Source organism: Aquarana catesbeiana, linkage group LG01, assembly GCF_042186555.1.
Source record: "Aquarana catesbeiana isolate 2022-GZ linkage group LG01, ASM4218655v1, whole genome shotgun sequence".
NCBI lineage: Eukaryota > Metazoa > Chordata > Amphibia > Anura > Ranidae > Aquarana > Aquarana catesbeiana.
Window position 1 is genome coordinate 135,739,425 of NC_133324.1, and position 144,179 is coordinate 135,883,603.

A 144,179-nucleotide genomic window follows, 5' to 3' on the forward strand; every position below is an offset into this window, starting at 1 on the left:
AGATCGCCGCCGGGGACCCCAGAAGAGGAGGATTGGGGCCGCTCTGAGCAATACCACTGGACAGAGCAGGTAAGTATAACATGTTTGTTATTTTAATTTTTAAAACAATTTGAGTTTCATAACTCTTTAAGGCCTGGTTTACACCTATGAATTTTTTTGTGCATTTTCAGTTATGCAGAAACACACTACAGTCAATTTAACATGATTTCCTATGGGTCATGTTCTCATCTATGCATTTTTTGAAAAGGGCCAGGGCCTTTTTTCTGGTTCTTGGTTCCATTGAATTCAATGGATCAAAAATGTGTATTGAAAAATGCAAAATGCCCCTGGAGTATGCAAACTGTAACTTGCATAGGTGTGAACCTGGCAGGTGTGAACCAGTGAGAAGTACAGTCAAAGCTTATTTGGCTGTACTTCTCCTGTGGATTACAGGAGTGCAGTTTGTTCTGAACTCCTTTGAGCCGTTTTCAACAGACAGCAAGCTGAAGCCCACTGTTGGGTGATGCCACAATGCCAGTCCAGGCTGGGACAAGGTCACGACAAAGAAGTCGGGATCTGCTCACAAGCCTGGACCAACACCCAGCTCAGCCTCTCAGCTGCTGAGAGCCTGATCCAGCCACTCCTGTCCCCTCCATAGCCCAGCGCTCCAGTGAGCAGGGGGGGATGGGCAGAGCAGACAGTGGTGACAGTCATCAGCTCTCTGCCTAGGGATCCCTGAGAAGCGAGCGATTGGTGGTGTTTGATCGCTTGGCTCTCAGTCTTAGAGCCAGGGGAAGACAGATGCAGCATCGGACCAATGCTGCTTCCACCCAGGTAAGTATGATTCTGAAATAAAAAAAACATACTTCTGTTTTAACTGCGCAAAGGTATGATCAAGTCTGATTTGTTTCTGCCCTTGATACCTAATCATTGCTTTATACAGTGAAATGTCCAATGTGTGTCCATTCTCCTTTGATAAATGCAACTGTTAGATCTCCACCTTGAACTGTACACCCCTCAAGAGGTATTTTATCATATCAAGTGGGAAAACTATGCTTGAAATGTCTTAGAATAGGTCAGATGTAGCACATGGTTTAGGTCCCTGCAACTGTAATTCTACAGTTACACTCAAAGGAAGCCACATGTTTGAGTAATTTCTCATCTACTCTTCAGCTGTATTTCTGGCTACCATGTACTATTTATCGTAAAACAAACAACAAAAAATCTTTCGAAAAGTACATCTGCACTCTTAAAGCGGAGTGTCAGGCTTTTTTTCATTTATTAAAAGTCAGCAACAAGTGCAGCTGCTGACATTTTTTAATAAACAGACACTTACCTGTCCCACGGTCCAGCGATGTGGCCACACGAAGCCTTGCTCCTCTCCTCCTCCTCTCCGCGGCGCCTCCATTGAAACTGTGGGCACACGGCCATGACAACTTGCGGCTTCACGGCCGGGCACGCACTGCGCATGCGTGAGTCGCGCTGCGCTCTCCGAGTGGACAGGCAAACTACTGGGACCTGTGACATGTCCCAGAAAATTGCCGAGAGGGAGGGGCTGCCTAGGGGGAGAGGAGGAGTTGCCTAGGCGACCCATAGTCAGAAGTGGGACAGGAAGTCCCAATTAAGACTAGGCACTCACTCCGCCCCCCCTAAAAAAATTTCATGCCAAATGTGGGATGTAAGGGGTCGAGGAGTGCTTAAAGCGAAAGTTCCACTTTTGGGTGGAATTCCGCTTTAAGGTATCTACAGACACTAGATGGCAGCCCTCCATAAATGAACAAACGTTTAACAAAAAGTTGACATTGGGCAAACGTGTGTCTGTGTCTATGAGGGAGGGTGGAGGAATAATACAGAAGCTGCATGTCACAGGGGAAAATAGTAACAATTGGCTGGGAAAATTCTTTTTTTTTTTTACTTTAAAACAGAGTCTTTTATTAGAACAAAATAAAGAACAAATGAACATATAAAATATATGCAAAATAAATGTCAAATACACTTGACAATATTACAAACAGTTATTGCAAAAAGACATCCCATTGTAGAACATACAGTAATGTGAGACACATAAGTCATTACAGGTAATATAGTAATATGGTACATTATACACACATATGATCTCCCTTCCCACGATTTCCTTCTCTTATTAGTGGAGACCTCGGAGGGACAATTGCATGTAAAAGAGGGTCAGCTGGTTAACTACAGGTTTCGGGGGCCTGTAGCCATCTGTCCCAGATTTTGTTGTATTTTGACGGGCAGCCTTTGTGTGAGTACATTAGTTTTTTGTAAGGTAAACTGCTGTTGTCTTCCACCATCCAATGGTTAAATTCAGGTGGGTCGGATCTCATCCAGTGCCTGGCTATAACTTTCTGTGCAGAGAAGAGTGTTTCATTCAGGAAGATTTTAGTGAATTTATCCATGTCTGGCTCTGGGAAAAGACCCAGAAGGCACGGTTTGGGTTGTAGCATTAGAAGGGCTTCATGTAGAAACAAACTGTACCACTTGGGTCCAGAAACCCTGCACTCTTGGACAACTCAAGATTACGTGGTAAAATGTCCCTGTTTCTTGGTTGCACATCAGGCAGCCGGCAGATTGATCTCTTTGTACCTAGATTTTCTAAGTGGTGTGAGGTAAGCTTGGTGTAATATACTGTACAGTATATATCTGGGTCAAGCAGTCAGATAGTTTGGGGGATACTAGTTTATAGGTATCTAAGCCATCACTCCACTCCTCATCCTCCGTGGATTCCACGTCTCCCTCCCATCTAGCCTTCAGTGTATATACGCTGACGTGGAGGACAGGGGGAGTAACAGCATAATATAGAAGACAGATATCAGGTTTTGGGATCAGAGCTTTTAATTACTTCCGTAAGGGGATTATTGGCCAATTGGAGATTGCCAGAGAGGAATTGTGCTCTAAAAATGTGACGGATTTGTAAGTACCTGAAGAACATTCGATTTGGTAACTCATACTCGAATTTCAATCTGTCAAATGTTTTTAGTTCCCCATTATGTGTAAGGTGCAATATACTGTATAAAACACTCCCCTGGAGCTCCACAGCTCTGGGAAAATTCATTTAAGTGAATTGATTCTTTCCCCGAGCAGTCTCAGGCATTGGGGATACCTACAAACGTATTATCCTTTCATAAACAGCCACATGCAAATGTATAATATTACTGTGGATTCTAGGGGTGCAACGGATCAAAAAACTCACGGTTCGGATCGTTCCTCGGATCAGAGTCACGGATCGGATCATTTTCGGATCAACAAAAAAAAAAAATATATCCACATCTCCCCACTGTAATATATCCACATCTCCCCCACTGTAATATATCCACATCTCCCCCACTGTAATATATCCACATCTCCCCCCCTGTAATACATCCACATCTCCCCCCACTGTAATACATCCACATGTCCCCCCACTGTAATACATCCACATGTCCCCCCACTGTAATACAGCCACATGTCCCCCCACTGTAATACAGCCACATGTCCCCCCACTGTAATACATCCACATGTCCCCCCACTGTAATACAGCCACATGTCCCCCCACTGTAATACAGCCACACGCCCCCCCCCTCCACTGTAATACAGCCACACGCCCCCCCCCCCTCCACTGTAATACAGCCACATGTCCCCCCGCACTGTATACATTACAGTGCTGTTAGTTTGACCTTAGTGTCAAGAGAAGCCGGCGCTGCCAAGCCAGCCGCCGGACCCACGAGTTGAGGGCGGGGTGATGACGTCAGCACGCAGCTGAGCGCCGCCGGGTGTACCAAGATGGCCGCGGCTCCGGAGCTAGGCCGAAGCCGTGGCCTTTCCTAAAACCCATGGCCGCGGAGCGCTCCGCGGATCGCGGGTGTGCCGATCCAAACAGCCTGGCCCGTTCGGATCACGGATCGGTGACGATCCGTTGCACCCCTAGTGGATTCCTAATAATCCAATCAGTTAGTGAAATAGCCTTTACAATGTGCATCTGCTTAAAAATTATCATGGATGCCTCAAAATTATTCCAATACATAACAAGCTGGAATGTATTAGGTCAGGGTGTCTTGCTGAGAAAGTTCCCCCGGCGGATAAGGACCCCCCTGTACTGCGCAGGCACAGCGCTTGCGCAGTACGAACGACTATGGAGCTGCCGAAAATAGCCGAAGCTGAAAACCTTGAGTCAGCTGTACACGGCGCCTGCGCCCTGAGTCCAGGTTCAAGCCCCACCATCCAAGTGGACTTAGAGGTAGAATAAAAAAGTGCTGAGCAAAGCGAGGCCGTGCCCGAAGCGTGGCGAGCAAAGCGACCCCGCGAGGGGCCCTGTTACAGGCACCGTGTACAGCTATTCAGCTTTGGCTATTTCCGGCGACTCGTACTGCGCAAGCACAATATCACCAGGGTGCAGTGCACTTTAAAAAAAAAAAAGATAACCTAGCAAGGCAAAGTTGAGTTGATAGGTGGATTGCTATTGACAGGTCATCAGCCCCTGAATAAGAGGATCGTATAAGAAACCTGTGTAAGAAACATGTAAATGTGGGGTATTTTCTGCTTGTACATTTCTGTGCAAACCTTTTCGTTGTCCATTAGTGCTCATTTATTAACCTATACGTCTGTGATTTGTAACCTGTGGAGGTCAACACTTTCCTGAACACAACCATGCACTTGTAGGGCAACTCAGATTTCAGCATGTGTGTGAGATGTGTAGAACAGTGTAGTTTCAATATGACAGCCCCAGCTTTCATATTGGGTCAGTTCCAGAACAGCATACATTACATCTGTATAGCTGCAAGCGGCTTGTGAATTCTCTTGTCTCAACAGTAGGGATTTGGTATGAGGGGGGAATTATGATTACTGCTAGTACTCTTTTGATTGGCTGGCCTCATACTGAATGTTTGTTTTTACACAGGAACATATGACTATCTTGCAAGAGACAGAAAGTAAACAAAGAACACTACTGGCAGCAGAAGTTCATACTCTTGAAGATGCAGGTATAAGTTTTGACGTCTAATTTCCATGCAATATAAAATACAATGGGATTGGTTTACTAAAGGCAAATAGGCTGTTCATTTGGAAGAGAATGTTCCCTTAGCTTAGTGAACTTGGTAAAAATTGACTTTGCAAAGGATACCCAATCACGTGCAAAGTAAAATTAAAAAAAAGGCAGCTGGTGGTTCTCCCAAATGCAACACAGCAAATTAACTTCCCGCTTGAATTTCTTTCTTATCCAGTGGAATTTCTCTTAACAGCTGCGCAGTTAGATAAGCCTCTATCCTTCATTGCTTGGCCCAATATCTACCCCTTATGATTTCAGCCAGAGGTAGGTGGATCCAATTGAAATTCCTGCATAGGGTGTATTACTCCCCAGTGGTTGCCTAGGGGGAGAGGAGGAGTCGCCTAGGTGACCCATAGTCAGAAGTGGGACAGGAAGTCCCATTTAAAACTAGGCACTCACTCTGCCCCCCCTAAAAAAATTACATGCCAAATGTGGGATGTAAGGGGTAGAGGAGTGCTTAAAGCGAAAGTTCCACTTTTGGGTGGAATTCCGCTTTAAGGTATCTACAGACACTAGATGGCAGCCCTCCATAAATGAAACACTTATACTGCAGGAGAATGGCACAGGCAGGCGAATCGCTGTCAAGGTACGTCGGTACCATAGGCGGCCACTAGGGGGCGCCCCAGTTCTCTGAGGGGAGAACTGACAGATCCTCTGTTCATACAGAGTATGAACAGGTGATCTGTTAGTTTCCCTGCACAGTCCACATCCCCCTTCAGTTAGAACACTTCCTAGGACACACATTAACCCCTTCACTGCCCCCTAGTGTTAACCCCTTCACTGCCAGTGACGTTTTTACAGTAATCAATGCATTTTTAATCGCACTGATCGCTGTATTAATGCCAATGGTCCCAAAAATGTGTCAAAATTGTCCGAAGGGTCCGCCATAATGTCGCAGTCACGATAAAAATCGCTGATTGACGCCATTACTAGTAAAAAAAAAGTATTAATAAATATGCTATAAATGTATCTCCTATTTTGTAGACGCTATAACTTGCGCAAACAAATCAATATACGCTTATTGCAATTTTACCAAAAATATGTAGAAGAATACGTATTGGCCTAAACTGAGGAGAAAAAATGTTTGTTTTTTTTTAATATATTTTTGGGGGATATTTATTATAGCAAAAAGTAAAAAATAATGCATTTTTTTTTTTTCTAAATTGTCACTATTTTTTTGTTTATAGCGCAAAAAAAAACGCAGAGGTGATCAAATATCACCAAAAGAAAGCTCTATTTGTGGGGAAAAAAGGACGTTGATTTTGTTTGGGAGCCATGTCGCACGACCGCGCAATTTTCAGTTAAAGCGACGCAGTGCCGATCGCAAAAAGTGCTATGGTCTTTGGCCAGCCAAATGGTCCGGGGCTGAAGCGGTTAATAGCTTTGAATAGAGTAGGGTGTGATTACAACCCTTGTCAGCTTTTTTTTTTTTTTTAAAGCTGCTAGTGTCCTGTTTCTGCTATACCAATATGTCAAAGTTAGGCTTTCACTCCAAGGGGTGCCCCTTTGAAGGATTTTTCCTTACATCCTGTTCTGATGACAACCATTTTGGCTTTTTAATCACTCTTTTATTCCACAGACCGCAAACTCTTCCCTACTTTATCCATAAGTAAACCAAATTCAAATCACTCTCATTTAAGACACATGCAGCGGGCAGGTTCACCCACAGAAAGTTCACAACTGATTCACACAGGAACGTTGTCGGCATTCCTGTTCGATTCAGTGCTGTGTGATTTTCAGCCCATTCATTTAAATAGACTGAAATTGCACTGGCACCAAAAGTAGTGCATGCACTACTTTTAAAAGCACACTGCAACCCCACCGCATGGTATTGCAGTGCCATGCAATGTGATGCAGGCTAATGCACTGCATTAGTGATATGTGTTTGGGGTGTTGTTAGGAAAACATTGACACCTGCAGGAAATTACATACCCAGTGTGTTTTGAATGTGGTGCAGGAAACACACAGAAGGCGGGTCTCCTGTACAGCATTCTGGTCTGAATGGGACCTAAATGTTTGGTGAATGTCAGCTTAACTGCTGTATAAATATGCTCCTTTTATGGGTTTTTTTTTTTTTTTTTACCCTAGTGGTCATTTTCTGAGGATGTATACACATATTGCTCAGATAAATATTTTCACAGATCATTTTTGGTGACCTCTTTTTGGTCATACACATAATTGGTAACTGGTAACGGAGTGTTACCTTGATCTGTGAATGAAACTTTTTTTTTTAAACCCTGATCTCTGCCTTCCACAAAGGGTGCACAGGATAGTCCTCATCCCTCCCTGCACACCATGGACAAGTCACCGCCTCCTTGCAGCCAGCCCTCACGCATAAGGGATGCGTGTGGGAGTCTGAGTCCGACTGGCAGGGCAAAATTGAGGTTTGCTTATATTGCACCCATTTCTATCATCTCTCTTTTTCTCTCTTCTGTTTGTCAAAGCCAAAAGCTTCCAGGTCGGATCGCCAGATGTCAGCACGGGAAGACAGGGACCTTGCCAGGCTGCAACGTTGGCATTCATCATCCAGATCCAGAGGACATCACCGTGGGGTAGAAGTTTTAATTCCTACTCCAGACACCGCACCCACTGCCATGACAGCCGCTATGATCGAAGAGCCTGCTGGGGATTTGGGACTCAGGTACCGGAGGGCAAATCGCCATGCAAGCAATGTTATACCTGGGCGGTTGGGGAAAGAGAAATGAACAAGCAACAAATGGAGTCTCTCGTAAAACGTTTGGTACAATAGTCCCTGAAAGAATGGGGTATGACCCACACGTCAAGCCAGACTACAACTAGGTCAGGCTCTCCTGCTGGGGATGCTCAAGAGGACCTGCAGTCATCTCAGCCAGGTTATGCATTCTCCAGATCCTTGGATAGTGATGTGGAGGGTGTTGAATTCCTTGGGGGCTTTGACTTCTCTGTAGTCTCACCCTTGATTAAAGCGATCAACGAGGCCCTAAAGTGTGAAGAACAAGCGACTCCGCCAGCTAAACAAAGGAAATTATTCAAGCACTTTTGGCTGAATTGAAGGATATCTTCTTGGAGGAGTAGGGCAAATTTGACAAGAGAACCTCCCTGTCGAGCAAATCTATGAGGCTTTATCCCTTCAAAGGTGAGGGCATGAAACATCTAGAAGCCGCTCCTCTTTTTGATGCAGCCATAATGAGACTGGCAAAACATGTCACTGTTCCTCTAGAAGATGCCGTGTCCTTCAAGGATGATCCCAAAAGAAGGATTGACGGGGATCTTAAAAGAATCTATGTGATGGCAGGAATGGCCTGCAAACCAGCCCTGGCAGCCATGTCCAAGGCAATTTGGGTGGAGAATGTCAACACAGTACTCAGAAGCATCTCAGAAGAGGTAGCCAGGGGCTCCGCCATACAGGAGTTTAAGTTGGCATTGGTCTTCCTGGGTGAAGCATCCGTGGACATTATCCACTGGTGGGAAGTCAGGGTTCCTGCCCCAAGACAAACGCCTCTTTGGCCAGAAGAGGCCCCAGTCAAGAAGACAGAATGGGCAAGGGATGCACAGTTTTATAGCCTAGGCCGGAACTTCAGGAGAAGGTGGAAAAGAGGCCCAGGCAGATGTGAGCCTATCAAGTCCTTTTGGAATTGGGCCCGATTAGACATGCCAGGTGGTGGTGGCGCCTGCTCCACTTTCGGCGTGTCTGGGCGGCCTCAGTCTCAGACTACTGGACCATCAAAACCGGCTCCTCAGGACATACATGGTCCTTTACAAACACTCCTTCTCAGGTTCGCCCCTACACCGTTACCTCACTCAGAGGAAAAGAAGCAGGTGTTGTTGTCCTACGTATAGTCGCTAGTGGCTCGGGGGGCCACAGTGCCTGTGCCCAAGGGCGAAGAGTTACAGGGCATGTATTCGCCCTCTTCTTGGTTCAGAAGGAAAACGGCTCATGGCGCCCAGTAATAGACCTCAAGAATCAAAACAAGTTCATCAAAAACAAAAAGTTCAAAATGGAGACTCTCTCTGCAATTCAACAGGCAGTCCAGCCGGGCGATTGGCTAGTCTCCACAGACTTAAAGGATGCCTACTTCTCATGCCTGTGTGTTCCACAAATACCTCTGGTTTGTGGTGGGGTGAGAGCATCTCCAGTTCACCTGCCTCCCTTTCGGACTCTCAACCTCACCTTGGGTCCTCTCGAGAGCTCTTATAGCCGTGGTAGCCCTCATCAGAATGGAGGGCATACGCCTGCATCATTATCTCGACGACCTTCTCTTACTGGCTCAAGACGGAGAGCAGCTCCTACATCACAAGGCTAAAGTCATCTCCACACTTCTAGAGTTTGGCTGGTTATTTAACCTCAGACAAGTGTCACCTAGAACCAATACAACGCTTAGTCTACCTAGGGGTCCAGTTCAACACAGCCGAGAATACAATCTCCCTGCCTCTGGAGAAAATCTAGTGCGGGACAGAGTACACCTGGCCCTGGCTTCCCCATGGTTGAGGGCTTGTCAATGCCTCAGAATAATAAGCACAATGGTCTTGATGGCCCCATGGTTAAATGGGCCCTTTGGCGGTTATGTCCCTTCCAGAGAGAGTTTCTCCAACGGTGGACAGACGCGATTAGCGCATTCACATAACTTCGAGCATGAGGGACAGCCTCTTCTGGTGGCTACAGTGCAGGAATCTGCTCAGATGCCACTCCATTGCCTCCGTTTCCTGGGTCGCAGTCACGACCAATGCCAGCAATACTGGATGGTGGGACTCACTGCAAATCAGAGATCGCTCAGAGCATATGGAACCTCTGGCCGCACATCCTGGTATTGTACGTCCTGATACTACAGGCAGCTTTCCACGCTCTCCATGCCTTCCGCCACCTGAGAGAGGGAGAATCTGTACTGCTGAGAATAGACAACACCACAGCAGTCAACTAAGTGAAGAAACAGGGATGGACTCTGAGCCTTTCCCTACTTCGGGAATTGGAGCTGATTATGACGTGGGCCCAAAGGAACCTGGCAGACATCTCGGCAGCCTATGTCCCCGGGGCCCAGAACATCCAGGCAGACTTTTTGTCCCATACGTAACTGGACAACAAGTGGTCTCTCCATGCGGAGACATTCAAGTAGATCCTACCCTTGCATCCACCCTGAAGGCGACTTGTTTGCATCCCCCTGCAACTTCAAACTCCAGAAGTTTTATACGCGGGGCCTCTGCAACCAAGCTCTCGGAGTAGATTCCCTAAACAGAACAGTGGAGCTTCAGCAGAGCATATGCATTTACTCCAAACCCAATCATCCTCAGATTCTTGCAGAGACTCCGAGCAGAAGCCATCGAGGTAGTGAAAATAGCACCATACTGGCCGAACAGGCCTTGGTTTTCCCTGCTAACACAACTCAGCTTTCGGGACCCAATGCCTCTTCCCCTCAGACCAGACCTCCTGTCCTGGGGGGCAGTTCTGCATCCATACCCGGCATGTCTACAGCTGATAGTCTGGTTCTTGAGAAGGAGAGGCTGGAAGCTGCATCGGGAGTCATCTCCACCCTCATGTGCTCAAGAAAAGCTAGTACGAACAAGGTCTACTGAAGAACATGGGCCAAGTTTGTGGAGTTCACATCCTCCACACGAAGATCATTCAGGGACCCAGGGGTGCAGGAAATTCTGGAATTCCTGTAATCAGGCCTAGATCTGTCTCTGTCATTCGGCTCCCTTAGAGTTCAAGTGTCGGCCCTATCGACCTTCTCAGTAGTCTCCGGGGCCGGCCACCCTCTCGTCTGGCAATTCTTCAGATGGGCAGTAAGACTCAGGCCCCAGAGGAAACCAAGAGTTCCCAAATGGGATCTTCCTCTCGTCCTTGACTCTCTCTCGGAGCTCAGAGCTGCCGGAGTCAGCCTGACGTCTAGTAAGGATCTCTCTGTCAAGTCCGCTTTTCTTGTGGTTATCACATCAGCCAAGAGAGTTTCAGAAATCGGGGCCTTCAGGTCACGAAGAGCCATTTCTAACCTTCTTTCCGGACTGGGTAGTACTCATACCCATGCTGGACTCAAATCCCAAAGTCACATCGGTCTTCCACGAAAATTAAGAGACCATTCTTCCTACCTTCAAGGCACCAGAAGCCAATGAGGCTCATCCCCTAGATGTGGGTGAGACACTAAAGGTGTACCTTTAAGCTACGGCCTTGTTTAGACCGTAAGACCATCTCTTTATCCTCTTTTCCGGGGAAAACTGGGGGAGATGGGCTTCATCTAGGATAATTGCATCATGGATTGTCCAGGCCATCCAGCAGGCCTATAAGGCAAAGGACTTGGCTCCCCCGGAGGCAGTGACAGCGCACTCGTCTAGAGGCGTCTCGACTTCCTGGGCGGCGGCCTGAGGTGGCTCCAGACATTATTTGCAGGGCGACCTTGTGGGCCTCCATCAACACTTCCATAATGCATTATTGCATGGAACCTGCATCCTTATCTTCGGTAAACTTTGGTTTATGTATCCTGTCGGTTGGCGGGGTAAATTAAAGTGTATTGTTGATCAGCAAGCCTGCCCATGTGGTTTAGCTAGTTATTTCCCACACATTGGCTGCCATGGAAAATTTCCTATAAAATACTTACCGTAACTTTCCTTTCCTGATGGGCTCCATGGCAGACGTAGTTCCCACCCATGGATCAAGCGTTGGCTAGTTACGGGATGCGGTCTCTGGCTGTGAGCTCAAATTTATGGGAATGGGGTCCTATAACATTGGAGAGGAGGTGGGGTAAACCCACACGTAGGCTGCCATGGAGTCTATCAGGAAACGAAAATTACGGTAAGTATTTGAGAGGAAATTTTCTGCCTTTGGACCCTGTCCTCAAGTATCCCCAAACAGGCCTTGTTTGCAGGTTTTTCTTTATCCTGTTTTAATAATTTTTTATTAATTTTTTGCAAAAGATAAACCTATTATATAACATTCTAAAAAGACTCAACATACAAAAATACAACATATTCACAAATCACAATACTCATAATACATAACATTTCTAAGGTATATAAGTCCTATAGCATTGCCATCTCCCATAGGTAGGAATACTATTCTAAAGTTCCTCCTTCCATATACTCAAACTTTTGAGAGGGGATGAGGGAAAAAGAAAAACCCTACCCAACCTTTCTTTTCCTGTGAACCAATAAAGTTAATAGTTAAAATTATAAGGTGGATTAGGGAGGATTGCACAGGGGTCACCACCTCAGTTCCACCCTAGTTCCGTGCACCCCCGCCCACCCCCTCCCTCCTTTACACTCCAATCCCCCCGTGTAGAAACATTTAAAAAAATAAAAACAACCCAACACTTCCCACCTACCCTAACTCATTCATTTTACCCCTGTGTACCAAAAAGATGAATATTTAAATACAAGGGGTGGGTCTAGGGAGGATTGCATAAAGGTCTCCACCCCAATTCCATCCGAATTTCATGCTCCCCCACCCACCCCTCCTTCCCTGAATGTGACGTCCCCTCTTTTAACAGGTGCTTTAAATCAGAGTCAATGGCTTGGTATTTTTGACAGCTATTTTATCTAAGAGAAATTCCCAAAACATGGCCTATGGACTGATATATAGGACAATCTGTAGCATGCGTGGGTACTGGTAAGATTTCACTACACTGAAGATAGATCAGTAAAAATAGGAATTCTAATTATGTATTTTGGATTACTGTACTTGTGTGTATGTAGATAAATATGTTGAAGAAATGCATCAGATTGAAGGGATGCTAAATGACATAGCCATGCAGCAGAGAAATGAAAGAGATGAACTTGCAAAAAAGTACAGGTAACTTCGTAGAAATTAATATGGAACCTTTAATCATCTTACATATGTGCTTAACAAAACTAACGTCCACATTTAATGGATAGTTTTCCATAAATGTTATAATTATAGACATCAAAGACAAGCAGTATACCTCTATGTTTAGCAGCTTTGGTTCACAGTGAGCCAAAAGATCTCTGTCTGGGTCAAAAACTTAAATATTTTTATATACTATCAAAAAGCCAGCCTTTTGTATGGAACAATCTTGTTTGATCAGAGCCTTGGTTTTCCATCTGCTTGCACCTAAGATCCCTTACAAATTGTTCCTGCTATGCCTGAGTCAGGAAAATACACTATTTCTACATACAGTGCCTTGAAAAAGTATTCATACCCCTTGGAATTTTCCACATTTTGTTATGTTACAACCAAAAACGTAAATGTATTTTATTGAGATTTTATGTGATAGACCAACACCAAGTGGCACATAATTGTGAAGTGGAAGGAAAATTATAAATGGTTTTCCATTTCTTTTTCAAATAAATATCTTAAAAGTGTGGTGTGCATTTGTATTCAGCCCCCTTTACTCTGACACCGCTAACTAAAATCTAGTGGAACCAATTGCCTTCAGAAGTCACCTAATTAGTAAATAGTGTCCACCTGTGTGTAATTTAATCTCAGTATAAATACAGCTGTTCTGTGAAGCCCTCAGAGATTTGTTAGAGAACCTTAGTGAACAAACAGCATCACGAAGGCCAAGGAACACACCAGAAAGGTCAGGGATAAAGTTGTGGAGAAGTTTAAAGCAGAGTTATGTTATAAAAAAAATCCCAAGCTTTGAACATCTCACGGAGCACTGTATAATCCATCATCCGAAAATTGAAAGAGTATGGCACAACTGCAAACCTACCAAGACATGGCTGTCCACCTAAACTGACAGCCCGGGCAAAGAGAACATTAATCAGAGAAGAAACCAAGAGGCCCAAGGTAACTCTGGAGGACCTGCAGAAATCCACAGCTCAGGTGGGAGAATCTGTCCACAGAACAACTATTAGTCGTATACTCCACAAATCTGGCCTTTATGGAAGCGTGGCAAGAGGAAAGCCATTGTTGAAAGAAAGCCATAAGAAGTCCCGTTTGCAGTTTGCAAGAAGACATGTAGGGGGGGACAGCAAACATGTGGAAGAAGGTGCTCTGGTCAGATGAGACTAAAATTTAACTGTTTGGCCTAACAGCAAAATGCTTTGTGTGGCGGAAAACTAAAACTGCACATCACCCTGAACCCACCATCCCCACCGTGAAACATGGTGGTGGCAGCATCATGTTGTGGGGATGCTTTTCTTCAGCAGGGACAGGGAAGCTGGTCAGCGTTGATAGGAAGATGGATGGAGCCAAATACAGGGCAATCATAGGGGCGGAGGTTCACCTTCAAGCAGGGCAACAACCCTAAAATTACAGCCAGAGCTACAATGGAAGGGTTTCGATCAAAGAATATTCATGTGTTAGAATGGCCCAATCAAAGTCCAGACCTAAATCCAATTGAGAATCTGTGGCATTACTTTTTGCTGCTGAAAATTGCTGTTCAAAGACGCTCTCCATCCAATCTGACAGAGCTTGAGCTATTTTGCAAAGAAGAATGGGCAAAAATGTCACTCTCTCTAGATGTGCAAAGTTCGTAGAGACATCCCAAAAAGACTTGCAGCTGTAATTGCAGCGAAAGGAGGTTCTACAAAGTATTGACTCAGGGGGGCTGAATACAAATGCACGCCACACTTTTCACATATTTATTTGTAAAAAATATTGAAAACCATTTATCTTTCTACCACTTCACAATTATATGCTACTTTGTGTTGGTCTATCACATAAAATCCCAATAAAGTACATTTACGTTTTTGGTTGTAACATGACAAAATATGGAAAATTTCAAGGGGTTTGAATACTTTTTCAAGGCACTGTAGGTATAGTTTTTTTGACAAAGATGAATAATCTTCTCATAAAGCACACATTGCCTGATCCCTTGAACACATACTAGATTTGGGGAAGAGTATATGACAAAGGCTTGCCTGTTCTGGGACTTGCATGTGTTCTTGCATAAGAAGCAGAATTTAGTAACCTTGGCTTGGTCACGAGAAAAGGAAGATGACACAGCCCCTTTAAGGGACAGAAAGGAAATTATTAAAGGTCAAAACATTTAACATGTTTAATTGTGCTTTCTGTATTTATGAATTTAGATATACAGTATATGCCTTATTTTAATAGTGTAATTTTATCTGAAAATTATAATATTAAAACAGTGGCATCGCAGGTTACAGTACCATCTGCAGGCAGACTGTTTATTTTATGAATTAAACTTCTAGCCTGTATGTGATCAGTATGCCATAGATGACACAGTGATTGCAGGATGAGGAATCATTTTAATTATTAAATGGAGTGAAGATGTCAGTGCCGTCTGGTCTGACAGATAGCAGTCATGTGCAAAGTCAACTGATTGTCAAAAGCGGAGATGTAGATTAATGTACCCTCAGCATGGGATGTTCTGTGGGGTAACATAAATCTACATATTGTGGACAGGAAGCGGTTAAAAGAATTGTCTACTGATAGAAATATTTAGGTGATCTCATTTACTTGTATACCTAAAATAGAGTATAGATTACCTTTAAATCATGAGCAGAGCATCAGAAAAGTGAGACTCTATCAGAAATACAGGCACAAAAATTACAGTAAGGAGATCTGACTATCAGATTGTCTAAGAAATAAAAGAACCTGGTCATTTAGCTGAAAAAAAAAGTTCTAGGTGTGTGGATCTTTTTGACTCTAGGAGTATCAAGAGGCTGTATTTAATGCTTTTTAAGGAAATCGTTTGTTTTCTTCCCTAATGTTTATTCTACTGCATTTTGTTTCAATAAAGGGCATCAGTGGATTCATTTAAACAAGGAATATTAAGAGACAAATTGGCTCAGCTAGCATGCAGACAGAAGTCTTTGCTGCAATTAGCCCATAATCAGAAAAACATTGATTTGAAAATACTAGCATATCAACAGATGAAGAGATCACATTCCAATAAAAATGGCCAGGACTCATCTGAGCATTACTGTGCTAAGTCTCTTGGAAGGAATCCAATCTCTGGGTTACTTATACATAATGAGGGGCACAATGCCAGCTGCGCTAATGGAAGCACCATGGCAACAAAGATGCCAGCAGTGTGTAGTGTGCTAGACTCTGGAAGCAACCAATTCCAAACCGCATTTAAGAGATTCATTTCAAGTTCAGAGATAAATGGAACCAGCGATGTCCCTGTTGGTGTTCTGGCAAGTGAAGGGACAGGACAGCCCTACTCCAATTTGACATTTGAAGACATTCCACTGGGAATTGAAAATGCTTTATTGGGCTTAGATCCATCTTCCAGATTTACTTGTGCTGACTTGAGCTCAGTGGATGGTCATTTAGAAACTGCAGAACCAGGAAGCAGGTCCCCTGATTCTATATTTGTAGACAGCACAATAAACATTACAGACAAAGGTAAAGTGACTGTTCATAAAAATAAACACCAGGCAATTGATGAGAGGCAACAGAATTCTGATAAATGTCAGCCTTTAGAAAGTCCTAACTTGGAAGAGCATAATCGGCAAGCAGACAGGGTAGTTCCTGTTGCTTTTGGTGATGTCTCAGAAAATGAAAGGCCCCAGTGGAACGTTTTAGGGCAGACAAGCACCAGCCTGGATTACCATATGGACAACCATACAGTTAATACCCAGGCAGAAATGAAAATGCAGGTGTGCATCGATACCAAGAGAAAGACAAGAAGGGTTTCATTGAAAAAACTAATCAGTATGGGAAAACTAAAGCCAGGAAAAGATGCCCTTTCATTCCAGTTACAGGTATTTCAGTCTAGAAAACACATTATAGATAGCCATAAATGTGTGACATAACTTTTTTCCTAGCCAAACACAAGGACTTTCCTGTCTTGGAGTCTTATGTCGTGTACACATGAGCGGACTTTATGTCGGACTCAACCCTGAAGGACTTTTCGACGGAGTTCCGACGGATTTCCAAAGGAGTTCCGACGGAGTTCCGCTGAAACGGACTTGCCTACACAGGATCACACTAAAGTCTGACCATCTAGAACGCGGTGACGTACACCAGGTACGACGGGACTATAAAACGGAAGTGCAATAGCAAGTGCGCCACCCTTTGGGCTCCTTCTGTTAATCTAGTGTTTACCTCGTATTAGCAGAAATTTGGTGAGAGACGATTCGCGCTTTTCAGACTCGTGTTTTTTCAGATTGTTTAACTGTTGTTCAGTTTGTGCTTGTGGGGTTTGTATCTGCTTTTCAGTGCGTGTAGTCAGTTTGCATTTGTTTATTCAGTGCGTTCTTGTCCGCTCCTTGCTGATTTTCAGCTCGCTCTTCACAGGCCTTGCTGTTCTTCAGTGCGTTCTGTTTAAGTTCATTCCGACCAGCCGACCGTTGAAACCATGTTGCGTGTACCTACTCGTTGTAGAGTTCCTGCTTTGCTTGGGCTTGGTGTTGTAGTTAATTCTTCGACCTAAGCCCAGTCCATGAACAGGGTGGGGAGGAGTTCATGGACCAAGAATTGGTTGCTCCAGCGTGACCAATTCTCTCACATGCCTTTGCTTCGTGAGATCCGTGAGAATAATCCTGACAATTTCAGGAACTTTCTCAGGATGATGGACCCCATTTTTCACCGTTTGTTGGCTTTGCTGACCCCTTATATCAGCAGGCAGGATACCTGCATGAGGCAAGCCATCACTCCAGAGCAGAGACTAGCTGCCACGTTGCGGTACTTGGCGACTGGGAGAAGCCTGCAGGACCTCAAGTTCTCGACAGGCATCTCCCCCCAGGCTCTGGGGATCATTATCCCAGAGACCTATTCTGCTATCATTCAGGTCCTGCAGAAGGAGTATATTAAGGTAAGATTTATCCTTTAACATCACATTTTATTGTATTTAATGTTTGCTAATGTATTGTATTTCTTCCCTCAATCCCTAATTACCATGATTGCAATATGCTGTGGATGTCCCCTTTACCCTCATGCATGCTGTAATCTTTTAATGCTCCTTTTTTGTCCTTCATGCATATTTGCCTTCACTAACCTCCCCAGCATGCTATCCTGGGCCCATATACACCTAGTCTAGTCAATTAACAATGTATTTTGTCAGCTCCATTGTAGTGCTTTACCCTAAACACCCCTTTAAAATGTGTCCAAATGGTATGTGTGTCCTTAAATTAATTTCTAAGCCCCCCCCCCTTAAAATGTGTCCAAATGGTATGTGTGTCCTTAAATTAATTTCTAAGCCCCCCCCCTTAAAATGTGTCCAAATGGTATGTGTGTCCTTAAATTAATTTCTAAGCCCCCCCTTAAAATGTGTCCAAATGGTATGCATGTCCATAAATTAATTTATAACCTCCCTCCCCTTAAAATGTGTCCAAATGGTGTGTGTGTCCTTAAATTAATTTATAAGCCCCCCCCTTAAAATGTGTCCAAATGGTATGTGTGTCCTTAAATTAATTTATAAGCCCCCCCCCTTAAATTTTATCAATGGGCCATCAGAGGGGGTGAGGAATCTGATAAGTGGGCCTTATATTTTATTCTTTAAATAATAATTAAAATAAATGTTATACTGATGTTGGGCAAGAATGTTTTTTGTGTAATCTGCAATGTTATGGGCAAAAGTACTTAAATTTTTATTTCTTGTTTGACTCCCCAGTTTCCTTCAACGCCACAGGAATGGCAGACTGTAGCATCCCATTTTGCCACCCTTTGGGACTTTCCCAACTGTGGAGGGGCTATAAATGGGAAGCACGTCTACATCGTGCCACCACCCTATTCGGGGTCATACTATTTTAAATATAAGGGGTTTCATAGTATCGTGTTAATGGCGGTGGTGTCGGCACAATATGAATTTCTGTATGTGGATGTGGGGAAGAATGGCTGGATGTCAGATGGAGATGTCTTCTGAGTTCTACCAGCATCTCCAGAGTGGTGGCCTGGGATTGCCACCTGATGCGGATAACGTGGATAGACTCCCCTTTGTCTTCATTGCAGATGAAGCCTTCGGTCTGGGTGAGCACCTGATGAGGCCATTCCCCCAAAGGACCCTCACCCCGGAGAGGAGGGTTTTTAACTACCTGCTGGCCAGAGCAAGAAGAGTTGTGGAGAATGCCTTCGGGATAATGGCCAGCCGGTTCCGCCTGTTTCTGACAGCAATCCGTATGGCGGACTACAAACTTAATCATATTGTCCTAGCATGCTGCATCCTGCACAATTTTTTAAGAAAAAAATTCAAGAAATTATATTGCATCAGTTGGGCCTGAGGCCGGACTTACAGACAATCCTCTGATGGGCCTGGGTACTGGCCCTACTGGCTTGGCCCCCCAAAGCGCCCGTGAAGTTAGGGAGAAATATGTTAATTATTTTACGGTTAGGGGGGCCATTGCAATGCCAATGTCTAATTTTTATTAATAAAAAAATAATGAAAAAAATCTCGAAATGTATTTATTGCTTGCTTTTCTTTTTGGCTGTCTCCTAGGTTCTCTTAGTGCACTTGTAGTGCCAAGTGGACTTTCCTTTAGTAAATAAGCCCCATTGTCACTGTAAACACAAAATTACTTACAAAACTGGTATTGAGCATTCAAAGCCACACATTGTCCATTATCAAACTTTTTAACCACTTCCGGACCGCCGCACGACGATGTATGTCCAAACTTTGAAGGGGTATATCGTTGTTATGGCAGCAGCCATAACCCCGGTATCCCTGTTTTCGTGCGGCGGCCGGCTTTCTGATAAAAGTGGTCCCTGCGGTGGATTCGCCGCAAGATCACTTTTATCGGTGGCGGGAGAGGGCCCCCCCCTCCCGCCGCGATCCGGTGCCCTCCGCCGCTTACCAGAGCCGTCAGTAGCGGCGGAGGCGATCGCATCCATTTCTGTCCTGTGCCTGGAGACGAGTGAGGCTAAGATGGCGCCCACTCGTCTCCATGACACTGCTGGGTGGAAGCGACGTCAAAACGTCACTTCCGCCCACGCCTCTTAAAGGCATATTTTTTTAAATGTCATTTTTTTAAATTACTTTTTTTTTTTTTTATTATTATTGCATTTTAGTGTAAATATGAGATCTGAGGTCTTTTTGACCCCAGATCTCATATTTAAGAGGTCCTGTCATGCTTTTTTCTATTACAAGGGATGTTTACATCCCTTGTAATAGGAATAAAAGTGACACAATTTTTTTTTTAAAACAGTGTAAAAAAAAAAAAAAAAAGTAAAATAAATAATAAAAAAAAAAAAAAAAAAAAACCCCCGTCCCGACGAGCTCGCGCGCAGAAGAGAACGCATACGCGAGTAGAGCCCGCATATTTAAACGGTGGTCAAACCAAACATGTGAGGTATCGCCATGACCGGTAGAGTGAGAGCAATATTTCTAGCCCTAGATCTCCTCTGTAACGCAAAACATGCAACCTATAGAATTTTTTAAACGTCGCCTATGAAGATTTTTGAGGGTAAAAGTTTGACGCCATTCCACGAGTGAGCGCAATTTTGAAGCGTGACATGTTGGGTATCAATTTACTTGGCGTAACATTATATTTCACAATATAAAAAAAAATTTGGCTAACTTTACTGTTGTCTTATTTTTTTATTCAAAAAAGTTAATTTTTTCCAAAAAAAAGTGTGCTTATAAGACCGCTGCGCAAATACGGTGCAAAAAAAAGTATTGAAACGACCGCCATTTTATTCTCTAGGGTGTTAGAAAAAAAAACATATATAATGTTTGGGGGTTCTAAGTAATTTTCTAGCAAAAAAACCTGTTTTAAACATGTAAACACCTAAAATCCAAAACGAGGCTGGTCCTGTGGTTAATCTGTGCACATTTATATGTGCGTTTATAATTTTTTTTTTAAATATATATATATTTTTTTTTTAAACTTTTTTTTTTTTTTTTACAAACAGGCATGTTTTAAAACATAACATACACACAACTCTGAAACTTACAAAAATCAACATCTAGAAAATGAAGGCAATATCAGACATTATAGTGTCAAAAATGTCTTGCCAAAAATCAGATGGGGTGATGTCATCCCTGTAAAAGCCAAATTTTGAAGATGCACACAAATTGAGATTCCAAATGGGTAATGTCAACATGTGCTATCTCGCATCATGGGGGATCAATGGACGTGTTTTGTGGGTGCAATCCCTTCCTCTCACCTACTAGCTTTATGAGGAAGGGGTTGCACCCACGAAACGCGTACATTGAGATCTCCTGATGGCAGATAGCACATGTTGACACACCATGTGCATCTTCAAAATTTGGCTTTTAAAATAGTAAAAAATTAAAAGCACTTAATGTGGTAATCTAAAAAGGAAATGAAGAACATGATCGATTTAGTTTTAGGGAAAAAGGGATTCAATGCTCCCCAAAACATTGATCATGTTCTTCATTTCCTGCTGCATGATGTCCAGGCGATTGCGCATGATGTCCAGGCGATTGCGCATTCCATCGATCTCTCTATTCCAGGCCATGATCTGGCCAATGAGTCTTTGGGCGCTGTCACTTGAAAATGGTTCCGCCGCTTCCCCTTCCACAACCAGCACATCAAATAAAATTGATGAAAAAATATGTATTTAGAAATATGCAGACATACATAGATTACCTGAAGCTGGGGTGTCAGACGCTCACCTGGTGGAGTGCACATCTCGCCCACTTCCTCCACCTCTCCTTCCTCAAGATCCCCGGGGGAGCTTGGGCTAATTTGCCAATCAGGTTGGTGATGTCGGGGGTCCCTGGTATCCTCTGACTGCTGTCTGAGTCTTTTCTCCCCTATGAGAATGAAACAAAAGGTATACTTAGTACACAGATATTTGAGTCCAGAAATAGGAATATGAAACATTGCTTTGAAGTGATGTACAATTGTCTGTTTGGGAAGAGATCCAAGTTGAAGACATGATTAAATACACTTTTTTACAAAGCTGTAATAATTAGCTATTTTGGCCAAGTTTCACAGATGGAGACACCCCACGTACCCACTGGAGCACCTGTGTGGGTTACCCTAAAAAATGTGCTCTGGTGTCCCACACTAGTGCACCTGAGTCCAGATGTGTAAACAGCTGCTGAGTGTCCTCTCCTTACATTCCACTGACTCAAGTTTGTAATTCATTCAAGTTTCAAAGACTTCAAAGACAATGTCCTAAACTTCTTTTAATAAGAAAAATTAGCAAGACCAAAATATAGTTAAAACCCTGTATCAACTAAATACATCGCATATATTTTCAAATTATGTTTCCTACGAACGATGTTTCCTACGAACAATTACTGCGTCCACGAACATGAAAGTAGCCATTTTAAAACTGTACAACAGTAAAGAAAAGCACATGGAGCAGCATGCAAGTTAATAATAAGAATAGGAACGCACGACAAGTACCTACTTTTTTGAAGCACTTTCTTTATTCTTCTGTACTGATCTGGCTCCTTCAGTTTAAGGTTGGACCAGCGTTTCCTTAATTGGTCTTTGGAGCGGCGTACCCCAAAATTCTGCTGCAGAGTCTTCACAACTTTTGACATGATTTTGGCCTTGCGCAAATTCGGCTGGGTGTACGGTCCATGCTTCCCATGATAATCGTTCCTCTGCAAGATGTCTACCATCTCCACCATCTCTTCAAAGGTCATATTGGAGGCCTTAAATCTCCTCTTCCCGGATTGGGACATTTCGGGCTCCGGGCTTTCCTCGTTACTGGAAGAATTTCCAAACACCTGCTGTGTCTCCGCCATGTTGCTCCTACTGCGCACCGTAGAGAGAAGGGGCGGGGAATATTCGTGAAAAAGAACATCAGGGGCGGGTGACGCGGGTGGAGTTTCACGCATGAGCAGTGTATATAAAGCTAACACGCATGTGTCGTACGTATGTTCTGTGCACGGAGGAAAGAGGAACGCGGAAGTTGAGAGCATCCGAAACAAAGGTAAATTTTATTAAATTTGGAACATCAGTGGCCTATACTGCTTAAAGATTGAGGCCTATATTGGGATAACATTATGAGAGTTTAGGCTAACATTAGTGTTTTTGTCTTGTGTATTGTCTTACAGAAAACATGAATATGTTTAAGGACCATGAATGTATGTCCCATTTTATTGACAAGTACAAGGAGATGAGGAATCTGTGGGAGGTCAAACACATTTATATTACAATAAACAAGTAAGGAAGGAAACGCTGGAGAGACTTCTTGGATTTGTGCAGACGCTCAGAAGCAACCATGAAGATTTTGGAAAGTAGAATTGGGATCTTGAGGAACATGTATAGGAGGGAGCATAAGAAGATCCAGGCTTCCCTGAGATCAGTAGCATCAGCAGATGATGTATATGTTCCCAGGCTGTGGTATTTCCAAAAACTGCGTTTTCTTGAATACCAGACTGAAGCCAGGAAATCTCTTTCGACCCTTCCCTCCAACCTTCCCTCCACCCTTCCCTGCAGCCTTCCCTCCACCCTTCCCTCCACCCCAGCAGAGGATGACGAGGAACAACCTGAGCCTTCCATCCTGGAAGAACCAGATGCGCCCAGCTGGAGCCAGGTATATTATTTTTCAACAGATTTATTGTCCTAATATTAATGATGTTAACTAGATGTTCTAATTGACTACCTATTAAGGATTTTATCCAAAAAATGTACATATCAATTGACAGTAGTGGCCAGAATGATACTCTTTTATATGTATTAACATTGAATTTGCAAGTCATGAGCTGAAAATTGTGTGTGATTGATGAATCAAAAACTAAAACTATGTCCCTTTTTTATAGGGAAGGTCTGGAAAGTGGCAGGCAGCAGGAGGCCAGGCCCAGTGACAGCCAGGAGGTGGCCATGCCCAGTGACAGCCAGGAGGTGGGCGGGCCCAGTGTCAGCCAGGAGGTGGCCGGGCCCAGTAGGACCTCATCCAATCCCAGGTGCCTCCCCTCTTCCTTCAAACAAAAAGGCCCAGAAAGGGGACGGAGATGGAGGAGGCATCACTGCACCTCATTAGGGAAGCAATGGATGTCCTGAGGATCCCCCCCCCCCGACGCTGAAGAGGCCTATGGCTGCTATTTAGCCACCAGGTTGCCAGAATTGGAGAAGGGCCAACGCCTCCTCTGTGAGGGACTTTTTGCTGAGGCCCTCTAGAAGGGGCTGAGGGGCCAGATAACTGAGAACAGCCACATATATGATCTCACCCATCCTCCTCCTCCTCCTGCCACAAGTCCACCACCAGAGCCACAGCCTCCAAGGAAGGCTGCAGGGAAGGCTGCAGGGAAGGCTGCAGTAAAGAGAAGAATGTGATGACCTGGGTTCAGTCTGGTCTGACAGAAGACGCAGGCTGGTGTAGTACCACAGTCTGGGGACATATATGTCATCTGCTGCTGGTCTTAAACTCTGGGATTCCTGGACCAGATTGTGCTCCCTATTATATGGACTCCTCAAGATCCCAATTTTCTTTTTCACAGACTTGATGTGTGCCCTCGGACCAAAAGGCTTCACAAATTCCAAAAGTTTCTCCAGCGCTGCCTTCATCTTTATTTTATTAACCAGAATAAATGGATATTTTAGTTTCTGAAAATACTTGCCTATATGTTTTTAATTCAAATACATTTCTATAAAAGACAATGTCAAATTAACATGGGACACCAACCTCCTTGAGGTTCCAAAAAAAAAAGAAATTCTAATGTTATTGTGATAACTTGACACACAAAAAATAAAACAATAATGTTATTGTGTTAACTTGACACACAAAAAAAAATAAAAAATGATAATGTTATTGTGGTAACTTGACACAAAAAAAACAATATGGAGATCACTAGAAAATAATTTTAAAATAACCCTAAAAAAAAGATCTTGATAAAATCAAAAATAATAAAAGATGACTCAAAAAAAAAATGGTAAACATTATTATGGAGATCGGGCTTTTAAACAATACAATATTATTCATGAGATTAAGAGAAATAATCCAGAAATCAGTTTGTGAGAACTCTGTGTGAATATGAGCAGCAAAACAACTTTCATTCTTCTAGCATTATAAAGAAGACAATAATGCGCTGCATTAAACGATCACAGAATTTGCAGCGTGAGGAATGTGCTAGCTCCATTACGAACGCTAGTTTTACCAGACCGAGTGCTTCCGTCTCGTACTTGCTTCAGAGCATGCGTAGTTTTTGGTCTGTCGGAACAGCATACAGACGAGCGCTCGATAGGAACTGGTTCCAGCGGAGTTCCGTCGGAAAGATTTGAAACATTTTCTATTTCTAAAGTCTGTCAGATTTTTTGACAGAAAAGGTCCGATGAAGCCTACACACGATCGGAATGTCCGACGGATTCGTTCCATCGGACCTTTGATGCTGAAAAGTCTGCTCGTGTGTACGCGGCATAAGGGTTTGTTCACACAGGCATATCTATGCATATACCCATGCAAAGAACCGCCTTCACCCACATGAGATGCATAAGTGTTCCGTGCATCCACATGCAGGCAATCTCATTCATGTTTATTGGGATGTAGTGGCTGCATGGACATAGTCACTGGTGCCAATTTGGCAGCCATGCAGGTGTGGGACCCCCACGTGCCCACACACACTGTCTAGCCTCATTCACACAGGCATATCTATGCATGCACCGGTGCAAAGCGTCGTCACCCAAACAGAATGCACAGATGCATCTGAGATTGGTGGGAAAGAATTAAAAAGTTAAAGTGTTACTAGACCCAGTAATATGAAAATAGTTCACCCCCTCCCCCTACAGTGCCGCAGCTTATAAATCTTCCTTTAACATTAAAATACTGCCTCTATATACCTTTTTGGATGATCTGTATGCCACGGTTACATGATAAACTGCACAGTGCTGAGAGTTCAGGAAAGAGGAGATTTCCACTGTAGCCTGTATACGCGCCCACATGTGTGATGTCAATATCATGTGACCTGGCTATCTCTGAAAACAAGTAACTGTTCTCTCCAGCATAAAAGACACAATTGAGCATGTGCAGGTCGGCTACTCTGCCTGTGGTAGCTGGCCTTCCCCAGATAGACAGTGCAGGAGGGGGAGGATCTATGCATACAGGATAAAACAGCCTTTTTACACAATGCAGAGGATTAACCCCCTTAAGTTCCACAGTGAGTATAACAAGCATGCTATTCTGCATATACAGACTAATTTTACTGTTGTGGATTTAGTAACATTTTAAGATTTGCTATAATATAATATCTAGAAATGTTAAAGGATAAGTGCACTTTAAAATAAAATGCACTTATCCTTTTTGCCCCTTTCCCTTGACCTGACCTAGCCCACCTCCCCCTCCACAGATGTATAAGTATAGATCTGATGATCACGGCCTTAGGCATGTGTGTGCAAGTCTTTACTGTCCTGGCTGAGTCTGCACATTACAGCTTTATAGACTTCTATGGGTCTGTAGTTTAATGCTGGAGATAAAGTGAGATGGCCCCACAGAAGTCTATGGTATTGTAATGTGCAAGTGCAGCCAGGACAGTGACTTGTGGAGCAGAATGTTAAAAACGCCAGGGGCTGTGGCTGTTAGTTTGAGGTAAGTATGCATCTGTGGTTGGAGGCAATGGGGTTGATTTACTAAAGGCAAATAAACTGGGCACTTTGCAAAGTGCAGTTGTACTCTGCAAGAGCAGTTGCTCCAGAGTTTAGTAAATAAGGAGAAGCTACTGTATGCTGACTTACATCATCCAATCATGTGCAAGCAAAAATGCAGTCTTTATTTTTTTCCTTGCATGTGGTTGGGTATTCTTTTCAAATTGAAGCTTTACCTCATTTACTAAGCTCTGGAGCAACCGCACTTGCAGAGTGAAAAGTACACAGTCTATTTTGCCTTTAGTAAATCAACCCCAATGGGTTAGGTTAGATCAGGGGAAAGGGACAAAAGAATAAGAGTTTAAAGTGCAATTATCTTTTTTGTTTTGTGCCTAAACAGGACCATGAATGTGTCTTTTGTCTGCAATTGCTCATAAAAATAGAAGTGTACTTCCAGGTATATGAGTGTACCTAGGCACTCCTGTGCCTACAACCTCCTAGCTGTATTTTTGCAGTGTGAGATTGTCAGAAACCATGAATCAGACAGAAGTACAGTTAAATCACACTTGTTTAACAATAATACAAAAAAAGGTAAACAGAGCAAACGTAGACAAAACATAGCCAGAGTTCAGGAACCGGAATGGATAGTCAGACAAGCCAAAACTTCAGGGAGCCAGAGATGAGCGTAGTAGAACAACAAGCAGGATCTGGAACCAGAAGGGATGTCAGCCAAGCAAGTCTTTAACAGGAACACAGGAGAGCGTCTGAGAGATGTGACCAAGGCGAAGGCAGAGATCATCTGGACTGGACGGCTTATGTAGGCAGGACTGACAAGCAGGATATCATCAACAGGTGAATCACTGTGGAGAGATAGGAGCTGGCAATTCACTGACAGCTGAGAGGCCAGCTTAGAGAAGGAAGGGCTGAGCCCAGCCCTGACAGCGATCTAGGACACTGCTGCTTCACTCTGCTAATTTGAGGTTTGGAGTGAGATTTGGTGATTTCACTACTGTTTTCCTTGCTGCAGGCTCTGACATAAAAAAGCAAAGCCTAGCCAAAGTATGGTCAAAGCTCTTCTCCTGCTCTCCTGTGACCCAGATTCAGCTGAGAACAAAGTGAATAATGTTGAGATTCACCCAGATAACTGATCTCAGCTGGCTCAGCCTCTCAGTGCGCTGCTGAGAGCCTGAGCCAGCTGCTCCTGCCCCCTCCACAGTCCGAGCTCAGGAGGGGCAGAGCTCAGAGCGGACCTGAGAACTGAGCAATCAGTGGTTTTTGCTTGCTCAGTTCTCAGTGTAGAGCTGGTGGGGGACAGATACAGCACCAGGCACAATTACCTGTCTGAAAGACAACTCGACCAGGTACACTCACAAGATGTTGCAGTATAAGAGTGTAACAGCAGGTCTCTGATGCTCCGACAGAGTCTGTCTCAAGCGATAGAATGTGGCCTGGTAGGTCTATACCCAAACGGGGAGGTTTCCAGGAAGGTGTCACTTGCAGCAGAGAAAGTAGACTGAACCTGCCTACAGCTTTAGTGCTGGAAGTTGGCTGTCAGCCTTCCAACCTGAACTCCTGCCAGCAGCTGCTGAAACCCTGTGCCTTTTTAAATTTGTGCTGGTATGAATAGCTGCTTTTCCAGAGCCCATTTTAAAATAGTACTGGTGACACCGGTGGTTAAAGAGACAGATTTAGGGTTAGCCAATAGAACAAAAACTCCTGCCCGTGGGGAAAGGAGGGGAGGTGAAGGAAGTTAAAAGAGATGTATGTTTTTATTTTTGCTGTTTTATACTTACCTAGGTGGATGCAGCATCGGTCCGATGCTGCATCTGTCCCCTGGCGCCTCTGCACTAAGAACCGAGCGACCGAGCACCGCTGATTGCTCGGTTCTCACAGCTCCCTGAGCGGAGACTGCTGACTGTCAATCCGCAGCTCTCCGCTCGGGGAGCTGTGAGAACCGAGCCATCAGCGGTGCTCGGTCGCTCGGTTCTCAGTGCAGAGGCGCCGGGGGACAGATGCAGCATCGGACCAATGCTGCATCCACCTAGGTAAGTATAAAACAGCAAAAATGCCCCCCCATGCTCACTGGAGTGCTGAGCTGTGGAGGGGCGGGGAGCGGCCACCTCAGGCTCTCAGTGGCTCGCTGAGAGCCTGAGATGGGTATCAGTCCAAGCACCTGGCGGATCCAGACTTTATTGTCGTGATGACGCGGTGCCTGGACTGATTTCTGTGACATCAGCAGAGAACGGACTTCAGCCCACTCTCTGCTACAAACGGATCACAGGCACTACTGTAATCCATAGGAGAAGCCCAGCCAAACAAGCTTTGGCTGGACTTCTCCTTTAAAGTAACATTTTTATACAGTATTAACAGCTGCTATCTAAGGATTGATAGAGAGTAATGACAGAGAAGTTGACCTTGTGCCTCAGCTCTAATAAACATACCATTACACTTATTAACTATCAGTATAATATCTCTTGTTTTTGCTCTCTGCCTCCTGGGAGACCTATCGAGAAAGTTGCTTTCACTTTACGTGCTCTAAAAAAATTGTACCTACCTTATACACCACCTCACCCATCCCCTGGAATCCTCGCCCATCCTCTGGAATTCGCTACCCCAATCTGTGAGACTGTCTCCAAATTTATCCACCTTTAGGCGATCCCTGAAAACTTTCCTCTTCAGAGAAGCCTATCCTGCCTCCATCTAACAACTGCGCTATTTTCTCCATTAGCTCATCCCCCACAGCTATTACCCTTTTGTATAACTTGACCCTCCCTCCTAGATTGTAAGCTCTAACGATCAGGGCCCTCTGATTCCTCCTGTATTGAATTGTATTGTACTTGTATTGTCTGCCCTAATGTTGTAAAGCACTGCGTAAACTGTCGGCGCTATATACCGTAAATCCCGTATAATAATAATAATAATAAATATCTTGTTATTATTGTGTTAGTAATTACAGCAGTAGATTTCTCCTGTTGTTCAACAGTCTGTGTATTTATTGACAGCTACTGCATTTATTTAGTAACAAGATGTTGAACATCATTGTGCTGACAAGGCAAGACACCATTTCTACACCTGACCTGACCTTGCACGTCATTTAGTCATAATGTATGTGTCTGGGAAATTTGGATGCACAGGGTAGAACTGTAACTGCAGTGTATGCTTGTCAGGGCTGGGCTCAGCCCTTCCTTCTCTGAGCTGGCCGCTCAGCTGTCGACTAATTGCCAGCTCCTATCTCTCCACAGTTACTCAGCTGTTGATAATATCCTGCTCACCAGTCCTGCCTACTTAAGCCATCCAGCCCAGAGGATCTCTGCCTTAGTCAACATCACAGAGATGCTCTCCTGCAGTCTTAAAAGACTTGCTTGAATGAGATCCCTTCTGGCTCCAGATACTGCTTGCTGTTTTTTTTTTTTTTAACACAGGTAATGTTTATTGAATGAAATGTACAGTACACTTGAAAATACACAATAAATATCACATACAGGAGCACTTATAAGACAGGATATACGGTTCATATTGTAGTAATCTAAGAAACATGAATTGTAGGGACATGTATTATCTATACTTTACAATCCATTTTAGATTATAAACCATTCTCATTCCCAGTTTATTTTGAAAGCTTCTTTTGAGTAAACATAGCCTATAATTTGGAGAGTTCGCTCCATCAGGGGACCCACTGCGCTCTCCGGGAACACCCAGCCATAAAGGAAGGGGGGTTGGGGGGAAGAGTGACCAGAGGAGGAGAGGAAGGGAAGTAGGGGGAAAGGAAAGGGGAAAGGTGGGGGGGAAGAAAAGAGGAAGAAGATGGGAAGGTGACCAGGGGCGGGAGGAAGAGGGGGGATCCGAAGAGCTCCCAGGGGAGAGCAGTCCAATAGTTTAAGAGCTGCAGCCACAAAAGAATGAAAGGAAAGGGAGAGAAATGATGTATGAAACAGAAGTGGGGGGGAGGACACTGGACCCCACACAATATCACTAAATCTTACTCCTCCATGCCTCTAAGTCTTCTGTACTGAGGGGTAGAAACACCACACCCACCACTCATCAATAGATCTCTTAAGGGGGGATCTCAGGGTATATCTATAGTGCAAGATGCCTAGCCTCAACCCAGGCCGCCCATATTTTGTCAAACTTCTGGAGGCAATTTCGGCCCATGTAAGTGAGTTTATATAGCGGTAGTACCGCATTTACCTGGGCTCGCCACGCCTTTACCGTGGGGGGGTCTGGTAGCTTCCATCGCAATAATATCTCTTTCCTAGCATAATAGGCTGTATAAAACACAAACAGTTTTGTATGCTTAGCAGTTGCCAAGCGGACAGCCCTGCCTGGTGCCTCGGTGGAGGGGAATTGAGGTCGAAAGGACACCGTTTGTACGGATTCTAGCCGTTGGGCCCGAATAGAGTAGCCGTAACCACTGTACAAAGTTAGGTCCTATCCCAAATCTGTGCAAAACAAGCCATAGGTATTCCCACTCCACCGAGTCAAAGGCTTTTTTTGCATCTAGGGAGGCCACCACATTAGCCTCCCCTTCAGCAGCCGGTCTCGCCAGCACAGAATACAGTCTCCTCAGGTTAATATCCGTTCCTTTGCCCGGCATTAAGCTGGTCTGGTCTCCATGTATCAGCGGTAGGATAACTGCATTGAGTCTGGTGGCCAGAACCTTTGCAAGGATCTTTGCATCCACGTTGAGGAGCGAAATGGGCCTGTATGAGGAGCATAGTTCAGGATCCTTGCCAGGCTTGGGGACCACCACAATTACAGCTCTAGACATGGAAGGGGACAAAGAGGTAGAAGCAAAGGAGGCAGAGAGGACTTCAAGTAGTCTAACGGCCAGGGTTTCATCATCCCCCTTTCTGGATTGAAGGGATCCAATAGCGTTTTGGAACTGCTTGCTGTTTTACTACGCTCATCTCCGGCTCCCTGACGTTTGGCTTGTCTAACTATCCGTTCCGATTCCTGTACTCTGGCTATGTTTTGACTACGTTTGTTCTATTTACTTTTATTATTAAACAAGTGTGATTTAACTGTACTTCTGTCTGGGTCTGATTTCATGGTTTCTGACAGTAGGCGAAGTCCATAAATTCAGAAGATACAGTCAATCCACTTGTTGGTAGTATTTTTTCCAGATTGGATGTGCAAGACCACCTCATGGATCAGCTTGCCATGGCGTTACAAACGCTCCTGAGTCACACGGCTCACCTGGAATCTCCCACTGTGGCTGCTCCGGTACAATCTGTGTTGCAGGCCGTCCCTGCTGCTGTGCCAGTCTCTGTGCAGGCACCCGCCTCGAGTATTACCTCTATAAGAGGTATGTCTGGTTTTGCTCCATTTCCCCAGAGATTTGGGGGTGATCCAGTCCAATGCAGAGGGTTACTCAACCAGGTTGAGATATACTTTGAGATGCTGCCCCAGGCATTTCCCACGGACAGAAGCAAAGTAGGTTTCATGATATCTTTGCTTTCTGAGAGAGCCTTGGCCTGGGCAAACCCTCTATGGGAGACACAAAAACGTGTTGTCTTGAGTTACCCTGAGTTTGTGGCCTTCTTTAAAAGGGTATTTGATGTTCCTGCACACTCTGCTTCTGCTGCCAAGTACCTCAAGTCCATCAAACAGAGTACGAGAACTGTTGCCAACTAGGCCATTGAATTCCGTACTCTGGCAGCAAGGGTTGCTTGGAACAATGAGGCCCTCGTGGCTACTTTTTTCTCATGGTCTCTCGGATTCCATCAAGGATGAGATAGCAGCCTGAGATATACCCACTGAGCCGGAGAAGTTGATCATGTTTGCCATCCTCATTGACTCCAGACTCAGAGAAAGACTCTCTTTTAAGGAGTGCTTGCAGAAGCCTCCTGTACGTTTGCCTCCGAGCTTTGCAGTCCCACCCGTGCCTCCCTCACCTCCTATGCCTCCTGGTACCGAGTCGGTCAGTGAAGATGAACCCATACACTTGGGCTTCACGCGTCTCTCTGGGGATGAGAGAACCTTTAGGAGGAGGGAGAGATTGTGCCTTTATTGTGGCCAGGCAGGTCACTTTTTGAAGTCTTGTCCTACCCATCCAGGGAACGCCCGAACCTTGAGGTTCTGTCATGGACAGACCTTAGGTGGCGTTGTTTCATCCCCAGTTATCTAGAAGGATAAGCCCCTGGTTTTGGTCACCCTTTTTTGGGCTGAGTCGTCCATCGAGATACAGCCTCTAATCGTATCTGGGGCTGCAGGCCTGTTCATTGATGCTGCCTTTGTATGGAAGCACTCAATTCCGCTGCAGTTGCGTGACACTCCACTTGCCATTGAGGCTCTTGATGGGAGACCCCTACAGCCTGCCCATGTGACTCATGAGACGTTTCCATTGTCCATGGCCGTAGGGGCTCTTCACCATGAGTCCAATTCCAAGTTATTTCCTCACCTAAGTTTCCGCTGGTTATCCTTAGTTACAGAGGCGCAACCCTTCTTTTGATTGGCTCTGTGCTGAGGTTCTCCCCTGGTCGCCACAATGCAGTAAGACATACTTCCAGAAGGTAGCCAAGGTCCTGTGCACCTCGTCACTCTCCTCCCTGCCGCAGGAGTACTGCGATTTTAGCAATGTCTTTGACAAAGGTCAAGCCGGTAGTTTACCTCCACACCGGCCGTATGATTGCACAATTGACCTTCAACCTGGTGCCATACCCCCTCGTGGCCAGGTTTACCCTTTGTCGGTCTTGAAGGAAAAGGTCACGGAGGAGTATGATGCAGACGCACTTTCTCGAGGTTTCATCCACAAATCCTCGTCCCCTTCTGGTTTCTTCTTTGTGAAGAAGAAGAGTGGTGAACTGAGACCTTGTATTGATTATATGGGTCTCAATTGTTTCACGTTTAAGAATCCCTATCCAATTCCGTTGATTACGGAATTATTTGACCGCCTCAAGGGAGCAGTGGTTTTCACGAAGCTTGATTTGAGAGGGACATACAATCTTGTGAGGATTAAGGAGGGCGACGAGTGGAAAACTGCAGTTTTCCAGGAATTCATTAACAATGTCCTCCGAGATTTGTTGCAGTTATGTGTGGTGGTTTATTTCGATGATATCCTCATATTTTCCAAGTCCCTGGAGAGCCACCACACAGATGTCTGTCATGTGCTTCAGAAATTAAGAGAGAACAATCTCTATTGTAAATTGGAGAAGTACGAGTTCCATCGTGAACAGGTTAAATTCAATGGGTTATGTCATTTCTACTGCTGATTTTTCAATGGACCCAGAGAAACTTTCAGCAGTCCTACAGTGGCCCCGACCGGTGGGTTTATGTCCTCTGCAGTGTTTCCTGGGCTTTGCCAACTATTACCTGAAGTTTATTCGCAACTTCTCATCTCTGGTCAAGCCCCTGACTGATATGACCAGAAAGGGCGGTAACCGACAGAGTTGATCTCCGGAGTCCATTAAGGCCTTTGAGAGTCTCAAGGCTGCCTTTGTTTCTGCTCCTGTGTTGGCACATCCTGAGCCTACTTTACCTTTTATCCTTGAGATTGATGCTTCTGAGACTGGTGTTGGCGCCCTTCTGTCTCAACGTCCTACCTCTGAGAGCACCTTGCATACTTGTAGTTACTTTTCCAAGAAATTGTCACCTGCGGAGTGCAATTACGAGATTGGTGATAGAGAGCTGTTGGCGATCATTTTAGCCCTGAAAGAATGGAGACATCTCCTCAAAAGGTACCACTGTGCCGGCAGGGCCGATCCTGGGCGGGTGCACCACGCCCCAGCGCTGTAATCTGCCTGCAGAAGAGGGGCGCCGAAGCTGACTGCACTGGTTGCTCACTTGCTAGAATCGCTGGCCACCTGGCTAGCTAGCAACCAGTGACGTCAGTCAGAAACCATGGCCGCCCCAGCATTCAGAGCGCGCGGTGGCTGCCCCTGCATTCATATTGCACCGCCTCCGAGGCTAGTGAACAAGCTCCACCCACCTCTGCCATGTTCTTCAGACAGTGTGGCTCAGAGGAAGCGGAGTGTGTCTGAAGAGAGAGAGAGCTGCTCAGCTGCCAGTGCCTGCCTTGCTATGAGTGACTCCCTGCACTGCACCAGGCCGGTCAAGGAAGTAAGTGACTAAGTTGTGCCCATTAAAATCAGCCACCGTGCCCATCAAACGCCCACTGTGCCCATCAAGAGCCTGCCACTGTGCCCATCAAACGCCCACTGTGCCCATCAAAAGCTGCCATTGTGCCCATCAAACGCCCACTGTGCCCATAAAAAGCTGCCACTGTGCCCATCAAACGCCCACTGTGCCCATCAAACACCCTTTGCCCATCAAAAGCAGTGCCACTGTGCCCATCAACTGCCCACTGTGCCCATCAAAATCTGCCACTGTGCCCATCAAACACAGCCACTGTGCACTTTAAAAGCTGCCACTGTGCCCATCAAACGCAGCCACTGTGCCCATCAAAGCTGCCACTGTGCCCATCAAACACAGCCACTGTGCCCATCAAATGCTGCCACTGTGCCCATCAAACGCAGCCACTGTGCCCATCAAACATAGCCACTGTGCCCATCAAAAACAACTACTGTGCCCCGCCTAAAAGCAGCCACTATGCCCATTAAAAGCTGCCACTGTGCCCATCAAATGCAGCCACTGTGCCCATCAAACGCAGCCACTGTGCCATTAAAAGCAGCCACTGTGCCCATCAAACGCAGCCACTGTGCCCATCAAACGCAGCCATTGCGCCATTAAAAACTGCCACTGTGCCCATCAAACACAGCCACTGTGCCCATCAAAAGCTGCCACTGTGCCCATTAAACGTAGCCACTGTGCCCATCAAATGCTGCCACTGTGCCCAAATGCAGCCAATGTGCCATTAAAAGCAGCCACTGTGCCCATCAAATGCTGCCACTGTGCCCATCAAACATAGCCACGGTGCCCATCAAATGCAGCCACTGTGCCCCTCCTAAAAGCAGACACTGTGCCCATTAAAAGCAGCCACTGTGCCCATCAAACGCTCCCACTGTGCCCATAAAACACAGCCACTATGCCCATCAAATGTAGCCACTGCCCATCAAACGCAGCTACTGTGCCCATCAAACGCAGCCACTGTGCCCATCAAAAGCTGCCACTGTGCCCATCAAACGCAGCTACTGTGCCCATCAAACGCAGCCACTGTGCCCATCAATTGCAGCCACTGTGCCCATCAAACGCAGCCACTATGCCCATTAAAAGCTGCCACTGTGCCCATCAAATGCTGCCACTGTGCCCATCAAACGCTGCCACTGTGCCCATCAAACATAGCCACTGTGCCCATCAAACGCAGCCACTGTGCCCCGCCTAAAAGCAGCCACTGTGCCCATTAAAAGCAGCCACTGTGCCATCAAATGCAGCTACTGTGCCCATCAAACTGAGCCACGGTGCCCATCAAATGTTGCCACAGTGCCCATTAAACACAGCCATTTTACCATTAAACGCAGCCACTGTGCCCATCAAACACTGCCACTGTGCCCATCAAAAGCTGCCACTGTGCCCATCAAACACAGCCACTGTGCCCATTTCAATAAAGGGGAGGAGTTAGTAAGATGACTGCGTCCATGTGGGGGCGCCAGAAATATTTCTGCACCCAGGCGCCTGTGACCCTAGGATCGGCCCTGTGTGCCGGTTCTCATTCTTACTGACTATAAGAATCTCACATTCTAGTCTGAGGCTAAACACCTTTCTCCCAGAAGGGCGCGATGGGCTCTTTTCTTGTCAAGTTTTAATTCCATTGTCTCATTCTTAACTGGTACTAAGAATGTAAGGGCTGACGCTTTGTCACAATAATTTTCCTCCACTTCCAAGTTGGAGTCGGTCCCTGTGATTCCTTCTGATCGTATTTTGGCTACCGTTTACACCAGTCTCACTTCTCCTTTGGGTGACAAAATTCTTGCTGCTCAGGTCCATGCTCCTCCTGAGAAACCTTGTGACCGCTGCTTTGTCCCAGAGAGTCTCTGTACTACCGTGCTCCAGACTTACCATTCTCCCAAGGCTGCTGGCCACCCTGGGAAGAATAAACTCTTGGGCCATTTCCCAACAATTCTGGTGGCCTAGTCTACGTGCTGCCTGTTCCATGTGTGCTCAGAGTAAGACTCCACAACACCTTCCAGTGGGCCTTCTACAACCCATACCCAATGGAGAGAGGCCCTGGACCCACCTGTCTATGGATTTCATTGTGGAGTTACCCAACTCCCAGGGCAACACAGTTATCCTTATGGTGGTTGACCGGTTCTCAAAGATGTGTCATTGTTTTCCACTAAAAAAGTTGCCCACTTCTAAGGAACTAGCTTCCATTTTTGTTCGGGAGATATTTCGCATACATGGATTACCCAAGGTGATTGTCTCGGACAGGGGTAGTCAGTTTGTGTCCTGGTTCTGGCGAGCCTTTTGTGCACAGCTGGTAGTTCAGCTTGCTTTCTCCTCTGCATATCACCCGTAGTCTAATGGGGCCACAGAACGAGCCAATCAGTCCTTGGAGCAATTCCTACATTGCTATATATCTGATCATCATAACAACTGGTCAGACCTATTACCATGGGCAGAGTTTGCTCACAACAGTGCCTTGAATTTTGATTCCCGATTGTCCCCGTTTATGGCGAATTATGTTATTATATTTCCAACCTTCCATGTTGCCTGACTCATTTGTTCCGCAGAGTATTCCTGCTTTAGAAGACCATCTCCGTGGCCTTCCTTCCACTTGGGCACAAGTCCAGCAGGCTTTGTGAAATGCTAATGATAGGTACTGAATTCATGCTGACCGCAGACGCCTGCCTGAGCCTTTCTACCAGGTTGGGGACAGGGCCTGGCTGTCATCTCGCAACCTCCTACTTCGTGTTCCCTCACTGAAGTTCACACCTTGGTTTATTGGGCCTTTCCGTATTCTTAACAGGATTAACCCAGTGGCTTACGCATTAGACCTTCCTTCTAATATGCGTATTTTGAATGTATTTCATGTCTCCGTATTAAAACCTTTGGTTTCAACCACTTTACCACCTCGGTGCCATGTCCTCACCCTGTACAGGTTGAGAACCATGAGGAGTATGAAGTACAGTCCATTGTTGACTCCTGTAGGTTCCGTGGGTGCATACAGTACCTGGTGCATTGGAAAGGGTACGGTTCGGAGGAACGCTCTTGGGTCTAATCCTCGGACGTACATGCCCCTGTCCTCCTCCGTGATTTCCATAGATGTTTTCCCCTCAAGCCTGGTGGTCCTCCGAGGGGGAGGGGTCGTTGAGAACTCTGGCTATGTTTTGACTTCGTTTTTTCTATTTACTTTTATTATTAAACAAATGTGATTTAACTGTACTTCTGTCTCGGTCTGATTTCATGGTTTCTGACAATGCTCCTTGTAATCTCTCTGACCATTCCCCCTTTAGTATTAGAATTGACCTATCTCAGGCTTCCAGGACTAAACTGTGGAAGGTTAACCCTTTCTGGTTTACATTATTTCCAGAACCAGATCCCATCCCAGAGGCGATAAAGGAATTTCTACAATACAATCAGGGTTCAGCTAGTCCCTTGGTAATATGGGATGCCCTCAAGGTCTATCTGCGACTTATAATAAGGCATATCTCAGCAATTAAAACCAAAAACAAGGAATGGGAGAATCTAGTTGTTAATAAAGCAGGTGAAGCAGAAGCCGATTATGTCAGAGCCCCTTCAGAAGAATCAGAACGTAGGTGGTTAGAGGCCCAGACATTATGCCAGCAGGTTTCTACTAACGCGGCCGAAAATAAAAGATTTTTTATAAAACAAAACTACTTTAATGAGGGAGAAAACACAGGCCATCTACTTGCAGTGATAGCTCGGGCGCAGCAGGGAATAACGCATATAGATGCAATACAAACCCCACGCAGAGACACTGTCAGAGATCAGGAACAGATCGCTTCAATGTTTACGAACTTCTTTAAAGATGTATATACATCCAAAGTCAGTCCCACTGAGGAAGCACTTGCCCGCTATCTGGATATCAATGTTCCACCCTCCAAGTTAGCGCTCAGAAAGCCATTATATTGAACGCCCCACTTAAGCTGGACGAGCTGTCCATGGCAGTATCACAGATGGCTAATAGCAAATCTCCAGGAGCTGACATGTTACAGATTGAGACATATAAACGGTATAGAGAGACACTATTACCAACTCTACTATGGACGTTAAATGAAGCACTGAAGAGCGGTCATGGGGGAGGCTGTTGTAGTGGTACTTCCTCTCCAGCCTGACTCATAATGACCCATACATGGGGTGGCACAGTGGTGTAGTGGATAGCACTTTCACCTAGCAGTAAGAAGGGTTGCTGGTTCGAATCCCAACCACAACACTACCTGCCTGGAGTTTGCATGTTCTCCCTGTGCCTGCGTGGGTTTCCTCCGGGTATTCCAGTTTCCTCCCACACTCCAAAGACATGCTGGTAGGTTAATTGGATCCTGTCTAAATTGTCCCTAGTATGTATGAATGTGAGTTAGGGACTGTCACGGAACGCCCCACACTCCGCTTGAGTGCTTCCGTCATATACCGCTTCCTAAGTTCTGGAACACGAGTCCAATGGATCTGGCCATAGGAACCCCAAGAACTAGACAACACCAGTCTTGGAGTACATCAGAACTCCCTTTATTTTGAGATCTCACAGACCTTTATACAGCAGGGATGACTCAAAGCTAACCTAATTAACATGACCTAATTTACTACAAAATGTACCCAGACCAGATGACAGTCTTGTGGGCACCGAGCTTCACACATTAATACAATTAACAATACAAACAACAATCTCCCCCCTCCTCAGCCTAGACCATTCGTCTATTAGCCAGGGCTGGTGGCTAATGTGATCAGCTCTCTCAATTAACATAAACACATGTTGATAACACCAGCATCTCCTCACAGGATGTGTCCCAACAGAATGAATCAGTCTTATCAGCAGGGGGCTGCTGGAGGAATCCCCCCTCCCTCTTCAGGGACACAAATATACAGTAAGGAGTCCCCATACAATATATACATGACTGAGTCCGATTAATACAGTTCAGACTGGATTTCTCATTCACCTCAAATGCTAGGGCCCATAATCGGTGGGCAACAGGCTTGCACACAGTCCTCTCCAACAGCCTCCGCTCTGGCCATGCCCGTGACAGGGACCTTAGAGTGTAAGCTCCTTGAGGGTAGGGACTGATGTGAATGTACAATGTATATGTAAAAGCGCTGCGTAAATTGACGGCGCTATATAAATACCTGAAATAAATAAATAAATATCGTTGCTTACTTTGGATATCAAGATATTGGCCCGAGTGTTAGCAAATCGACTGGCAAAGGTTATATCTGGAATGGTGCATACTGACCAATCTGGCTTTATCCCTGCACGATCTACAGCGTTAAACATTGGGAGGCTCTTCCTTAATATTCAGGTCCCAGTTCAGAACCCGGGAATTAGGTTTATCTTCTCCCTCGACGCGTGGAGTGGAAGTATCTGTGGGCAGTTTCGGGCATATTTCGATTGGGAGAGGGGTTTATTTCCTGGATAAAACTCTTATGCTCCAACAGCAAGAATACGCATTAACAACTCATTGTTGGAGACTTTCTCACTATTCCGGGGCACTAGGCAGGGGTGCCCATTGTCACCCTTGCTTTTTGCCCTGGCATTAGAGCCTTTAGCGCCTAGAATAAGGTCATCACCGGATATCGTAGGTTTCCGGTGGGGACAGTGGGAAGACAAACTATCACTCTACGTAGACGATGCACTATTGCATCTGAGTGACACTGAGGGTTCTCTAACAGCAGTGATGCAGCTTATAGAACCATTTGGAGAATACTCAGGTTTTGCCATTAGTTGGCACAAATTGGTTCTTCTGCCACTAGACACACTACACTCGGCTTTGCCCAACTGTGTGTTCTGGATACAAGTGGTCAAATCATTTAGATATCTGGGGATCGAGGTGACACAGGACCCTACGGACTATATTACTCTGAACCTCAAGCCATTACCACAGAAATTCAAACAAAAATGTGGGGCCTAGTGTAAATCGCCATTGACGGTAACGGGACGAGTCAATCTAACCAAGATGATATGGACCCCTCAACTGTTGTATATACTTCATAATGCCCCTGTTTGGATTCCACAATACTGGTTCAAACGTATAGACTCCCAATTTAGAGCCTTAATTTGGAAAAACAAGGTACCCCTTATTAAGCTAACTACCCTGCAATACAATAAAGATCAGGGGGAATGGCTGTTCCCCATGCTCCGACATATTTCTTGCTGCACAGATGCAACACTTTACAGGTTGGGACTCATCATGTGAATCGGATCCCGCTAGAGGTTTGGTAACCAATTCAAACACAACATACTCTGCTCTATCTCACATGGAGATGGGTTTCCCTAATATTCTGTCCTACTGTCCCACAGCCCAACTACTAAAATAGCTATGGGAAAACATTAAACAAAGACTAGGAATAAACAGCTTCTGTCTAGTACTCCTATATGAGAAAACAGATTCTTTGTAAAGATAGCCAAGCTTAGTGGCTACACATGGTGGGAAGCAGCAGGAATCAAATATTTGTATCACATTTTTGAAGATTCTGGCCTGAAATCGTACGCCCAATTAAAAGAGGAATTTCCATTAATGGGGAATTTTTATTATCAGTGTAGCACCCTCTACCATAGGTAGGTGCTAGAGTGAGGATTTTGTAAGGGAAACTGTCAGTGCAGGTAAATTTGGGCAGGCCTATGCTTCGGGCTAGGCCTGCTTGTTTTGATCTGGGGGCAGGGAGTGGTTAGTGTAGCAGTGGGTGGTCTCCCCTGCTTCCAGGAAGAATGATCTGGAAGAGGGGCGGGGCCTGGGACTGGAGTGGCAGGCAGCTCATGTGAGGAGCTCTGACCAATCCCCAATTGGAATTGGCAGGGGGCAGGCCTCCCATATAAGCTGGGATGACAGCCCACTGGGGGAGTTGTTTGTCGGCTGGGAGAATGGAGTACTAGGCAGCAGCAGGGGCCCCATCTGGGTGGGGGTGCAAGGCCTAGCGGAGGAGAGCTGGGAGGGAGCTTCATCTTTACAGGGTCATGGATGAAGTGTCCTGGAACAGAGGGGCTGGAGAAGCTGCCAGAATGTATGTCCAGTTAAAGTTCTCCATCATGGACTTGGGGCAGAAGAAGGTCAGTGAATGGACCACAGTGGAGTTCTGGGTGTGAGGCCAGAGGAGAGACTGTGGGGAGAGTGTCAAATCGCTGAGGCCTGAGGGCGCAGGATTTGCTAGCCGGACTAGCTGGGAGCAGTAGTCCACCAATCAGCACATGTTACTAAATGACTAGGCTGCCGGGGAGAGGTACTGCAGACCTCTGGCCTAGTAACAGTGTAACCAATTCTAGCCAGCAACTGAGACTGTTCAGAGTGGTCTCTTTCGTCAAAAGAGGATGATATGACAGGAAGAGTAATGATCTACAGTGGAAGTTTGTGCAGGAGGGAGAAAGTCCTGGGAGCAACAGTCTGCAGGAGATATGCAGAGGAGGAGAAATAGTCTACATGGTGTTATGTAGGGGAAGCGCCTGTAGATATTAGGTGTACATCAGTACTTCATGGCTCAACCTTTCGTTCTAATTCTTAAATATGATGGCAAAGCAATCCCATATTTCCTTTCCCCAACCAAGTTATATCCCCCAATAAACAAAACAAAACAACGCAAATGACTGTTCATTGTCTCAGAAGTGATAGATGGAGGTCTCGCAGCAGGGTGACATGGTGGATGTTAGTTACTAGTAGCAACACAAGGCTACATCAGTATATGCAGTTATTCCATGCTGTATGATGTCAGAGTAACCATTCGACTCTGTGTTTGATGAGATCTTCTTTTTTGGAATCTATCTATATGGAGGAGGAAAAAAAGGGTATTATTTCTAGGACCTATACACAATTATAAACTCATATACAAGCCCCTGATATTCTGCCTTGTAGGGAAAAGTGAGAAAGAGATATCGGCCCTATAGATAGAAAAAAATGGGAGCAAATACTTGAAGCTGGCCCTCTAGTGTCAGTGTCAGCAGCCCAAAAACGATCGCACTTGTTTATCTTACATAGAGTCTAAAGAACTCCAATACAGTTACACGAATGGGGTAATAGAGATTCACCCATCTGCCCTAAGTGTCAATCCCACCCAGGTGACCTTGTTCACATGTTGTGGCGATGCCCCAAACTTGTCCGCTATTGGAGTAGAGTAGTCATGATCATCAACACTGTATACCAGGTTCAACTGTCACTGGATCCCTTGTCATGTTTATTAGGTAGCCTAGATGAGGAACTATATACACCTCCAGTTTATATTGCTTTTCTTAGATTACTTTACCTGGCTAGGAAACTTATAGCGAGATACTCCCTGTCTACCCATACTCCGACAGACAAACAATGGATCCAAACAGTTAATAACATTCTTATATGTGAAAAACACACCTATTGCCATAGGAAATCTCCCAAAAAGTTAGAAAAAATTTGGCAGTGCTGGCTGAGTACACTATAAGTCGCTCCTCCACAATTTTTCCTCAAAAGACTACTGCAAGGTTAACCGTCCTGGAAATTAGGCATTACAAGTTAACATTGAGGGAACCATCTGATGCATTCCCTATACAATATTGATGAAGCAGCCATTTTCTTTGTAATGTGTATGTGGGGGACATAAAGCGCTACATTTGAAGCAAATATAGTTATTGTTTCTTAGTGCTCTTTTATAATTGTTTGCATAATGCAACAGAATAGACTATATGCTTGAGTTAAGTCAATGTGAATACATACAAACCTTACAAACTGAATCTACTGCTTGTATAGACTGTTTTTGAATCTTTATAGTGGAATTGGCTGTTGCTTTTATTCTAATAAAAGTTATTTGATTTAAAAAAAAAGATCTTTCTCTACATCGCTGCTAGACTTTATCATTTTGACTGCAACTATTCACTGCAGCTGTCCCCAGCCTGGCTTTTACAGTGCCATGTCCGGGCCCTGTTGACTAGAGAGTGTGAGGATAGCCTGGACCTGACATTCAGGGACTGGATTTCATGTAAAGTACTTTAAAGACTCTGTTCCAAAAAATAGCTGTGAAGCACTTCCCAGATCCAGAGCCACTAGCATTGCCTTAATGCTTATCCTGATTTTGGAGACTCACTTTTTGTGTAGGCTGGTTGGTCTGAGCACCAGAGACTACCCCATTTAGATAGGTCACTCTCTAGGAAGCATCTTCCTGGTGCCACTCCTGCTTGCAATGAGACGTGTAGAACTTCAATCTTCAATTTGTTCCTGCTGCCCACCTACCGTGACTTTAGTCACCTCCAGCCATCTAAATCTCAGCTGCTACCAGCTGTCCAGGCTTTATGAGTTCCTATGGCCTTGCCTCTTACCCTGAGCATTACGCTGTCTTACTGCCATGCCACCAGACATGGGATAGCAGCGCCTTATTATGTGCTTCCAGCTTACACTCAAACAATGATGTTGAGGCTGCTTGTAGTGTGTCTACTGATTAGGGGTGCAACGGATCGTTGCCGATCCGTGATCCGTACGGATCACCCTCCGCGGATTGGCACACCCGCGATCCGCGGAGCACTTTTCGGCCTCAGCCATAGGAAAGGCCGCGGCTTCGGCCTAGCTCCGGAGCCGGCGGCCATCTTAGTACACCCGGAAGCGGCCGCTGTCTCGACAGGAAGTGACGTTTCGGCGCCGCCATCTTGCTACACCCCACACTCCTGCACAGTACAATAATGATAGAGTGAGAAGGGGGCAAGCGGACATCTTGTTACACCCACCGGAGTTTTAGATTTAAAAGCCATTTTCAACACAAAACTGAGCTTATATGCACAAATACTGTATTTATGCATATAAGCTCGGTTTTGTGTTGAAAATAGCTTTTAAATCTAAAACTCTGGTGGTTGTAACAAGATTTGTGTGGTTTTTTTTTTTTTGGTTTTTTTTTTTGGTTTTTTTTGCTGATCCGAAAATTATCCGATCCGTGACTCTGATCCGAGGATCGATCCGATCCGTGAGATTTTTGATCCGTTGCACCCCTACTACTGATTCTGTCAATGTCTACATCCTGGAATCATGTGTATTTTAGCACTGGAGTCCTTACTAACTTCATCAGGTGTGGCCAGTTTCTCTGCTCTTATGGTAGAGTTTTTTTTACTACAGTCATTCAAAACTTTATGGCCAAAATCAGCCAGTTATTTGTTAATTCTTACAAGAGGCCACAACCATGCTCCCATGCCTTCTTGCATAGATTATATATCTAATTTACCCATGCCTTTGGTAACTTCTGAACCATGGAACCCAAAGATTCTGTCTTATTCCCAGTTGTTCCAGTCTTTGTCTCATGAGCTTGCCCCTGAAGGTAGCAGTCTATTGCTATTACTAACAAATTAAAAGATTTTGAAGACTCTGAAGCTCAAGGATTCGCCTGTTACTTTTACTTGTGCTTTTTCTAGTCTTGGGTCCTTTAAAGCTCCTAAGGATACAAAGACTTTCTCATTGCACCTACCTCTCTATCTGTACAGAGATTGGAAACACCCTCAGAAGCTGTTGCTTTCATCGAGTACTTACTGACTGTCACTACCCACTGTGGATCCAGCAGTGTCCCACCTTAACAAGGTGCTTGCTATTCGGGTAAAAGATGCACATATTTGTAAGGACCAAAACAAATAAATGTTTGGAAGCCCTCTCTGGAATTCAGTTATTGCTGGCAGGCCCTGCTCTTCATCCGATCCTGACATTGACTTTGCTTTGTCAGACTATGGCTGACTAGTCAAAATCCTGATAAACAATACAGCAACATTATAAAATTTTAACTCTATAAAAGATGTAGCGCATAAAAAATCAACAAATGGTGATAAAACGTAGTCACAAACACCCCAAATCTATAGACCGGGTGTAGTGAATACCACAGAAATTAGTGTAAAGTCCATGTATCGTAAAAAAGTGAAAATCTCCAAGTGAATGTGCACATGAAAAAAGTCACTGGCAATGGGAATGTTCCAAATATGGACAAGCGACTGGGTTAGTCAGTACATGGAAACGGCTTCAACCAACAACAGCATCCAATCAGAGAGTGGTAGGCATAAACTCTTACCAGATCCTGTGGACTCCCCTGTCTTATGACATGGAGTCATACAGACATTGTGCCACTCAGGGCATGTGGACCGATATCCAGACCATCAGGGCACTCAGGGCATGTGGACCGATATCCATACCGTCAGGGCTCACAGATGCCAATTTCTCAGGTACTCACAGAGTCGTCAGATGGATCTTCACACTGGATGTGGACAGAATTCAGCCAGGCTAGGATATGTTGCTAGTAGCGAAGGTGGGGCATTTACTTTGTGACAAAGTACCCCTTGCCAGTGACTTTTTTCATGTGCACATTCACTTGGAGATTTTCACTTTTTTATGATACATGGACTTTACACTAATTTCTGTGGTATTCACTACACCCGGTCTATAGATTTGGGGTGTTTGTGTTGATTTTTTTATGCGCTACATTTTTTATAAAGTTTATATTGTTGTTTGTCACATTGTATGTAGCTGCTTTTCTCATCGGTTAGCGCAGTGTTTCTTTGCTATTTTCACATTATAACATTTTATAATGGTTTAATTGCACAGGCACGGAAATTCACATGACTGGGTAACCTCTGAGTCAGAGTCTCAGTCCAGGAGGTAGATGCTGGCTCTGGATTAACGAGAATAATACTAACCTTCCAGAGAGAAAAGTAGATGAAGGCTTCGTCAGAAAAAGTAATAAATACTTGTGTTACACCTACATATTATTTAGCATGCACACAATTAAAATGGAAATACATATCTGTGTCTACTTTGTTTTAGTGTAATGCTAACTGATGAAATGTTGTGGAGATCATCTTGTATGATTGTGTAAGTGTGTAGACTTCATATCTATTCTGTTGCTTTCATTGGTACCCATTTGCTGTAGGACTACAGCCACAAAGCCACCCTTCTGCCCGATGGCCATATTAGAGATCGTTCTGGGGAAATCCACCAAGATGTAGCTTCCTGGATAAAGGCTCTTCTAGGAAATAACATTTCAGTAACTTGGAAATATGTGGAAAATAAGGTAGGTATAAAAAATGGTTATCAGTAAACATTTTATTGTAGTAAGTATTGTAGTAGGAAATTAATAAGCATGTAATAAGTATGTAATATGTTTTAATACAAATCGAAAACATACACTACTGTAGAATTTACACTTGGTCAGTGCTTTCATAAGTGCAGAACTCTAAAACTAGCCATACATGTGTAGATTTCTCTTGTTCAGCCCCATGGATTGAACAGTAGAAATCAGTCTACCCCCCAATCCATGTTAAGCAGCATGGATAGAGGAAAATCTTCCCTGCCTGTTATTGTATTCAGACAGCCACAGCACCAGTGTCTGTCTGAACGCCTAAAGATTGAATACATCTTATTCTTCAGTTTACTTTTGCGAAGCCAGGTGGTGCTGACAGGACAACCCAGGGCTCAAATTTTGGCCGATTTAGCAGGAACTGGATGAAATTTGAGCCAGATTAGACATGTTTAGGGCTTGAACATTAATTTATTTCAATGGCCAGAATAAATATTATTTAGCGTAATTCATGAAATTAATTAGCGTCCAAGCACTTCACTTGCCTAAATGCGTTATACAAGTTTACAAGTGTCAAACATTTTTTCTGTCAAAACTCTGCTGCCAGGAAGAGAGGAGTCTAGGAGAGTTAGCAAAACATCCTTGTGCACGAGGCCTAACATCTGGTGATAGACTGCCTCATGGTTACCTTATTATAAAGTGCCTAGCCCTGAGAAAATATGTTCACTTTTAGACCCCTTTCACACTGAGGGTGTTTTGCAGGCGCTATAGCGTTAAAAATAGCGCCTGTAATCCGCCCTCAAACAGCTGCAGCATTGTCTCCAGTGTGAAAGCCCGAGGGCTTTCACACCGGAGCGCTGCGCTGGCAGGACAGGCAAAAAAGTCCTGCCAGCAGCTTCTTTGGATCGGTGAAGGAGCGGTGTGTTTACCGCTCCTCCACCGTTGCTCCCCACTGAAATCAATGGGGCAGCGCTGGTATACCGCCGGCAAAACGCCGCTATTGCAGCACATTGCGGGCGGTTTTAACCCTTTCTCGGCCGCTAGTGGGGGGTAAAAGCGCCGAAATGCGCCACTAATCCGACGGTAAAACGCAGCCAAAAATAGCGCGTTTTACCGCCGACACTATGGGCGGCCCGGTGTGAAAGGGCTCTTAGAGAGTATGTACACTCCAGTGACATATTCCTTACTTGAATGTAAACATGCTCTTTTATACTAAATGTTAGATGTGCCTCCTGTTGTCTCTCTCTCTCTCTCACTCTCGCTCTCTTTCTTGAGAGAGAGAGAGAGAGAGAAAGAAAAAGAGAGAGAATCAATTTTAGATATATCATTAAATTTGCATGGGTTCCAGCTTTCTCACACACTCATATTATATGGGCAGGTTAATCAGGGTCTTTCCAAATTGAACACTAAAGAAGTAGCAGGCTCATTGAGGAATTGTGACATGCATTAACTTCAGCTAAAAACTTTGGAATAGAATGGTACTATGTACTCTGTAAAAGCACTTACTAATATGTTGACACTTTATAAGTAAAGGAAATGATAATAGACGTAGTAGCCTACTACGAACATGCATAAATGAAGGGATAAAAATGCATACCACAGTTTGGGAATTACCATACTAGATCATTTCAGTTTTGAAAATATTTATTTGCATTGTATTCTGGAGTACAGTACTACACATACCACATATACACTGTGCAAAAAATGTAAGCAGGTGTGAAAATAAAACTGTATAATAACCACTTCAGCCCCGGAAGATTAGGCTGCTCAATGACCAGAGCACTTTTTACAATTGGGCACTGCGCTGCTTTAACTGGTAATTGCGCTGTATGGCAGGCGCAGCACTATGAAGTGCCTTATGCGCTGTGGCATTAGAATTTTAATCTCTGACCTTTTAGTCCAAACAAGACTATCTCTTACTTTATAATTCCTCTAGCACCGTTTTATGGAAGCAGTAGGTTTAAACAGCACACCAAACCTCTATGATATCTTCTTTATTAACTTCAGCTTTTATTCATATATAACACTGACAATTTAGCAGCAGGCAGTGCATGTACAAACATGTGCTGAATAAAGTATAACAAAATGGCGGTTCAACTGTTTGATCCTGTCATTCTACATAAAATGGTAGATGTATTTCTCTCTTCAGTATCTGTACTTTCACTTTAAAATACCTTAGACACTTTATGATCTCTCTGAGAGGTATATCTGAAGCTTAAGAAATAGTTTTACTTGTCTGATATTGCAATTTGCAGTTTGCACGCTTGTTTGAAGGTTTGCGATGATGTTTGAATGTTTGTTTGCTTGTTTGAACGTTTGTTTAGACATTTGTTTGAACGTTTGTTTGGTGGAACTATAAGTGAACACATAACTAGTTCAGTATACAGTTCTAATCACATTATTTAACAATAATAACATATATAACTGTATTAAATACCTATTTTGGCCACTTGCTTCCATAAAACTGAACTCTGGCTGGATCTGCAATCTGTTCAGGTCCACTCTCTCTGATGTAGTGAGATCTAGCAATGTGCTGGGTAATTTCCAGACAAAATAATAGTAAGGCTGGCTGTGATTGGCCAAGACTCTTGCTCAGTGTGAGATTGGCTGTGACTGGCCAAAACTCCTGAGAGTCACAAAGGCTTAACTCTATGCTTTCTGGCTTCAATTCTGTTGTATAGAATTGAATACAAAGAGCTGCGCTTAGAACAGTAATGTAGGTGTGCTGCCTCCCTTAAAAGAGCTTCCCTAGGGATTCTCTACTAACTAGAATTATATTAACAAGGGTTGTGGCGCTTCCTATGGGGTAATAGATGGGAGGGGTGGTTACCCAGATGGTTTCCCTCAATAGATCCCAATAGAGGTACCTGGTACCTACCAGGGAAAAAACTTAGTTACCGTAAGGGTATATATGTCTGTGCCTACACACATACACATATATATCCACATGCACCCGTGTGTATCAGCAGATATAAATAAATAAATAGATAGGTAATGTCTTCAAGGGGTCTGGCCTGAGGCCTCGAATACAGAATTCACAGTGGTAATCACCAAGAAAGACACGAACACAGAGCCCCTCAAACACCTGGGTACAATATACCCACAAGAAATAGATACTCCCCATTAAGGGAAAATGCGAGGGCCCAATACAGAAACAACTATGAAGAAACCCCAGGATCACAATATAGAAGAAATAGAGGACCCCATAGGGATTTTCCCAGGCGTTGGGGGAGAGACAAACCACCAGGGAGATGGAGGGCAAGGCCCCCCTACAGGAACCCCGATTGGAGAGGACCATATATGGGGCAAGGAGACCCCCGAGAAGACCAAGACAGAATGAGGGAAGTGAACCAAACATACAGGGAACAGGAGCACTTCAGGAGGTACGGAGGACACGGGATGGAACCCGAAGAAAGAAGAAGACGACCAGAGGAAACAGAGGAGGGAAGAAGAAAGCGAAGACGAGAATATTAGGGAAGGGTATTTTTAACCTTAGTGATGTCCAATTTTCTGAAGATGAGATGAAAATTCTTGATTTAGGACTCAAATTTGCCCCTGTAAAACATCTGGATAAATTCGAAACATATATTGATCTGAAAAAGTTTATGAGGAAGCTCAACCTTAAAAAACATTTCCTAACAAAAACTGATACAAGAATTAGGAGAGAAGCAATATACGAGCAAACAAGGTTGAAAAACAACTCCATCTTTAACCCTAAAACATCTGGGAACCAATGCATGGAAGCATTCCAAAAAATGGTGGAAGACGACCTGAGGAAGCTAGAAAAACGGAACAATCACAAAACAAGAAATGTCTGGAAAACAATAAAGTCCTTGAGTAAAAGAAAGGAGGTGGTCATAAGACCCGCAGATAAAGGGGGAGGGCTAGTAATACTAAATAAGAAAGATTATGAAGAGGAGATGGGGAACCTGCTTCAGGTAGAAAACACCTATAACAAACTTAGGAAGAACCCTAAACGTACGTATGAAAAGAAACTGAGAGCTTATGTAAACAAAGGAAAACAGATTGGGATCCTAAACACTAAAGAAGCAGAATATTTGGTTTCAAGTTCCACGAAAACTCCGGTGATTTATTATACACCTAAAATTCACAAACGATTACATAAACCACCTGGAAGACCTATAATTAGTGGTATTAATTCAGTGTTTTCCAGGTTGGGAGAGTATCTAGACGTATTCCTCAAACCACTTGTTAAGAAGGGAAAATCTTATCTACGTGATAGTGCCCAACTTTTAGAAGAACTACAGCAAATAGATGGGACACAAAATTACTTGCTAGCCACTATTGACGTGAATTCGTTATACACTAGCATTGCACAACAGGATGGCTTGTTGGGTGTGGAAAAAGCTCTCCATGAGCTTACCAGCATGAGGCAAGAACAGATAGACTTCATACTTGAAGGCCTGGAGTTAGCGATGTCCTGTAATTATTTTTGGTATGACCAAAACTATTACGTCCAAACCAAGGGAGTCGCTATGGGCGCAAGGTACGCACCTAGTGTGGCCAACTTACTCATGAACATGTGGGAAGAGGAATACATCTACGCTAGGGATATACCACAAGTGAAACTGTACCGGAGGTACATAGACGACTTAATCATATTCTGGGAAGGAACATCTGAGACCTTTGAAAATTTCCTGCAAGAGCTGAACAATAATAGATATGGTTTAACCTTCACAGGGAAATGGGACCCCCAAAGGATTGAATACCTTGACCTTGAAATATTCAAGAAGAATGATGGCCTGTGTACGAAGACCTTCTTTAAGGCAACCGACAGAAACGGGTACATCCCTATTAACAGTTGTCATCACCCCCAGTGGAAGGGTAACATCCCCAAAGGCCAGCTAACGAGATTAAGGAGGAACTGCGCAACCATGGATGATTATTTGGAACAAGCAAGCATCCTGGTGGAGCGGTTCCATGAAAAAGGATATAACCTAGATTCGTTGAATAAGCTGAAGGGGGATATAGCAAATCTAGACCGCAAGAATTTATTAACAAAATCTAAAAGGAAGAAAAATAACGTAGAACTGACGTTTATTACAGGGTTCAATTCTCAATATAAAGAATTCGAGGAGATCCTGAAGAAGTACTGGCCTATCTTAAAAGAGGACAGAACACTAGTAGGTATATTACCCAAGAAACCCAAGATAGTATACCGAAAAGCGCCCAATTTACGACATCTTTTAGTACACAATGTTATTAATTCCCCTAAGACGACTCGGATTTTTCCAGACATGAAAGGGTTTTATAAGTGCCAAAAATGCCTACCATGCAGGGTCACCAAAAAACAACCCCGGAAAAGGGAAACTTTCAAATCAAGATCAGACCACAAACAATACCAGATCAGGGAACTCATCACATGTCAGAGTACGCACGTGACCTATGTCATCGAGTGCCCGTGCCAAATGCAATATGTGGGCAGAACCACCCGACCCCTTTATGTGAGAATACGGGAACACATTAAAAACATCAAAAAAGGGTTCCCAAAACACCATCTTTCCCGCCACTTTGACACAGTACACAACCGGGACCCCACAGGAATGATCTTTTATGGGATTGACTGTGTGAGGGATCACTGGCGAGGGGGTAATAAAACCACACTCATATCACAAAATGAAACTGCATGGATATACAGGTTGATGTCCCTTGCTCCCAGGGGCCTCAACCTGGATATCGATTTAAACTGTTTTCTGGCCAACCCGTAAGATACAGGGGTACACATATTTAAACATGGCAACATTCTCACCTATTGCTGTTTCCTTCATGGACTTAAGTTGTTAGGTAGTGGTCATCTAGCCCCCTGATCACCCACACCAAGAATATGGGGGTGACCCCAAACCTCTTTCTAGAATTGATTAGGCCTAATGGCAAAGACTCCAAAAAGCCCGAACTCCCTAATTTTGGAACACAGATAATTTCTGTATGTTTTTATTAGAATTACTGTTGTTAGTTTCGATCTGTAACAATATGGGTAATATTACCCCCAAGGACCTCTCTTAGGTTTAAAAAATGGGGCTCAAAAATACTCCCTATAAGTTTAGGCACTGGGAAAGTGCTTAAGCCCCTTGATGAGTTATAATCAGGGAAATATTGGTCAAACACTTTCCCTTTTTTCCCCCAGTAGGACTCATATTAGGTTGATCGCTTGATGATACAATATGAGGGCATAGGGGGAGTATAGAAAGTGGTTGAGATTAAGGCTAACTTAAGTCTATGGAAAGGTTCCTTTTCTCCTTTACATATATGGTCCATAATAAACGTCAATACTTTCTCTCTTTTTTTCATATATAGTCCCTCTGGGCATTTATTTTTATTTTTATTTATTTTTTATTTTTATCTGGGCTAGATTTTTCATCATTTATTTATTTGTCCTAAGTTAATGGATTGGCCTAAGTTAATGGATTTTCACTACTTATTTGCCCTAGGGACAATGTGTAAAATACAGGATGGCAATATAGTTTGTAATGCTAGTAGCTGGGCTAATTACGAGAAAAGCAGTATGATCACCTCTGCTGACACTCCAGACAAGGTGGGAGTGTCACTCCGCCTTGTTACGTTTGGATTGGACTGTCAGAAATATGGGGCGGATCTAGCTTGACGGCTCCCTACTAATGGACGTAGCGCGTGGCGTGCTGGCATCGTTGCTGAAGACGTCCTATGACGAAACGTGTACAACGACGCCACGCACGCTACGTCACTTCCGGGTACGGACCCTAGCTGGAACGCAGGTGGAGCGCAAACAGCTCTAACCAGCGGCACGCACTTTTTACCGCTACGGGTCTGTTCTCAGGGTCATTCCTGAGTTAGCTAATTTGTTTTTACCCACTGGTTATTTCATTTAGTTAATTTTATGGTTATTTATTTATTTTTAATATTATTTTTTACTCCGCTGTAAGCTGATGGAGTTTTTTGAATAAAAGCTTTTTATATATACTACACCATGGGAGCTTCCTATTTTTTCTTTCTATGAGGGAGCCACTGCGAACATTGAACCCAATAGTAGGAAACTATCTGGATGCTCGGTAGGAAGGTGGGGGAGAGAATATTGGGATCGCAACTCCCCTTGCAACCTGTTCCATCTGAGGTTGGAGGAATCCATTGGGAAAATCAACGGCACGGAAACCACCTTGAGGAGCCCGCATAACTGCCGCGGAGAGGAGACCGTGATTGAGACATCTTATGCTGGTCGCCCCTTTTTGGGGCTGTTGGATCTGGTGAGTGGGGACCCGCAAGGGGGTGCACAAAAGTCACAGGAATTATCCGAGAGCACTCAAGTCACGAAATTGTTGAAACATTGGATCTGAACAAGTTTTTTCACAAAAAAGTTTTTTCACATAAGTTTTTTCACTTTAAGGACTATAATCACTGCAAAATTGTTAACCTTGGTTTTCTTTGGACTTATTTGATTATAATACGTTTATTTGCACTATTTTGATATAATATGTAATGTCTTTTTACTCATATTTACACATGCTTTTTCTGCACGGGGAGCAGAGGTTTATTTTGATGGTTTGAATTATTTTGGATCAGTAGAGCATATAAGGTTTACGTATATATGGTATAGATATTTTCACCTAGTGGTGGTATATGGTGCAGATTTACCACAGTATTAGGGGCCTCAGGCCAGACCCCTTGAAGACATTACCTATCTATTTATTTATTTATATCTGCTGATACACACGGGTGCATGTGGATATATATGTGTATGTGTGTAGGCACAGACATATATACCCTTACGGTAACTAAGTTTTTTCCCTGGTAGGTACCAGGTACCTCTATTGGGATCTATTGAGGGAAACCATCTGGGTAACCACCCCTCCCATCTATTACCCCATAGGAAGCGCCACAACCCTTGTTAATTCAATTCTGTTGTGTCTTTGAGCTTACCTTTACTGTCAAATAATGAATCTTAAAAGGCAAATGTTTCTCGTTTGCTTCTGTGAACACAATATACAACTGTTATATGACATCTGTATATAAAGTCACAGTAAATAACTCTGCTTTTATCTCTCACATGTGAGCATATAAACTGTATTTAAGTTATTAGCAGGTCTAGCTGTATATGCATGTAAGTCAGATTAGCAACCTAGGACAGGTCTTAGCAGGCCAGCTACACGCTGCAATGTTGTACCCAAACAAAATTTGCGGCCTTTTTTTCCCCACAAATAGAGCTTTCTTTTGATGGTATTTGATTGCCTCTGCGATTTTTATTTTTTGCGATATAAACGGAAGAAGGCCGAAAATTTTGAAAAAAGATGATATTTTCTACTTTTTGTTAGAAGAAAAATCCAATCAACTCAACTTTAGTCATACATTTAGGCCAGAATGTATTCAGCCACATGTCTTTGGTAAAAAAAATTGTCAATAAGCGTATATTTATAGGTTTGCGCAAAAGTTATAGCGTCTACAAACTATGGTACAATTTCTGGAATTTACGCAGCTTTTAGTTTATGACTGCCATGGGCATATGTGGACTTACACCCCAAAATACATTCTGCTGCGGGGATACCACATGTCTGAGACTTTTTGGAAGATTAGCCGTGTACAGAACCCCGAAAACCAATCACCGCCTTCAGGCTTTCTAAGGGCGTAAATTTTTGATATCACCCCTCACTACCTATCACAGTTTCAAAGGCCGTAAAATGCCAAGATAGCACAAACCCCCCCCCCCCAAATGACCCCATTTTGGAAATTAGACACCCCAAGCTATTTGTTGAGAGGCATGTTGAGTCTATGGAATATTTATATTTTGCCACAAGTTGCGGGAAATATTACAAACTTTTTTTTTTTTTTTTTGCACAAAGTTGTCACTAAATGATATATTGCTCAAACATGCCACGGGCATATGTAGAATTACACCCCAAAATACATTCTGCTGCTTCTCCTGAGTATGGGGATACCACATGTGTGAGACCTTTTGGGAGCCTAGCTGTGTACAGGACCCCAAAAACGTAATGAAATGACCCAATTTTGTAAAGTAGACACCCCAAACTATTTGCTGAGAGGCATGTTGAGCTATGGAATATTTTATATTTTGCCACAAAATGCGGGAAAATTACAATTTTTTTTTTTTATTATTATTTTTTTTTTTTGCACAAAGTTGTCACTAAATGATATATTGCTCAAACATTCCATGGTTATATGTGGAATTACACCCCAAAATACATTCTGCTGCGTCTCCTGAGTATGGGGATACCACATATGTGAGCCTAGCCATGTACAGGACCCCGAAAACCAATCACCGCCTTCAGGCTTTCTAAGGGCGTAAAATGGTGATTTTACTCCTCACTACTTATCACGGTTACGGAGGTCCAAAAAATGTCCAGATAGCACAACCCCCCCCCCCAAATTACCCCATTTTGGAAAGTAGACACCCCAAGGTATTTGCTAAGAGTCATGGTGAGTATTTTGCAGCTCTCATTTGTTTTTGAAAATGAAGAAAGAAAAGAATTTTTTTATTTTCTTTTTTCAATTTTCAAAACTTTGTGACAAAAAGCGAGAACTGAAAAATACTCAACATACATCTCAGCAAATAGCTTGGGGTATCTACTTTCCAAAATGGAGTAATTTGGATGGGGGTTGTGCTATCTGGGCATTTTATTGCCTCTGAAACTGATAGGCAGTGAGGAGTGAAATCAAAAATTTAGTTTTCGGGGTCCTGTACATGGTGAGGCTCCCAAAAAGTCTCACGCATGTGGTATCCCTGTACTCAGGAGAAGCAACAGAATGTATTTTGGGGTGCAATTTCACATATGCTCATGGCATGTTTGAGCAATATATCGTTTATTGACAACTTTCTGTAAAAAAAAATAAATAAAAAATAATTTTCCTGAAACTTGTGGCAAAATATAAAATATTCCATGGACTCAACATGCCTCTCAGCACAGCATATAGCTTGAAGTGTCTTTTTTCCAAAATGGGGTCATTTGGGGGGGTTTTGTGCTATCTTGACATTTCATGGCCTCCGAAACTGTGATATGTAGGAAGTGAAATCACCATTTTACGCCCTTAGAAAGCCTGAAGGCGGAGCTTGGTTTTTGGGGTCCTGTACACGACTAGGCTCCCAAAAAGTCTCACACATGTGGTATCTCCATACTCAGAAGAAGCACCAGAATGTATTTTGGCATGTAATTTCACATATGCTCATGGCATGTTTGAGCAATATATCACTTAGTGACGACTTTGTGCAAAAAAAAAAAAAAATTTCATTTTCCCGCAACTTATGGCAAAATATAAAATTTTCCATGGACTCAACATGCCTATCAGCAAATAGCTTGGGGTGTCTACTTTCCAAAAAGGGGTCATGGGGGGGGGGAGGGTGAACTGTCCTGGCATTTTATGCACAACAATTAGAAGCTTATGTCACACATCACCCACACTTCTAACCGCAAGACAAAGCCCTTTAAGACACTGTTTACATGAAAAAAAAATTTTTTTGCAAGAAAATTACTTTGAACCCTCAAACATTATATATTTTTTTAAAAGCAAAGGCCCTACAGATTAAAATGGTGGGTGTTACAATTTTTTTTTCACACGGTATTTGCACAGCGATTTTTCAAACGCAATTTTTTTGGAAAAAACACACTTTTTTAAACTTTAATGCACTAAAACACACTATATTGCCCAAATGTTTGATGAGATAAAAAAGATGATCTTATGCTGAGTACATGGATGCCAAACACGACATGCTTTAAATTTGCGCACAAACTACATACATTTTTAAAAAACTTTAAAAGCCTTTACAGGTTACCATTTTAGATTTACAGAGAAGGTCTACTGCTAAAATGACTGCCCTCGATCTGACCTTCGCGGTGATACCTCACATGCATGGTGCAATTGCTGTTTACATATGACACCAGACCGATAAAATGCTTTGCCAATTTACCAATGGCGCTGTTTATATCTGGCAAAACCTAAGTCATGAAATGCTCGTAGCTTCCGGTTTCTTATGCCATAGAGATGATTGGAGCCATTCTGGTCCCTGATCAACTGTATGGTCAGCTGGCGAAACCACTGGTTGCATTTTCGGGTTCCCTGTTGGGACAGGAGAGCCCGAGAAAACCATGGAAGACAGTAGGAGGGGGGGAACGTTCCCTCCCACTGCTTGTAAAAGCAGTCTAGAGGCTAATTAGCAGCTAGCATTGCTTTTACATGAAAGCCGACCGCTGGCTGAAGAGAATAACACCAAGATGATACCTAAACCTGGTCCTTGTTGGGCATACGTCGCTGGTCCTTGTTGGGCATACATTGTAATGTTCGTTTTTTCATGTAGCCTGTGGGCTGAACGAAAAAAAGAGATTGATCAGTGGGTATACCCACCATTAGAATAGGGCTGTGACGATCTCTTCCTGGAATTTGAGGAAGGATCCAGTCTGTCCTGAAGCTTTGTAGCGTTCAGCAGAGCCTTCTGAAATAAGTATACAGACACTTTTTTGTACCAGCGTCTGGCCTTATGGGCAATTAGGTATGGCGCCAACAACTGGTCGTGAGGTCCACCCCTCCCATATTAAGGTTGTATTCGTGGACACAGAGGGGTTTCTCTACAACACCAGTGGCCGTAGAAATTTGGACTGTCGTATCTGCGTGAAGGGAGGACAGAATGAAAACATTCAATGAATCCCTCCACTTCACTGCTAACAAATGATTACACTTCAAGCAGGCTCTCTCCCCCCGTCTAAGTCGGGATTCTACAAGCCATTGGGGGTAGCCCCGGCTATTAGATCACACAGTGCCACATGTGCCAATTCCATAATCAAAAAGGTGACTAAAAAGTGTCAAGCTCGTGTAATAATTGTCCACATAAAAGTGGTACCCCTTTCCGAATAAGGGTGACACCAAGTCCCACACAATCTTACCAGCACTTCCTATGTAGGCAGTTTTCCCTCATAAACCATAAAACTATATGTATAGCCTGTTGCCCTGTCACAGAGCTTATACATCTTGACCCCATATCTGCCACGCTTGCTGGGAAGACACTGTTTGATAGACAAGCGGCCAGAAAACTTAATCAGGGTCTCATCGACGCAGACAACTTGATGGGGAGTAAACAAGGCTGCAAACTGTTGGTCGAAGTGGTTTATGAGGGGCCGAATTTTGTAGAGCCAATCAAATCCAGGGTCACCCCGAGGACAACAAAGTTCATTATCATTGAAGTGCATGAACTGCAAGATCTGTTCGTATCATGTCCTGTTCATGAAGTTATGCCCATGAGGAGGGATAGGCCCAGGAAGGTCTTAAATTTGGAGACTGTAATAGGTCTCCAATCTCTGGCAAGGCTCAACTGGGGATTAGCGGCGATGAATTGACCAGCATACAAATTGCTTTGGTCCACAATAGATCTATAGAGGTCTTCCGTGAAAAACAGCGAATACAAATCAAGTGTTGTAAAATCAACTGTTTCCACCTAAATTTGGGGTTGGCCAGTGTATGGGGGACTTATGGGACTTGCCACATCACCAAGTGTTACTGCAGTGCTGGATGTACGACCAGGATGTACTAGACCGCTGGTGCTTGCCAGTTCACCAGAAGGATGAGCGGCACTAGTACTGGCTCTCTGCTCCATACGAGAGCCCTGCGGTTCTTGTACCTCAACGACAACAAAAGAATGGGGTCGGGTATGCCTGACCTTGGCAGGGACCACAACTCCATTGTCAGAGCTATCTGTCAGGGTGCCGCTGCTGTCTACCGGTTCGTATTCTGAGCCTGAATCTGACAGATGAGCGACTTCCTCTTCACTATCTGTCATGCTAAGAAACGTGTAGGCCTCTTCACTACTGTACCTTCGATTTGACATTTTGGTCTCCAAATTTACTGGCACAATAGTGAAACTCACAGGAAAAAGAGCTCCTGACTGTCAGCGACTGCTTAAAATGCTACAAAAAACTGTTAGCGTTTGCAGGGATCAGGCCTGACTCTGCAAACACTGCAGTTATATGTGTTGTGTTTTGTAAATGACAGTGATTGATTGATACTGCACTTGGGTGGGGTGGGCTGGGCTGGGCAGAGGGGCTAAATGCAGGTGCTAGTAGGTATCTGGGCTGATCCCGCTAAAACTGCATTTTTGGGAACCCTAAACTTCTGGGGATGCTAGTATAGGTCTGATCAGATCAGATATCGATCCGTTCAGACACTATACTACTTGGGGAGGTGTATGGTGCGTGTGTGGGTTTTAGCACTACTGGCACTAATCTGACGCTGCCTGGTGCGATGCAGACCCTGTCTGACACTAAAACCTAATTGATATCACCCGCCGGGTGATCAGGGGGTTAAACTTTTATTTAGGTAATATATGGCGAGTGCCCTGAAGCTATAAAAAATTAACTAGCTAACCAGCATCACCCGTGACACTAATACAGTGATCACTGGTGGCAGGGGGTGATCAAGGGGTTAAACCTTTATTAGGGGGGGTTAGGGGGGTCCCTAGCCCTATCTGGGCCTACACTAAGTACCCTAAAACTGATTTTTGTCACTAATGACAAAAGTACAGTGATCAAAAAAAAAAAAATGAACACTGCACTGGGTGACACAGTGACAGGGGGTGAAGGGGTTAACTAGGGGGTGATCGGGGGTGGCAAATGTACCTACGTGAACGGTGTCAGTGTAGTATTGGCACACTTACTCTGAGATGTCTTCTCTCCTCTCTTTGGAACGAAAAGACTTCCACAAGGAGAGATGACATCACTTCCCCTGCTGTGTTTACACTTACACATGCAGGGGAAGGATCTCATTCGCCAGGAGCGATCACCAGGTCCAGGCCAGATACCATTGGGCCTGGAGATTGATAGGTTCTGGATCGAATCTGATCGTCGCGGCCGCCTAGGGGCCGCACGCACGCGACGTATAGCTACGATGATTCGTGCAGCCGGGCCAACCTGCCACAGTATAACTGCGGCTGCTGGTCCGGAACCGGTTAAGAATACTTTCAGAAATAGAAGCGTTAAAGAACATGTAAACCTAACATATTCCTGATTCCATATTCTCCTTTCCTATTAAAAACTGACCACACTAGGCATGAGAGCACAGAGTGGTCAGTTTTCTGGCTGTATTCTGGAACTAAACCTGCTCTCCTCTAATGATTAGACTTCTGCTGACAACCCCCCCCCCCGCACAGCAATTCACTGGGAAGATCAGTGTGCTGCTGTTTCTCCTCTCTAAACTCCTTATGCAGCTGAGAACAGAGGGTATGTGGTCACTTATAAAAAGGGGAAAAAGGGTACTTAGAATGTTTTTTATATGTATAGATAAATGTTTTGCCTTTCATTTCTATTTTAAACTGAATGGGGGATTGTTTTACAAGGTGAGGGTTTAAATATATTGTACTTTAATAGTTTTTTTATTAATTAACAAAATGGAAAATAAATAAACAGAAGAGAAATCCAAATTAAATCAATATTTGGTGTGACGGCTCTATGCCTTGAAAACAGCATCAGTTCTCCCAGATACACTTGGACACAGTTTTTGAATCGGGTAGGTTTTTCCAAACATCTTGGAGAACTAACAGATCTTTTGTCGATGTAGGCTGCCTCAAATATTTCTGCAATATGTAATCCCAGACAGGGTCAATGATGAGATGAGATCAGGGATCTGTGGGGGCCAAATCATCACTTCCAGGACTCCTTGTTCTTCTTTGTGTTGAAGATAGTTCTTAATGACATTGGCTATATGTTCGGGGTCGTTGTTCGGCTGCAGAATAAATTTGGCGCCAATCACACACCTCCCTGATGGTATGATGGATAAGTATCTGCCTGTATTACTTAGCATTAAGGACACCATCAATCCTGACCAAATCTCCAACTCCATTTGCAGAAATGCAGCCCCAAACTTGCAATTAACTTCCACCATGCTCGCTTGCAGACACTCATTATTCAGCCCTTCGACGAACAAACTGTCTCCTGCTACAGCCAAATATTTCAAATTTTGACTCATCAGTCCAGAGCACCTGCAATTTTTCTGCACCCCAATTCCTATATTTTCATGCATAGTTGTGTTGCTTAGCCTTGTTATCACATTGGAGGTATGGGTTTATGACTGCAATTCCTCCATGAAAACCACTTCTGGCCAGACTTCTCCAGACAGTAGATGGGTATACCTGGGTTCCACTGGTTTCAGCCAGGTCTGTGCTGATGGCACTGCGGGACATCTTGCAATTTTGAAGGCATTTTACAAATATCTCAATGGTGATCCCAGCATGGGAAAGAAAAAACTATTCAGTCTCAGGGAGTGTAAGGGGACACAGGGCCACACAATGAGATTGGAGGAGAAGCGGTTTAACCTTAAACTGTGCAGGAGGTTTTTCACTGTCAGGGTAATAAGGCTGTGGAGTTCTTTTCCACAATTGGTGATGGCAGCGGGGAGTAAGAATATTTTTAAAAGGCTCTTGGATGTGCATCTTAAAGAACACAACATATAGGGATATGGGAAATAATTATAGACACTGACACACATACACCTACACAGGTTGAACTGGATGGACTATTGTCTTTATTCAACCTTACCTACTATGTAACTATGAAGGGAAAAATGATGTGTCTTTCATCTGCTGTATTAAGTTTCCTTTGCCAACCACTGCATCTACGGTCCCCAGCGTTTCCTGTTTCTTTGTGCCTCTTCATAAGAGCTTAAATGGCATATCTTAAAACTCCAGTTTGACTGATAATCTTTGCCTGGGAGAGACATTGCTGATGCAATATAATTACCTTTTATCTTGTTGCTGTGCTCAGTCTTGCCATGGTGTATTTCCTGGGACATGAAACTGTCTTCCACAAACTTTCCTTAGTAGCAGTGTTTGGCTGTTCCTCACTCAGTTTCAAGCCTCCTACACAGTTGTTTCTGCTTCAGTTAATGACTGTGTATCAACCTACATATGAAATTGATGATCATTAGCACCCGCTTGGTATAATTGTTTAAGCATACACCTGATTCTAATTCTACAAAATCCCTGACTTTGTGCAAGGGTGCAAAGTATGCAAGTGTAAGACTTGATGCTGGCTTGAAACCAAGGGGGTTGTCAGGGGTCAGGCTTCGGGGACCAGTAGCTATAGCAGTAGAGAAACTCCCATTGACTAGCAGGATAGGTATACAATTAGGTCAACCTGGTAGGTGTGGCAGGCTCACTCAAGGTGCGGAGCCTAAGTACTAACCAGTGTTCACCAGAGCTCCTGATGGTGGAGATGGGTTTTGCTGCATGTTAGTACCAGGCCATGGTCCTCAGTAGGGATGAGCTTCGAGTTCGAGTCGAACCCATGTTCGACTTGAACATCGCCTGTTCGACCTTTCATTGAATTGCGAACGTTATGGGCCGTTTGCGCCAAATTCGAGTGGTGCATCACGGCCCATAATTCACTGCGGCATCGCAGTGCATTGCTGGCTGATGATTGGTCAAGCATGCACTATGACAAGCATGCTTGGGCAATCACAGCGCTGTCTGTACAGAGAGCTGTAACTGGCCAAAGCCAAGGGTGGCTTTGGCCAATTATGGCTCAGGGGGTTTAGTACATGCCCCACACTTTATAAGGCCACCTGCGTGGCGGCCTTGTGTAGTGTGTTGCGATGGCGGAGAGATAGACAGAGAGACAGTGTCATTTGATTTAATTTAGAAAGAGTAGGCAGGCGAGTCAGTTAGCTGCACTTACAGTGTATTGTGTATATATATATATATATATATATATATATATATATGCATCCTAGGTGTTGTATATATATATATATATATATATATATATATATATATATATATATATATATATATACTATATTCAGTTTAGCTAGATCCGTTCCTGTTATTCTCTTCCTACTGACCGGCAGGCAGGTGTTTTTACAGTATTTACAGCTACCTGAAGAAAATTGCTGGTGTTCTTCTGATCCTATTAGTACCACAGGCAGGCAGCTACAGTATTTACAGTTAGTGTACTGTGTCCTCTGTACAGTGTGCACCTAAAGCTACCTGAAGAAAATTGCTGGTGTTCTTCTGATCCTATTAGTACCACAGGCAGGCAGCTGCAGTATTTACAGTTAGTGTAGTGTGTCCTCTGCACAGTGTGCACCTAAAGCTACCTGGAGACAATTGCTGTTGTTCTGCTCCTATTAATACCACAGGCAGGCAGCTACAGCATTTACAGTTAGTGTAGTGCGTCCTCTGCACAGTGCGCACCTAAAGCTACCTGAAGAAAATTGGTGGTGTTCTTCTGATCCTATATTAATACCACAGGCAGGCAGCTGCAGTATTTACAGTTAGTGTACTGTGTCCTCTGCACAGTGTGCACCTAAAGCTACCTGAAGAAAATTGGTGGTGTTCTGATCCTATTAGTACCACAGGCAGGCAGCTACAGTATTTATAGTTAGTGTACTGTGTCCTCTGCACAATGTGCACCTAAAGCTATCTGAAGACAATTGCTGTTGTTCTGATCCTGTTAATACCACAGGCAGGCATCTGCAGTATTTACAGTTAGTGTACTGTGTCCTCTGCACAGTGTGCACCTAAAGCTACCTGAAGAAAATTGGTGGTGTTCTTCTAAACCTATTAATACCACAGGCAGGCAGCTGCAGTATTTACAGTTAGTGTACTGTGTCCTCTGCACAGTGTGCACCTAAAGCTACCTGAAGAAAATTGGTGGTGTTCTGATCCTATTAGTACCACAGGCAGGCAGCTGCAGTATTTACAGTTAGTGTAGTGCGTCCTCTACACAGTGTGCACCTGAAGCTACCTGAAGACAATCGCTGTTGTTCTGATCCTATTAATACCACAGGCAGGCAGCTGCAGTATTTACAGTTAGTGTAGTGCGTCCTCTGCACAGTGTGCACCTAAAGCTACCTGAAGACAATCGCTGTTGTTCTGATCCTATTAATACCACAGGCAGGCAGCTGCAGTATTTACAGTTAGTGTAGTGCGTCCTCTGCACAGTGTGCACCTAAAGCTACCTGAAGACAATTGCTGTTGTTCTGATCCTATTAATACCACAGGCAGGCAGCTGCAGTATTTACGGTTAGTGTACTGTGTCCTCTGCACAGTGTGCACCTAAAGCTACCTGAAGAAAATTGCTGGTGTTCTTCTGATCCTATTAATACCACAGGCAGGCAGCTGCAGTATTTACGGTTAGTGTACTGTGTCCTCTGCACAGTGTGCACCTAAAGCTACCTGAAGAAAATTGCTGGTGTTCTTCTGTTCCTATTAGTACCACAGGCAGGCAGCTGCAGTATTTACAGTTAGTGTACTGTGTCCTCTGCACAGTGTGCACCTAAAGCTACCTGAAGAAAATTGGTGGTGTTCTTCTAAACCTATTAATACCACAGGCAGGCAGCTGCAGTATTTACAGTTAGTGTACTGTGTCCTCTGCACAGTGTGCACCTAAAGCTACCTGAAGAAAATTGGTGGTGTTCTTGTGATCCTATTAGTACCACAGGCAGGCAGCTGCAGAATTTACAGTTAGTGTACTGCATCCTCTGCACAGTGTGCGCCTAAAGCTACCTGAAGACAATTGCTATTGTTCTGATCCTATTAATACCACAGGCAGGCAGCTGCAGTATTTACAGTTAGTGTACTGTGTCCTCTGCACAGTGTGCACCTAAAGCTACCTGAAGAAAATTGCTGGTGTTCTTCTGTTCCTATTAGTACCACAGGCAGCAGCTGCAGTATTTACAGTTAGTGTACTGTGTCCTCTGCACAGTGTGCACCTAAAGCTACCTGAAGAAAATTGGTGGTGTTCTTCTAAACCTATTAATACCACAGGCAGGCAGCTGCAGTATTTACAGTTAGTGTACTGTGTCCTCTGCTCAGTGTGCACCTAAAACTACCCAAAGACAATTGCTGTTGCTCTGATCCTATTATTACCACAGGCAGGCAGCTGCAGTATTTACAGTTAGTGTACTGTGTCTTCTGCACAGTGTGCACCTAAAGCTACCTGAAGAAAATTGGTGGTCTTCTTCTAATCCTATTAGTACCACAGGCAGGCAGCTGCAGTATTTACAGTTAGTGTACTGTGTCCTCTGCACAGTGTGCACCTAAAGCTACCTGAAGAAAATTGGTGGTGTTCTTCTGATCCTATTAGTACAACAGGCAGGCAGCTGCAGTATTTACAGTTAGTGTACTGTGTCCTCTGCACAGTGTGCACCTAAAGCTACCTGAAGAAAATTGCTGGTGTTCTTCTGATCTTATTAGTACCACAGGCAGGCAGCTGCAGTATTTACAGTTATATATAAAATTTTATCTCCTGCTCTCCAACTTTGTGTGTCGGAAAATCCGATGGAAAATATCCGTTCGGAGCGTGTTGTCGGAAATTCCGACCGTGTGTGGGCTCCATCGGACATTTTCCATCGGATTTTCCGACACACAAAGTTGGAGAGCAGGAGATAAAATTTTCCGACAACAAAATCCGTTGTCGGAAATTCCAATCGTGTGTACACAAATCCGACGGACAAAGTGCCACGCATGCTCAGAATAAATAAAGAGATGAAAGCTATTGGCCACTGCCCCGTTTATAGTCCCGACGTACGTGTTTTACGTCACCGCGTTTAGAACGATCGGATTTTCCGACAACTTTTTGTGTATGCAAGACAAGTTTGAGGCAACATCTGTCGGAAAAAATCCTAGGATTTTGTTGTCGGAATGTCCGAACAAAGTCCGACCGTGTGTACGCCCTATTAGTGTACTGTGTCCTCTGCACAGTGTGCACCTAAAGCTACCTGAAGACAATTGCTGGTGTTCTCATACTAATAATACTACAGGCAGGCAGTTGATTCTGCTAGCTGCAGTATCAGTATATATATATACATCCCAGCTTTGTGCAGCTACATCTCACTGCAGGCTATTAGTATGTCTGGAAGGCCAACAAGGAGAGGCAGACAGTCACAAGCCAATAAAAGAGGGCAAGCAGGCTCTGTGTCTAGAGGCAACAGTGCTGGTCATGGAGACGGTGCATCCTCATCAGCACGTGGCCGTGGAACACGCTTTTCCTTTTTGCGGCAGCTGTCCGTGTTGAGCCGCAACATGCGGAAGACTTGGTAGAGTGGATGACCAAGCCGTCCTCATCCTCCTCATCCTCTCTCACCCAGGCTCAGGGTACTTTGTCTGGCAAAGCAGCAGCCAACGCGGCCTCTTCCCTTGGCTCAATGGCATCAGTCACTCCTTCCCTAGCCCCACCATGTCCTCCTGAGGAGTCCCCCGAACTGTTTGACCACAGTGTTGGGTACATGCTCCAGGAGGATGCCCAGCGTTTTGAAGGCTCCGATGATGGTACCCAGCTAGAGGAAGGCAGTAATGTGAGCCCAGAGAGAGGGGGTGCCCAAGAGGGACAGCAATCTGGCAGTCATGTTATGATGATTGGGACAGGTACCCAATCATGTGTCCGCTGTGACAGCCAATCACAGTGATCATGTGATCGGGAAGTCCATGCTAACCCCTAACCCCTCCGCCTTAAGACCCAGGTAAAAGACTGCAGCAGGTGGGCAGGCAGGGGTTGAAAAAGAACGCCAGCTACTTAGCCAAAACAGTTTCCTACCCAAAACAACAAATGCATTGTGCATGTAAATGAATCACAACTCCACTATCAGTTTTACCACTATTTGATGATAACGTTAAACAGGGCAAATAGAGATGGTGAATTTCCCTAGAGGGGGCCACATGCAAGGATAAAACCTGACAGGTCTTTTGCTTTGGTGTCTAGTAAGGTCACATTGTAATAAAGCAAGGAAGCTTAGACCTCTGCAATGTATTAATGTGCTTTTGCTAAATGAAAAATGCTGTACAAACAAAACTATTACAATTATAGAAATTCAAGACTGCCAAATATACCTATAACAAGCAAAATGCTAGTCACTTAGCAGAAACTATGGTCTGTAAACAGCATAAATACCCTTAAAAGTTCCTTTAAGCGGAGCTCAAGCCCCCCCTCCAAAAATTAAAAGTCAGCAGCTACAAATACTGTAGCTGCTGACTTTTAATATTAGGACACTTACCTGTCCAGGGGTCCCGCGATGTCGGTACCCCAACCGATTTTCAAATCGGCTCTTGGGTGCGGCTGCCGCCATTCGTTACAAGGGAAACCGGCAGTGAAGCCTTCACAGCCAGTTACCTACTGTGCATGCGCCAAGCGCGCTGCGCTTTCTGAATGGCTCAGAAGTGGGGAAAGGAGGAGGGGGCTGCACTCCCTGCAGCAAGGTCTGTGACAAGGTCTCCCAGAAGTGGGGATGGGTACCTGTCAAACAGGTACCCACTCCCCCTGAATGGTGCCAAATGTGGCACCTGAGGAGGGGGGGCAAACAAGCGGAGCTTACCCTTTTCGTAGGAGCTCCGCTTTACCTCAGGTTAGAGGGGGTTCATTATCTCCGTAGGCAACGAGGATCCCAGGCTTAATCTATAAGCAGTTGCTGGAGATCAGGCAAAAGCGTCCTCTGGTATAGCTTCTTCTGGCTGTACAGACCTTGCTTGGTGTTAAGTCATTATAGAGTCCCCCTATCAGCTTATGCCATTGCCATTTTATTTGGAGAGTTTACCACCCCTACATGGGCGTGGCCCCTTTTGTAATACTGCAAATTCTCATCTCCCCCTGAGATGGCACTTTGGTATCACACATACCATAGGTCATACATCTCAGAAGGTCAAACTATTGTTAACCAATAACCATTGATTAACTTGACTTGTTGGTTTCAGTTACATAGCCCAACATACAATAATATCTACGCTCCCATTGTTTGAGGGCAGCTTGTATAATTTTTTTGAGAAGTCCATTCAAACATTCAAATGTAACCTGATTTCTGTTTCTAATGCCGCGTACACACGGTCGGACTTTCCAGCATACTTGGTCCGGCGGACCAGAGTGTGCCGGACAATCCGCCCGTGTGTGGGCGGCGGCGGACTTTTCCGGCGGACTTCTTCCCAAAAGCCCGCCGGACCTAGATTTGAAGAAAGTTTCAAATCTTTCCGTCGGACTCAGTTTCGGGCGGAAAGTCCGCTCGTGTGTGTGCTGGTCCGACGGAAAGCCCGCTCGTGTGTAGGCTGGTCCGACAGACCAAATACGACACGAGGGCAGGGTATTGCATCTCGCGCTCGCTGCAATAGGAAAAACAAATCTTCCTATTGCGGCGAGCGCGGGGCATACCAGGCCCTTAGGTCTGGTATGGATTATAAAGGGAACCCCGCTACGCCGAAAAAACGGCGTGGGGTCCCCCTAAAATCCATACCAGACCCCGATCCGAGCACGCAGCCTGGCCGGTCAGGAAAGGGGGTGGGGACGAGCGAGCGCCCCCCCCCTCCTGAACCGTACCAGGCCGCATGCCCTCAACATGGGGGGTGGGTGCTTTGGTGGAGGGGGGCGCCCTGCGCCCCCCCCCCAAAGCACCTTGTCCCCATGTTGATGAGGACAAGGGCCTCTTCCCGACAACCCTGGCCGTTGGTTGTCGGGGTCTGCGGGCGGGGGCTTATCGGAATCTGGGAGCCCCCTTTAATAAGGGGGCCCCCAGATCCCGGCCCCCCACCCTATGTAAATGAGTATGGGGTACATGGTACCCCTACCCATTTACCTAGGAAAAAAGTGTAAGTAATAAAACACACTACACAGGTTTTTAAAATATTTTATTAAACAGCTCCGGGGGGGGGATCTTCCTCCGGCTTCGGGGGTCTTCTTCCGGCTTCGGGGGTCCCTCCGCTTCATCTTCTCCCGGCATCCGGTTGGTTCTTCTCCGCTCTCCGGCCTCTTCTCCCGGTGTCGCAGGTCTTCGGCCGGCCCCTCCGCTGTCTTCATGTAGCTCTATTGCCAGCGGAGGTCCGGACTTCTGGGCTTCTTGGCTTCTTGTCTTCTCTTCTCTTCTCTTCTCTTCCCCCAGATGTTGACACGACGCTCTCTCCGGCTGGACTGGTCTCTGAGGGCTGCGTTGTGACTTATATAGGCGGAGACCCCGCCCCCATATGATGTCACAGTCCTTGGGCATGCTGGGACTGTGACGTTTTAGGGGGCGTGGTTGAAAGTGTGCCGGACCAAGTAGGATAGAAAGTCCGACCGTGTGTACGCGGCATAAGACAAACTACAAAACCGATTATTCGGTACAGTAAAGTCTGAGAATAAAAATCATAAAACAGACATATATTTATATCAAACTCAACACAACAGGTGTTCTAATCCCTCTCCACTCTATCCAAAACTAAAAAAAGGTTTTGCCTTTAATTACACATTAATATCCTCCCTTCTGTTTTACAACAAACAAACAAATGTTTGTTGGCTCCAGCAGCTCACTCCCAATAGGTGCCACAGCCCTAGGTGAAGACACTCACCTGAAGAACCGCCACAGTCTATGTGCAACAATTAAGCCATCATTGACTAGGCCCTGCGCCTGGTGCCAGGAGAAAGTTTGTTTTCAACGTACATATACTGGGCCCTTAATCGCAAAATCACATAACTGTATATGATTTCTTCCATCGGCTCTGGGGCACGTGCACTACAGGAGCCACGTTCCCCCTATGATTGGACACAGCGGGAGCCAATCAGTAAGTCCACTGGCTGCGATGGCCACCGGTCACCGGCGATCATTCTCTGGGGAGAGAGAACGGCCATCTGCCTATGTAAACAAGGACACCCAGGGAACACAAATAACCCTTTGATTGCCCCAGATGTTAACCCCTTACCTGCCAGTGTCATTTATGCAGTGACAGTGCATTTTTTTTAGCACTGATCACTGTATTGGTGTCACTGGACAGCAAAAAGCGTCACTTCGTGTCAGAGTTGTCCGCCTCAATTTCGCAGTCCCTCTAAAACGCAAAAGATAAAAACCACAGAGGTGATCAAATACCACCAAAAGAAAGCTCTATTTGTGGGGAAAAAAAGACATTGATTTTATTTGAGTACAGTGTCGCACGACCACGCAATTGTCAGTTAAAACAACGTAGTGCCGTATCGCAAAAAAAATGGCCTGGTCAGGAAGGGGGTAAAACCTTCTGGGGTTAAAGTGCTCCAGAACCTGCAGCACAAAAATGCAACATGAGTGCCTTTTTTTCAGTGCAAACCAATGCAGCATGATGGTGTGAACAGAAGCCATAGGACAGTGATGGCAAACCTTGGCACCCCAGATGTTTTGAAACTACATTTCCCATGATGCTCCACTATACTGCAGAGTACCAGAGCATCATGGGAAATATAGTTCCAAAACATCTGGGGTGCCAAGGTTTGCCATCACTGCCATAGGATATAAAGCAATTTGCCTTGATCTGGTGTTGGGACTGCATTAGGCAGTGCTGCCCAACATAGACCAATGTTACTGGTGTGAATGAACCTTACACTCAGCATGTTTTGATCTATGGGAAACCAAATGTGATGGGGGAGCTGTTGTGATGTAGCTAATTTATTGTGATTTAGTAAAGATATTCATTGAGAAAAAGTACACAACCAAGATGTCTTATAACTTATCCAAAAAGAGATTTTATTCTTTGATTTTTTCCTTTTATAAAGTCACTTAATCAATGTTTCTGGCAATGCTTTTTCTCATGGTCTCTCGGATACCATCAAGGATGAGATAGCAGCCCGAGATATACCTACTGAGCTGGAGAAGTTGATCATGCTTGCCATCTTCATTGACTCCAGACTCAGAGAAAGACTCTCTTTCAAGGAGCGCTTACTGTAGCCTCCTGTACGTTTGTCTCCGAGCTTTGCAGTCCCACCCGTGCCTCCCTCACCTCCCATGCCTCCTGGTACCGAGTCGGTCAATGAAGGTGAACCCTTGCACTTGGGTTTCACGGGTCTTTCTGCAGGTGAGAGAACCTTTAGGAGGAGGGAGAGATTGTGCCTTTATTGTGGCCAGGCGGGCATTTTTTGAAGTCTTGTCCTACCTGTCCAAGGAATGCCTGAACCTTGAGGTCCTGTCACGGACAGACCTTAGGTGGCGTTGTTTCATCCCCAGTTATCCAGAAGGATAAGCCCCTGGTTTCAGTTACCTTTTCTTGGGCTGAGTCGTCCGTCGAGATACAGGCTCTAATCAACTCTGGGGCTGCAGGCCTGTTCATTGATGCTGCCTTTGTATTGAAGCATTTGATTCCACTGCGTGACACTCCACTTGCCATTGAGGCTCTTGACGGGAGACCTCTACAGCCTGCCCATGTGACTCATGAGACGGTTCCATTGTCCATGGCCGTAGGGGCTCTTTACCATAAGATAATCCAATTCCAAGTTATTTCTTCACCTAAGTTTCCTCTGGTTATTGGTTATCCTTGGTTACAGAGGCACAACCCCTCTTTTGATAGGCGCCGTGCTGAGGTTCTCTCCTGGTCACCACAATGCAGTGAGACAAGCTTCCAGAAGGTAGCCAAGGTCCTGTGCACCTCTTCACTCTCCTCCCTGCTGTAGGAGTACCGCGATTTTAGTGATGCCTTTGACAAAAGGTCAAGCTGGTAGTTTGCCTCCACACCGGCCGTATGATTGCACAATTGACTTTCAACCTGGTGCCATACCCCCTCGTGGCCGGGTTTACCCTTTGTCGGTCTTGGAGGATAAAGCCATGGAGGAGTATATTGCAGACGCACTTTCTCAAGGTTTCATCCGCAAATACTTTGTCTCCTGCTGGTGCTGGCTTCTTCTTTGTGAAGAAGAAGAGTGGTGAACTGAGACCTTGTATTGATTATAGAGGTCTCAATTGTTTCACGATTAAGAATGCCTACCCGATTCTGTTAATTACAGAATTATTTGACCACCTCAAGGGAGCAACGGTTTTCACAAAGCTTGATTTGAGAGGGGTATGCAATCTCGTGAGGATTAAGGAGGGTAACGAGTGGAAAACTGCGTTTATTACCAAAACAGGCCATTATGAGTACCTCATAGTGTAAAAAATAGTTCTGCGCTGCCTAAAACTAAGAAAGCAGCTAACGCGGCAAATGTGGTATATGCATTAAAAATGTAGGACAAAAAGTGTAGCGCTAATGGAATGATTGCATGTATAAAAACATATAGAAAATGTTTCAATGAGCCCAGTGGGTAAACAACAACTTATGAATAAACAACAAAGAGAATAAATCAATATAAAGTGAAAAGTCCCAAACAAAACTCATAGTGTAAAAAATAGTTCTGCGCTGCCTAAAACTAAGAAAGCAGCTAACGCGGCAAATGTGGTATATGCATTAAAAATGTAGGACAAAAAGTGTAGCGCTAATGGAATGATTGCATGTATAAAAACATGTAGAAAATGTTTGAATGAGCCCAGTGGGTAAACAACAACTTATGAATAAACAACAAAGAGAATAAATCAATATAAAGTGAAAAGTCCCAAACAAAACTTGGTGTAAAAATCTTGATAGGTGCAAACTTGAAATGAAAAACACCACCCCCAATAATATGGAGGCTTACCAGAGCATTTCAACTCAAAAGAACCTACGTTCAATGGGTCAAACAGGCTTGTGTGGTGGAAACAAACACTAATGCCGCGTACACACGGTCGGACTTTTCGTCTACAAAAGTCCGACAGCCTGTCCGACAGACTTCCGACGTACCTTCGGCGGACTTGCGGCAGACTTTGTTACGAACGGACTTGCCTACACACGACCACACAAAAGTCCGACGGATTCGTACGTGATGACGTACACCGGACTAAAATAAGGAAGTTCATAGCCAGTAGCCAATAGCTGCCCTAGCATGGGTTTTTGTCCGTCGGACTAGCACACAGACGAGCGGATTTCGGGGTCCGTCGTACTTACGACGTAAAGATTTGAAGCATGTTTCAAATCTAAAGTCCGTCGGATTTGAGGCTAAAAAAGTCCGTTGAAAGTCCGGAGAAGCCCACACACGATCGGATTACCAGCCAGCTTTAGTCCGTCAGCGTCCGTTGGACTTTTGTAGACGAAAAGTCCGACCGTGTGTACGCGGCATAACGGTATGAAATCCTCTAGTGGCTGTACCGAAAAAACACGACCATCCATAGACTGGTGTATCTCATGAAGATGGCCTGCTCCTCATATGTTCAGACCAGTCTACGGATGGTCGTGTTTTTTTGAGGTTGATGCTTCTGAGACTGGTGTTGGTGCCCTTCTGTCTCAACGCCCTACCTCTGAGAGCACTATGCATCCTTGTGGCTACTTTTTCAAGAAATTGTAATATGCGGAGTGCAATTACGAGATTGGTGACAGAGAGCTATTGGCGATCATTTTAGCCCTGAAAGAATGGAGACATCTCCTCGAAGGTACCACTGTGTCGGTTCTCATGCTTACTGACCATAAGAATCTCACATTCTTGTCTGAGGCTAAAAGCCTCTCTCCCAGATTGCGCGATGGGCTCTTTTCTTGTCAAGTTTCAATTACATTGTCTCATTCTTACCCTGTACTGAGAATTTAAGGGCTGACGCATTGTCATGACAATTTTCCTCCACTTCCAAGTTGGAGTCAGTTCCGGTTCCTGTGATTCCTCCTGATCGTATTCTGGCTATGTCTCACTTCTCCTTTGGGTGACAAAATTCTTGCTGCTCAGGTCCATGCTCCTCTTAAGAAACCTTGTGACCGCTGCTTTGTCCCAGAGAGTCTCCGTACTGCCGTGCTCCAGACTTACCATTCTCCCAAAGCTGCTGGCCACCCCCGGAGGAATCAACTCTTTTGGGCCATTTCCCAACAATTCTGGTGGCCTAGTCTACGTGCTGATGTAACTGCCTTCATAGCTGCCTGTTCCGTGTGTGCTCAGAGTAAGACTCCACGACACCTTTCAGTGGGCCTCCTACATCCCATACCCAATGGAGAGAGGCCCTGGACCCACCTCTCTATTGATTTCATTTTGGAGTTACCCAACTCACAGGGCAACACAGCTATCCTTATGGTGGTTGACCGGTTCTCAAAGATGTGTCATTGTATTCCACTTAAGAAGTTTCCCACCTCTAAGGAACTGGCTTCCAATTTTGCACGGGAGATCTTTCGCTTACATGGGCTACCCAAGATGATTGTCTCGGACAGGGGTGGTCAGTTTGTGTCCCGGTTCTGGCATCCTTTTGTGCACAGTTGGGAATTCAGCTTGCTTTCTCCTTTGCGTATCACCCGCAGTCTAATGGGGCAGCAGAATGAGCCAATCAGTCCTTGGAGCAATTCCTACGTAGCTATATTTCTGACCATCATAACAACTGGTCAGACGTATTACCATGGGCAGAGTTTGCTCACAACAGTGCCATGAATTCTGCTTCCCAATTGCCCCCCTTTTATGGCGAATTATGGTTTCCAACCTTCCATGTTGCCTGACTCATTTGTTCTGCGGAATATTCCTGCGTTAGAGGAGCACCCCTGTGGTCTTCGTTCCACTTGGGCACAAGTCCAGGAGGCTTTGCGACATGCTAATGATAGGTACAGACTCCATGCTGACCGCAGATGCCTGCCTGCGCTTTCATACCAGGTTGGGGACAGGGTCTGGCTGTTATCTCGCAACCTCCTACTTCGCGTTCCCTCACTGAAGTTCGCACCTTGGTTTATTGGGCCTTTCCGTATTCTTCGCAGGATTAACCCAGTGGCTTACGCATTAGACCTTCCTTCTAATATGCATGTTTTGAATGTATTTCATGTCTCCTTATTAAAACCTTTGGCCTGCAACCGCTTTAACACCTTGGTGCCACGTCCTCACCCTGTGCAGGTTGAGAACCATGAGGAATATGAAGTACAGTCCATTGTTGAGTCCCGTAAGTTCCGTGGGTGCATACAGTACCTGGTGCATTGGAAAGGGTATGGTCTGGAGCAACGCTCTTGGGTCTCATCCTCAGACGTACATGCCCCTGTCCTCCTTCGTGATTTCTATAGACGTTTTACCTTCAAGCCTGGTGGTCCTCCAAGCAGGAGGGGTCGTTGAGGAGGGGGTACTGTCAGGACTGGGCTCAGCCCTTCCTTCTCTGAGCTGGCCGCTCAGCTGTCGGCTAATTGCCAGCTCCTATCTCTCCACAGTTACTCAGCTGTTGATGATATCCTGCTTGTCAGTCCTGCCTACTTAAGCCATCCAGTTCAGAGGAGCTCTGCCTTCACTTTGGTCACATCACAGAAACTCTCCTGCAATCCTCTTCAAGACTTGCTTTGCTGACATCCCTTCTGGCTCCAGATCCTGCTTGCTGTTCCACTACATTGATCCCTGACTTCTGACTTGGCTGACTATCCGTTCTGGTTACTGAACTTTGGCTATGTTTTGACTACGTTTGTTCTTTTTACTTTTATTATTAAACAAGTTTAATTTAACCGTACTTCTGTCTCAGCCTGATTTCATGGTTTCTGAGACATGAATGCAGTTTCTGTATGATAAAAGTAGTAAAAAAAGCTAAAGGAAGAAGGTGATGAAAGGGTTAATAAAAAAGTAATTAGGGTTAACAAGAGGATAAAGTTGTATGTATTTATTTTAATAGGTTTACATGAAATAGGAACATTCATTTACATAAATTTATGAATAATGGTTACAACTGTGGCTTTTATGTGCAAATGAATTGAGAGCAGGACTGTTACATTGACAACTCAGCACTGCAGAGTACACAGGGAGATCATCTCTCCAGTGGAGGCCCATCCATTAGGGGCGCCACCCCCCCATCCGTGAGTCCGGCCCGCTGATCTACATACAGGGTACTGGACTATGGATTCCAATGGGGGGGGGGGTTTGAAGCATATGATTAGAGCCAGAGGCCAGTTGTGTGATGATAGCGAATGAATATTCGCTATTTTCACACAAAATTTCCTTCCCGCCAATTGGCCACAACGTTAGGCGATCCTATTGGACGCCTAGTGCTTAGGAGGAAGAGAGTGGAGACGCACAGTGGAAGCCATGGAGGAAGCCGCTGAAGGAGCTGAGCCACTGCCTGCACCCCACCACCTAGATGGGGTCCTCCCGTCGAGCCCCTGCCTGTAGCCCGCAACCAGCCACCTAGATGGGGGGGGTTGTTTGCTGCCTCCCCCCCCCCAAAAAAAAAACACCAGCCGCCACTGCATCTCTCCTAGTCCAAGCAACATGGTTCTGCTGTCCTCTGTACTTTGTTGATCAAGAGCTTCTGATAAAGTGCAGGAACAGGTGTCACAGGGAAAGTGGAGCCCGTTGATTGCACTGGGAGACCTGATCTTCCTTGGCCTTGCAGAGCACAGGAGAGTTTGCTGCTGTAAAACCACCACAGCTGCACTCTCAACACCACAATGCTTGAGAAAGGTGCCTCTCCTACGTGGGCTAGCTCAGCCATACCTGCATCATCTAAGACAATTACAAAGTTGACCTTTAACCGGAAGAAGGTTTTTTTTGCCTAAAGGGCAAGTTCACACCAGATTCAGTTCCGTTCGCTTTTATTCTGCACTAAAAATGCATGCACAGCGCTTTCCATGTATTCCGTGTGACTGCATGGTGTGAACTAGAGCCATTGGAATGCATGGAAAACACTGTGCATGCATTTTGTACAGAAAAAAAGCACACAGAACTGAGTGGAACTATGTCTGGTGTGAACTAGCACTAACAGCACTAACATAACATTATCCTTATAGAATATATAGCTTTCCGTAAAAGGCTATCAAGGTGCTCTATTTTGTACAATGTCAGTGAAAGGTATAGATAAAAAAAAATATCTGTCAAGTTACAAACATTTCACACTTTTTTTATTACTGTTTGTTTTTGCAGGTTACATACTGTGGAAAAAAGCTATTAAGTTTTATGTCACAGGAGGACTTTACACCAAAAGAATTAAATCGTCCATGTCTACAAACCCAAACAGCATGTAAGTAGTAAATGAAGGCACATTGCACAGGTTTGATATTGTAAGTTTTCGGAACAGTTAAAGCTGACTTAGGATTAGCATATATTGTCTAGATAACAGAATAAATCCTGTGTAATAAATAAATAATAATAAAATAATAATTATAAAAAATACAAGATAATAATAAATACAAGAGCACAGCTCCATAATGTCCATGATTTGGAGCAATGTCCCTCTGTTCCTCTTTCCTCCTCACTTGTCCCTCATTTTGGTCTGATCTATATAGTTGTATATAAAATGCACTATTTGTCTTTCCCGGTGCTAAATCTTGCATCCAATTTCTAAATTTCAAAGACCAATGTAAAGGAATAGTAGTGGTAAAAAAAAAGCACTTGTGTGCCTAACTAGTAATTTTTTTTGTATAATTCTCCTTTGAGGGGGCGTGTGGGGGGTCCTATACCTACATATTTTTGCTAATAGACGTTCCTCATTCCCATCTCAAAAAATTGGGAGGTATGCAAGAGGCACGTGTATTCGTAAATGAATCTTGGTGTGCTATGTGCATTTCTTCCAGATCTGTGCAGTAGTCCAGTGTGAAACTTTCTTAATCGGACACAGAGCCACAGTAATTACTACATTGGTTATAGGCCACCTTCAGGTAATGGACACTGGCACACCCAAGACAGGAAGTCCCCCTCCCTATATAACCCCTCCCATTAGAGGGAGTACCTCAGTTTTTTCGCCAGTGTCTAAGGTGTTGGTCATGGTAAAGAAGTTCTAAAGAAAAAGCTCCGCTAGGATCCTCATGGGTCAAGGAGTTATTCACCGGATCCATTCCGGATCCATTTTAAGTACCTTAAAAGAGGCAAAAGAATTGTACCCGAGCCTGGTGAAAGAAGACATGAGGTTTTGCCCGTAATGCTTCTCCCTGGAGAGCTGGACCCTGGGATTCAGTACTTTGGTCTTTCTTCCAAATACCTAAAAGTTTTTCTGGCAGGGTGCTATATGGGTCCAGGAAAGAGGAACCCGTAAGTGGGGTCCCAGTCCCTGAAGGTCTATCATGACTTGGCCCGCCGTGATGGGTGAAGATTGGGTCTGTCTGGTCTTCAGCAGTATCCTGCAGTGAGGATAAGGTAAGTGAAGACAATCCTAAAGGAAACCTATGGATTTCTTATATTTTTTTAAGTAAATGGTGTCATGCCTATATTTCACCACTAGAGGGTGTGAAAGTTCAAAGCACTCGTCTGATATGCTTACCTTGCCTCTCAGTGTAGATGCTCAGTACAGCTGCAGCTCTGGTCATGGTCAGCTGTTCCCCTCCGCTCTATAAGCCATCGGGGGAATTGGGAAGGGGGATCGCCCATTGGCCAGGCAATCCCCCTAAACAGATCCTCTTCCTCCTGTATCGCTCCCCTCCAAAGGGAGGAGGCACGCGCGTGCACCTGTATCTTAAATAGAGCGGCGGGGAACAAGGGGTCGGAGCCAAAGCGCAAGCCGGCGTGCACGTGGATTCGGCATGCACGTTCGTAACGGTGCAGGCGCAGAGTGGCTGAAAGTTTTAAAAAGCCTCACTCTTGCTGACTGAGCAGTCAGTGATACACAGGAGCATCAGGGGCTTGTAAGGTAGTGGAAGCAGGCACTTTATAAAGGGACACATTTACTTAAAGCATCAGGCTGAGCAGATAATTGCAACATATAGATATTGCTGGACTAGTACTCAGCAGTTAATGTACTCAGCAGTTGATGACTAAACGTCCTTCTTTTAAACGTTCATCCTCTCCAGGTCCAGGGACAACTGCCTCCAGGGAGTCGCGACGGCCTCCGCCGTCAGGTTTTTGAGGTAAACCTCAGGGGCAAGCCCAGGGGCCGAAAAAACCCTGGGGACAAAATCCTACAAAGCAGAGTCCCAAAGCCTCCCTTTGAAGGGGCTCCCTGGCTCGATCGGGTGGGGGAAGGCTTCTAGAGTTCTCAGAGATTTGGCAGGAAGAGATCCAAGATAAATGGGTCATCTCCATAGTATCCCTAGGCTACAAACTGGAGTTTCAGGAGTTTCCACCATCCCATTTTCTAAGGTCAAGCATGCCCAAAGATCTAACAAAAAGGAGAGCTTTGTTTCTGGCACTGGACCGCCTGCTGTCTCATGGGGTAATCGTAGAGATTCCTACAGGGGATCAGGGTACGGGATTTTATTCAAATCTCTTCACAGTGCCAAAACCAATTGGGGATGTCAGACCTATACTGGTTCTCGAGGACCTAAACCAGTTCCTAAACATCTGTTCTTCCGGATGGAGTCAATCCGGTCAGTAGTCTCCACCCTACAGGGGGAAGAATTTCTGACGTCAGTCGTCAGGGATGCATATCTAAATTTTTCTTGCTCACCAAAAGTTCTTACGATTCGCGGTAGAGTCACCATTTTCAATTTGTGGCCCTACCCTTGGCTTCTGCACCTCGGGTATTCACAAAGGTGCTAGCCCCACTCCTGACAAGGCTAAGGACCCGGGGTATAACGGTGATTGTTTTTTTTTTTTGAAAAGCCAGTGGAGTGCAAAACGCCCAAAAACTTCCACCTAGAGCCAAAAAAAGTGTACACACATAAAGAGTGACACACAAAAAAGTGCAACGGGTGTTACACTGATCCTCCACTAGGGGAGGACCTTGCCCAGATCCCCCGGGGCATTAGGCTCCAGACGGGGACTGAGGTACTTCACTTGGGTCCATCTGGCCGAAACCAGACGGACCCCCGTTCTCTGAAAAGTCTGCCGAAACAGACCCACCCAAGTACTAGGTGGGACTCCCCCGAAGGAAGACCCCATAAGAGAGGGTGAACCAAGCCAGAAGGCCTATGTCCACCCCCTCCCAAGACTTTCAGAGCAGGCCCGAGGACCCACACCCTACTCATCACACAGTGACAAATGTGTATACACATCAAACAAAAATATACAAAAAAGTGACAAACACAGGCATAAATAAAAAGAAAGTGAGCAGAAGGAAGTGGGAGAGTGAAAAGTGACCATTGTGTAATACAATGGCCGGCCCTCCGGCCAGGAATAAAAATTTCCTCTGGTCCTAGCCAAAAGGCTAGGCCCTAGAGGCAGGTGCGAAAAACATGTGTTGTGGTGAAGTGACCATGGTGCCATAAATCAAGTGCCAAAACCCTGTGACTGTACGGCACCCCTGAACTGCCACTTCAGGGCCACATTCACCACTGACTTTTCGTGCAACCCTGACCACCAACCCAGACCACAGCAGCCTCCACCCCAGCCAGGAAGGCCTGAAGTTCTGGAAGCTTGGTGAGAGCCCTTTACAATCAGGCCTCACCGTTGCTCCCATCCCTCCTACCTAATTACATTCGGGAAATACTAACTGCTCCCCCGGTGGGAAAGAGGAGCCAGTGTTCTCTCCAGAAAAACTGACCGGAGCTAGAGCTACCCCAATCTAGGCCAGAAGGCCAGGGACCCGACCCTCTGGCCAGACCCAATGGTTCTCCATCCCCATCAGAAGGCTTCCCTTTCGGCTATGAACCGCTCCAGGTTACTTTACACCAGCAGGTTTTGCATAGCCTCCGCCATCCCTGATACCACCTCGCCGTAGATTAGGGACAGAAGCAAGCGCCACCTCCTGGCAACTGATAAGAACAGATACTACACTTGATCTTAGCCAAAAGGCCGAGAAGCGATGACCCGGGGTATAACGGTGATGGCATATCTAGACGATCTGCTGTTAGTAGATCAGTCGGTGGCTCGCTTAAATCAGAGCGTGTCCACCACGGTCAAATATCTGGGACACTCAGGGTGGATCCTCAACTTCAAGAAATCAGCCTTACAGCCAGTAAGAAGGCTGGAGTACCTGGGCCTGGTCATAGACACAGTCCAGAGAAAGGTGTTTTTGCCCCAATCAAAGATCACTGCTATAAAGGAGCTGGTCCAGCTGATCAGGGCGAAGAAAAGTCCTTCCATTCGCCTATGCATGAGATTATTGAGGAAGATGATGGCTTCATTTGACGCAGTCCCCTATGCCCAATTCTATTCAAGACTGTTGCAAAACAAGGTCTTGTCGGCTTGGAACAAGAAGATCCAAGCCTTGGACTTACAAATCTGTCTGACCCCGGAAATCCATCAGAACCTCAGTTGGTGGTTGGCAGCCAAAAATTTGCAGAAGGGAAAATCCTTCATGCCGGTTGCTTGGAAGATTGTGACGATGGATGCCAGTCTGTCAGGCTGGGGAGCAGTCCTAGAGGAGGCTACGGTCCAAGGGAAGTGGTCCAAAGTCGAGAAGACCTTGCCCATCAACATCCTAGAGATTCGGGCAGCACATCTGGCTCTATGGGCCTGGACGTCCAGATTACAGAATTGGCCCGTCAGGATTCAATCCGACAATGCTACAGCAGTAGCGTACATCAATCACTAGGGGGCGCCAGAAGTCACGCAGCCCAGAGGGAAGTGAACAATATTCTGGTTTGGGCAGAGAAGCATGCACCTTGCATATCTGCAGTTTTTATTCCGGGCATAGAGAATTGGCAGGTAGATTTCTTAAGCCCCCAGCAGCTGTTTCCAGGGGAATGGTCTCTACACCCTGATGTCTTTTAAGCGATTTGCCGGAAATGGGGCACCTCGGATGTGGACCTATTAGCATCCAGGTTCAACAAGAAGTTAATCAACTTTGTATCAATGTCAAGGGACCCACTTGCATGCGGAACAGATGCATTAGTGGTCCCGTGGGATCAGTTTTCACTGATTTATGCGTTCCCTCCAGTTCAGTTGATACCGCGTCTTCTTTGCAGAATCAAGCAGGAGGGGAAGCCAGTAATTTTGGTAGCCCCAGTGTGGCCCAGAAGATCCTGGTATACAGAGATCATAAAGATGGCGGTAGGAGACCCATGGCCTCTTCCACTGCGCCCAGCCCTGTTTTCACAAGGACCAGTATTCCATCCTGCACGATTTTTGATATGTATATATGATTAAAGTAATTTATTATAGAATCTGGAAATCTTATGTCTCTTGGTGTGAATCCAAAAGATGGCATCCTCGGAAGTATGTCATAGGTAGGATTCTTGCCTTTCTACAGCTAGGGGTAGAAATTAAACTGGCCTTGAGTACTATCAAGGGTCAAATCTCGGCCTTGTCAGTGTTCTTTCCAAGACCACCTGCCTCACATTCTCTAATCTGGGCCTTTATACAAGGGGCAATGCGTATAAATCAGCCAGCTAGATCCCCTTTGTGTCCATGGGATTTAAATCTAGTCTTATCAGTGTTACAAAATCTGCCTTTTGAACCAATACATCATATTCCATTGGTCCTTTTGATAAGAAAATCGTTTTTTCTGGTAGCTATCTCTTTGGCTAGAAGAGTGTCAGAACTGGCTGCCTTTTCCTGTAAGGAGCCATATTTGATTGTTCATAAGGACAGGGTAGTGTTGTGACCTCACCCGTCCTTTCTACCTAAGGTGGTAGCAGGATTTCATCTGAATCAAGATGTTATCCTTGAATGAATGTATGTTGTATATGCCCGTCCCAAAAAAACAACAATGCTCTGCGCTTAGTACAATATTCTAACGGTGTATGTGCGGCACATAAATAATTATATGACTAGTAGCAGCTGCTTAAATAGTAGAACATGTATATAGGCAATAATGAATCAATTAAATTAGATAAATATATAAATACGCAATTATAAATATATAAATATATAAAGTGTCCCTTCAGTATTGCAGCAGCGCTGTGCACCCCAATTAAACAGGGTCTCTTTCTTAATCTATTTCAGAAAGTTCAAACACGGATCTGATAGCCAGAGTCCCACCAATAAATAATCAAGATGTATTCTGTGAGGGTAGTAATCCTTTCACCAAGCGATACACCACGTGCTGGGGTCCCCAATGAAAACTCACTCACCAGAAATCAGATCAATAAAAGCCTTGATTAATAGTAATAAATCTGCATCAATATCCAAAGCGACCACCAGATGTCAGTATTATTCCCAGTAGTTCCAATAGGATATGTAGAAGAAACAAAAATGCTCACATAGCGTGTTACTGCTAAACATCTTTATTTGAACCATCCAAACATCCCCTTAAAACCATGCGTACCAAAATTTAATAAACATTAAGCAAAGATAACAAAGTGCACTGTGCCTGATTGCGTCCTCCAGTCGTGAAAACCTGTCAGGAGCGCTCCCTGTCAATGGGCGCCCTCAGAAGAAGTCCAGGAAGTGACGAAACGTTAGGGACGTGTCGCACAGGAAGTGACGCATGCGCTCCACCAACCGAGGAACCAGGAAGCGTGTGACTGTGGTTACACACAGGGAGCGCTCCTGACAGGTTTTTTAAATTTATTGTTTATTAAATTTTGGTACGCATGGTTTTAAGGGGATGTTTGGATGGTTCAAACAAAGATGTTTAGCAATATCACGCTATGTGAGCATTTTTGTTTCTTCTACATATCCTATTGGAACTACTGGGAATAATACTGACATCTGGTGGTCGCTTTGGATATTGATGCAGATTTACTACTATTAATCAAGGCTTTTATTGATCTGATTTCTGGTGAGTGAGTTTTCATTGGGGACCCCAGCACGTGGTATATCGCTTGGTGAAAAGATGTTATCCTACCTTCCTTTTTTTCCAGAACCTAGTTCTGCACAGGAGAAATCTTTGCACTTACTTGATGTAGTGAGAGCAGTCAAAGTGTATCTGAAAGCGACTGTTCAGATACGGAAAACTGATGTTTTGTTTGTGTTGCCAGAAGGTCCCAGGAAGGGGCAAGCAGCATCAAAGTCTACTATTTCTAAGTGGATTTGGCAAGTTATTATTTAGGCTTATGTTTTTTTGATTGCGTCTATCTAGCAAGGTTATTGTGGTATAAGCAAGGAAGCTAAGACTTCTGCAGTGTGTAAATGTACTTTTACTATTTTTACAATGCTTTTACTATACAAAGTTGCTATAAATACAAAACTATTACAATCTTAGGAATACAATACAAGGCTGACAGATATCTATAACAAGCAAAATGCCTAGCAAATGAACAGCCTATGGTCTATAACAGTACAAATACACTTAAAGGTTACTTATCTTCTGTTACTATATGTTCGTGATCTCCATTGGCAACAATTCTTCTGGAAATCAGGCACTGTTCTTGTATCATGAGTGGCTTCTGATCTTACAGCCAGTCTCTACTCATCCCTTTTTATTTGTACTAGTTTGTTGCCAAAAGTTAATGGTTACAAACTTGTTTCTATAGCAACTGACTAACAGTCATTCTTTCAGTTTGAGAGCTGAAAGAATCTCAAACAAGTAAATCTTTTACTTCTTTACTGTAGCTATAGAAACAATAGCCTATTCAAACTGTCAATTTGAATACAACAATGGTATCTACGTACCCATTGTATGAAACAGCATTTGTTTGAGAATTCTACTCAAGCCAAAAAACCTGACAGTAATCTATGACCAACCACTATTGTGTAATGTTATGTCTGATTAATATAAAAAATCATATTTTAACAAATGCAACACATTCCGCCCTAGATTTTTTCTTTCTCCATGCAGAAAATCACTTCATTACTAAGAAAACTCATTCTAAACATTCATTTTCCTTGAATGCAACACCTCCCATATTTCTGTCATTGAGAAAGTGTTTCAGTCTTTAACTAATTGTTCATTAGAAAGTCAATTCTAAAGTTCTTTAGAAACAAGTCCAGGCTTGTAATACATCAAAGGCCTTGTTCTCCACAGCTCTTGCAATCTTCTGTCATCCTTTCCATCATGTAACCACTTTTCTCTGGTCTTCCTATGGATCAAATCAGAAACAGCCTGTGGAATAGCAAACAAAGTGGATTATCTGTTCCTTCTAATAATACATAAACAGTAGATCCAGGCCCTTCAGCTAAAATCTCTCCTCTAAGTGGCTCTTGCCTGGATATCTGACTAACACTTTGCCCCCTGCCTGTACCCACTTCTCACTCTCCCAAAGAACATCAATAGGGAGGAGAGGAAATATACTGATATTTTGGAAGGTTTGATGTTATGTAGCCTCACTTTCCACTCTTGCTGAGAAGTATCCTATCATGTATTCCTGTCCTGTGGAAAAGGGACATCCCTCCAACTAGAGCACAGTGGTTTGCTAGAATTGCAGAAATCCAACAAATGGAAAATCTTACTTTGGCGATGAAAGATGAGAGATACAGGAAGACATGGGCCCCTTATCTGGCGTATAGAGAGGGATCAGGGTGACATGTAAAATTTGCTAAGTGGTCCATGTCTGAGAACAGAAGGGTAGAGTATAGAGTAGGGAAGATGAGTTATAAATCCTTTACCTTCGCTTGCTTTTTTTTTTCCTTTTGGTTGTGTTGGGGGGTGGATAACAATTAGACCGGGGGTGGGGGTAAAAGGAGAAAAAGAGAACTCACATTGAGTTAAAGAACTAATTAATGGTAATGCAAAACAGTTTGATGGAAGTATTTAGGATGTTATAAAAAGACACTGTAAGACTGTGATGAATTGTAATGTGAAATCTATTTTTAAAAAAAAGAAGAGACTCAAAGGGTATAGCCTCTTGAATGGGGGATGACTGCAGCACAGGAATTTCTTCTTCTGGCCGGGTGCTGGTAAAAGTAACAAGCCCTGCCAACTGTTTTGAAATGTCTCTAACATCCTTAGCTGCAATACCCCCTCTTTCTTGAAGGTACCACTTCCATTTCATCAGTGTCTGGTTCTGGGCTACAGCTGCCCTAGTGGTCAGTCCATTATCTCTCACCCATCCTGCTATTGGTAATGCAGTATGGATGGTGACTGTGTCCTTTACTGTAATGGTCTCTATATGTTGAAGTGTTGTGTAGGGCCCAAACAGGTACTTCTCTAGGGGCGTGTATCTCTTCTGTGCCCCTGTCAGTTGTTTGGGCCAAAATCCAATGGGTATTGCTCTCAGTTCTTTCTTTTCATTTGGCTGCCATAGGCTCCAAGATATGGTACCATTCTACTCCACTACATCCAGCTGAAATGGTACCCCTTGTCTCATGGGTCCTAATCCCTGATGCTGCAAAATAGCTTCTTTAGCAGCCAGGAATGCAGTCCGCTGCTCTGAACCCCATGAGAACTCAGTCTTTTTTCTGGTGACATTATATATAGGCCTCAGAATCAGTCCAAGATGTGGGATTAACGATCTCCAGAACCCCACAACTCCAATGAACTTCTGTGCCTCCTTTTTGGTAGTAGGGGGCAACAGAGCCTGGATAGTTTGCACAACTGTCTCTGGAATTTTTCTCTGCGGCCCGGTCCCCATCATTCCCAGGAGTTTCACTTCTGTGAAGTGTTTTCACTTCACTTCCTTGGACTTTGTCTTTGTCGATAGCACACCCTCTGTTCTCCATGTGATGTATCAGCAGGTGCAGTGCTTCAGTTACATCTTCTTTTGTTCCAGAGATTATGATGTCATCAATGTAGTGAAACACATCAACTTTCAAACTCAGGGTACTTAAATCTCGGGCAATCAGTCCATGACAAATCGTTGGAGAATGAACATAGTCTTCAGGAAGCACAGTGAAAGTGTACTGGCGGCCATCCCACACCATAGCAAACTGGTCTTGACACTCTGGGGCTATCAAAATTGAAAAGAAAGCATTAGCCAGGTCTATCACAGCATGATATTCTCCTACCTCTTTAGCAATTTTCTCAACAATTGAGATCATATCTGGTACAGCTGACTTCAATGGGGGTGCCATTTTTTTAGACCTCTTTAATCTACAGTCATTCTATATGTCCCATCAGGTTTCTTTACTGGGAACACTGGAGACGAGAAAAGACTTACAGCAGGTCTAAGGATCCCTACTCTCAACAGTTCTTGAATGGTCTCCCTATTTTCTTTGTGGCCTCCAGGAAGTCTGTACTGCTTGAGACAGACTGGCTTCTCTTGTGGAGGAATATAGACAGGGGTCCATTTCGCATGACCTCTGACCACAGCCTTCACCGCCCTTACCAGATACGCTTTATCAGGATACCCGAATGTGAATGTATCTCTTTCAGTCTGAATTGACTGACCTTGAAGTACATCCATCCCAAGAATATTTTTGGGTAACTCTGATACCAAAACATTTGTAATAAATCTTGATCCCTTGCCAATAGCCAATTTCACCCGTATCCTAACTGCTGGTGTAGTTTGCCCTCTCAAAACTTCTACATAAATAAATTCTCCTTTGTGATGGGAAGGATTTCCTTGCAAAAGTGTAACTTCAGCTCCGCTATCAACTAAAGCCATTACATGTGTAGGAGAAGAGGACTTCCCCCACCATACAGTGACAGGTGCATATGGGCGTCGGTTTCCTGCTGTCACTGCCCTTACTGCTATTACAGGAGACTCGCCTTCCCTTCATAAAAGATAAGGAACCTCCAAATCCCCTTTTCTGATTCTCCCTAACTCCTCCCCCGGATAAAGAGATTTGGGTTAATGTTCAGTTTTGGGAATTGGTTTGGGGCTAACAGGAGGGGTCTGTTCTGTTTTCTCTAAGTCTAGGCTGATGTTATCTTCACTAGGAGTAGTGTTTCTAACCCTGACAGTTTTCCCTACTAAATGTTTCCACCTCTTCAGCATTTCTGCAGTAGAAGTCCCATCTATCTCATCTTTAGGTACTCCTGCCTTTAATAGGTCCACCCACATTTCTTTCCTAGTAATAACTAGCCTGGTTTTCTCTTCACCTCCTGTCTTCTCTACCCCATTCCCTTTCTTCTCTGTTCTTTTCTGCTTGTATTCTTCCTGTCTGGCCTTGACCTTATCTACTGCCCTGACAGGTTTTGTTTTAGTCTCCTCTAGCTCCCCCAACTGGCTTAAAAGGGTTGTGGCTTCATGAATCTTGCTGTTTAATCCCAGGCCTCCCAACAAGGACAATAATGGAGCCCTGAGATTAAATGGCACAGACTTCATCGGCTTAGAGCGCAGAGCAAACGTAAAGGGTTCCATATCTGGACCCATCCATTCTGGAAACGTATTTAATTCGTTTATACAACCCATTTCACATAACCTGGAAATACCCTCTCCTATTGATCTCCAGGAGTAGGTATTTTCCAGGTCAGTAGGACTAGCGTATACTTGGACTATTCCATCTCTCACGAGGTCTAACAGTGAAAAATTCACGCTAAACTCTCGGGCTTTTCGCATTGCCTGACGCAATTGTGGATCATGGGTTAACACTCCCATAACCACTGCTTCCTTACCTGACAAAACAACACTGTCCGCCCCTTCATCCCATAAGTGTAGGAGCCAACTCAATAGGGGCTCCCCAGACCATTGTTTGTATTGTTTTGCAAGTTCATGGAGTTCAGTTTGTGTAAACTCCCGTACTTCTTCAAATTCAACATCTCTGGGGTTGCGATTATGCACTTCCCCATCTGCCATATCCTCTCTATCATGTTGCCATTTCCTATGCTTAGTAATGAGAGGTCTGGCATACTTTTTACTTTCCCACTATCAGATCGTCATGCAAAATATCAAAAACTCTATCATTTGAGTGGAGCACATCCTCACAATTCCAATCTTGGGATGTGACAATGGCACGTACCCTGTCTTTACTAACAGATTTGTGGCCCTTCCTTTTCCTTAAGGCATTCATTGATTTGGTCATGAGGGCTGCACACCGCTCTTGCAAATCATCAGCCTGACTAGCGGTTGAACGTACACACTCTGAAGCAACTGCTAGCTGGTCTTTTAATACCTTAACTTCTGCCTCTGCCTTCTCCCTTTTATGTGATTCGGCATATATAATAACATTAAGGAAGTGCCAACCCACTGTGGACACTGTCCTCTTCTCTTTTTTACTTAAATCCAACCCCTTAAGGCTAAAATCTACAAAATGATCTGAGAATTTATCACCCCAAGTCAGCTTCAAGGGAGAAGCATACTTTACAAATTCTTTAGCAAGAGGCTCCCACTCATTGTCTCTGGCCCACATATAGCACAGATGTGGTATAAGCAAGGAAGCTGAGACTTCTGCAGTGTGTAAATGTGCTTTTACTATACAAAGATGCTGTACATACAAAACTATTACAATCTTAGGGATACAATACAAGACTGACTGATATCTATAACAAGCAAAATGCCTAGCAAATTAACAGCCTATGGTCTATAACAGTACAAATACACTTAAAAGTTACTTATCTTCTGTTACTGTATGTTCGTGATCTCCATTACCAACTATTCTTCTGGAGGCCAGGCACTGTTCTTGTATCATGAGTGGCTTCTGATCTTCAAAGCATGGTGATGTGTCAGTCTCTACTCATCCCTTTTTATTTGTACAATTTTGTTGCCAAAAGTTAATGGTTACAAACTTGTTTCCATAACAACCGACTAACAGTCATTCTTTCAGTTTGAGAGCTGAAAGAATCTCAAACAAATAAATCTCTTATTTGTTTACTGTAGCTATAGAGACAATAGCCTATTCAAACTGTCACTTGAATACAACAATGGTATCTACGTACCCATTGTCTACTCAAGTCAAAAGATGACAGTATTTACCACTATTGTAATATTGTCCCATGTAATGTTATGTCTGATTACAATGGCTTGAAAAGAAGGGTTCTACCCTTTCAAGTTAGAGCACACTCTACCAGGGCCGTGAGTGCTTCCTGGGCAGTGCATCACCAAGCATCCATGACTCAGATCTGCAAGGCTGTAACTTGGTCTTCGGTCCATCTATTCACCAAATTCTATCAGGTGGATGTAAAGGGACATGAGGATGCCGCCTTTGGGTGCAGTATTCTGCGGGCAGCAGTATAGATCCTCATGTCTGATGGTAGCCTGTTGTATTCTGTGTCTCCCTCAGATAGCATTGCTTTGGGACATCCCATGTAGTAATTACTGTGGCTCTGTGTCCCGTGATGTACGATTAAGAAAATAGGATTTTTATAACAGCTTACCTGTAAAATCCTTTTCTTGGAGTACATCATGGGACACAGAGGTCCCTTCCCTCTTTTTGTGATATATGTGTATTTATTTGCTACAAAACTGAGGTACTCCCTGTAATGGGAGGGGTTATATAGGGGGGGACTTCCTGTCTTGGTTGTGCCAGTGTCCATCACCTGAAAGTGGCCTATAACCCTTGTAGTGATTACTGTGGTTCTGTGCCCATGATGTACTCCAAGAAAAGGATTTTACAGGTAAGCTGTTATGAAAATCCTATTTTTCCTTTGTGCAGAAGCTTCCTGGAATAAAGATCGGTCACTGCTGTTCTTTCTCCTTATGCAGGGTGGCAGGTATTGTATCCGCTTCCTCTTGTAGTTTTCTGCAGGTGGCTTGTAGTGGCTTGAGCCTGCTGGATCCCTTCCATAGCTCTGTTCTTTGCGCAGACTCTGTGCAGCAGAATGATGATGTACCTGAATGTGCAAAAGGCATTTGGTGCACACAAAGTAGATGTATATCCTTTGTGGCTCTTGAGGAATTTGTTTAAATAAGAGTTTTTGTGCCCGGAATTCAGTTTTGAAGTGGAACTTCACCCTAAGGCTGCATTCACACACGATCGTGGGTGGAATTGCCGCAATTTCGCCACTGCGATTTCAAATAGCTGCAAAGCACGGGATTGGATCCTTAGGTGGATCCTTAGTCAGAGAATTATCTAGATTGGAAATGACTTGGATCCATCGTGTCCGGTGTTACACCCCTTATGGTTTGAATATAGACACTGATGTGAACGCCTTCATTGATAATGGTTGATTGTTCATGTGTGTAACCTTCATCTGAGATCATGGTGTCCGGAGGTGGGCTAATGAGGTATGGGAAAAGAAAAACTCCCCATAGCACATTCTTCCTTTTTTCTGTTTATTTATTTTTATTAATGAAATTTGGGACATGGAGGGTTGTGTTTTTTATAGAGCATCATTCTCTATGTTCATTTTACATTTGGACTTTCATAGGGCATTCTACAATCAAACTTCTCTTTGGATTCTATGCTCCATTGTTGCAGAGATGGACCAATATGTATAGGTACACACTGACGGTGTGATCGTCTTTAAGTTTTATTATTATTATTCATTTAATTTTTTATTAGAACACAAAGGGTTACTCTATACAAGAAAACCTTGGAACCTAAGGGTTAAATTTTCCTTGACTTGATGTTGCATTAGCTCACTAGGGTCCCCAGTGGCGAATCTACCTAGTTTCAGCCCCAATTAATGATAATATCAGGCCACCTGGGCATTTTTACATAGATTTTTTAATTTGAATAGATGTTATTTATTTAACAGATAGTTTGTATTTTTGTTTTCATTTTTTGCTTATTATGCATCTAATATCAGATGCGGTATTTTCCGATCTGAATTTCTGCATCCCTTTGACATCCATTTTTTTGTGGTCTATACGCTGTTGGCAACAATGGAGCGTATAATCCTATTCGCCCTGTTATAACCCTTTTTGCCCGGGTTGTGACGGTATACATGGTAGTGAATCAACAACATACAGTTTCCGCTTGCCCCATACAAAGATGGCGGCAGCGGCCTCGGACGCCCTGATCACAGAAGGGGGCGTTCCTCTGCTTTGACTTCCCATATAGGTGGTGTGTCAGCATGCCGCCCGTACCCCAGGAAGACGACAGATTTGTCGAAACGGCGTAGGGAGGAGCGGCGTGCTGACGTCACCACCATACCACGCTGAACCCGGAAGAAACGGGCAGCAGCTGAAGCCGGCCGGCGCTACATGTTTTTATAAGCGATCTTTACTGCACAAATTGTAAGTGCTTTTCTTTTATAAATTAAAGTGGATTTTAACTGTATTACGCTATGGAGCATTTCTTTCCTATTTATCCATGGTCTGTGAGCGGATAAATCACGTTTGGATTGATTTCCTGGAGAGGTGGCTTCCGATCTGCTCACTGACAGAGACCCAGTGGCTGGGGGACACAGCCACATGTGTGCATGATCTCTGTGGCAGGAGATCTTTGGATCTGGTAAGGGGCTTACCTTACTTGAGGTGGAGGATCTTCTCTCTATTTTATCATCACGCTCCCTACGGAGATAATCTTTATATCACTTGAAGGAAGGGTGTCTTTCTCCCTCTATCCAACCATTTTCTACACCCACAAGACCTACAGTTCATTTCAATCTATGACTAAATGGACTCTATTTAATCGTTTTTGTTTACTGAATGTTCCACTCATTTTTTTTGCATGCGATTCTTTTTTTTTGCATGCGATTTATGTGCATTTTTTTTTTTTTTTTTCCCAGGTCTTCTTATGAGCTTCTTGTTTATGTTGAGCAGTGAGGATCAAATCCTCCATTTTCTTCACTTCCTCCACCTTCCTCAGCCACTGTACAATGGCTGTGGGGGAGTGTTGTTTCCAATGGAGGGGGATACACACCTTTGCTGCATTGAGTAAGTGGCATATAAGCGATTACTTATATGTTTTAGTAGGGATCTTTGAGTGATGCAGAAGAAAGAATGCGGCATCGTCTGGGATGATATACTCTGTGAACTTCTGTGTGATTCGGCGGACTTCTTCCCAAAAATCCTTTAGCCTAGGACAGGACTAAAAGATATGGATCAAAGTTCCCTCCTCCTCAGCACAGCGCCAACATCTGCTCGAGGCAGAGGGAAAACATTTCTGTAGTCTGGAGGGTGTCAAGTACCAGCAGGAAAGCAACTTAAAATTTGTCTCTTGTATTTTAGTACAGGTGGAAGATTTCAGGGCAAGAGAGATGATGCGTTGCTTTTGTGCTGCTGAGAATGTGCAGTTCAAGTCTCTTTCACATCTGGTCAGACAGGGCAATTGTGGTTGTTCTTTAGGAGTGTTTAACAGAGTGTATGTTTGGGATAGTATGTGGGCCAACAGGTCAGTCCCTGAGCAAAGGTCCTCAAATGACGTTTGCTGGCGTGCAAATTCTTGGGGTCTAGGGAGGGAGTGGAGGAAGTCGTGTAGTTGCACTGCTCTCCAGAAAGGGAGTTGAAAAGTACCCGTCTGGTCAGTCAGTTCTAGAATGGATGGCCACTTCCCCTCAACAATGAATTTGGCTGCATGGTCGTAGACAGATATTCTGAGAGTGGGATATGCCGTACGGTGTAGGCCAAGTTCAAAGTTCGGGTGGCCAAGTATTGGAAACAGTGGGGAGTTTTTGGACGTGAGGGATGTGTGGATGGAGACTAGATGGCTATGCCTCAGAGTAGTACCCATCAGCGGGTGTGACTTCAGTTCTGTAGGTAAATCACCATAGCACCATAACGCGCTTTTTAATGGTATGTAAGTTTGGGACTGTTCAATTTGTACCCAAAGTTTGGATGTCTTATTCCGTCTCCAGTCAAGTATACACCCCAGATGGGAGGCTAAGTAATATTGTTGTACATCAGGTAACGCTAGACCTCCGCAATGTTTGGGGAGTGCCATTTGAGAGCGACGTATTCGGGGTTTGTTATGCGCCCACACGAATCTGGTGAAGAGGGCCTGTACCTGCTTGAAAAAGGAGGGTGGGATCTGGATAGGCAGGGCTTGGATGAGGTATATGAATATGGGAAGTATGCTTATTTTAATGAGGTTGTATCTTCCGAACCAGGAATGTAAACCTGAGTGCCACTTCTCTAAAAGGGTGTGAGTCTTGGTCAAAAGGGGGGAGAAATTGAGGTCATACGTACGTGATAAGTCGGGTGGAATCTTCGTGCCTAAATATTTTAGTGCCGTGGTAGTCCACTTAAAACCTAAAGCTGGCCTGTAAAACCACGTAGGGTGTGTGGGGGGGACTGCTACTCCCATAGCTTCAGACTTTGAAAAGTTTATCTTTAGATGGGAGATTGCCCCATATATCTTAAATTCTTGAAGGAGGTATGGTAAAGAGATTCTAGGGTTTGTTAGGGAGAACAAAAGATCGTCCGCATACGCCGATATTTTACAGTAAGAATTGCCAACCTCAAGACCCACTATATCAGGATTTAATCTGATTGTGCAGAAGAAAGGCTCTAGGGAAAGGCAAAAAGGAGGGGGGACAATGGACACCCCTGCCTTGTTCCATTTCCAATAGGGAATGTGTCTGAAAGCACCCCGTTTGCCTTTACTTGGGCCGAGGGGTTTGAATATATGTTGCCTATCCACCTCAGCATCTTATCTCCTAGACCAATGTGGCGAAGAACGAAGAACTTGTAGTTCCAGTTCACCCTATCAAAGGCCTTTTCGGCGTCGGTGCTCACAAATACACAGGGGATCTTAGCGGAGTTTGCTACTTGAAGGAGGTTGAGTACCTTAATGGTATTGTCTCTTGCCTCTCTAGACGGTATGAACTCGACCTGGCGATGCCATTACTTCTAATAGCAGCTCAATTACGCCACGATTTTGATGCAATTTTGCCACGATTGTCGTGCGGCAAATCACAATGTGAGACGCGTGTCGCTCATGAGCTTCTTTTGGGTGACAGTGTCATGTGTTGTGATTTGCTGCGATTATAGCCTGCGACAATCGCAGCAAATTGGGCAAATGCGCCCTGCTTTTTAAAGCCATTTGAAATCATGGGGCAGAAACGTGGCAATTCCACCCACGATCATGTGTGAATATAGCCTTAAGGGGTAGTTTTGCTTTATGTCTTACTCTTCTATCACTTTTCACAATTTTTTTTCAGTGAGCAGATACCTAGTTTTAGGTATATAACCAAGTGCACCACTCACAAACCCAAAACCATAAAAGTAAATAGTAATGAAAAATAATCCTTTGAATCACCAAGATCTTACCCTCAAACCCATCCAAGTACTAACCAGGCCCAAACTTGCTTAGCTTCCAAGATCAGGCACATTCAGAGTGTGGTGGCCAGTGACCTTCTCCCAATGTCTGTTGTTAACAGCAATATGTGTAATCAAAATGATTTACATAATTACACATTGCTGTTAACAATAGACATTGGGGGAAATTAAAATGTATTATTATCATTTTGGTTTTGAGTTTGTGAGCTCTGCACCTGTTATATACCCATAGGCGTGCGCAGCCTATTACATTAGGGTGTGCACCGAAAGCTCAAGCACACATACGTGTGTATACATATATATATTGGGACGCCTGCCTTTACACACACATCACCTTTAATGACATCCCAGTCTTAGTCCGTAGGGTTCAATAATGAGTTGGCCCACCCTTTGCAGCTATAACAGCTTCAACTCTTCTGGGAAGGCCGTCCACAAGGTTTAGGAGTGTGTCTATGGGAATGTTTGACCATTCTTCCAGAAGGGCATTTTTTGAGGTCACGACTCTGTGCAGGCCAGTCAAGTTCCTCTACCCCAAACTCGCTCATCCTTGTCTTTACGGATCTTGCTTTGTGCACTGGTCCAAATCATTTGGTGGAGGGGGAATTATGGTGTGGGGTTGTTATTCAGGGGTTGGGCTTGGCACCTTAGTGCCAGTAAAGGGAACTCTTCTGTCATCAGCATACCAAGACATTTTGGACAATTTCATGCTCCCAACTTTGTGGGAACAGTTTGGGGACGGCCCCTTCCTGTTCCAACATGACTGCCCACCAGTGCACAAACAAGGTCCATAAAGACATGGACTTAGCAGGGGTGGTGGGAAATTAACTTCAAGTGCAATCATTCACATTATTACCGTAACTAAAACATATACAATTAAGTGTACCACTCTAAAAAATCACTCTAAAAAAGAAAAATTCCAAAGTCCTATACTGGTGTGAACCTCCCAACTAAAAAGTTGTTGCACTTTAAGGTAATTTGTATTGCAATTATCTGTAGAGGGGTTTCCACCATCCCTGCTAAGGCAGCACTGATGGGCACTGATAGGCAGCACTGATGGGCTCTAATAGGCTGCACTGATTGGCAGCATTGATGGGCACTAATTGGTAGCACTGATGTGCACTGATAGGTGGCAATGATAGGCAGCACTGATAGGTGGCACTGATGGGTGGCACTGATGTACGCTTATTGTCAGCACTGATGGGCACTGATTGGTAGCACTTATGGGCACTGATAGGCTCTGATTCGCTGCACTGATAGGCAGCATTGGTTGGCACTGATAGGGTGCACTGACTGGGACTGGTTGCCACTGATAGGCAGCATTGGTTGGCACTAATAGACAGCATTGGTTGGCACTGATAAGCAGCATTGGTTGGCACTGGTTGGCACTGATAGGCAGAATTGGTTGGCACTGATAAGCAGCTCTGGCACGGATAGGCAGCACTGGTTGGCACGGATAGGCAGCATTGGTTGGCACTGTAAGCAGCACTGGCACTGATAGGCAGCATTGGTTGGCACTGGCACTGATAAGCAACACTGGCACTAATAGGCAGCATTGGTCGGCACTAATAATCAGCACTGATTTGCACTGATAGGCAGCACTGGTTTGCACTGGTTGGCACTGAAAGGCAGAATTGGTTGGCACTGATAAGCAGCACTGGCATGGATAGGCTGTACTGCTTGGCACTGATTGGCAGTACTGGTTGGCACTGATTGGCAGCATTGGTTGGCACTGATTGGCAGAATTGGTTGGCACTGATTGGCAGCATTGGTTGGCACTGGTAGACCGCACTGGTTGGCACTGATAGGCAGAATTAGTTGGCACTAATAAGCAGCACTGGCATGGATAGGCAGTACTGGTTGGCATTGATAGGCAGCATTGGTTGGCACTGAGGATCAGCACTGGCACTGATAGGCAGCATTGGTTGGCGCGGATAAGCAGCACTGGCACTGATAGGCAGCATTGGTTGGCACTGATAGGCAGCACTAGTTTGCACTGATAGGCAGAATTGGTTGGCACTGATAAGCAGAACTGGCACAGATAGACAGTACTGGTTGGCACTGGCAGCATTGGTTGGCACTGATTGGCAGCATTGGTTGGCACTGATAGGGGAGAGGGGGAGTTTCACATTCAGGAGATCGTGAGAATTGCCAGAGCTGTTCAGTGTATGAAACTGTCAGATGATGACACTGCATGCAGGGAGAGATACCAGCTGTTAAAAGTCAGCGGTGATGTTGGTGGTGGGCGGGACTGAACAGTTACCAAACAGTAGCCAATAGGATGGGTCTGGGCGGGCCGCTACATTTCTCTGGCTCCGCCCTCTCTCTGAAGCAGCCCAATCATTGGCTGGTGTTGGCGCTTGGTCCCGCCCACCCCCGACATCACGGCTGAGTTGTGATGACTTACAACTGAGCCGCGATGTCGGGGGTGGGCGGGACCAAGTGCTATAAACACCAGCCAATGTTTGAGCTGCTTTAGAGAGGGGGCGGGGCCATATAAATGTAGCGGCTCGCCCAGACCCCATCCCATTGGCTTGTGTTTGATGGCCGTTCAGTCCCGCCCACCCCCGACATCACCCCGACATTTTGACAGCTGGTCTCACTTCCTGTTTGCAGTGTCATTATCTAACAGTTTCATACACTGATCAGCTCTGGCAATTCTCACGATCTGCTGCTATGAAACTGTTTCACAGGGAGCGCGGGCCACACACTATCTTGGATGCGGCATTTTGGGGCAAATCTCTGGAGACAGCACGGGGTGATTAGGGTGTGCCCAGGCACACCCGGCACACCCCGTGCGCACGCCTATGTATATACCTATATCTGCTGAGTATCTAGGCATAGGGTCAGCAGCTAATATATGCAGATATTTCTCTTCTACTTTCATTTGCTAATTTGGGTACCTAGTTTTTACAGGTACCTGCTCCCCACTTCCGCTGGATTTGCCTGGGCGATCCCAGCAGAGTTTCATCTGCCCTCATTTCTGCGTGCAACTTCCTAGAACATGTCACAGGTTCCAGGAGGCTGCAGAACCATTTACACAGCACGGCTCGCACTTGCACAGTGGGGAGTTGGCTGTGAAGCTGCAAGGAGTCACAGTTATCTCCCCACAATAAATATGCCAACAGTGGGGAACTGAAGACCGACGGAAAAACTAACCCCGGTGAGGACAGCGCTGGATCCCTGGAGAGGTAAGTGTCCTTCTATTAACATGTATTAAGCAGCTACAATATTTTTCAGACTGAAGAACCTCTTTAAAGGAGACGTACAGCCAAAGATTGTTTGGCTGTACTTTTCCTGTGGATCACAGGAGTGCAGTTCGTTCTGCAGTCCTGTGACCAGTTTTCCACAGAGAGCGGGCTGAAGTCTGCTCTCTGCTGACGTAACAGAGTCAGTCCAGGCTCGGGCGTCATCACGACCATAGAGTCAGGATCCACCCAGATCCCTGGACCGGCCCCCGACTCAGCCGCTCAGCACCAGGAGGCAGGAGGGGGCAGAGCAGAGTGCAATCAGCAGATCTCTGCTCACAGAGCTGTGAGAACCGAACAATCAGTGGTATTCGATCGCTCGGTTCTCAGTGTTAGAGGCGCCAGCGGACAGATGCAGTATCGGATCGATGTTGCATCCACCCAGGGAAGTATGAATGTGAAAAAAAAATACTTCTTTAGGTGCAACTGTATAAAAAAAGGGGGGGGGGGGTTGGATTATAAGGGAGTGTGAAAGAATTAGAACCTCTATTTTATTGTTGTCTTTCTTATGGAAGTAAAAGAAAATCTCAGAGATTTAAACTGAAAGTAAAAGAAAAGCAAGCAAAGGAAGTAATGAATAGTAAAGGGAGCAAAAGAAAGTCAGGAAGAAAATCAGGAAGAAATGCTTGTCCCACTGGAATTCACTGACAACTGTACAATTTTATATTCCCCCTTCTTTCAGTCATTGCCAGGACAAATAGTAAGGTAGATCTCCCCAGTAGGAAGGAATACAGGTAGCACATGTTATTTATCAAAGCGTTTAATTCAGCAAGAATCACGTTAGAGCTTTTTTTGTATCTTGTGTTAATTTGAAACAAAGAAAATAAGTTTTGCGTGGACTCTGTGGGTTTTTAATTTTTTTTTTCTTATTAGGATGTTATAGGATGTTAATAAGGCCCAAGAATGAGTCTAGGTCTTCATCTAAATTCCGCTAGGCTGACTATGTATGGACCGACCTGGAGCAGGTGTTATATTACTTACCCCCAACGGTGGCTGTTGGTATTTTTTTTTGGGGGGGGGGCAAACAATCCACATGCCTGAAAATTGAATACAAAACCAAACAGGTTCCTCTGTGGGACTTTTAAAGGCAGAAATTCCTTGACAATAAATGTAATGAAAATGTAGCAATAACTCACGGTGGAGCTGCTGGTTTAAGCGGGTCTGTTACCTTCACTTTACTTCCCTCTGCTTCACCGACACCTGATCTAGGGGTTCCGTTGAGTTTACCTGAAGTTTGAGTTTATGAAGTAGCAGGAAAGAGGCGGAAAAGGAAACTTTCAGGAGAAACTCAAATATCTTCTTGTAAAATCTTAGCGACAAATGTCCTGGTAGAATTCAGATAATTATGTGGAATGCGCTCCCCTCGTGGGTCACACTCTTTGCTCGTCTGGATAGGCCTCTCCCACCGGTCTAGCAGCCAGTACGCAGCATGAATCAAGTCTCTGCCACAGACTTATTTGGGGGAATAAATCCATACGATCCTCTGCCACAGGATGTATCAGATTTTCTGCAGTGAAAGTCAGTCACAGTGCCTGAACCTTTAAGCCGAACCGGCAACACTATGCTGTATGGTCACTTCTTTTGGATACGTCCTCCAACCAAGTCACCAGGCCCCTCTATAGACCAGCACGCCGAGAGATCTCTCCAAGATGGGTCCTCCCCTGGGATCTCCTCGGTTGTCCAGCTTCGTCACAGAGGACCGACAGCTCAGGACCATTCCTCGGCCGCGGTGGTAGGCCCCAGACAAGCCTCTGGACCCGCCCCTGCGCCGCAGCATCGTGGGCCTCCCGATCGGAGGACCACGAGGTAGATCCTTAACGCATACCTGTCGGCCAGGAGGGCCAGCAGGTGGCTGTAAAACGACCCTAGAACATGGCGTCTGTCCCATAAAAACCCTCTTCCCATAATGCAACTCGGAGGACCACCTCCACCGAGCTTGTCTCCGAGACAGAGGAGCATCTATACACTTCGACACGTTGCCTTTCCAACACTGACTAGTGGTAACAGCGACACCCACCGGTCAGCACGGAAACACACACAACGTCAACCAAGCTGGAACAGAGGCAAACTTTTACCTTCCTAAGGCCCCTTTCACACTTATACGACTTCAAAGTCGCACGATTTTACCGCGATTTCGCGGCCGCGATTTTGCCGCGATTTTACCGCGATTTGGGAGCAGTACTACTTTGCCACGTTTTTGGCATTAACAAATGAAAACATGCAGTAGTTGGTATGAATCATAAGGGGGAACTCCATGCCAAGTTTTAAATGAAAAAACCGGCGTGGGTTCCCCCCCCCGGGGGCATACCAGGCCCTTAGGTCTGGTATGGATTGTAAGGGTAAACCCCCTACGCCGAAAAATCGGCGTGGGGGTCCCCCCAAAATCCATACCAGGCCCTTATCCGAGCACGCAGCCCGGCCGGTCAGGAATGGGGGTGGGGACGAGCTAGCGCCCCCCCCCCCCTCCTGGACCGTACCAGGCCGCATGCCCTCAACATGGGGGGTGGGTGCTTTGGGGCATGGGGGGCGCAGTGCGGCCCCCCCACCCCAAAGCACCTTGTCCCCATGTTGATGAGGACAAGGGCCTCTTCCCGACAACCCTGGCCGTTGGTTGTCGGGGTCTGCGGGCGGGGGGCTTATCGGAATCTGGGAGCCCCCTTTAATAAGGGGGCCCCCAGATCCCGGCCCCCCACCCTATGTGAATGAGTATGGGGTACATGATACCCCTACCCATTCACCTAGGGAAAAAAGCGTCAATAAAAAAACACAGTACACAGGTTTTTAAAATAATTTATTAGGCAGCTCCGGGATCTTCTTCCGACTTTGGGGGTCCTCTTCCGACTTCGGGGGTCTCTCCGCCGTCTCCTCCCGGTGTCCGCATCTTCTGCCGGCTCCTCCGCTATCTTCTGCAGCTCAATTGCTAGCGGTGGTCCGGACTTCTGCCTTCTTCTTTTCTTCCAGAGATGTTGACAAGACGCTCTCTCCAGCCAGAATGGTCTCTGTGCGCTCCGCAAGGGACTTATATAGGCGGTGGCCCCGCCCCCTTATGAGGTCACTGTGCCGGGGCATGCTGGGACTGTGCCGTCATAAGGGGGCGTGGTCATCACCCGGTGACCACGCCTCCTAAAACGTCACAGACCCAGCATGCCCAGGGACTGTGACGGCATAAGGGGGCGGGGTCACCGCCTATATAAGTCCCTTGCGGAGCGCACAGAGACCATTCTGGCTGGAGAGAGCGTCGTGTCAACATCTCTGGAAGAAAAGAAGAAGGCAGAAGTCCGGACCACCGCTAGCAATTGAGCTGCAGAAGATAGCGGAGGAGCCGGCAGAAGATGCGGACACCGGGAGGAGACGGCGGAGAGACCCCCGAAGTCGGAAGAGGACCCCCGAAGTCGGAAGAAGATCCCGGAGTTGCCTAATAAATTATTTTAAAAACCTGTGTACTGTGTTTTTTATTGACGCTTTTTTCCCTAGGTGAATGGGTAGGGGTACCATGTACCCCATACTCATTCACATAGGGTGGGGGGCCGGGATCTGGGGGCCCCCTTATTAAAGGGGGCTCCCAGATTCCGATAAGCCCCCCGCCCACAGACCCCGACAACCAACGGCCAGGGTTGTCGGGAAGAGGCCCTTGTCCTCATCAACATGGGGACAAGGTGCTTTGGGGTGGGGGGGCCGCACTGCGCCCCCCATGCCCCAAAGCACCCACCCCCCATGTTGAGGGCATGCGGCCTGGTACGGTCCAGGAGGGGGGGGGGCCGCTAGCTCGTCCCCACCCCCATTCCTGACCGGCCGGGCTGCGTGCTCGGATAAGGGTCTGGTATGGATTTTGGGGGGACCCCCACGCCGATTTTTCGGCGTAGGGGGTTCCCCTTACAATCCATACCAGACCTAAGGGCCTGGTATGCCCCCGGGGGGGGAACCCTCGCCGTTTTTTTCATTTAAAACTTGGCGCGGCGTTCCCCCTCTGGATTAATACCAGACAGCTGTCAGCACTGCCTGTCGCTCATCGGGAAAGGAAAGAAAAGTTTTCCTTTCCCGAATAGCGAGGCCAGGCTTGTGCTTACAAAGTCGTACTGAAGTCGTGTCTATATTATTCAGGCACGACTTGCATGCTACTTCATGGTTTAACATTGAGGTCTATGGAGTACAACTCGCATAGAAGTTGGACCAAAGTAGTGCAGGGACTACTTTCAAGTCGGCACGACTTAAAGTCGTGCCAATATGAATGGTAGTCATTGAAAATCATGGAGAATGACTTGTCATACGATTTTGCAGTACAAAATCGTGGGACAAGTCGTATAAGTGTGAAAGGGGCCTAATGCACAATTTACTAAATTTACCTAACCTGCGGTAGATTGTAAATCTACCAGCACTACATACTCCCCCCACTACCCAACGTCTGTCCTGAACACAGTAACAGTAACTCTCAAGCCTGAGAGTAAGTATTTGAGTTTCTCATAACTTTAGATAGACAAAGAGAAAGAGAAAGGATAGTTTAAAGACATTATGAGACTTATATCTGATAAAACATTATGTTCACAGCCGCGAACAAAACCACAATATAATTGTACACAACCTCACTAACTGACTAGCTGAAAAGCCTCCCAGCTATACATATGATCCGATGATCCCTGAAAAGGAACATAGTTAAACACACATATATACATATCCTATACAACAGTAGGAGCAAAGCCTCATCAAAAAATGAAACTCTCTTCCCACAATCTACACTGAAAAACTTTTGGAGTCCATCCCTGCACAAGAACTTTTTTTTTTTTATAAAAGAAATCCGGCTAGCAAAAGAAGTCCTTGGATTTAAACAATGAACAGGATCTGTAGATCTTGACCACGCAGATCTCTTTACCCTGTCACTATCTAGCTAAGTAACTTTAAAGTGGTAGTGTCCATAATTACCAGTAAAACCGAGGATCTGGCAAAGTCACATATTTTCCTTCTTTATCCACAGTGGTAATAAAATATACAGCATTGTCCTTTCATGGTCTGCGGCTTACCACTTTATCAGCATAGATATGCCGACCATAGTTCCAATGTACAAAGCATCCGTTGAAACGTTCATCCATCCGAACAGAACATCCAGTCTTTCTAAAGGGCTTAGGCACAGACAAGTAGTCCCAAATAGATTCATTGTACCAAAGCTCCCGATTAGCTTCAATCTCCTGCATGACATCCTGGGACACATAGGGGAATTCCAAACCATACTCTGCGGCCACACGCTTGTTTAACATCCTTTGCAAGCGAGCAAGTTTTTGCAAAGATCTGTCTTTTCCCATACCAGGCGGCACACAGGAATCTAATGAATTTTCACCATAGGCCCAGCCGGTGTCTGAAGCGAACCGATAACTTTTGACAAAGTCCCAGCAACAACACTGTGCGTCTCCACACAGGGTGATGTCTTTCCAGAACTCATGGCAGTCCATTCAGGAAAAGTCACTGTGGAGGCAACATCCTCGCCTTGTGACCACAATAGCTCTTGTGACATGGTTTCAAACAAGTCATCATCCCCGGAGAGATCCGGCATGAATTCTAGTTCCGAGTCTCTCAATTCTTCTGCTGGCAAATACTTATTTACAGTCCCCAACAATGGCTTACCCGTCCCCGGCGTAGACTTTGGTAGCTCCGGCTCAGGTAACCTCTGGGGTAGGCCTCGACAATGGCCGCGGGAAGCCTTCACATAGCCCACCTTCTTCTGAGTAGGCACCACAGGAGCAGGCGTAGTGGACTCAGAAATCAAAGTAATGTCTCCTGATGAGACGGCAGCAGCAGCATCTCTTTCTGAAACATTTTCAGTAGCAACAGGCAAAGTAGCGGCCCGTCGTTCTCTCTCTGTAGCGGTAGCAGCTTCCACTGTAGCGATACCTGTCACCCAATCCATCCGATAGGCACGGGGCGGCATGGTAGGTGGTTCCACCACAAACAAGTACTCTCCACACTGCGGACATCGGCCAAATGGACGAAGATGTACGGCCAATCCTCCACATTGATGGCAGGTCATGCCCAGTCCCTCAACATCTCCCGAGGTATACAGGACAAACCTCCCCTGCGGCTTCATTCGAGCTCCAGTATCTGTGAGCAGAGTTCCAGATTGCACAGTATTCATCACGGTGCTTGCAGGGAACACTCTGGGTCCCACAACCGATTGCAATGCCGGAAAAGACATGGCCACACTCTGATCTTTTCAGTACGATCACAAAGCTTCTCCTCTGGCGCCAAGCACATTACACGTGTCCCACGCGGTAGCAAGCAGGGTAACTCCTCCCACTTGTTCTTTCAGTCACGTAGCTCCCGGGACTCTTCTTTTTTTTTTTTTCAAAGTCCAGCTTTCTCTATAAACTCCCGGTAAAACACTCCACTGGGTTGCAATAATTGTCGGTCAACAAATCCCGGAGGACGCCCCCACATATAGCACTAACTCACGGTGGAGCTGCTGGTTTAAGCGGGTCTGTTACCTTCACTTTGCTTCCCTCTGCTTTACCAGCACCGGATCTAGGGGTTCCGTTGAGTTTACCTCTGGACGACACACGCACCAACACTGGAGTACATTTCAATGCTTTATTGAACAGACAAACTTTAGGAAGTAGCAGGAAAGAGGCGGAAAAGGAAACTTTCAGGAGAAACTCAAATATCTTCTTGTAAAATCTTAGCGACAAATGTCCTGGTAGAATTCAGATAATTATGTGGAATGCGCTCCCCTCGTGGGACACACTCTTTGCTCGTCTGGATAGGCCTCTCTCACCGGTCTAGCAGCCAGTACGCAGCACAAATCAAAAGTCTCTGCCACAGACTTATTTGGGGGAATAAATCCGTACCATCCTCTGCCACAGGATGTATCAGATTTTCTGCAGTGAAAGTCAGTCACAGTGCCTGAACCTTTAAGCCGAACCGGCAACACTATGCTGTATGGTCACTTTTTTTGGATACGTCCTCCAACCAAGTCACCAGGCCAGGAGGGCCAGCAGGTGGCTGTCAAACGACCCTAGAACATGGTGTCTGTCCCATAAAAACCCTCTTCCCAGAATGCAACTCGGAGGACCACCTCCACCGAGCTTGTCTCGGAGACAGAGGAGCATCTATACACTTCGACACGTTGCCTTTCCAACACTGACTAGTGGTAACAGCGACACCAACCGGTCAGCACGGAAACACACACAGCATCAGCCAAGCTGGAACAGAGGCAAACTTTTACCTTCCTAACGCACAATTTACTAAATTTACCTAACCTGCGGTAGATTGTAAATCTACCAGCGCTACAAAAATATATTGATATTTTATTAGAAAAGTTTAAAAATGAATTAGTGACTTATGGGAAGTCACAATAGGATGCATATATCTATTATACAAAAATACAAAATACAATATCAAGAAACATATGTGTTTATGTACACAGACAAACACTTGAGACTGGCCAGTAGTGAACTGGGTCAGACGATGTCTGTAGCGATTAAACCTCTGAAGAAGAGGCGAGTTTGGAGTGGAGGAACTTGACTGGCCTACATAGAGTCCTGACCTGAACATGATAGAACACCTTTGGGATAAATTCGAGCGGAGACTGCGAGCCAGGCCTTCTTGCCCAACATCAGTGCCTGACCTCACAAATGCGCTTCTAGAAGAATAGTCAAAAACACTCCCATAGACACACCCCTAAACCTTCTGGACTGCCTTTGCAGAAGAAGCTGTTATAGCTGCAAAGGGTGGGTCAAACCAATATTGAATCCTACGGTCTAAAGCCTTGTACACACAATCAGATTTTTGGACGACCGTTCTTCCGTTTTTTGTTGCATGCTAGTCTCATGTCGAAAGTGAAGAGGTTACTCACCATACAAAAATTCTCGTACGACAGAATACAACTTCAGAAGTGATGTAATGTGTTGAACAGTTTTGTATGTATTTTTTCGTTTCTGAGCTTGCATAGTCTTGCTCTTACGTTTTTTTTTGTTAGAAAACTGGACTAATTATACGAAAATCAGACGTAGAGTTTGCGTAAGGCAAAAATGTGATAATGTGCACATCCAGCTGTTGTCAGACGAAAAACCAGAATTGGCTGTCGAAAGCACCATACTAACAATCCAAAAATCAGCAGAGCATTCGTTGACAAAATTTTACTTCCGATTTTCGTATCACGGGTCTTAAGACTTAAGCTCATGTGTGTGTAAAGGAAGGTGTCCTAATACTTTTGACAATAGAGTGTATATTGCTATTCCTGCTTGGATTAGGTTGACATAATTCATTAGACAATTCGTTAGTGAAGTATGGCATTTAATTAACCTTTTCTCCAGAGGATCAGTATGTGGTGTAGTTGCCCATAAGATCCCTTTCACACTGGGGTGTTTTTCAGGCGTTTTAGCGCTAAAAATAGAGCCTGAAAAGTGCCTCTCATGCCTCCCCAGTGTGAAAGCCCGAGTGCTTTCACACTGGGGTGGTGCGCTTGCAAGACGGGAAAAAAAACTCCTGCAAGCAGCTTTTTTGGGGCAGTACGGAACAGTGTATACACCGCTGCCAAGACGCCCTGCCCATTTAAATGAATGGGCAGTAGTGCCGAAGTGCCTGCAAAGTGCTTCGGCAGCGCCGCAACATGGGTGCTTTTAACCTCTTCCTCGGCTGCTAGCGGGGGTTAAAAGCACTCCGTTAGCGGCCAAAAAGCGATGCTATAACAGCAGTAAAGCGCCGTTAAAACTAGTGGCACTTTACCGCTAACGCACTACCGCCCCAGTGTGAAAGGGGTCTTAGGCACATCTCTGCCGAATTGTAAATCGCACACACTCCCACACCCATACAGAAAATGTTGTGCTGCTTTTAAGAAGACTCTTAACTCTTATTGGCAGCCCCACACTTTAAAAAATGTGGTGAGGTTTCTTGCATGTGGAAATGCATGGCACCAAAGAACCATGTGGTTTCAAGGTGGCCACATTTAAAAAAAAATATGCTCCCAATCGACTGCCTCCCACCACCAGAGCCTCCTTCCTGTGACAGAAGGTGGCATTTATGTGTGTTGGAACTTTGGGGTGCACACCCTAATACAATAGGCTGCGCACACCTATGATGGCAGCCCCACACATTAAAAAACGTGGTGAGGTTTATTGCATGCGGAAATGCATGGCACCAAAGAACCATGTGGTTTCAAGGCGGCCACTTTTTAAAAAAAGGTTCAGGGACCTTTTTCCTGTGCAAATGCAGCACGCAGAACCAGAAAGTTGGGAACCTAGGTTTATGGGCAATCAAATTCCACCCTAAATTTTAGTACAGTTTCAAACAAACACATAAATCATATGCTTCTAAAAATACTACTTTCAAATTCATTGGAATGTAGCGTTTGTAATGTTTATCACCCTGTGCTTTCAATCATCCTAATTTTCTTTTTTTTTTTTCCTTTTATTCTAAAATCATGTGTCTGCATGTTTTTAGAATAAAAAACATGATCCTTGGCTAGTCATACTGAGATGACACTTTGAAGTTAGACTAATACATATACAATTCTCATACACTTTCCCCCAGTTTGCATTGTGCAAGGAAAATATGTCCACTCCTAAATGTGTTAATTCCCTGTAACTATTCTTTGTTTAAATAGGTAAGCTAACAGTAATATTTCTCCTGTTTCAAAAAATGGTCAGTGATTAAACAAAGGACATGCATATACAGTAGATGCAAAGCTAACAAAGTCAAGCTTCAGAGGTCAAATGTACTTACAGAATGTTAGATATGGTTCTTTGTTGTCAAAAGAATTCTATTAACCAAAATGACAATGTATTCTACGCTGCAATGTACAATGATTCGGAGCAATAACATAATAAAGCTGTTTAAAGCCAGTCTGTCAGCCATTTTAAATGCAACAGTAATAATAGTCCTAATGATTATGGCAATCCCCAATCTTTCAACTAATTAACTCACTAATGCAATTTTGATATATTCATTTTGCACCATGTTGCGATGTTACATTTCAAATTATGCAGAGGCCTCCATCAATAAACCCTGTCCTTTAAAAAGTTTATCTCCTTCATGTGTAAGATGCTGCATGTGCCATTGTGCTAGCGCAGGGATATGCAATTAGCGGACCTCCAGCTGTTGCAAAACTACAAGTCCCATCATGCCTCTGCCTTTGGGTGTCATGCTTGTGGCTGTCAGAATCTTGCTATGCCTCATGGGAATTGTAGTTCTGCAACAGCTGGAGGTCCGCTAGTTACATATCCCTGTGCGAATCAGTATTCCCCCAGTGGGTTGGTCCTTTAGGCTTCTCATAAGTTATAATTCAATGTTACCTTTATCAATTGAGTCTTATTTACTAGTTACTAGTTTTTTAGCTAGGTGATAACGGACATTCAATTGTGCATAAATTGAACAACCTATGCTTTTTAAAGTGGTTCTAAAGACAAAAGGTTATTTTTACTTTCATGCATCCTATGCATTAAGATAAAAAATCTTACGCTGTCTGTGCCTAGAGTTGCCACCTGATCCCTTAAACCCGAACACATATAAATTACACAGGTTCGGAAGCTAATTTAATGCAGATAAGGCACCAAGTGAGTTTAATTACCACCTTAAGCACTTACAGACCGGAAGATTTGCCTTTTCTTTTTTTTTTTTTTGCAATACGGCCATTTTTTTTGCACTGCGTCGCTTTAACTGACAGTTGCGCAGTCGTGCAACGCTGTACCCAAACAAAATTAACGTCCTTTTTTCCCACAAATAGAGCTTTCTTTTGGTGGTATTTGATCACCTCTGCGGTTTTTATTATAAACAAAAAAAGAGCGACAATTTAAAAAATATATATATATTTTTAACTTTTTGCTGTAATAAATATCCCCAAAAATGTTTTTAAAAATCAAATTTCTTCATCAGTTTTGGCCAATATATAGTCTTCTACATATTTTTGGTAAAAAAAAAATCACAATAAGCGTATATTGATTGGTTTGCACAAAAGTTATAGCGTCTACAAACTATGGGATAGATTATGGCATTTTTATTATTATTTATTTTTTTACTAGTAATGGCAGTGTTACTGCAATATTGCGGCAGACAGATTGGACACTTTTGACACATTTTTGGGACCACTGGCATTCATACAGCGATCAGTGCTATAAAAATGCACTGATTACAGTATAAATGTCACTGGCAGGGAAGGGGTTAACACTAGAGGCGATCAAGGGGTTAAATCTGTTCCCTCGTTTGTGTGTCTAACTGTGGGGGGATGGAACTGACTAGAAGAGGAGACATATCGTTGTTCCTAGCTAGTAGGAGTATATGATCTGTCTCTCCTCTCTTCACAGAACAGAGATTTGTGTGTTTACACACACACGTCCCTGCTCTGGCTCTCGTGCCTGCTATCGGCGCATCGGTTTCCCCGCCGCGCAGCGGGTGCGCGCGCTTGCTATAGGCATTTAAAGGGCTTGACGCACAGCTACGATGGTTCGTGAGACCGTGCCGACCTGCCACAGTATAATGACGGTGGCTGGTCGGCCAGTGGTTAATTAGCCATAGAACATGTGTAATATGTGCTCTGTTTTAAAGGGATCAGCTGGCCTAAAGGGGTATCTGTGCCTCCCCCCTAAACACTTACTTGACACCACTGTCCCTGCCAGGAGCCCTGCTCTGCATTTTTTCTGCGATCACAGGCTTTACTGAGAGCAGTGGGAGCAATTGGCTTCTGCTGCTGTCAGTCGAATCCGGTGCTGAATGTGTGTATATGGATGCACACAGATCAGCTCGGGAGTGCACCTGTAGCAAGCGGCTTGCTGTGGGGGCACTTGGAGAAGAGGGGAAGCCTAGAGAACCGGTGGGGGACCCCAGAAGAGGAGGTTCAGGGATAAAGTATAAAACGTTTGTTATTTCAATTTTAAAAAATTACTTTACAGTCACTTAAGGCATATTAACTTAAAATATCTTAAGCAATGTTAGCTGTAAAAAAATGTGCTGCCAAAAAAAGCAGAATACATAAAATAAGTGAAAACATTAGAAATGCATAACTGTGCCATTACATGACCAAGAAGACATATGTTATGTGTATTTAAAACAGAACAGTTTCCTACAGTTGTAAGGTAGTAGTCTTTTGTGCATTCTTGCCCTTGTTGTAAAGATGGTGATGTTTCTGGTGCACTTCCTGCCTCAGATGGTTAGAATTTGCAGTGCCGCCTCCTACGGTACAACCCCTACCCTTACCACTATTTTACTTGTAGTAAAGCTGGCCATAGACAGTTTGAATCTTGGCAAGTTCAGCAGAAACTTAATCGATCAACTTGGTTCCAACCAACTTGTCAGATTTTACATCCGATTATTTCTAGCAACTGTTGTAACCATTAGCAATAATCACTGTGTTTTCCTAGCGAGGACGGCTTCCCCTGACCCCCCCCGCTGGGAGAACACAATGGCCCCACGGGTGAGATTCCCTTTCCCCCATATACACTGGCTGTGAATCAAGCAGGAAAGAAAATTGCTCAGTTTATGGCCGGCCTAAGTAGTCTAAGGAGACACACATCCCACCTTCTTCCATTTGCTCTGCTGACAATACTATACCTGTTCTTTTAACTCCAATAGCAGGAAGAAACAATAGCATCCATGGCCATTTACTGATAAGATATGCTCCCAGTGACCATGAATGGCATAATCTCCTGGCCTGCAAATCTGCATCTGGCTCCAGCAATTAAAAATATTATGGTAGGTTTTTTCCATTACCATGTGATACTTTTCATTAAAAATTGTTATTTCAATTTGCAGCTCTTTCAAGTCTTCACAATCCAGTGAATACTGTACTGAATCCAGTGAATACTATACTGAAAGTGAAAGACGTCTTACTCTTTGATAAAAGTGACTTTTTCCCAAGCCACATTATGGATCAGATTTGGGAAGAATTTCTGAACAGTGATAACCTGGACCTTTGAGGAAAATCCTTAGAAAAGCAAAGTCAATTATTTTAATTGCTATTAATCTTGTTTGATCTTGCTTTCTTCTGACTCTTGTTGAACATCTTTTTAGTTTAGCGACTGGATTTCATGTGACATATTGCAGCCCCTGTCACATCTGTTTATGGTATCGTTTTTGGCATAGGGACACAGCAAAATACCGCTCTGGTCTTACTATGGAAAATGTTCCATTTGGGGCATGATAGTAGAAGTCCATTCACAGATTCCTAATTTTAGATATTAATCAAAACATGCAATTGGCTGCAGTTATTCTTTGTTAAGGACACTTGGAATTTTTTTCAGAAAATGTGAACTACAGCATTATAATTTGTAATTTTCCTAAGCACTGAAATAATTAATAAAAAGGATCACAACAGAATTTAATTAGTTTCTTGGAATTTCTGAGAAAATTACTTTAAAGGCTTTACAAGTTTGGTAAAAAGCCAAAGGAGCTCTGCTCTGTAGGGATTACATCGTAATCAGGAGCAGCTTAACCACTTGCTTACTGGGCACCTAAACCCCCATCCTGCCCAGACCAATTTTCAGCTTTTAGCGCTGTCACTCTTTGAATGACAATTGCACGGTCATACAACACTGTACCCAAATAAAATTTTTATCATTTTTTTCCCACAAATATAGCTTTCTTTTGGTGGTATTTGATCACCTCTGATTTTATTTTATTTTTTGTTAAAGAAATAAAAAAAAACGAATTTAAAAAAAAAATACAAAACCGTTTCATATTTTGTTAATAAATTTTGCAAACGGATAGTTTTTCTCCTTCATTGATGTATGCTGATGAGACAGCACTGATTCGCACTGATAGGCTGCACTGATGGGCACCAATAGGCTGCATTGATGGGCACTGATAAGGCGAAACTGATAAGCATTGATAAGGTGGCACTGATGGGCACTAATAGGCGGCACTGGTGGGCACTGATAGGTGGCATTGGTGGGCACTGATGGGTGGCACTGAAGGGCGGCACTGATGGGCATTTATAGGTGGCACTGAAGGGCACTAATAGGTGGCATTGATAGGTGGCACTGATGGGTGGCAGTGATGGGCACTGATTGGCACTAGTAGCTGACACTGATAGGCAGCACTGCTAGGTGGCACTGATTGGCACCATTGGTGGGCATTGATAGGTGGCACTTGTGGGCACTGATAGGTGACACTGATTGCTGGCACTTAAGTAACATGGGCACTGATTGGTGGGCACTGATTTTTGGCACCGATTTATGGCACTGGCAGGCGGTACTGGTGGGCACATAACATGCTGTTCCTCTTCGGGACCGATGTCCCTACAAACAGAAGCCTGGTGATCGGCTTTTTTTCTCTTCACGCTGTCAGCGTGAGAAGAAAAAAATACTATTACAGATCCTCTGTTTACATCACGTGATCAGCTGTCATTGGCTGACAGCTGATCACATGGTAAGGGGCCAGGATCGGCCCCTTACTCGGATCTGTGATCACCCGAGTCTCATTGACTCGGGTGATCACAGCGCACGCCACACGCCCCCAATAGACGCCCCCCAATAGACGTACTCCCGGCAAAGCAGATCCCCGCTGTAGCCGTCATCCAGCTATAGCGCAGATCTGAAGGAGTTGAAGGATAATTGCAATTACAAGACAGCCCCATATAAGTCAGGTAGGCCAAAAACGTAAGGGGTACATGGTCAGCAATAGAGATGGGCTCGGGCGTGTTCGAAATCCCACATGCCCGATCCTGCCAGGAAGCCAACACTTCACATGGCTAATCACAGGCAGTGAGACATTTCCCGGTTTGCAGCTACACAGAACGGGAAATGTCTCACTGCCTGTGGTTACCCGTGTGCAGAGTCAGCTTCCTGGTGGGATCGGGAACGTGGGATTTCGAACACACCTGAGCCCATCTAGTCAGCAAGAATAACTGGGTATGCTGTAGCATTTAAATAATGAGGATAGACCCAAGAATTCAAGTTGTGTATGCCAAATTATAACCTTTCCATATGTACAGTTGTGCTCATAAGTTTACATACCCTGGCAGAATTTATGATTTCTTGGCCATTTTCAGAGAAATGGAATGATAACACAAAAACGTTTCTTTCACTCATGGTTAGTGTTTGGCTGAAGCTATTTATTATCAATCAACTGTGTTTAGTCTTTTTAAATCATAACGACAACAAAAACTACCCAAATGATCCTGATCAAACGTTTACATACCTTGGTGGTTTTGGCCTGATAACATGCACACAAGTTGACACAAAGTGGTTTGAATGGCTATTAAAGGTTACCATCCTCACCTGTGATCTGTTTTCTTGTAATTAGTGTGTGTGTATAAAAAGCCTTGCATCTTTCATCCAGTGCTGCACTGACGTTTCTGGATTCTGAATCATGGGGAAAGCAAAAGAATTGTCAAAGCCTCTGCGGGAAAAGGTAGCTGAACTGTATAAAACAGGAAAGGGATATAAAAAGATATCCAAGGAATTGAGAAGGCCAATTAGCAGTGTTCAAACTCTAATCAAGAAGTGGAAAATGAGAGGTTCTGTTGAAACCAAACCACGGTCAGGTAGACCAACAAAAATTTCAGCCACAACTGGCAGGAAAATTGTTCAGGATGCAAAGAAAAACTCACAAATAACTTCAGGTGAAATACAGGACTCTCTGAAAATATGTGGTGTAGCTGTTTCAAGATGCACAATAAGGAGACACTTGAAGAAAGATGGGCTGCATGGTTTTGTCCCCAGAAGAAAGCCATTACTACACAAATGCCACAAAGTATCCCACTTACAATACGCCAAACAGCACAGAGACAAGCCACAAACCTTCTGGCACAAAGTCATTTGGAGTGGTAAGAGCAAAATTTAGCTTTTTGGCCACAACCATAAACGCTACATTTGGAGAGGAGTCAACAAGGCCTATGATGAAAGGTACACCATTCCTACTGTGAAACACAGAGGTGGATCGCTGATGTTTTGGGGATGTGTGAGCTACAAAGGCACAGAAAATTTGGTCAAAATTGATGGCAAGATGAATGCTGTATGTTATCAAAAAATACTGGAGGAACATTTGCATTCATCAGCCAGGAAGCTGCGCATGGGACGTACTTGGACATTCCAACATGACAATGATCCAAAACACAAGGCCAAGTCGACCTGTCATTGGCTACAACAGAATAAAGTGAAGGTTCTGGAGTGGCCATCTCAGTTTCCTGACCTCAATATCATTGAGCCACTCTGGGGAGCTCTCAAACATGCAGTTCATGCAAGGCAGCCCAAGAATTTACAGGAACTGGAGGCTTTTTTGACTAGAGGAATGGGCAGCTTTACCATTTGAGAAGATAAAGAGCCTTTGATTGATGTTAAAGGGGGCAATACATGGTATTAAGAACTGGGGTATGTAAACCTTTGATCAGGGTCATTTGGGTAGTTTCTGTTGTGATTACGATTTAAAAAGAGTAAACACAGTTGATTGATAATAAATGGCTTCAGCCAAACACTAACCATGACTGAAAAAAAGTTTTTGTGTTATCATTCATATTCTCTGAAAAATGGCCAAGAAGTCCTAAATTCTGCCAGGGTATGTAAACTTATGAGCACAACTGTATGTCACAGCAGAAGTTGAGATCCTCTACCACTGTAACTGAACTGTCCTCTTATTAGTGACAGGAGTCAAATGTGGCATGGTCTCCTGGTACTGAAGCTTAATCCCTTTAATGTTCTATGTGCTTTACCTTCAGGGATGCTGTCCGACACACCATAGCTGTAAAGGGCAGTTTGTTCAGTAGTTATGGACTTCACGGGAGCTTCAACAAATATGCCCATTTTCTGACCTCACATATGCATTTTATGTGCAAATTCACAGATATTTAACTGCACTTAAAAATTCACGTGTGAACAGTGCCTTAAGGTAGAATTAAATTTGAATGTACAGTAGTAATGGAGTGTAAAAGCCCTGTAAGGGTTTTTGATTTTTGCTATTTATGTCCCATGTAGGAGATTTCCCTTTACTTTACTGGCCCATATACAGGAAATGAGATAAAATTCATCCATGGTCACCAAAACTAGTGTCCTCATTAGAAGATTACTATAACTGTTTTGAGGACAATACAAAAATTTGGGATTCTCTTTTGGTGATAACAGTAAACATGACAACTAGAGGTTGGTGAATCTTCCTAATGGTGATACAGACAGCAAAAAAAAAAAAAAACAAGAGGTTTTCTACTCTCCTCCCACTCTATCCAAAATAATCCACTTTGTTGCTTCCTGGGTCACCGCTCTGCTCATTGGACAGAAGTGATTATGCCAATTCATTGTCCAATAAACAGGCAGGAGGTGCAAGACTTAACCAAGAAATAGGGCTGTTGCTTGGCTAGGATGACAAGGCTGGATAAAGAACAAAATACTGAATAGAATAACAATGAGAACAGTAAGCTCTGGTTCACACCAGTGTGGCTTTGAAATTGCGCAATTTCAAAGCCACAGATCAGTGTGATTTGGATCTCCAATTTCATTGTGGCTTGAAACTTATTTTAACAGAAATCAATGCAAGTCGCAATAAAATTGCAGAAAAGTAGTGCAGGAACCTTTTTCAAAGTCGCTGCGACCTGAGTCACAATGATTTGAATGGTTCAATTGCTGAAAATAGAGTGCAACTTCTCATGCAATTTTGAACTGTCAAATCGCATCACAAACCCCACTAGTGTGAACGAGGGTTAAAAATGTATATTTCAACAGTGTTTTGTTGTTTTCTTTTCTAAGATGCAAGATAGTAGCCAAAATGATGCTGGCTCTCTGCCCAAACTTAATCTCGCTTAGAGCCTGAATTTTAGCCCTCGTTTACTTTATGCACTTATAGTTGATTCTTAAATGCAAAGTAAATGGACCGTATTTATCCAGGATGCAAGATAATGTCACAATGAAAGAGTATAAAGGCTGTAATTACAAAAGTAATCTGCATGTCCTGGAATATGCCACTTAGGTGTGTCTGAGCTAAAGTTTTGCATTTTATCTTTTTAATATGTTGAAAGTTTGGAGTTTAACCCTTTCGCTGCCAGGTCCTGGCCTTCACTTGTAAGCTCAGGTGGCCAGATCATTTTTGCAATTTTTCACTTTTTTATCATTTTTGGTTACAGCTTTTAGAGTTTGCAAAATAAATTTTCTGAACCCACAGCTTTGAAAAAATAAACAGATGGTGCTACGAATTTTATAGGTTTCATGATAGTTGTGGTAGTATCAATATCCAAAACAATATTTTACATAAAAATGCACTAAATCTTTATTATTGCACAGTGTACACAAACACAACACAGCTTACACATTTTCTACTAACTATAAAAGATAAAACTGTATTGAGTTGATAAATAACACATATTAGGGAATTTTAAAAATGGCAAATCTGTAAATAAGTAACTTGCGCTAAAAACGTGGATGGTGGGTTACCTAGATCTACAGTATGCGTTGTGGTAATGTCTCAGTGCTATGTGTATGCTGCGTTTGTGTACGTTACGTTACCATTATGCAGGCATACATTTTATCTCAATGCAATGTGTTACAATGAGTGCCAACGCTTTGCACATAGAGCTGAGTTAATATGATTTTAAAAAAATTCAAGTGCATTCCAAACATTGCACTGAAGTATTTGTGCAAAACACACATCAGCACATGTGCATTATGCGTATCATAATGTGCACACACTGATGTGAATGGGCCCGTAGTGTGTTGATACACCTCATTGCACCGACACAAGTTTAGTGCATTACCACAATGTGTTGTGTATTTTTGTGTAATTTATGTGTGTAATGGTGGGGGGAGGGTACAGATTCAAGAAGCAGCGTATCTCTGCTCCCAGGAATCACAGAAGTTTGCATACAGTTGCCAGCAGCAGCCAGTACAAATCAATGACAGAGACGTAGTTAGCATGGTGGCTCCGCCCAAACAGCTTTGTCATCCAGGTACAGAATTTTTTGCAAACATTGATTAAGCCTGGTACACACTATCCTTTGTTTTTGTTCAACCCAGTGGGCTTAAAAGAAAAATCTGGGGAGCTCCTCCTGAGCTCGCTTTACTAGCTATCCGATGTTAGTACAGCAATCTCCCTGCTGAACTATTGTGTTCTTACAGGGCGACACTCCCCCACCCACCAGAACACACCGGTCAGCGCTCGCAGCCATTGGCTGAGAACGCTGATAAGATGGCACTTAAAGGTCCCATCTGGCAGAGAGACTATGTAGAGCATGCCAGAGATCCCATCTTCTTCTCCCCGCTTTGTATTTTAATGCCGTGTACACACGAGCGAACTTTACGGCAGACTTTGTCTAGCTGACTTTACGACGGACTTTCCGAATGAACGGACTTGCCTACACACGATCAACCAAAGTCCGACGGATTCCTACGTGATGACGTATGACCGGACTAAAACAAGGAAGTTCATAGCCAGTAGCCAATAGCTGCCCTAGCGTCGTTTTTTGTCCGTCGGACTAGCATACAGACGAGCGGACTTTTCGACCGGAATCAAGTCCGTCGGAAAGATTTGAAACATGTTTCATTTCTAGATCCGTCAAACTTTTGTGGAAAAAAAGTCCGTTGGAGCGCACACACGATCGAATTGTCCGACGGACTCCAGTCGGCCGGACCAAGTATGCCGTAAAGTCCGGTCGTGTGTACGCGGCATAAGCCACACTTCCTGGCTTTGACACGCAAGAACAGTATTTTCTCTTTTCACATTCAGTGTATACATTAGCAGGGTGTGGTAGTGTATTCTGCAGATTAGAACATTCAATGCCTTGGTAATAAATTATGGAATTCTAAGCCATCCATCATATCTCGCAATTAGGATTTAATCACACAGGAGTGTTTTAGCCTTCCTCTTTTAATGTAAAATGTGTGGATGGACTATCCCACTGTTGTAGTTCTAAATGACAAGCAGTGAAGTGTTAGATTCAGTATTAGGTATCAGATTTCTGTAGTTTTACCTGACTGTTTTCAGTCCTTCATGAGTGAAGAAATGAGAATGGCTGTTCTCTGTGCAGTACATCTATTTATTACATCTTTGATCATGAAAGTGAGATTTAAAGTTAAAGTGTACATAAACCTCAACAATAAACTTCTCTTATTTGTTCTGTTTCGGTCTGTTAAATATACCATTGGAACCACTTTGTGATCAGTTTGATAAGTGCAAACAAATACCTGTTGATCCTGCCACAAAAAACATTCAGCTTGTAACTTCCTGGGGTGCATTGAAATCTCAATATATTACATTTTTGTTCTTGGGTTTAGATGCACTTTAATGTACATGGGTATTCTTCTAACATCTGTTGGGAATCTGAAATGGAGGAATCTTGTGTAGCACTTTCCTAGTTGCTAGGTAAAGTAAATTTAGCTGGATCCTCTGTAGGCAGGAAAGCAGGGGTTAATTTGTTTTTGACTGTGCAGAGCTTCAAGGCTGTGGCTCTATTACCTCCCCCTGTCTTCTAGAATTCACTGGGTAGTTCTAGAAATTAGAGGGTGGAGGAACAGAGGCTGCAGCCTGAATATTTATGGGTTCCACCAATTCCTAAGGAGGCAAGGCTCGGTAGGTGGGGGGGCAGTTCCAAAAATAGTCAGAAGCCTGGCAGTCAAGAGAGCAGAATCCAGGGTCCTGGTGCTTGAAGGGGAACCCTGGGCTGGTGGGCTCTGCACCTGGGCAGAAGGAAGGCGAGGAGGAAGAGAGTGAGAGGAATAGAGAAGGAGCAGTTGGAAGCCTCACACCTTTACCAGCCTCAGCTAGTCTTAGCTGAAGCCCTCCTGAGAAGAATGCCCCGGCCAGTCTTGCATTTAGCCCTGAGCACATACTGCCTTAAATGTTCACACCACTAGGTGCACCACACAGCTTTGTCCAGCCGCTACAGCTTTCATCCTCTCATAAGCTAGGTTCACACTAGCCAATGCTCTGAAAAGCGATCCATGGTGGATTGCTTTTCAGAGCATGGTTAAGGCGTTCGGGAGGCGATCCTGCTGCCTCCTAAATGCCTGTTGGTTTTTTTTTTTCTTGTTTTTTTCTGATGAACGTCAGTTTATAATAGGACCAACGTACTGCAACCAAGAGCCAAGCGTTTGTCTTGCCAATGACTTGAATGGCGTGACAAACGCCATCTGTGCTGTCTGTTCACTCAGCATGTCACGTTAAATTTACCACAGCCTTGGCACAAGTTTTCTGTGGCATATAAACAGCCTTGCAGCTGTTGTTTAGCCTTATGGTGGGTGGCTAGAGAACAGAAAAACCAGGTCTCAGCCACTTGTTGTTACAGCTCACTGGCCACTCATGTTAAAGAGGCCATGACAGGTTGCCGGAAGCAGGGTTGGATGGGGCACCTGTGCCCTCTGCCCACAGCTAAATGCCTGAGCGCCATGCACCAGGGCTTAATTCCCATTGTGCATGGGGGTTAATAGTTTCAGCTTCATGACTGCTGAGGCGCAATGGGCTTAGGTCCCACTTAACGTAACACCAAGGGATCAAATCCCCCACCATCCTTGCCCTTTACTCCATTAAATAAGACACTTACAACCATTAGGTTGGAAAGGGAAAGGCCACATCTTTATTAAATTCCAACACATAACATGTGAACACATTTAACCAGTGCCACTGTGTCACGCACCTAGCCATGCCCCCATCAGTCAAGGCTCTCTTTCCCTAGGGAGGGGCTCAAGAGGCCTTCAGTAATCTGGGTCTCTCTAGTAGCAGAAACTTTTGAGTATGGCTTTTTCAGCTGATACATGTTTGTGGTTCAAACACCATCAGTTTTAATGAATAAAAATATTATCCACAATGTCCATGAATCTTCACAGTACCATCCAAAAAATAAGTCAGTATAATGGCACAAGATTAGAAAGAAACTTCTGCACACAAAAATTTAAACTGAAAATTGTAGTCTGCAAGGCCGGTCAGATGGATAGAAACTTGGCCGGTTCAGCAGGAACTGGACGAATTTCGATTCATCTATGAGCAGAGTGGTTGTACTGAAGTTGATCCATCGATCGACCTCAGTACAACCAGTCTGTTGGGGTTTTCTTATACGATCGCTGCTGGTTGCTATAGCTCACTTACGAACCGAATTAACCTAACAGTATAATTAACCTAACAGTAAAGCTACAAGTTAGTGTAGTGTGACCTCTGCACAGTGTTCAGCTAAAGCTACAAGTTAGTGTAGTGCGACCTCTGCACAGTGTTCAGCTAAAGCAGGGGTGTCCAAACTTTTCTCAAAGAGGGCCAGATTTGATGAAGTGAACATGTGTGAGGGCCGACCATTTTGCCTGACATTCTTTGAACCATTAAAATTCAGTCTAAGTGTGTTCATTCGAGCACTAATACACTGCCCAACAAGAATTCTCTTGCCTTTGTCGCGCTCGTTCCCGACACACAGGCGAATGCTCTGCTCTTTAGGGGTACCGTTAATTCTCAGTGCAATTCAAAAAAAAAAAGGACTTCTTTCCCTGCATTTTTGTGGGTAGGGAAGCCCATTGAAATGAATGGGCTGCCCTACACGTAGCACGCAGCCACACAGATGTGAACCAAGGGCTTGTTCACATGTCAGGTTGGAGGGGCAGCAAAACCACATGATTAAGCTGTTTTTACCACCCCCAACTTCTCCCCCTTTAGCTGCAGAGGGAGCAGCTGGGGGCGTACACATGCTGTGGCTGCAGCTGAAGGTATACCCAGGCTGAATGGAGCTGCACTGCAACTATGCCGCAACTGTGTGCATTGCACGGTTGCGGTATAGTGATGCTGCATTTATGGGCTTAAAACAGGTGGTGAGGAGGCACCATAATGCCATTTTACCGCCTGTCAAATGCCTCTGAAAAGCGATCTGTGCATGGATTGCTTTTCAGAGGAACAGCAGTCCTGGCTGCTATCACAAACAAGCCCTACAAAAGCAGTTCTGATGGTACAGGAAATGGGGGGTGGCAGATTAAAAGTAACATACACGCATACATACACACAGACACATGCACACACATGCAGACACATACACACACATACAGACAAATGCACACACATACAGACACATGCATACACATACATACAGACACATGCACATGCACATACATACAGACATACATACAGACACATGCACACGCACACACATACAGACACATGCATACACATACATACAGACACATGCACACACACATTCAGAGAGACACATGCACACACACATATACACACACATACAGACACATGCACACACACACATACAGACACATGCACACACACACAGACACATGCACACATACAGACACATGCACACACACACACATACAGACACATGCACACACATACAGACACATGCACACACACACATACAGACACATGCACACACACACACATACAGACACATGCACACTCCCCTGCACTTTACTTTCACTTTTGAGGCTGACGGATCTTCTCACAGTGCCGATGTACAGTTCAGCAGGGGATTGGGCTCATCTGACAGCCCTGATCCCGCGGCACACTGGCTGAGAAAGGCTGGTTTAGATAACCAGGCGGGCCGTTCAAAACCGGACCGCAGGCCGCGATTGGCCCGCGGGCCGGACTTTGGACATGCCTGAGCTAAAGCTACAAGTTAGTGTAGTGCGACCTCTGCACAGTGTTCAGCTAAAGCTACCTGTAGAAGGTTGGTGGTGTTTTCCTGATCCTATCACTACCACAGGCAGCTAAATTATTTACACGTTAGTGTAGTGTGACCTCTGCACAGTGTTCAAGTAAAGCTACCTGTAGAAGGTTGGTGGTGTTTTCCTGATCCTATCACTACCGCAGGCAGCTACATTATTTACACGTTAGTGTAGTGAGACCTCTGCACAGTGTTTAGCTAAAGCTACCTGTAGAAGGTTGGTGGTGTTTTCCTGATCCTATCACTAACACAGGCAGCTAAATTATTTACACGTTAGTGTAGCGCGACCTCTGCACAGTGTTCAGCGAAAGCTACCTGTAGAAGGTTGGTGGTGTTTTCCTGATCCTATCATTAATGCAGGCAGCTAAATTATTTACACGTTAGTATAGTGCGACCTCTGTACAGTGTTCAGCTAAAGCTACCTGTAGAAGGTTGGTGGTGTTTTCCTGATCCTAATACTACCGCAGGCAGCTAAATTATTTTCATGTTAGTGTAGTGCGACCATTGCACAGTGTTTAGCTAAAGCTACCTGTAGAAGGTTGGTGGTGTTTTCCTGATCCTATTACTACCACAGGCAGCTACATTATTTACACGTTAGTGTAGTGCGTCCTCAAAACAGTGTTCAGCTAAAGATACCTATAGAAGGTTGGTGGTGTTTTCCTGATCCTATCACTACCGCAGGCAGCTACATTACTTTAACGTTGGTGTAGTGCGTCCTCTGCACAGTGTTCAGCTAAAGCTACAAGTTAGTGTAGTGCGACCTCTGCACAGTGTTCAGCTAAAGCTACCTGTAGAAGATTGGTGGTGTTCTCATACTGCAGGCAGGCAGTTGATTTTGCTAGCTTCAGTATCAGTATATATATATATATATATATATATATATATAAAGTATATCCCAGCTTAGTGCAGCTACATCTCACTGCAGGCCATTAGTATGTCTGGAAGGCCAACAAGGAGAGGCAGACAGTCACAAGCCAATAAAAGAGGGCAAGCAGGCTCTGTGTCTAGAGGCAACAGTGCTGGTCGTGGACACGGTGCATCCTCATCAGCACATGGCCGTGGGACACGCTTGACCTTTTTTTCGGCAGCTGGCCGTGTTGAGCCGCAACATGCAGAAGACTTGGTCGAGTGGATGACCAAGCCGTCCTCATCCTCCTGATCCTCTCTCACCCATGCTCAGGGTGCTTTGTCTGGCAAAGCAGCTGCCAACGCGGCCTCTTCTCTCAGCTCAATGGCATGAGTGACTCCTTCCCTAGCCCCACCATGTCCTCCTGAGGAGTCCCTCAAACTGTGTGACCACAGTGTTGGGTACATGCTCCAGGAGGATGCCCAGCGTTTAGAAGGCTCTGATGATGATACTGAGCTAGATAAAGGCAGTAACGTGAGCACGGACAGAGGGGGTGCCCAAGAAGGACAGCAATCTGGCAATCATGCTCCCCCTGCTGCAGCATACTGCCAGGTTTGCTCCAGTGATGAAGAGGGAGGGGATGATGAGGTCACTGACTCAATGTGGGTGCCTGATAGGAGAGAGGAGGAGGCACATCACCAATGAGGCAGGATGCCCTCCAGGGGCCAGCCTAAGGGCAGCACACTGACTGCATCACACCGCAAAGCTCCGCATGTGCAGGGCGCTGCTGTCTCTGCGCGTTATTCCAAAAGTTCTTTGGTATGGGCCTTTTTGGGACGAGTGCATTAGATCGCACCGCTGCTATTTGCAACATATGTCTCAAGCGTATCTCGCGTGGCCAAAACATCTCCCGCTTGGGCACCACATGCTTGACCAGACATATGTTGACCTGCCATGTAGTTCATTGGCAAGCATACCTAAAAGACCCACACCAAAGAACAAAGAAGACCTCTCCTTGCTCCTCATCAGCTGAGATCTCCAACCCCACTATACCTTCAGTCCTCTCTGAGACCTGCACTGAGAGGAATGAAGGTGTAGAATTAGGTGTGTCACAGCCAAGTACTTGTGGGCAATCTGCTTTCGGTACACCGATGTCAGATTGTTCCAGGCAAATTTCCCTGCCCCAGCTGCTGCACCGCCGAAAGAAGTTCGCTCCCAGCCATCCACATGCCCAGCGGTTGAATGCTAGTTTGGCAAAATTGCTAGCACTTCAACTGCTACCTTTTCAGTTGGTAGACTCTGCCCCCTTCCTTGAGTTTGTGGAATGTGCGGTTCCTCAGTGGCAGGTACCCAAATGCCACTTTTTCTCATTGAAGGCGATTCCTGCTCTCTACCGACATGTGGAAGGCAATGTCCATGCCTCGCTGGACAGGGTGGTCAGCGGTAAGGTGCATATTACCGCTGACCCCCTCCTCTTCTTCTTCCTCCATGGCCTCTTCCTGTGCTTTGTCCTCTGAACCAGCGGTGCTCCGTAGGTGTTCAAGGGGCTACGCAAGTATGCAGGCCAAAAGATGCCATGCAGTGCTTGAGCTGGTGTGCTTGGGGGACAGGAGCCATACTGGGGCAGAGGTTCTGTCACCTCTGCAGGGGCAGGTTCAGAGGTGCTTGACACCACGCCAACTTAAGGCAGGAATGGTGGTTTGCGACAATGGCACCAACCTCCTCTCCGCCCTCCGACAGGGACAAATGACCCATGTGCCCTGTTTGGCTCACGTTCTTAACTTGGTGGTGCAGCGGTTCTTGGGCAGGTACCCGGGCTTACAGGATGTCCTGAGGCAGGCCAGGAAAGCCTGTGTGCATTTCCGATGGTCATATAATGCCAGTGCTCGGCTGGCAGACCTCCAAAAGGAATTTAACCTGCCCAAGAACCGCCTAATCTGTGACATGTCCACCAGGTGGAACTCAACGTTGGCCATGCTGCAGCGGCTGCACATGCAGCAGAGGGCCATCAATGAGTACCTGTGCGACTATGGCACCAGGAGAGGGTCAGGGGAGCTTGTTTTTTTTTCCCCACGCCAGTAGGCCATGATCAGGGATGCATGCACTGTCCTGTCACCATTTGAGGAGGCCACGAGGATGGTGAGCAGTGACAGTGCATGCACCAGTGACACTGTCCCCCTTGTCCACCTGTTGGAGCACACGCTGCTTGGAATAATGGACAGGGCACTTGAGGCAGAACAGAGGCAGGAAGAGGAGGACTTCCTTAGCTCTCAAGGCCCCCTTTATCCAGACAGTGTTCCTGCGTGCCCGCCGATCACACAGGAAGAGGAGGAGGAGGAGGAGGAGGAGGAGGATTGTGTCAGTATGGAGGTGGAGCCTGGCACTCAGCATCAGCAGCAGTCTTTAAGGGATCATTTACAGTCCCAAGAAACACATGGACTTGTACGTGGCTGGAAGGAGGTGCGGATCACGTCGTCCTTCGTGATCCAGAGGACTCCTGACCGAATGCCTCAGCAAACCTACGCTGCATGGCCTCCCTGATCCTGCAAAGCCTGCGGAAGTATCCTCGTATTCGTGGTATCAAGGAGAAGGAACAATAATGGCTGGCAACCCTCCTTGATCCACGTTACAAGGGTAAGGTTGCGGACCTTATCTTGCCGTCGCAGAGGGAGCAGAGGATGAAACATCTTCGGGAGGCCTTGCAGAAAGGTCTGTGCAACGCGTTCCCAGTGACTTGGAGGTTACAAACTCCTGTTTCTGGACAACGTGTTGCTTAGGCTTCAGTCAGTCAAAGAAGGAGCGGTGGAGAAGGTGGCCGTCTGACCGATGCGTTCAGACAATCTTTTAGTCCGCAGCCCCAAGGTATGATCGGTTCCAGCAACCATCGCCAGCGTCTGTTTTACATGGTGCAGTAATACCTAGGGGCAAGATCTGACTTGGACACCTTTCCCACCGAAAATCCTCTGGGTTACTGGGTCTTGAGGATGGATCACTGGCCAGAGCTTGCACAGTATGCAATTGAGCTACTGGCCTGTCCTGCATCCAGCGTTCTTTCGGAAAAAACATTCAGTGCTGCTGGAGGCTTTGTAACCGATCACAGGGTGCGTCTGTCCACCGACTCGGTCGATTGACTGACCTTCATAAAAATGAATCATTCTTGGATCACCACCAGCTACCAAGCACCTGATGCTGATGTAACCGAATAAATTTTTTTGAAATGTCAGATCCCTTCAAAGACTGCCTGTGCTGATGCTGAGTGACTATCCTGTTATGCCGAGTAATTATCCTCTTCCTCCTCAATGATCATGCTGATAGCTTGTAAGAACATTTTTGGTTCTGGGCGCCGCCAGTCCCGCCACTAGTGCCTAAGGCCCAATTTTTCAGCCCCTGTTTAACAGGGGCATGTAATTACAATTTTTGATGCAATTCTTTGCAGCAGGGCTAGTTGATGCGCTCCAACTAGAGTATCTGTGAGGGGTTGCAGTGTTGTGGCACCATCACCAGTGCCTAAGGCCCAATTTTTCAGTCCCTGTTTGACAGGGGCGTGTAATCACAATTTTTGATGCAATTCTTTGCAGCAGGGCTAGTTCCTGCGCTCCAAATAGAGTATCTGTGAGGGGTTCAAGTGTTGTGGCACCAGCACCAGTGCCTAAGGCCCAATTTTTCAGCCCCTGTTCAACAGGGACATGTAATTCTTGATCTAATATTTCACAGCAGGGCCCGTTTCTGCGCCCACCAAGAGTATCTGTGAGGACTTACAGTGTTGTGGCACCAGCGCCACCACCACCACCACCAAAGGCCCAATTTTTCTGCCCCTGTTCAACAGGGACATGTAATTACAATTCTTGATCTAATATTTCACAGCAGGGCCCTGTGAGGGCTTACAGTGTTGTGGCCACAACAACACCTAAGGCCCAAATTTCTGCTGAGTATATAGGGCAGGCCCCTACTTTCAAGCATCCAACTTACAAACGACTCCTACTTGCAAACGGAAGGAGACAACAGGAAGTGAGATGAAATCTACCCCTAGGAAGGGAAATTCTCTCCTGTAAGAGTTAATATGGGAAAACATTTTCTCCTTTCCACTGATGCTTTATCACCAATCCTTGTTTCACAAAAAAACCCCAAATTTTCAAAAAACATTTGTCATTGGGACAAAAAGTGAGGTGAAATCTTCTGAAGAGGAGCACAGACAGCAAAACAAATGTCACAGGGGTGATAACCCTTCCCTAGGTTTTCCAAAAAGCTTAAAATAGATTTTTTGGCTAGAGCTAAACATGTTAAAAATGTACCAGTTCAACATTACAAACAGAATCTACTTAATAACAAACCTACAGTCCCTGTCTTGTTTGCACCGCCTGTATACTGCTGTTCAGAGTATATAGGGCCTAGGGGCCCCACACCTTTCCTTTTTTAATTTGGGTGCGGGGTTCCCCTTAATATCAATACAAGACCCAAAGGGCCTGGTAATGGACTTGGGGGTACCCATGCCGTTTGTCTCACTGATTTTCATCCATATTGTCGGGACCCGACATTACATTAAAGCCGCAAGCAGTTTTAAATGACTTTTTTTCCTTTAAAAATGACATTTTGTGCAGGGACTTTTCTAAGCACGGGAAACACACGCCACTTTACAGGCATACTATAGACACCCCCCAGGTACGATATTTAAAGGAATATTTCTTTTTTTTTTTTTTACTTTAAGCATCATTAAAATCACTGCTCCCGAAAAAACGGATGTCTTTAAAAGTTTTTTTGCGTTGATACATGTGCCTTGGGGCAGGACCCGGGTCCCCAAACCCTTTTTAGGACAATACCATGCAAATTAGCCTTTAAAATGAGCACTTTTGATTTCGAACGTTCGAGTCCCATAGACGTCAATGGGGTTCTAACGTTCGTGCGAATTTTCGGTCCGTTCGCAGGTTCTGGTGCGAACCGAACTGGGGGGTGTTCAGCTCATCCCTATCCACGGGCTGGTCAGTAAGTGAACTTGGAGTTTTCCTTGGCTTTTTTTCTATCATGGTTGGGAGGGGTCAGGATGGTGGAGGAGACAGTGTCATGCTTGTTTGAGCAGACTACTGGCACACATAGGATTTGAAGCTACCTGGAAGAGGATTTTTACTGTATTTTTAATGTATTTTATAATCTGGTGCACTGTTAACACCATCAAAATGTGAGTACCCTGATGTTCCTTTTTCTAATTAAACTTACCAACAAACAATAATACACTATCCAGCCTCTTTTTCATATTTTAACATTGAGGATATCCTCGATGGATGTAACCGTGGGATCCTGCTGAAAGCTTCTTAACTCAGAGCCCAGGAGTGGTTCAACAGCTTATGTAGACCAAACTTAGTTGTGCGGTCACACAGCTTGTGGTGATGCAGCCACACGGGGGGGAGCGGAGAACGTGTGTAAAGTTACCCTCTTACTGAACTAGATTTTTCTTCATAAGAGTCACTTTTTGGAAGATTATTGCACGCATGCACTTTAACAATACTGAGGACATTGTTGTGTTTTTTGGACACATTTTATTCAATGGAAAAAAAATTTTCACTGTAAACTTGCTTGATTCAAATTTTTGTTGCACCATATTTTATATTTGTTTTTTTATTCGCGTGTGTGTGTGTATATAGTATTGATGTTATTGTAATAGCAATCTTTTAGGCAGTACTGCTATTATCGCACAGCGCTGCAATTTCTTTGTTATTTTATAATTGTTGCTATAGCTGCTGGCAGTAATCTTTGTATTCTGATGGCTGGGAAACCTCCTGCTGTCAGAATACAATAGTGCAGGGGGACTGACTGTGTTTACGGGCGAATCAAGCACTTTTCTTTCCTTCAACCTGTGTTGGAAGATTAAAGCGGATGAACTAGGTGATGGGGGGGAGGGTCCAGAGACAGAGATAGCCAGCGCGGAAGATATTCCAGAGGGTAGTATTGGGGGCATTAGTGGTAGGTTAACCAAAGCACAAAAACACAAGGTGAGTATAGTAGCAAGTCCTAGTTGCAATCTCGAAACACCCAATACGAGGACAATATGTGACCGGTCTAAACTATGTGGCATGTTCACCAATGCCAGGAGCATGGTGGACAAGATGGGTGAACTAGAAATACTGTTGTACAAGGAGGATTTGGATTTTGTGGGAATTTCAGAGACCTGGTTCAACAGCTCTCATGATTGGCTGGCAAACATTCAAGGGTATACCCTATACAGCAAGGATAGAGAGAGTAAAAAAGGCGGAGGGGTATGCCTATATATCAAGAATAACGTACAAGTGAATGTGAGAGATGACATCACTGAGGGAGCTAGAGAGGAGGTGGAATCCTTATGGGTAGAGCTCCAAAGTAATGAAGCTAAGGGGTAAATAATACTGGGAGTATGCTATAGGCCCCCTAACCTGAGGGAGGAAGTGGAGACAGATCTCCTATCGCAAATTGGATTAGCAGCAAGGATGGGAAGTGTTGTCATAATGGGAGATTTTAATTATCCAGACATAGACTGGGCGGAGGGAACCGCGTATTCATTTAAGGCTCGCCAGTTCCTTAATGTCTTGCAGGACAATTTTATTGGTCAGATGGTAGACGCACCAACTAGAAATAAAACATTACTGGATCTACTGATTACCAACAATACAGACCTGATCACGGATGTGGAAATACAGGGCAATTTAGGTAACAGCGATCACAGGTCAATTAGTTTCAGTATAAATCACACAAATAGGAAACATAAAGGGAATACAAAGACACTGAATTTCAAAAGAGCCAACTTTCCTAAACTACAAACCTTGCTAAAAGGCATAAATTGGGATAAAATATTAGGAACAAAGAATACAGAGGAGAGATGGGTTTGATTAAAGAGCATATTAAATAAGGGCATTAGTTAATGTATCCCATTGGGTAATAAATTTAAAAGAGCAAACAAAAATCCTGGATGGCTTAACTCCAATGTAAAAATGCATATAAAAGCAAAGGAGAAGGCCTTTAAAAAATACAAGCTTGAGGGATCATCCTCAGCATTCAGACTTTATAAAGAATGCAACAAGAAATGTAAGGGTGCAATTAGGACGGCTAAGATAGAACATGAAAGACACATAGCGGAGGAGAGCAAAAAAAATCCCAAGAAATTCTTTAAGTATGTAAACAGTAAAAAAAGGGAGGACAGACCATATTGGCCCAATAAAGAATGAGGAAGGACATCTGGTTATAAAGGATGGGGAGATGGTGAAGGTATTGAATTTATTCTTCTCCTCAGTCTTCACGAGTGAATCGGGGGGCTTCAGTAACCAAAACTGCAGTGTTTATCCTCATGACACAACACAGGAAGCACCTCCATGGTTAACAGAGGACAGAATTAAAATTAGACTTGAGAAACTTAACATTAATAAATCACCGGGACCAGATGGCTTGCATCCGAGGGTACTTAGGGAACTCAGTCAAGTAATTGCCAGACCGTTGTTCCTAATTTTTACAGATAGTCTACTGACTGGAATGGTACCAGCTGATTGGAGAAAAGCCAATGTAGCACTAATATTTAAAAAGGGCCCAAAAGACATCCTTGAGAATTACAGACCAGTTAGCCTAACATCAATATAGTATGTAAACTCTTGGAGGGGATGATAAGGGACTATATACAAGATTTTAGTAATAAGAACGGTATCATTAGCAGTAATCAGCATGGATTCATGAAGAATCGTTCTTGCCAAACCAATCTATTAACCTTCTATGAGGAGGGGAGTTGCCATCTAGATAAAGGAAGGCCCGTAGACGTGGTGTATCTGGATTTTGCAAAAGCATTTGACACAGTTCCCCATAAACGTTTACTGTACAAAATAAGGTCCGTTGGCATGGACCATAGGGTGAGTACATGGATTGAAAACTGGCTACAAGGGGCGAGTTCAGAGGGTGGTGATAAATGGGGAGTACTCAGAATGGTCAATGGTGGGTAGTGGGTTTCCCCAGGGTTCTGTGCTAGGACCAATCCTATTTAATTTGTTCATAAACGACCTGGAGGATGGGATAAACAGTTCAATCTCTGTATTTGCAGACGATACTAAGCTAAGCAGGGCAATAACTTCTCCACAGGATGTGGAAACCTTGCAAAAAGACCTGAACAAATTAATGGGGTGGGCGACTACATGGCAAATGAGGTTCAATGTAGAAAAATGTAAAATAATGCATTTGGGTGGCAAAAATATGAATGCAATCTATACACTGGGGGGAGAACCTCTGGGGGAATCTAGGATGGAAAAGGACCTGGGGGTCCTAGTAGATGATAGGCTCAGCAATTGCATGCAATGCCAAGCTGCTGCTAACAAAGCAAACAGAAAATTGGCATGCATTAAAAGGGGGATCAACGCCAGAGATAAAACAATAATTCTCCCACTCTACAAGGCTCTGGTACGGCCGCACCTAGGGTATGCTGTCCAGTTCTGGGCACCAGTCCTCAGGAAGGATGTACTGGAAATGGAGCGAGTACAAAGAAGGGCAACAAAGCTAATAAAGGGTCTGGAGGATATTAGTTATGAGGAAAGGTTGCGAGCACTGAACTTATTCTCTCTGGAGAAGAGACGCTTGAGAGGGGATATGATTTCAATTTACAAATACTGTACTGGTGACCCCACAATAGGGATAAAACTTTTTCGCAGAAGAGAGTTTAATAAGACTCGTGGCCACTCATTACAATTAGAAGAAAAGAGGTTTAACCTTAAACTACGTAGAGGGTTCTTTACTGTAAGAGCGGCAAGGATGTGGAATTCCCTTCCACAGGCGGTGGTCTCAGCGGGGAGCATTGATAGCTTCAAGAAACTATTAGATAATCACCTGAATGACCGCAACATACAGGGATATACAATGTAATGCTGACACATAATCACACACATAGGTTGGACTTGATGGACTTGTGTCTTTTTTCAACCTCACCTACTATGTAACTATGTAACTTCCGCTCATCTGATTCCTCCCCCCATCCAGTGCCACATTTGGCACTTTTTTGGGGGGGGCGGATACCTGGCAGGTATCTTTGACAGGTATTGTCATGGAATGTCCCACACTCCGCTTGAGTGCTTCCGTCATATACCACTTCCTCCCAGTCTGTATACAGATATCAGATATTCCAACCTCTGAGCACAAAACAAGGCTACACTTGCTTGTTGCTAACATGAACTCACTTTATTCAGAACCAGAATACAGGAGAAGATGAGGTTCCACCCTCCTGCTCATATTACTCTAACAATACAAACGTAACCTAATTAACCTAATTAACATGAGCTAATTAACTAATCCTTTATACAGCCTAGGTGACTGAGACATGACCTTTTGCCCAGACTGAGTTAATTATCACAGGACATTTTCTCACAATAGCAGCAGCTCCAATAGGAGTCGTCCCGTCTCCTACATTGTATAGAGGACAATGTGATCAGCTCATTCAATTAACATAAACACAGGTAGTTGGAGTTGATGACACCAGCATCTCCTCACAGTATGTGTCCCAACAGTATAATTCAGTCTTATCAGCAGGGGGCTGCTGGAGGAATCCCCCCTCCCTCTTCAGGGACACAAATCCCAAATGACCACAGCAAGGAGTCCCCAACAGAATCAAACAACATACAATATATACATATATACACACGACTGAGTCCGATTAGTACAATTCAGACTGGATTTCTAATTCACCTCACAAAGAGTATTGTTCCATTGAAAATCCAGGGCCCATAATCAAAAGGCAAGAGGCTTGCATTCAGTCCTCTCCAACAGCCTCTGTCCCGGCTAGGTCTGTCACATTTCTCCCCTTTCAGCAGGAGACTAACACAGGAAGAGACCCCAGACGGGTTGACTCTGAAGTTAGTCCATAGTTCCAGTCCTCTACTGCCTGTACCCACACAGTACCCCAAACAAATTGTTCCAAACAGAGTATTACTCACCCAGCCAACCTCTGCCTCTCTCAGAGAACATATCCGCCGCTGGGGAGAATCCCGGACTGGCCCTTCTCCCTGGAGTCCTTTCTGCCGCTGGAGAGAAGACAGGGTGACTGGGCTCACTCTGTTATGCTGTTGGGGATCTGGGCCAACTGCCCAGCATCCCTGGGGTATACAGGTAAAGACTGAAGTCCCATCCACCTTCACAGGAAATCCATCCTCTGTTAGTTGAGGGCAGAGTCCAGCAGTCCTCCGCCCTGTTGCCAGCCCTTCTGCTGGAAACCCCACACCATCTGTTCCGGCTAACTGTTGGGGAGGGAGGCCGACTGCCCCGCCTCCCTGGAACTCTGTAGTTGTTGCCGGTGCTGGGCAGAGGTTGGTAACACTCTGCCCTGTTGCCAGCACTTCTGCTAGGGACTCCGCATCCTCCGCTCCGGCTAACCGTTGGGGCAGGAGGCTGGCTTCCTCCACTCCCAAACTGTGTAGCTGCCATTGGGGGGGGTGAGTCGGCTGCTTCCTTTTCCATTCCCTCATCTGGTTGCTTGGACAACATGTCTATGGTACTGTCTTCCAGGTGCACTGATCTTTGCTGGGGAGGGAAGGCCGCTTCCTCCACCCTGGCCAACTGTTGGGGAGGGGCAACACACACCTCCTCTCCCTTCTCCCCCTGTATCTGCTGCTGGGAAGTGATTGCCACCTTCTCACCCTGGGCCTCCGAAACTGCCACAGGTGTGGGGCAGAGGTCTTGGACCCTCTGTCCGGTTGCCAGCACTTCTGCTGGAGAAGTTTGTTGTAACTCCACAGATACTGCTGTTGGTGCTGGGCAGAGCACAGTGAAGTTTGGCCCTAATACCAACTCTTCTGCTGGAGGCTCATCTGGTTGTTCTTCCTCCGATGAAAAGTCTATTAAATCCCCTATCTCTATAACTGGTGTCTGGGGATAGAGGTTCACCATCTCCTGTCCATGGAACCCAGAAGATGTTATCAGTGCTGGACAGAGGTTAGCAGAACTCTGCCCTGTGGTCAGCACTTCAGGTTTGGGGACGGCAATCTTCAGATTTTCCACTGACGATTCTCTGGCATGCTGCTGAACGTGTTCTAGCAGTTTCCCGTATGCCCTTTCCAGATGCTGTTCCTTCCTTAGCAAATGGTCCAGATCAGGTTTGAGCTCTGAGACCCCTGCAAGACCGAGCATAGCCTCTCTATATTCTCGCAGGTCCTCAAGGTCAGGTTCCCCTTCATCGCCAAACATAAAATGATCTGTAAGGCTCTCCCACAGCAATCCAGGGCCTCCAAAGTCATATCCCTCCGGAGAGCATTCTGTTGTCTCCCCTAAATATCCCTCCTCTGCGTGCCATTGCAGAGCCCGATAACGATTGTCCAGCTCTATCTCCTGCTGGACCAGCCTGTCCAACTCAGTCACCCATTGCTCCTGGGGCCGCTCTCCCAAGAATGCCATCCGCAATGCCCGTTGGTCACTGGCCCGTTGCTCTTGGGTTGGAAAGCACTTGCCCTGTTTTATACCAGCGAGCTGGAGGGCTCCAATCCAGAGCTCCACCCGAATCTGCTGCCTGAGCTCCAGGTATTCATCCTCAGACACAGTCCTGGTGTATGTTGAAAGGATGATCCGCAGCAGCCCCGGGAACTCTGATGCCAGGTCCATATCTCTGCTGGGGTGACTGAAGTCTGCTATGCTGATCTTGGATCCAGTTGGAGGTTTGGATGTCCCAGACTGCAGGAAGCTTTCCCGCTGCTTGCCACCAATGTCATGGAACGTCCCACACTCCGCTTGAGTGCTTCCGTCATATACCACTTCCTCCCAGTCTGTATACAGATATCAGATATTCCAACCTCTCTGAGAACAAAACAAGGCGACACTTGCTTGTTGCTAACATGAACTCACTTTATTCAGAACCAGAATACAGTCTTATATACAGGAGAAGATGAGGTTCCACCCTCCTGCTCATATTACTCTAACAATACAAACGTAACCTAATTAACCTAATTAACATGAGCTAATTAACTAATCCTTTATACAGCCTAGGTGACTGAGACATGACCTTTTGCCCAGACTGAGTTAATTATCACAGGACATTTTCTCACAATAGCAGCAGCTCCAATAGGAGTCGTCCCGTCTCCTACATTGTATAGAGGACAATGTGATCAGCTCATTCAATTAACATAAACACAGGTAGTTGGAGTTGATGACACCAGCATCTCCTCACAGTATGTGTTGCAACAGTATAATTCAGTCTTATCAGCAGGGGGCTGCTGGAGGAATCCCCCCTCCCTCTTCAGGGACACAAATCCCCAATGACCACAGCAAGGAGTCCCCAACAGAATCAAACAACATACAATATATACATATATACACACGACTGAGTCCGATTAGTACAGTTCAGACTGGATTTCTAATTCACCTCACAAAGAGTATTGTTCCATTGAAAATCCAGGGCCCATAATCAAAAGGCAAGAGGCTTGCATTCAGTCCTCTCCAACAGCCTCTGTCCCGGCTAGGTCTGTCACAGGTATCCTGTCCCCACTTCCAGGAGATCAGGCTGTGGCGATCTACGTCAACAGATCGGTCCCCCTCCTTCCTTCCTCCTCTTCTGCTGGCCAGTTAAAGAGCGCAGCGCGCTTCGCGCATGCGCAGTAGGGGCCCGGCCGTGAAGCCGAAAGGATACACTGTCGGGTTCCCTTAGTAGCAATAGCCATGGCAGCACCCGACTGGCCGATCCTAAGATCACCTTCGGTGCCGACATCGCTGGACTCCAGGACAGGTGTAGCTGCTGACTTTTAATTTTTAAAGGGGCAGGCAGACCTCCTCTTTAAAGTCACAAGTATAACAAAACAGATTGGTACATCAAAACCAATGCGCATAAACACATCAGTGAAAGGTCCCAGTGTACACAACAGAGGTACTTCTATAGGCAAACCCAGCTTACACTGCAATAATAGGAGCGTAACCAGCAGCTCTCCGCATGGGAGGTTATTCCTCAAGTCACCAAAGAGAATTATAAAGAGATGTACCAGGCTAAGTCACTTGAGAGCTCTCAAAAGGGCTAGGCATAGGCCTTCACATTTTAACTCTGTAACAGAAACCCAGTTCTGATAGCAGCAAAACAAATACTCTTGCATGCAAGTGTTGATCAGGTGATCTAAAGTTCAGGGTGGATAATGTCTCAGGCCTTGCTGCCCTCCAGGATAAGGGTATCCTAGCAGTCAGAAAGAAAATAGAAAAAAGAGGGGGCACCAGCTTTGTGCATTATCCTTTGATATGTTTATTAAAAGAAAGAAAGAATAAAAACTACTCACAAGCATATAAAAGGAACTGCAATATGAAAGCCTTTAACTTGTGGCAATCCGTCTAGTGACAGTAGTCTACCAAATGACGGAAGAGAGGACGTACGAACCACTGTTGGCTGATGCGTTTCGAAGGGATACCTTCTTCTTCAGAGCCCCAGGATTGAAATGCCCCCAGGAATGGAATGACTTAGGCAAGTCTTTGTGGTGAACTTTGGCTGGCTATGTTGAGGCCCTTTAAAACCGTTGGTGCTCAACGGCAGTCTAGTGTAAGATTGGGCTCAGAAGATATATAGATTAATTTATTGCTGAAATGCAGATAGCGGGGTAAGCTCGAAAGTAGCAGTTGGTGGTATAAAGACTAGAATACTATGCAGCAAAGGAAGGCAAATGGGAAGCAGGGCAAAGTCAAAGTTCTGGAGTACTAGTGGCCTCATGTTCTTTATAAGGCTTTGATGGCCGGAGGTTAGTGATGAATGTAGCAATGGGTGTGCTCATTTTCTTGACGTAAAATGTCAGTGGGAAGAAAATGGCTCAACAACAAGTTTAGATTGAAGAAAGGATAACAGGTGCTTGCAACTGAAATGGGGGTTGGACCCTCTTTAGGCCGTCCTTGGTCGGTGGGGGGGGGGCCCCTTATGCAGCAGTACAGCAGACAGTAGCAGAGGCAGTGACAATTCAGCCAGTGATTCTGGATGCAGATGTCCTAATTCAGAGCAGCCTCTTGGTTCCAGCATCCAGCACAGTAACCCCTTCCCTATGGCACTGCACAGCTTGACACAGCATGGTTGTGTACAGCATGACTCCCAGCACAACACAGCTCTCTTGCCCCTACCCAGTTGGCACGCTTCCCCCAACTGCCCGGTCATAGTATTCAAACTATATAACATGTGACCTTATGCAAAGTTTTAAATCATTGCAAGTTCTCTCAGCTGAAGACAAGCAAATCCTGGAATGCAGTTTAAGTAACGCTGTACTTATCAATGCAGTCCTCAAACAAGAGAAATATGCATTTTTCCACTAGGGGCACTGCAGGGGAAAGGCTCCAGTTTAGTTTGCTTGTGGGCTTCATCTTTTACCTCCTTGAGTTGGGTGTAAATAATGGCAATTTCTAAATATTGTGAGAAGAAATATTTTTTTCCAAATGCTACAAGGATGAGAAAACATCCTGGCATTCCAGAAGTGCCCTAAGGACATTAAAAAATACTTTATGGAATTAAATAATGAGGACCATAAAGAATGTGCAAAAAGCTTTTACCTCCAGAGTCTTCATCCCAGAAGCACTTCTTCTGCTGCTTCTAGGTGATCACAAAGTGTTTCTTCACCAGCAGCATCTTTTAAGTAAGTGTTACAAACCACGGCCTCCCAAAAATACACAATCCCTTCATTTATAGATAAAATGACACCTCAAAATCAGGAAAACATCCACCAAGTTCTTCACAGAGCAATATATGCTTCTGGAGCAGCATTATTAACTGTAAATACATATTGCCAGAAAGCTTTCACATTATGAGAGGTGGTGGGGGGTTTACCTGTTGTCATGTTCAGGCACGGGCGTCCGCAAGGGGGGCAAGTGGCCCCCCTGGAATCAGGGATCGGCAAGGTGGATCGGATTACCGCAATTTACATCTCTGTCCTAGGTCCCGGGCAACTTCAATTAAGGACAATACAGGGAACAATACAGTGTCCCAGAATGAAATAGAGGACACACAGCCATTGGCAGCCACCCCAACTGATCACCGGCGGACCTGGTTGCTAGGGCCGCCCCGCCTGGCTTCTAGCAACCAGTGACGTCACACTCAGAGGCTCTCAGAGTGAGGCCGGTGTTCTGCCATATAGTGTCCTCCTATCGGATAGTGTCCGCTCCGTACTGCGCAGGCGCAGCGCTTGCGCAGTACGGAGCAGAAGGAGATGCCGAAAATGTCCGAAGTTGATCAGCTGACCATCAGCTGTACACGGCGCTTCGGCAGTTCTTAGCGATGGCTGTGTAAGAGGGCCCCTCGCGGGCTCGCTTCGCTCGCCACGCTTCGGGCACGGCCTCGCTGCGCTCGGCAACTATTTATTCTCACTCTATGTCCACTTGGATAGTAGGGAATGATCCTGGACATAGGGTGAGAATAACAGCGCAGGCGCCGTGTACAGCTGATGATCAGCTGTTAAACTTCGGAGACTTTCGGCGTCTCGTTTGTCCTCCGTACTGCGCCTGCGCAGTACAGGGAGGACACTATATGATAGGGGACTGTATTTGACAAGACACCGGGTCAGGAGCGAGGCCCGTGTTAGTGCTGCAGTGGCTCCACCCACCTTCTCCGGCGCCCGCAGTCTGCCACCGGGCGGCATGATAATGCAGCAGAGGAACTAGTCTGGGTCCTGACCTGGGACTCTGGGAGTGACAGCAACTGGGAGTCGAGCCATGTCTGGAGACTCTGGACTGGAGTACTCTGTGCAGCGTGTGAGTGTTATGATCATCTTCGTCTGTGTTATGTCACTGTGTGGCACTGGCACCTGGCTCAGATTAATGACTGCACGACTTCTCTTCCTCCTCCTTCTGCTCTGCCCCACTTTGTAAGCAGTGCTTACAAAAATATATGTCCACAGGGGTAGTGATTGCAGATACAATCTAAAAACGAAGCACCTCATGCTTACATGCTTCTTACCTATGTTTGCATATTTATTTCTTTTTCCGAAGGTGTAACTATAGCCATAGCAGATCAGGTACGGTAATTGCTTGGGGCTCATAAGCATGGTGTCCAACTGTCCACTCACTCCTGTCCAGTACATGGCTTGGCTATGGAGTCCATATTCAAGCCATGTACTGGACTGGAGTGAGCGGACACCATGCTTATGAGCCCCATAGCAGTTACCTGATCTTCTATGGCTATAGTTACACCGTTTGAAAGCGGAATAAATATGCAAACATTGGTAAAAGGCATGTAAGCAGAAGGAGCTTAGTTTTTTGGCTGTATCTGCATATGCTTGCCAATACTGTCTGTTCCCCAATCAATCCCCTCTTTCCAAATGTTTTCACTTTTCACTACCACAATCTTCCAATCTGAATTAAGAGAATAGCATCCATAACCACCCATGTGGACATACATTTTTGGTGCTGGATTGCCTTTTCCTGTTACCCAAAAGCTCAGTTCATGGCTCAAATATTGCCCTGGCAATTGACAAAGAGATAGATGAGGAGACGTGTATTGCTTGATGGGGTCATTAGTGATATCATGAGTGACAGCACAGTATGAAACCATACTTATCATTGGATTGGTTGAAGTTGTAGCAGAAAATGATTCACCTGCCCAGTGCCAACAGTGACTGCAAAAGTGGAGGACGATGGTTAGGGACCACCTGACATAGCTATAGACCACTGCTGGCCTGCAGCCAGCAGTGTGAAAAACACTAATCTATGAGTATATAAATGTTCCTGACTCTATTTTAACCACTTCAGCTTGGAAGAATTTACCCCATTCCTGACCAGAGCACTTTTTGCGATTCGGCACTGCGTCGCTTTAACTGACAATGGCGCGGTCATGCGACGTGGCTCCCAAACAATATTGATGTCCTTTTTTCTCACAAATAGAGCTTTCTTTTGGTGGTATTTGATCACCTCTGCGGTTTTTATTTTTTGCGCTATAAACAAAAAAATAGCGACAATTTTGAAAAAACGCATTAAAATTGCATTGATTACTGCCAGTGACATTTTTAAAGTAATCAATGCTATAAAATTGCATTGATTACTGTAAAAATGTCACTGGCAGTGAAGGGGTTAACCACTAGGGGGCGGGGAGGGGTTAAGTGTGTCCTGGGCAGTGATTGTAACTGTGGGGGTGGGATGGGCTAGCAGTGACATGACACTGATCGCTTCTCCCGATGACAGGGAGCAGACGATCGGTGTCCTGTCACTAGGCAGAATGGGGAGATGCTGTTTACATCGGCATCTCCCCGTTCTTTAGCTCTGTGACACGATCGCGGGTATCCCAGCGGCGATCGAGTCCGCGGGTCCCGCGGGCACGGTCACGGAGCTCGCGGCAGGCTCGTGTGCCGCCGGCGGGGTGCGCGTGCACGGTGGGAAATTCAAAGTAACGTACAGGTACGTTACTTTGCCCAGCCGTGCCATTCTGCCGACGTATATGTGCTGACAGCGGTCGGCAAGTGGTTAACCACTTGCTTACTGGGCACTCAAACCCCCTTCCTGCCCAGGCCAATTTTCAGCATTCAGTGCTCTCACACTTTAATTGAGAATTGCGTGGTTATTCTACACTGTACTCATATGAAATTTTTATAATTTTTTTCACACACACAGATCTTTCATTTCATTTAAATAATCACCACTGGGATTTTTATTTTTTGCTAAACAAACAAAAAAAGACTGAAAATTTTGCTCTAAAGGGGATCTATATGGGGGGCATTGTCTAAAAGAGGCAGAGCATGGGTTACCTAAAATGATGCCCCCCCCCCAAAAAAAGTTCTGCGGACGCCCATGTGTATAGGTGAAATGTTCCTAACATATGCAGTCCTTGTTACTCCATTTGAAAGCAAGTTTAATTTGTTTACTGAATAAGCTGTACTTTTAATTCAAGCATAATATTTTTATATACACTACATTTCACACTCCCAGTGTAACAAAATGACTTTCAATTTGTAAAACTACTCCACACTAAAAAAAAGGGGAAAAAACTTTTTTACCCCATGGCTTCAAAATTTCTGGAACATTTACACCTCTATGAGCTTCACAATATGGTCCACTTTTTTTCTGAGTACACCAATACAGTGTATTGAACTGAAACCATAGAAAATAAAATTATTTTCTTCTTGTGTTGGGCAACGCAACCCAACGCTGCTGATATGAACAAGCTATAATAGCAGCATACTGTAAAGGTCATTGTGGCCATTATACCACCTAGAACAACACAGGAACCAAGGAGAATAACAAAGTGACACTAAACAATATGCCTATTCTCAATAAATAAACCATACACATTAACTACTTAAAATATGTTACCCCAACACTTCATATTCCTGATATGTGCCTGCTGTACCATGTACTTGTATGATAAAGTATCATGTTCTCTTTGTATTGCTTCTTTTGTGTGAAATTCCTGATGTTTCTCTCAGTCTCCCTGCTTTTTTATTAAAAACTGACCACACTAAGTAGGAGAGCACAGCCTGGTCAGTTTTCTAGCTATGCTAGGAACTCCGTGTGCTCTCCTCCAATGATCAGACTTGTCCTGACACACTCCTCCTGCACAGCCATTCACTGTGAAGATCAGTGTACTGCAGCTTCTCCTTCTCCCAGCTCTTATGCAGCTGATAGCAGAGGGAATGGGGGAAAAAAAGGTATGTTATAATGTTTTTTTTTTTTTTATCTATACAAAAATGTTTGCCTTTCATTTCTATTTTAAACTGAATGGGTTGTTTTACAAGGTGATCATTTACAGTTACTTAAATGGACCTGTAATCATAATTCATGAAATAGTTTCTTCCTGTGTTTATCTGCTCTGCTTGTAATGTCCTTCATGAGCTCCCGAACCTCTCCTTTTCTCCGTCACTTCTTTTTGTTAGAATGAGCAGTGCAACTTAGCTTCAGTCTTTTGCTCTTATTTTCTACATACGCTAAAAATCCAATAGTCCCTTAATCTATCTCAGGAGCATGCAAGAGAGGGAGGCTACATTTCTACATACAGTGGGACCATTGGGAACAAACATAGCTACCCTCCAGAAGGAAGTCAGTTCACAACACCAAAAAAAGGAATTTGATGATTTGGAGGAGACTAAGAGCAATAGAATGTACTTTTTTTTTTTTTTTTAGTTTAGAATACATACTTGAATAGAATCTCCTTTGTTTTAAACCAGAGTTTAGTGCCACTTTAACTAGCATGTAAATGTGTGTTAATCCAGGTTAGTTCATTACAGGTCAGTCATGATGTATCAGGGAAAAAAAACTCACTATGTTCCTATAGCAAAGATACAATGTGAAACAACAAATAGTATTCAGCTGCATGACATTAGAAATAAGTTTATACTTAACTGATCACTCAAATACTGTAAAACAGCAAAACTTCATTAGCCTTAAAAAGCCTGTAGCTGGTTGTAGAACATTGTGTGACATTTTTATCAGGTGATAATGTGTAATTTGTGTAACAACTCTCTTTATTGATCTATTTTGTAAGGGTTTAGCTGGAGTGGATTCAAAAGGGAGGAGTATTGGAAACTGATCACACAGTTGCAAGGTTTTGGTTGATTTCAAAGATAAGGATACTTAAAAATGTAAGGTTAAGCTGGCCATGCATGGCTAGAAATTCAGCCTGTTAAGCAGGAACCATCTGAATACATTTATCTTTATTCCCATCAGGGGCGCCGTGGAAACAGAGCCTAAAAGTATGCACTGTCACTGTACTAATGACACTGGCAGGGAAGGGGTTAACATCTAGGGCGATCAAGGGATTTAAATGTGTGGCTAACATGTGTTACTGTGTACTGTGTGAGGTGTTTTTACTAAGCAATGTGCTGTGCAGGAAGAAAAAAACAACACATTGCTGCTGTCAGAAAAGAGTCCTGTGTTTGTTTACCTACACAGGGCTCTCTTCGGTAATGTCCAGAGCCGATCGTTGGGTGCTGGGGACCAATCAGCGGCTGGCAGCTGCTGATTGGTTGGTGCTACAGCCAATCACAGCACAGCCGAGCGCTCTCTTCCCTGGCGCATTGATCATGTACTAGGAGCGGCCGCCCTGCCACAGTATATCTATGGTGGGTGGTCCGCAAGTGGTTAAAGGACCACTATTGTAAAAATAAATCCTATTTTGTAAAAAATAACCCTTGACAGTGTTATTGTTTGTATAACCCCAATTCCAAGGTTGGGACGCTATATAAAATATACATAAAAACAGAATGCAATAAACCCATATTTTATTTCATACAGAAAATAGATTTGGAAAAAAAAAGAAAATTAGAAAACATATGAAATGTTTAAAGCGGGGGTCCACCCACACCGCCAAAAAAAAAATATTAAAAGCCAGCAGCTACAAATACTGCAGCTGCTGACTTTTAATACATGACCACTTACCTGTCCCAGGGTCCAGCGATGTCGGCAGGCGAGGCAGAGAACCCGCTCGGTTCTCGGCAGCTGCCGCCGCCATCCTAGGTGAGGGAATCAGGAAGTGAAGCGTTGCGGCTTCACTTCCCGGTTCCCTACTGCGCATGCGCGAGTCGCGCTGCGCATCCCAAGTGGTCCCCGCTCTCTCCTGGGAGCTGTGTGTTTCCCAAGAGACAGCGCGGTGGGGACGGGAAGAGGCGTAGACTCCCATGGGAGTCTATGCCAGAAGTGGGTGCAAATACCTGTCTTAGACAGGTATCTGCACCCCCCTCCCCCCTGAAAGGTGCCAAATGTGACACCGAAGGGGGGGAGGGTTCCGAAAAGCGGAAGTTCCATTTTTGTGTGGAACTCCGCTTTAAACTGAGAAAATATACCTGTAGCCGAGTGGGGCTGCAGCATGGACACTGTGAGGAGCAGGCTGTGTCTACCAACCCAAACCCAACCCAAATCTTCACCACCACCCCCGCTCTCCTCTTCTTCCCTTGCTGCTGCCATCTGGACTCCTGTGATGTGCGCAGCTACAGGCTTATTCCTCTTCCTCCTCCTGCCACTTCAGAGTGAGATAAAGAGGCTCTGTTTGAAGATTCTCCCCACTCCTCCTGCCCAGCAGTGGAGGTGGACCAAACACGAGAGATGGGAGGTGGATCATGGGACCTGTAGTTCCCTTAGAAGTGCTGCCCAATGGAAGTAATGGAGCTTGAACTACAGCCCCCACCAATCCCAGCAGGAGAAGGGCTTTTTCCTGGGCAATTCATTGGAGGTCGGGGGAGAGCAGCATGAGGCTAAAGAGCATAAGAACCTGCTACAGAGGTCTGTGTCTACTTCTGGAAAGTACCAGGCATGACCTGTATGCTGAGGGACTAAGCCATTGCCAGCATACAGTCCGTGGTGTGCCGTGCTCAGATAAGGGTCTGGTATGGATTTTGGGGGAGACCCCTATTCCATTTTTTTAAAATTTGGCGCAGGGTTTCCCTTAATTTCCATACCAGACCTGAAGGGCCTGGTATGGATTTTGGGGGGACCCCCACACAATTTTGTTTTTAATTTTTGGTTTGGGGTTCCCCTTAATATCCATACCAGACCCAAAGGGCCTGGTAATGGACTGGGGCTGAACCCATGCCGTTTTTTTCAATGAGTTTTATCTATATTGCCAAGACCCAACAATTCATTACAGCCGCGATCAGTTTTAAAGGACATTTTTCCTTTAGAAATGTCATTTTGCTGAGATACTGTTCTAAACACAGGAAAACTGTGCTACTTTACAGGCATACTAGACACCCCCCAGACACGATATTTAAAGGAATATTTCATTTTTATTGTTTCACTTTAAGCATTATTAAAATCACTGCTCCCGAAAAAACGGCCGTTTTAAAAACGTTTGGGGAAGGACCCGGGACCCCAAATGCTTTTTATGACAATAATTTGCATATAAGCCTTTAAAATGAGCAACTTGATTTTTAATTTTAGTGTCCCATAGACTTTAACCACTTGACCACTGGGCACTTAAACCCCCTTCCTAACCAGACCAATTTTCA

General features: G+C 44.8%; 1 protein-coding gene and 1 pseudogene across 1 annotated transcript; one reads left to right on the plus strand and one right to left on the minus strand.

The window, feature by feature from the left end:
- Positions 1-4,873: 4,873 nt before the first annotated feature.
- Positions 4,874-110,838, plus strand: ANKRD31 (ankyrin repeat domain 31). The gene is made up of 5 exons (XM_073633546.1): positions 4,874-4,955; positions 15,658-16,627; positions 46,214-46,354; positions 76,948-77,044; positions 110,675-110,838. The coding sequence occupies exons 2-5, from the start codon at positions 15,791-15,793 to the stop codon at positions 110,836-110,838; spliced, it is 1,239 nt and encodes a 412-aa protein (XP_073489647.1). The 5' UTR covers positions 4,874-4,955; positions 15,658-15,790.
- On the minus strand, positions 80,611-80,700 carry LOC141124373 (U2 spliceosomal RNA; annotated as a pseudogene).
- Positions 110,839-144,179: the final 33,341 nt, after the last annotated feature.

Excerpts from the sequence above, each read along its gene's own strand:
- ANKRD31 (XM_073633546.1), top strand. The coding sequence starts at position 15,791 with ATGAAGAGATCACATTCCAATAAAAATGGCCAGGACTCATCTGAGCAT. Across the intron at positions 46,355-76,947 it reads GGAAATATGTGGAAAATAAG|GTTACATACTGTGGAAAAAA; the intron begins GTAGGTATAAAA and ends TTGTTTTTGCAG. Across the intron at positions 77,045-110,674 it reads TCTACAAACCCAAACAGCAT|CTCTTTCAAGTCTTCACAAT; the intron begins GTAAGTAGTAAA and ends TTCAATTTGCAG.